The sequence below is a fragment of the Mastacembelus armatus genome, chromosome 7, assembly GCF_900324485.2.
Source record: "Mastacembelus armatus chromosome 7, fMasArm1.2, whole genome shotgun sequence".
Taxonomy (NCBI): domain Eukaryota; kingdom Metazoa; phylum Chordata; class Actinopteri; order Synbranchiformes; family Mastacembelidae; genus Mastacembelus; species Mastacembelus armatus.
In genome coordinates this window covers 3,746,182-3,890,360 of record NC_046639.1, presented here as the reverse complement: position 1 = coordinate 3,890,360, position 144,179 = coordinate 3,746,182, and the positions used below count along the sequence as shown (strand labels likewise).

The window sequence follows — 144,179 nt, the reverse complement described above, 5'->3', positions numbered from 1 at the left end:
TATGCGTCTGAGCTGTGAATGTGCTGCCTTTATAATTAGATATTAGGACAACCAATAAAAGCATTGGAAGTAATACATATGGCATCAAATATAATCACCAGAGAATCTCTCCCCTGTGTTTCCATGTTTGGTAACCTGTCTGGTATCCATAGCAACACTACAGAGTTTGGTGCAAGCAAATAAACATGACTAGGAGAGGCCTTTAATGAGATTCTGATACCTTAGACGCTGCAACGCTGACCCTATCAGAACTGATTTATTGACCATGCAGGAGAGTTGATTCCGGAGCAGGCACACGATAAACACTAGGTGCATGCGCACACTCGTCACACAAAAGCAAACACACATACACACCCACACAAACCTGTACTGTAGGCATGGTGGCTTTCATTCCTTCTAATACAACTCCTCACAGACACACACACACACACACACCAAATCCTCTTCTTACTGTCTCATGGAGACAGTGATTTCCATTGTGCCTCTCTATGAGCTTGACCCAAATTCATAGCCCCTCTCACCCACCACTTGAATGTTTAGCTTGTCACACAACATTCATTATTAATTCCTGTTGCTTTAACATAAATAAATACATGAAGTGATTTTCACAACTGCTTGGCAACTCTCTATTTATAACCATGGTAATGATTTATTAAGAGCCTCATCAGGAATCAAACAGTCACTTTAAAATTTTACATCTCATTGACAAGCCTTCCATTTAGACAAAAAGCTGTTGATTATAATTCTCATAATCATACCCACCAGGGATATACTTAGTACAAAGACAATTTAGTTGGGTATGGTTGAGCACTATAAATGTACACAGTGATAAGGACTTGATTCAGTAAGTCAAAATTAGGATGCTCTCTGCCCTGTTTGAGAAAGTCTTCAATAATGGATCCAGGGGATTTGAAGTTTCCTCTCATCTACCTGGAGGTCTCTTGTTGTTTTGGATGTCCTACTTACCAGCTCATGTCATGAACAACTCTTTCTGGCTTTGAGTGCAAAGAGAAACCGCTTTCTGTGTAGATGATCATGCTTATGTCAAAGCAGGAGGCAATTCATAATGCAAACAATCAGTTTATGTGGTATGCTCATTTCTCTAAAAAGGGCCCAAGTAATCAGGTGTCTCTGAGTAGGAAATAAAGAATTTGCCCAAACCTTGGCCAATATTCAGGAGCCCTCCAGCATTCCAAAGACACTGTTTTGATAAAAACATTGTTATTTTTGTGGCTGGTGGAAGGGAGATTACATGCTGTTTATGCAAAACCAGACAAAAACCAGTGTCCTCACAATGTTACACTTTTTTGCAAGATGGAAAATGGAACTTTGCAACAGTGATGATATTGCCAGAACAACAATACTGGCAGTAATAAATCAGACTCTGATAGCTCAAATCAACCTCTGTTCATATTATCTTTTGAGGCAAGGTCATAAACTTGTATTTGAAAATAATTATGTCCCCTCACTAGATGCCAACCACTCTTTTGTTATAAATAGAACAATGAGTATGATTACAGAAAAAACGATCCCCCCTAAAGAGCACCTAATGTAGAAGATTACTATATATTGTTCTCCTTGGAGTGATGCATTTCTGCACAATACATGCATGACACAGCACCATTATAGGCTTTGTAAAACCATTTGGATGGGCAGTGCTGATAGGATAATGATATCCAATTGCTATTAATCCTGGTGTTAAAATGTGCTCCTGTTATCTTGATTGTGCCTGCACTGTCATCGAATTTCAGTAAACTGACCTTTTAACTTGCCTTGCACACAGACGTGTCTGGGATCTGTGCTTTGGGCTTTTACACCATGTTTTCCCTTATTGGAACAAGAGTTTCAAATTATAAGATTTAGCACTAGTTATTAAGCCATCCCCCAATTTCCTCTTAAAGCTCTTACTTCCATAAATAGCAAACATGCACGTAATACGCACATGCAAGTAATAACATTTGAATCCTGCTGACTTGGCCCACTTTTTGTTTTGGGCAACCCGGGATGAGAATGATAGTGAAAATGAGGATATAGTAAAATGCATCAATGTAGTTTTTTTATATAAAATTGGTTTGATGTTAATTTTTTTTAAATTTACTTCAGTTGTTTGTACACTGAAGAAACAACTGAAATAACACTGCCTGTCCCTGCACACTGTAGATGATTATGCTATTATTTTAAGATTGAATGGGCAAATAAATAACATAACCAGGTAACCAAACTGTTTTGGCACTAAGAGTTTTGAATACTATATTTATTTCCCTATACACATAGAAGCTACACATAAAAATGGGTTGCTATTTTCTGCATTTCACTTTTTTGCAGTTGACTAATATCTAATAACTATGAAAACTGTATCATAATTTCTACTTTGCAGCTGTTTATGGTGTAAAACAGTGCTGCAACATTGCGTCTGGCTTGATAAACAAATACAGGTCCATGTTATATTTTCTTTATTTTCATTTTTGAACATCTATTTTTAAAAATATAAACTACCACCTTTCCTTCCTGCCATTACACTTGACCAGCTGGAGCGTTTTTCCTGCAGTCTGGTTCAAGTACAGTCTGCTCAAGGTTTCCAGCATTAAACAGCTGGTAGGCAGTAATTTTCACATATTACTGGATTTTCAAAAGACACCACACATCAGCAATTTGTCAGGTCAAATCCTGTCAAGTGCTGTTGTTTGCAGAAAGACTGGAGGATTAGAAGTTACAATTTTCATTTTACCTACTGAAAGATGGAGTGAGAAAGTTCTTGTCTAGTAAAGTTAGTTATTGCTAATGACACGTGGCAGCATGATCTGCCTTCAAGAAGTTCACGTGGGTACAGAACACATCTTATAACAGTCTAATGGGCTTTTAGACATGTACTGAGGTCTAGTATGTAAGTCTGCATGACATGAAGTATTCCTTTAAGCATCACTAAATCTCCTGGGATGTACTAGAAAGTTTTTGAGCTGCAAGAAAAATGTTACATTATATCGCCATCATATTCTTCTGAACTGTGAAAAACATTTTGCCTTGTCGTTAAAGACTGCTGAATAAAAGAGTTTTTGTGTTCGGTGACAGTATCGCTTAAATCTATTTGCTTGTTCTTTTACTCGGAAAATAACATATTAAAAATACAGAATGTAGGACATTGTTTTGCACATATGTGTTGTCTGATTGTTCAAAAATCTGTTAGAAATGACTCGCAGGTCTGGAGATCAACTGACAAACCTCAGGCCTGAGGACAACTGAATTTGGATGCTGGTGACTCTCACAGTCATTAACTTGAGAGTGCTGAATAGCTGACTGAGCACATGCAGGTGCACAGGAGGCGGGAGTATGTTCTGTGATCTTTTGTTACCGTTTTCACATGGCTTCCCTCAACACGGCTTTCAATGTAAGGGAGGGGGATGGAGTCACAGGTGTGGAAAATGAGGGCATCTGCATAGCGTTAGGTTAAAGAAATTCCACTCACTGCAGCCACAGCATCCATTATAATATATAAAACATCAAAACAACATAAGGTCAAACAGACAACCAGAGTTTTTTGGATTATCATCAGCAGCTCCAATGTTATCATCTCAGTCTCTTCATAAATCTTTTTGTTTTCGGCAACCTGGGATGAGAATGATGGGTGAAAATGAGGATATAGTCAAAGGCATCACATTTACCCTCCAATATTTTATTCAAAGGCAGCTCTACATACAAACATGCAGACACAAAGACACAGTGTCATCTATCATCTAATGACACAAATACACTGTTTTGGTGAAGTATTCATGAAGGAATCTTATCTGACAGTAAATACAGTCTTTTGCAGAAACAGATGTTGTGCATAAATAAGCTGCAAGGATATATAAGATGACTTCACTTCACCTTAACCACACTGCAGGATGTTATCCAGACATGGAAAGGCACTTCTCACCAGCAGTGGCTGGGGAGCAAGCAGAAGTGCACCCACAAAGGCCATTACACCAGGATGTTGTGGTGTGAACTGGAGTTAAGTGTTAGGCAGAGGCTGGTGTGAAGAAAGAGTTAACTGCATAAAGGGGAAAGATAAACACATTACTGCCTCTCTAGTCGCTACGAGTAACATAATGAACTCCTAATCGCCGCTGAGGGTGTAATTCATCTATGAAATCAGCAGCAAATTGAGATGAGGAAAATCAGTTTCTGATCCTGCTGTAGCTAAGCAGGAAGGATATCGAACAGTGTGCCTCTCAAAAGGGTTAGGAATAGCATTTTGCTGTCAGCATAGATATTCTGTCAGTGGAAAACTCCCCCTTTACTCTGTCTTGTACACATGGCCTGCCAAGCAGCACACGCAGCTCATGAGCCCAGCAGATGAATGCATCTGTATTCTGCCCAGTCCTACTCAGATAAGCAGTGACTAGCACAGAAGGTCAGAATGTCATATTCTCAATCAACTCCAGTAGCACCCAAAGTCAAATGCTTTGTTGAGGAGAGCACAGCTGTCAAGAGAAAGTGTCGAATCAAACTTCTGTTTCCCCTCCTCACTTCTCCCTACATTCCTCCTCCAGCTCCACATCCTTCTCTTTATCCACCTCCTCAACCTGCTTGTCTTCCTTCTAGAATATGGCATAATAGTCAACGTTGAGCCTTAAGCATAAGAACTAAGATAATGGCATCTGGAGCTGCCAGCACCCCCATCCATATCACACTTCAGGCATTTCAGGATTCTGCTGCTTAACATTAACTGTTTCTCCCCCCTCACATGCCTACTTCTGTCTGTGGTAGTCCTAGTGGGGGTTTCCATGCACATTGGAGCCGTGTGATTATGAAATCAAAAGAAAATGAACCCATAACTCATACAGTCACTAAATGTGTGTGTGCTCCCTTAATGTACTGTTTGTGTTTTCACTTTGTGTTTATACAAATATGTACGTGCGCATGTTTGGACAAGATAAAAACAGGGCCCAAGAAATGAAAGGGAAATTTGTGAGACGAGGAAGCGAGACAGACAAAGAAAAGGGTGGTGACAGAGAGAGTAAGCAAAAGAGAAAGACATGACTCACCTTCTCTGCTGACTGGGCTGTGCCAAAGAAAATCGGGATGAAGGCCAGCCAGACTATGCAAGTGGTGTACATAGTGAAGCCGATGGGCTTGGCTTCATTGAAGTCTTCTGGTACATCCCTCGTCTTTATGGCGTAGATGGTGCAAGTCACCATCAACAGGATGCTGTAGCCCAGTGAGCAGATTATTTGTAGATCTGTGATGTCACACTTCAGCACGCCACGTGCCAGCATGGGGTTTATGGTTTTCTGCTCATCGTAGTCGATGATGGTGTTTGGGGGATCCACCGCAAACCACACCAGCACACCCAGCAGCTGCACACAGATCAGACTGGAGGTAATGGCTATCTGGGAGGTGGGACTAATGAAACGTGGGGCCGTGACCGTCTGCTTGCCCTGCTCAAAGATCCGATAGATGCGGTTGGTCTTGGTGAGCAGTGCGGCGTAGCTGATGCACATACCCAGGCCCAGGAAGATCCTCCGGAAGGCACATACAGCTACGTCAGGCTTGGCGATCATGAGGAATGTGATGATGTAACACAGAAAGATCCCGGTTAGCAGCACGTAGCTCAGTTCTCGGCCTGACGCCCGCACGATGGGTGTATCATTGTAGCGCACAAAGGTCGCCATCACAAAGATGGTGGCTATAATACCAAGCATGGCCAGGAAGACAGGGATTACTGCCCAAGGGGAATGCCACTCCAGCTTCACTATAGGGATTGGTTGACAGGCGGTTCTGTTGGGGTTGGGCCTCATGTTGTAGGCGCACAGTCTACAGGAAGTCTCATCATACTGGTACTGATAGCCATCACAGAGCTCACAGTGCCAACAGCACGGCATGCCCTTTACCCTCTTCTTTCTCTCTCCGGTTTTGCAAGGCAGACTGCACACAGAGATAGGTACCTCCTGCTCCCCATCAGGCCACTGAAGCTCCTCCATCTGGGAGGAAGATGACAAACAGTACAGGAAGAGGGTTAGTAACACAAAGATGGTCACAGGCACTGCTGGAGGGGAGAAACCATGGAGGACAAAGTACCCTGAATATTGAGCAGGGAATAACATTTATATACTGCTCCAAAACAACATATTAACTGGTCACTGATTACTATATTAGCAATCTTATGGAGTTCTTCGTAAAAACACACTATAATGCTATCTCGCAAACAGTTAAAAAATGATTGAAAAAGATAAACCTAATGCAGTACATCCTTTTTGCCAATTTCTTTGAGGGACTGCCTTTTCTAATATATGAAAGTAATTGAAATCACCATGGTAACACAGCTTACCTTTGTTCAGTGAAATAAAAATGAAAAAATGTGAAATGCAAAAGACATTATGTTTTAATACAGGAGCCACTGAGGTATGAAATATGTGATGAAAAAGAAGAAGAATGGGATTTAGGGTTGTAAAATGCCTCTTTTAGGCTTCATAGATCTATTTCTATTTATGAGCTTGTCATCAAAATGAGAAGTGCAGTATACAGACACTGAAGAACTATCTGAAAGTTCAATGTGAAAAGGTCCTGAGGTGTTTCATGATTTAAGCTCACACTATAAGTTCAACATACAAGTCAAACTAAAAATGAAATCCATAAAGAAATTGATTTTTTGTAGTTTTTTTAACATATTTTGTTAGGATGTTCAAATGGATTCTATAAAACTCTGAGCTGATCTCTATTTTAATTCTATCTATTTAAGTCTTCTGATCCGTGACTTTAAAAGCACCAGAAGATTAAAGATACACTAAAATGGTTTAGGCAGTTTCACAGCAAGACATACTGTATAGTATCAGCCATCTAACCAACAAACAACACACACTGAAACACACTGAAACATGTATATCAGTGGGATCAGTTTGTATTGTCTCCAACTGCCTGTATTAAACTCAGACATTAAATATGAAGTTACCACCATGACATAGTTTGCTCAGCTTAGCAGAAAGACTGAAAAGAAGAGGAAAGAGCACGGTGCTGTCCAAAGGTAAGAGAATCCTCATAGCAGCACCTCCAGAACTCACTAATTAGCATATATATTATACCTCATTTGTTTAATCCTTACAAAAACACCACCGCTAGCGGTTGTCTGGCAATGTCATGCCGACGCCAGGAAGGTTCCAAAAAACAGTCTGGCACATAACCTCATGCAGAATCACAATTTGTCTTTGTATTTTTACATTTTGCTTTTTATTGGCATTAAACAAACAAGACAGAATGTGCTAATTAAGATTTAAAGCTACATTTGTTGCTTAGATAAATTTACAGTCTTCTGGCTGTAGATTTATATTTAACTGATAGGTATGACAGTGACATCAAGCTTATGTAAGTCTTAGCAAGAGAGAGAAAGTGTATTTCCCAAAATATTGGACCATTTTTCTTTATTATTTGTCGTTTAATTTCTGTGGTGTGAAATAAAATCTAACACATGCAAAAATCCTGAAAGACTAAGCATCTTTTACCACTTGTAGTTATGCTTTCTGTTGCCACACAAAATCAGCAGATAAAAACACAACCTTACCAGGTACAAATATAATCACATACAACACAAAACCAAGGACACCTCCTCCAAATGTGGCAACTGCCAATAATTGCAACAGCACCTTTGTGGCACACACACCTGCACATCTAGAACGCGTGTGCACGTGTGTGCACCTGCATGACAAATGTGTTGTTTCTCTGGTGTCTGGGTAGATTATCATCTGCCATTTATCTGGGGGCATGAAGGTGCTGTTTGTTATCTGGACAATGAATGGTGCTCTCTGGAAAACCTCCCGATTACACACACTGTGGAAACAGTAATGAGACCAATAGCCCTGTTGCCATGGAGACCAGAAGCAAGATTTTTTTGACACCTAGGACTCAAATGAATGTTACGGTTTTCATTTGGGTTTTGTTAAAGTTGTTAATTTGACAGTTAATTTCAGCTTTTGTGAGGTGGAACGGCATGTTGTAGCACGTTTTTATTAATGACTGCAAAGCATAACAGGATGCATATTCCATGGTAACCTCTAAATTAAATTTCTCTTTATGTGTTAGTGAACAAACTCTCCATTGCATTTGAATATAACTGCATTGTAACAGCATTTGGTTTGTAATCACACTAACACAGAATGAAACAACAAATCTCCACCTGTGGTATCAAATCAATTCGGCTGAGTTTAATTCTTGTTATTCAGAGAGCCATTATGCAAATGTTAACTCATCTGTATGTAAATGTCTTTTTTTGTGTAATCTGAGTTACATAGAAATACACAGATATTTCAGCTCAGTTTCATCCTATCATACAGCATGGGCAATTTGAAACTATGTTTGCCTTGAAATAAAATACAACTCATCTGTTTCTTTATTGTCTACATGAATCACCCAAACCCATTCTTGTGTTGTGACAGTAAGATCTATCACAGAGGCTACAAACCAACACCTTGCACTTAAAAAGCAGCACTGCAGCTGTCTCCAGGTCTGCTTCTAACACTAATATTAGAAAGTATTTTCTGCAGGTGAATTAAAGTTATTTAAAGCTCCCGTGAAATGAAAAATATATTATCTATGTTGTTATTCCATGGGTTCAGCTATGTTTTGGAAATGCCAAAAAAGGTCAAATAAGTTTCACATATTTTTATATCAAAATCCCTCCATGTTGTTGAAAGTACACAGAGTTTTCATATTATTTATTGCACTCCTGGGTCCACCTTAAAATCCAAATCTGGTAACAGATTTTGAGTTTCATCAAAAAAAGTAAATCCAACAGAAAGCTGCCAAGCACCAGGAGTAACATGGGAGGTGTACATTTAGGTGTCAGTTTCTAACAACATCAACATCCACAGCAGCTCTACTGCCAAGGACTGCGCATACGTGGACTGACACTTGGGTTAAAAACATGTTCTTCCTCTTCCTCCCACTCTCCTCCATCGTCACTCCCAAGACTCATGCAGTGGGAGTAGAATAATCTCCAAATATGACAAGAGTAGTTATATGCACATCACCGGGTGCAAAGCTATTAAAATAATATTAATGACAAAAGCATAAAAGGTAAAACGCCTGCACACTCACTCCAGGCCAGTGATTTATTTAAATGATACAACAGTTTGATTCAAATCAGATCTTTGTCAGGTCACAGTGTTTCACACACTGTTTGTTTCTTAATATTAAACTCTCAGTTTTAGTCCCTCCTGATGCTTTAGTCCTGCTCTAAGACCCCTTTACAGGTAGAAAATGTGACAGACTGAAATTGCTGCCTTTTATCTCCTTTGCACACAGCTTTTTAAATCTGTCGCTTTAATTGCATGGTTTTTTTTTTTCTTTTCTAAAAAGCAGCATCTGATAACCTCGTAGAAAACCATGTTTTAAGCACAAATAGAAACATTTGTCTTACCTTTATTATTATTCATTGTTGGAGCAATAATACACCTGAAGAATCTGAACATTTATCGGCTGGGTAAAGATAAGACTTTCTTTTTCTTGTTAAAGAGCACAAACAGATTCTTTTTATGCGCCTAAAATACATCAATTGAACTGAAAGTAAAATATGCTTACACCTGAGCTCTCTCCATATTTGAGATGCAAATAATGTGCAACCCCTCGTCACATAAGAGATTTGAATTTTGCAAAAACACTACAAGTGTTGATATCAGTAAATATTTTGCATCCCTGAGTCAAAACATTTGAAGTGGTTGTGTGTAGTCTGTGATCACAGTCTTACTAAACTGTCATACCCTGAGCTGGAGTGTCTCCACCCACTGTCCTACCACCTTGTACTCTGCAATGGAGGAATTGGTCATCTGGAACTGGAACAGGTCATAGCGTCCCGGAGCATCGCCATTTTTGTTAAACACAACAGAGGTGCCGGCGCTGCCTGTACAGAGCGAGAGAGAGAAAAAGGCAACAAAAGAAGAGCAGAGGAGAACAGTGTAATATGCTGGTGTTTCGCGAGCAAAATATAACCTTTTAACCTCTTGCCTCCTACTGTGCGATGTCCTACATGGGCCACACAAAGGACCACAGAATGTGTGAGTCTGTTCCTCCCAGTTAAAACCTCCAAAGACCATGACCTATATCTTGAACCTTCATGATAATGATAGACAGGGAAGGTAGCCTTCTACTATGGCACTCTCTCACCTGCTTCCGATGCATCCTCATGTCTGCACAACAGCCACTGGGACAACATATTTTCACATTTAAATCTGGTTAGATATGTGAACTCGCAGCTCTGTTCTAATATCAGAAATGGAGTGCACTTTAAAATCAGCGCACAACTCCTCTGGTTAAAAGTAATGCATTTCGATCACGCAGTGTACAACAACAGGGGATGCAGGGAGGATAAACAGGTCAGCCAAAGCATCATACGGTCTCCATCTGCTGCCAGTGTGGAGCTGCCTGTCTCAAGCAGAGCCCTGAAGATTTCACTAATTACTGTTGCTTGGAGAAGACTGCAGACACCTGAAACAGTACGCATGAGAAAAGGAGCTGTTTTTTTTAATGTGTATTTGTGTGTGCTCTTAAGTCTGTCTGTGGTGTCTACTCTAGGGTTATGCACAGATGTGTGCACATCACTCAGCAATTTGAGCCTCGTGACTGCAGAGTGTGTGCAAGGTAGTGTATTAAAGCAGATGTCACTCAACATGAGCTCTCCCTCGCAGCAGTGAAAGTTGAATGGCATTAATGGGAAAAAACGGTTGTCCTTTATTTTATACATGAGGTCTGCATTGTTGATGAGGTCATTTTTACCATCGCACAATGCTGAGGAGAGAGCATTTTACACGTCTATTCACCTTGGCACTGCAAACAGTACTTCATAAGCACAAATGGAGATACCATTTTTGAAATGGGACAGGGGGGAGTGTGATGACACTTGGCATGGGAATTAAATTCTTTAATAGCTCTGGCTATAAAAAGTGTAGCAAAAGGATCAGGAGCATATGTCCAAAACACTTTTGGGGACATGTTGTCTTTTGTATCTAGCACAGAGCTTCTAGTTTTGCATAGAAGGCCACTGCGCCTTTTCCTTTCCTTTAGCTGGAAGGGAATTTCATCTCCCTCCAATTGTTTTTCAAGGACATTTGTCATTGCACAGTCTACAAAAGTTTCACACCAAAAGACTCCTGTAAAACGAGAAAGACAGAGGTAGAAAGAGAAAAATCTCATTTGAGAGAGAAGAATAAGGGACCATTTTAATATAAAATACTATGAGCAACCCAAATTTTTTCTTTTTGACTTTGTGACACTGTTATGCATTATACTTGTCAATTTATGAAACGTTAAAAAGTAATTTCCATGTTGATACAGAGTCACAAATCACTCACTATGTGCTGTTATGCAACGTGGCACCACTGGAGTCATTTGACCCACCAGTCTTCCTGTTCAAAAGTGGAACACTAATTCATCAGTTTCCATGTGATGGCACAGAAAATAAAGCAGTGTTCATCATTAATTCAAGTGTAATTGTGAAGCCCAGGGTGAAAACTTCCTCAATATGAAAACCAAATTAAAACGCGGTGGGTGGCAGTCGCTGTCCTGTCACTTCTGCTTTCACCAAACAGACAGAAGACTTGTTGACACTGTATAGAGAGATGTTGACAAGGTATTGACTTTGTGAGCAAAAGCTGTGACAGGGATACCATTCTGATTGAGCGCCCCAGCAAAAAAGTACTGCTTAGACAAATACACAAACACACAAAATCATTCAATAAAGTAACATGAGTTATTGGGAACTTGGCACCCTTCAGCTTTAGAGAAATAATTAAGTGCTGTTTCTGTGTGTGCAGATAAAAATGCATTAGAAATTCCTTTCTGTTTTCTATTGGCTGATATTTTCAAGGAAACAAAATGGTCTGTGTAGACTTCTTAGCTGGAGCGCTGTCTAAGATGAAAGATTTATGCATTTGCATGCGGCTCTGAACTAAGTCATGACAAAAGTGCACTGCTGCTGTGCTGTGCCTAGCAGTGTGGGTGGACTGGGGATCCACTGCTGTGTTTCTCTCGCATCATTATTCTCTCTTTTTTTTCTGCCTCTCACTCTTCAGCTCTGTGACTCCAGCACAGTGGGGAGATCAACAAAGGAGGCTTACACTCCTTCGCTCTCAAATGCACATTAGCAGTGGCACATACACAGGATAATATTTGTGGTTCCAGTCCAAATGGAAAGAGGGGCAGTAAGATATGCCTGGTGGAGCCACAACAGAACGATCCTCACTCAACTGTAAAAAGGTTTAAGAGTATAAGAGCAAAACAGAAAGAGGTAGAGGAGATGTTGAAAGTACAAATCTCATTTTTGGCATGGGTAAACTGAGTGTTCTTTGTCAGAGCCACATGAAGGTAAATGTTTTCAGGAGCTGAAAAATTCAGAAAAGTCAGCAGAATCCCGGATGGTTATTGAGATTGGACAGCAGATTCACAATCCCATGCATGTATCTGTACTTAGTTAAGGACTCCTCAAAATACTACCACTGCTCAGGCAATTGCATATATTCTGTTTGTACAGGTCTACCTTAAAATTCGAGGGTTTCTCCCCTGCTGGAACTCTGCACTGCTGCCATAGCGACAGTGTTGGAGAAAAGCAGGCAGCTCTTTAGCCTTTAGCTCACTGCTTTCACACATTTTTTGTATAAATAATTGCAAAGCATAAATTCCCCTGTTAAACCTGATCATTATACTGCTTCACACTGAACAAGCATCAGCAAACGACCAAATGTACTTTATTAGAACAAAACTTGTTTTGCGCCAATCTCATATAGGCCACCAACTGTCTTTCTGTTGTAAATACTTACTCTAGCACCAAAGATGTATTAATCTACAGCTGAGGATAGTTGCCTGCAAATGCAAATTTGTTTTTGTTTAAATAACATTTGCTAAAAACTACTGAGCCCATCTGTTTTAGTAACATGTTGTACCGTCTGTTACCTATTTCTACTACCAGCATTCTACTTCTACTACTACTACTACCACTACTACTTCTAACAATAATAATAATAGTAATAATAATGAGTTAAGGCAAAACAAACCAAATGCCCCCACATAACCAAGAATTGATGAACCTGACCAGGAAATGAATGGAAATAAAACAGCATTTTAGTCTGATTATAACACAAGGAATTGAACTGATCAAATTCCTCCAATTCCAACCCTGTAAATTAATGATGGCACTACAGATGTTCGAGAAAAACAGCTTGACTTGAGCTCTGCTGCCTACAGTTTGCTCCTTGTGAATAATAGATTCATTTAATGATCCTTTTAAAAGGCATTCAGATTTTCTTGAAAAGACTTTTTGAAAATATTACCAGACTATCTACAGAATAGTGTCTATGTTACTTTTTCTTTTATTTGTTTGACCAGCCAAACAAAAAGATTTTTCTTTTCCATATTCCTTTTCAGTCATAGGATATAATATGCACTTAAATTAGCTAAATAATAATGAAATTATATAAAACACTAGCATGTTAAATTAATCATCAGAACAGTAAGTCTATCCTAGTATAGTGCATACATATAAGTATATATTTCCCACAAACCACAGCAAATCCCACGTATAATACATCACAGAGAAGTGTTATTTTAATACTTTGGAAAAATGAGCTCAGCCCATTAAAGTAGGTCAGTTTTGTTAGAAGATTAAGCTCTTTATTATGAACAGCCAAATCTTATCTAGAACAACACAATGTATTTTCAGAAGAGCCTTTAATGTTCACTCTCTGACATACATGTAACACATCTGTAAATCCATCCCCCTCTTTGCTCCCTTCACACCTGAATGAGAGCAGTTGTCATGTTTGCCATTAATGTTTTAATATCACCACTTTCTGTAGAGAACTGAATTATGTAGAGGTTCAAGTATTGGCAGATCTATAATGTATCACAGTGGCTCAAAATATTCCACAGATCCAGAAAAAGCTGTTGTTGTTTGCACTATAAATGAAGATGAATGTAAATTTAAATTGCAGCCAGCCCACAAGTAAATGCATATGAGCTATAAAACATTACCAAACACCAACATTAACGTGCTAAGAGTAGCTTGCTAATATTTGCATATTTGGGGCAATTTGATGCATGCATGCCTGCAAATTTTAAGATTTAAGATGAAAGATTTTGCACAGACTAAACAAATGAGATGGAATGTATTATTTAGTGAGCTTTACTGGTACTGGTAGGTGGATTTTGTTACCTTTAGAAAGAGCTAAGCTCTGTCCTTTTGGTTTCAGAAGCTCCATATTACTGTACAGATGTGAAAGGGGCATCTTCTCCTATGACTCATTCTAAAAATTGAAACTATTAATAAAATAATGGAGTAAGGCCAGTACACACATTTAAGCTAATATAGTATGAGAGAAAACATGATGTCAGTCCATATAATATGTTGATGAAAGGTTTATGTATTCTTTTATTCTAACATTTCTCAGATCTACAGTATGCTCTTATTATTCTGTATCTCAAAAGAAGATCTTGAAACATAGCGATAGTGATATATAATAGCCAGTAATCTAATTTTAATTAGGTTTTTATAGTCAGTGTAAGGTGTAAAATGTCCTCCAAAACTAGATAGCGTACACATCTTTTTTTACTTTTTTCTTATCCACACATCCTGTAAGCATCTGATGTGCAAACTTATACAATATGCCACTCACCATTAAAGCTGGTGTTACGTATGTACTTCAGCAGACTCTTTCCCTCTGCAGACTCCATTTGTGGACACACGCCAGGATGATCGGGACACAAGTCCCTCTGCATGTTGTGAAGCGCGTGGGCCATGGCATACACTGCGTCAATCACAAATTGCACCTTGCCTTCCTGCTCAAACTTGGAGTTGATCCCGATTCGCTCCTGGCCTGAGGGAAGAAAAAGAGGAGAACTGACAGACAAATATATCACATTGCAACCGCTTACTCCTCCCTATGATCCCCAGCTTCTTTTTTTATTGCATTCATCAATTTGCTGTAAGTAACAATAGTTTGGATTTTGAAGGAATTAAACCAAATGTGGACAATGTGGCATAGGACATAAGAATACATCTAATTCCCAAGTGGAAAATATCAAATTGAAGCTTTGAGACCAAGTGTTTGTGACAAATACACCACACACATTCTGAACTACTGTGGTGTATTACAAAGCAATAGGCTGCTAAGAATGGACCTCATTTGTCCCAATCTAAAAAGTGATGAAGATCACCATGAACTTTAGTAGCATACTCTTCTACAGTTTCTGCTCGTTTATATCCTCCTCCCAGTGTTGTGCCCTTTCACTATGGGCTCCTCCAAAGGTTTTGCCTCATGCTGCTGACACACTGCTAGAATACATAATGAACAACCTCTGCTGGGTGTTTTCGTTTTTTCCTACAAACTAAATTAGCTATTTTATACTCCTGCGAGATGAAAGTTGCATTTCAGAGAGTGAATGAAAATTGTAACAACACAAATACTACTATTACTTTTAATCATTATCATCACCATTATCATCACAATTATAATATTCAAGCTCCTGGTTTACCATCATCAAGTAAATAACTCAGACTACTAAAAGACAATTTTCTCCTTGGATATAGCTGCTCATCATTCACATGGAGAGCTCAGTGGGGGGGCTGATGTTGTTAGTAGCACACATATAAAAATGTAGGGGACCTAAGGAGCGCAAAAGCACTTTGTGCTGACATTTCAGCCCCTTTCTCAAAATATAACATGATACATTTCAGCCTTCACATAACCTTTTTGCTTGTCTGAGCTCTGCCTAGGATGCTCAACGGACAGTCTCTGAATGCAAAAAGTCCCCTGTTTGTATTTAACATTCATAAACATCAGCTCTGCTTTAGGCGTAAAAAACAGAATATACTGTAGTAACAATATAGTACAGCCATTTTCAGAGAAGCTGAAGAATAGATAAACCACCTTTACAGTCATTTTAAAGAGTGTCTGTGGGGCTCACTGAATGGATGAGCATTTTCTAGCTTTGACGTGTGATAAAAGACACCAAACTGGAGATTATAAGGAAACAAAATCCTTCAGCAAACAGTAATTTGTGTCACATTGTCATTATTATAACATATGCAAGCAAGATTAATACAGCATCCCACATTGCAGGCATCATCCACATAGATTATAAATGCAGTGCAATGCCTGTCACAACGTTGACAGGCAGAGTTTAGATAATACAAGCATGCATCACTGTTAGCAACAACACTATCATTAAAGCTACCACAAAGATAGTAATAAAACAGAATGAGTGCATGGACAGTATTTATTTGGTGTTCTGTCATTTTCACTGTAATTTCCAACCTAAATAAAGTGTACTCTGTCTCTCTGCAGTTGATGCATGATCTATGACTGTGCTGTGCCCTGAAAGTGACTGGGTTAAGGGGGAATAGAGGGAATATGGGATTTAACAGTTATTGGACATTAGCCACAGGAGCAGGCTGCCTGCAACTGTTGTACAACTAAGACTGTTGTGCATTATTATTCTAATTATATCTGCCTGGCCTGCACCCGCTGGGTAGAAACACCTTTCTGGCTGATCTGCAGACAAAAGGGGTTGAATTAAAACCCCAACCATTTATCTGCAGCTTCTAATGTTGTCTATAGGTCAACTCTCATCAACCTGACACAGAAGGGTGAAATTATGTATGGTCTTTCAGTTTTTTCGCTTAAATGACCCTACTTTGTTTATGTCAAAACTCGTGTACCTGTGCATTTACGGCTGGTGTCCTCTCTCTTCGAGGCACTGAGGAGCCTGCAGTCAAAGTTTTCCTCCCAGAATTCAGCAAACCACACATTCCTGCGATTGTTCTCTAGGGTAAGTGCAGTAAAGTATTCATCAAATCCTAAGAATAAAGGAAAGAGGAGAATGACTCAGTTCCGGACCAATTACCAACAAATTCAGACCTGGAGGAAATGAAGTGAAAGCACCATGGTTGTGGTGGTGCTGGCCGCTAGGAGCTGGAAGCACACCAGCAAGCACTGCTTCATCAAAATTTGACCAAAGTGGTTCCTCTTCCTCTCAAGCCCCATGGAAATTTAATCACTTCTTTCATCTAGGAAATTACATTAATTAAAAAACAGGATGCATAATAAATAACACAGAGTTTGTAAGTGGTGCCACAGCCTGTTGCCTCAGGCTGTGAGGTAGATGCTGAACAGGTTTTCCTCACTTCATAAAATCAATAACAACAGAAGTGGATTGGAGGTATTATGTATCATCTTAACACTCATTTCAGTAGAGTTCAGGTGCCTGTATGAAGCATCAGCTCAAGAAGCGATAACTTGCTGTAACAAGGCAAAAAGAAAGCCTGTGTGTTTAATGACCCAATGTGGGTCAGGAACCAGAGCTGGGGTAAAATTTAGTACCATTTTTTCGTCTCAGAACACAAGAGAAGAACCTGAATTTCACAGTCTCCCTGTCTGTGTCCTCCTTCTGTATTATCCAGTCATATCAGCTGAGTCGTGGGCAGAGGTAATAAAGGCTAATCAGAGCTGAATGACTCAGCTGATTTTCTTTTGAAAAGACCATCAGCAGTGCATCTTGGATTAATAATATTCTCACTGGCTCCACAGTGTACATTTGTCCTGGCTAGACCCTGCCTAATTAAGGAAAGCTCCATAAAATCCAGACTTTCTACTTTGCTAAATTGTAATGATGAGTGGCTATTAGCAGTGAGACAATGGTCAGAACTTAGAATAGATTAATAGATGGAAGATGCTGGGGAAATTCTATTTCTGTGGTACATTTGTACATGTCCTGGCAAATAGAGCAGTATAATTTCCTCATTTGGTCCCTTTTTCTTGCAGATGGACTTTTGTTCAGCTGCAGTTTTAGAGTGAAATCAAATCATATTCACCTCAAACGGTCGGTGGTGGTGTTTCTTTTGAACGTCAGTCACAGATATATTGAAAGCCCAATGGAGTTCTGTCTTTAATACCGTTTTTAACAAATGACAAAACTGCAAGTGTGAACCTTTGTACACCAGTGAAATTGGAAAAGCAAAGCAGCCTTTTTATTTATTATGATGTTTTCCCTTTCCACTACTTACACAAAGAATCATGGGATACCAGAGAGGTGGGAGTGCCCATTACAAAAGTTGATTTACAAAAACAAAACACTTCTTCACCAATTTCACTGGTGTAAACAAACACATACTTCTTGCTTTGTCGTCATACAATGTCTGGCAGCACAGGCCCCAGCGTAGAGAACATGGGGCGGCATTCACAAACACAAAGTGCCACTTATAGCTTTCGTTACAGAAAATGTTAAAATGATCAAAAAACATAACAATGTTTAAAACTCTTCATTCTGGTGATCACTAATGATAAAGAGAACAGTAATACTGTGACACAATTTCTCCAGCAGTCTGAGATTGAGAATTTGTTAAAGTAGGCAAAATCACACTGATGAGCATATTTGTGTGATGACTGCAATAGATTACATTCACTGGTTCAACATCTAATAAAAAAGTAGCCAATTTATCCAAACTGACTTTAGTGAGGGCATGCACAACCCACGGCCAAATGCAACAAGGTCATACATGTTCTCTGAGGATTGTGGAAAGTCATTCGGAGAAAACTAGGAAATTGCCAACTCAAGTAGAAATAGAGGAGACAGAAGGAAATTGTGCACACATGAAAATACACAGGGTGAAAATATCTTTTGAAATGCACTGAACATCACGGATTATTTACAGCTCTAAAAAAACACCTATACATTAAAAATAGTTAAAACCACTATACTTAATATAAGAGTAATTGACTGCAGTGTATATCCTGTGTGTGTTTGCTTTAGGTCACTGTTTTGGCTTCTTCCCCTGTAATTTTACTGTTTCGATTGACTCTGACTGTTCTTATCAGTGTTGTTTCCCAAAACATTAGGCTCTACATAAAACCCGCTGTGCTGCACCTACTCAACACTAAACAGCAGAGAGATAGTTTACCAGTGATTAGCTGATGAACATACTGTAGTACTTAACAGCTAAAGAGCCAAATATTTCCCTCTGATGTTGGTAGAGACCAGATCCAGGGCTAAATGAAGAGTGAATATTGAATATTTGCCAGGAGGACGGAGCCATGACTTTAAATAAATCCACAAGTTGCTCTGTGTCAGCAGGATGAACAGCAGCTGATAACATGTTCACTCTGTTGGTTTTCAAAGGCGCTAATATATCAATGCTATGTTTTAAGCTTGCAAGTGTCTTTTCTTAGGATTTTTTTTGTATGGAAACTGTAAAAATGTACAAAAAAAAAGAAAAAAAGAAAATGAGTCCAAACAGAAGAGTACAGTAGAAAAATACAACACAGTAAGACATGAGGCAGTGTGGGTCTATCTGCACATACTGTACCTTTAATGGAGGAGCGCTTGGGTAGTACAGTGACTGCTCCCTCTGCTACATCCTCGAGCTGGTAGACCGGGCTGCTCTTGGCCCCCCAGCTGTCAGATCCAATCCAAAGGAAATGGCCCACCTGGTTGGCCCTCTTAGTGGCACTGAGAACTCCCCTGCAAGGACATCCATGTGTGAATTAGGAGAGATCCCAAGAGGTGTGTGCTATCTAATATATACACATATTACACAAAGGCAAAACTGGCTTTAAGGAGTAGTGTGAACATCGCAGAACTGTCATCTACAGTTCTTCAGCTTATCTCATTAAAGGTGAGAAAGAAAGAAGGCCTTGTTTTGTGTTACCTTCCTATGTTTTGTGTTAAACAAAGATGTTACTTTTATCTTTCATTCAGAGATAATAAAGAGAGTTAACATCATTAATCTCCTCGTCTCTCATTCAGCTTCTCTTTTCTTTTACTAGCACATCTACTTCTGGAGTCTCTGAATTTAAAGATACTGAATGTTTGATTCTGTGTTTCTTTACCTAAACTTTTCCCATGAGGCATTGTAAATGAAACAATATCTCTGTTGCTTTGGTTGTGATCTGTATTCCCACTTCTCCTCTGAGGCACTGCTTCTGTTTGTGTCGTTAGAGGTGTGTTTGTGTAGCAGTCATCCTGTGCACATGGTAAACCTGTGCCTCTAACCTATCTTCCGGAGCTGCTACTTTGAGATTAAAGACCTCAACCTGGCAAGTCAACAAGAATCGTGAGTGACATGGATGAAGCCAGAATGCACTGTGCTCCTCACCGTATGTCTTCTTCACTGGCAAATACGATGACTGCACGCGAGTGCTGCGTTTCCAGCAGTTGTTGGATGGTTTTGTCATAATCCTCCAGCTTGGGGTTGTGGGGGATTCTCAAAGACTGCGCGATGCAGATTCCACCTTTTTAATGGGAAAGGAGTAAGAAATGATAAGGCATATGGAAAGATCTTACTCATGTGCACACTCAAACAAAGCCCAAGGTTATGATAGCTGCTTTTTTCTCCCATGGGAATCTCACCCATGTGGAAATGGAAAACACATCTGAATACACCACTGAGGTTTTGATGAGGCTGTCATGCTTGCTATAGTCTAAAGTCTAAATGATAGTCCTGCAGTGGATACATTTACATTTTGGCAATGATCTGAAAACCACAGCTATCAAACAGCAATATAACACTGGAACAGTGCTTTCTGTCCATGCACCGGCAACATCTCAAAGAGTGAGGGAATTATAAACATATTTGCTATAACAAATCCAATAATCTACACCACCAGGGATCTAGAGCTACAGATTTCATATTATGGATTTGTGAAAATCCAACAACCTACCATTGACTTTTCATTTAAAGTCATTACCACACATCTCTTGTTGGATGTAAAACAATCAGATAGCACAGCTGGTAATAACAAACCAAGTGGATATTAGTGTTGACAATAAATCATTCTCAGGCAGGTCAGCTCTAATGAGTTTGTTTGGATGAAGGATACTCACTGCTTCTGTGTATTGCTAAATACATTTTAGAAACTATATTTGGAACAATTGGGTTTTAGTGGTTTGCTAGATGTTGTTGCCTTCAGGCTCATTATTGAGAAGCAAAATCATATCTTTCAGGAAAACAATTACAAGAAGAGTTTTGTTCCACTCCAGTGTGATAATTATTGGTGCGAAGGACAAGCTAACCTTTGAAGCACTTTGAATAAACAGATAATATGATCACCTGTGTAAAAGAATATCCTAACTACTGTCGGCCTAGGCTGAAGCAACAAAGCTCTACCCAAACCAATTAAAATTTCTCCCACTCAAAAAATGTTACTAGCCTACCCAATAACCTTTCAGTTTGAGTTTCCCTGAGTAGACAGAGAAATGGAAGGAATCTCCTAATTGCCAGTCTCCTCAGGCTCATTTCTTTGATATAAACAGCTTTTAGCTGGCAGATCACACATCTCCAGTCACGGTTTACTGTGGCATTTCTAAAGGCAGGAGACAGCAAAATGACAACTGCTGAACCTCCTCCTAACCATCCATTTTTCTGCTATCAACAGGCAGAGTTACAGATATTTCCTGATGCGGAAAAGTATTCTGTATGTGCCAAAAGACCTCTGGGATGGCTGCTCTTATCCTCCCTAAGTGGACTAAACAGAAAAATGGAGATTTCGCCAATGGCCTAGCTGTGGCTTAAGGGTTTGTGGTATTCTGTTAAAATGAAACATTCTTGGTGTCATTTGTGCAGCACAGCTAACACTTCATGTCTCCAAAGAAGAAGACTAAAGCTCTGCCTGAAAAGCTACAGTATGAAACTGCACTCCCAAGTTTCTGTGTTGCTGGAGACTCCAGCACAGTATAATGTCTGATTCTGGCATTTTAGCAACACCTTCCAGTTCCAGGGCAGCAGTATGTCAGCAGGTATGTGTCACACACCCACAGTGATTTCAAAGACAGAAAAGTCTAAAAATATATATATATATGGTGTGTGACAAAATGTTTTAGCTGCACAACATTATATCAAAACCACATGAAGTGTGGTTCCTTGCTCTCTGCTCTATATTTGATTAATATATCAAAGACAGCTAAATGATCATGATAGCTAAATTCACCAGGTTCTTGGAAGTTCTCTCCTTATCTGTCTGAGTGCCATAGGTCATGCACTGCATTAACTGCTTCAATTATTCATCATCAATGCCTTTGGTTCGGAAAAAGCACTCCAGGGTGAGCAATCCAGCTTCACTATTTTGCTCAGTAAAATACAAATCCCTTTAAATTAGAGGCTGTTGATGAATTCGACCCCCCGCCCGTCTACTCAAAACCCTCTAAACCCAAACTTTCAGGGGATCCATAGTGCTGCAATTATATTTATCACCTCAACAGTCAGATGGAAGACTGCTCCCTCCAGTTTCCCTGCCTGAACACGTGGGAGAACCTCAAAATGGGCTGATGTGCAGCTGATATTCATGTACTACATCTCTTTGCCCCTTCATATCCTGTCTGCTTTTCCACTGCTGGTCTAGGACTTAGCATTGTTGATGCTTTGTGCACAAGTATCATGGTCCATTTACAGATGCATCAGGCTTCTTTCCTACTCCTCCTCTCCTACTGCTAAATACGAGTGCTGCTTGGCTTTATTGGCAAATTAAAGCTAGCTCTAAAAACACATTGTCTTGGAAACTTGCTGCAATCAATTCCACAGTGAATCTTAGTGGGAGGTTTTCCACAAATCTCAAGTCTTTTATATCAAGTAGGAAAACTAAACTCCAGCGCTCTGGCCTAAGTCCAGACAGACACAGAAAAATACCAACAAGATTAATCTCTGCCAGTTTCACCTGCAGCCAGCAGGAAGGGACACAATGGAATAGTGCCTAAACAGGAGATAGAAAGCACAGCAAAAAAAACAGAAGAAGAGAAAAAACAGAAAGGATCAATACAAGCTGACCATCACTCCAGTCTCAGCTCGGGGTAATGGGCAGCCATATTGCATTAGTCTACTAGATGGTTCTCCTTGAAGTGGTGAAGCGAGAGTCCTACTAATGCATCTGACATTTCACTGCAACCATAGAGGGCAGTCACAAAAACTGTCTCAAGTCCTCATGGATCAACCTGAAAGGATGCTGCAACAACATCCACCCAGCCATATTGTTGTTGTTGTTCTGCTTTTTAGCAATTTATTGCAAATGACATGTTTTTAATACATTTATTCATAATACACTTACAGTATTTTCCGGCCATTTCCTTTCCCATATTCACTAAGATGTTTGCTTTTTATTCAATTCAATCTATTCCAGTCCGTTCTGGTGCAGAGCCGGTGCCTTTGAATGAATCCTGTGAAGGTAAAGCCACGCTATTAAATAATTAATGTGTTTATTAAAGATAAGATACTTGGGTCCTGGAAGCTTTTCTTTAGAGAAAATATTTCCCATTTGTACATGAATAAAAATACTGCAAAGTGACTGAAGCTCGGTAGCAACGGGATGAGTCAACAACAACCATGGTTTATAATTTTATACTCCTTGTGCCTCTGCTCTGCTGTGGCAATAATATCAATGTGTTTACTGCTACTTGCAAAAGAAAAAACAGAAACATTAGTGGAAAAGTATCTGAAGTTGGAAGAAACCATGTTTATATCAGGATATAAGATGAATTTAAACCTCAGAAATAAGGCTTTAATCAGGACTTTTCCTTATTCCTTCCTACACATACTTATGTCTTTCTCTGTTGAACCAAATTGCGCAACCACAAACAGCTTCTTAACATTTTAATGAGTGATCACACTGGACATGAATGCAAACAGATCAAATATTCATGCATGCCGGACTTCTGGTTGGTGCCTGTGGGACATCATTAGCTTTCCTCATTTTAGAGGGTTCTGCACATTAGTCTATTAGAAGAGACAGCAATCACTCCCTGCAGATTTACAGGAAATGGACTATGATCCATAGAGGTGGAGGTGAAAAGTAGTAAAATACTTTGGTGCTGCTGTAGTGAGGTACATGGATGTGCTGCCACGGATCACAGAAGGTAATTTTTCCCAACCATGTAAGATTGCTCTTAAAGCGATTCTTTCATGAAGGTAGAACAGAACTACTGAAATTTTTGTGCATTAAACAGCTTTTTTCAATCATCCAGCAACCCAGCAACTGTTAAAATTCTCTACGGATGCTCAGCACAATAAACCATATGATCTGATCTATTGTACTGTATTCTGCTGACTCACATGTACCATAACATGACAACAGCAGCTCCAATGTGGAATAAGCAGATGCATAAAGAATGTGCCCAGTTTTCAGCCCAATTACAAGCTAAACCACAGCACCTTGTGCAAATACAAATTAGTGTTTGAGTACTCACTAAGATGTTTATTCTAACTCGTCCAAACTCAGACCTAAATAGCTGTAAAGCCTGAAAAAGGATCATTGCCACTTTATACAATCATCATTACTGTTAAATTACGGGACCTAACTAACAATACTGACTCAAATAGCTTGTTTAATCATATGATTTCTGAGAGAAATGTCTAGATACGGAGAGTCTGGCTACTATCTAAAACAAAAATATCTAGAAACCCTGCTGCTTTATACATGAACATGGGTCGGAGTAGTTTAAAATGACTGACCACAAGCCCAACTGCCCATCATTATCATCCTCAGAGCTCTGCACTCTCAATAGCATGGATAAAAAATCTGGTTGAGTGGAACAGAAAATGCAGAGAGTAAAATAAAACTCTCCCAAATGAACAATTGCCAGACCATCCTCCTCTCCCTGCTGGCCAAAGAGAACATATTAGGAAATGTTGCGGCAAATACTCTTCTGAGTTTGCATGAAGCAAAAAGCTGAATTGGTTAGAAAAGAGTGACATGGGTAAATAGTAATGTAATGGGTCATTATTGTGATGTGTAACATTTCCTGCATGCTGTCTTTTTGCCTACATTTCCCATAACACTCCACAGCTCACTGGGGAGCTGAATAAGAAGTTGCCAAACCAATTAAAAATTCATCCACTGAAAACAAGATTTTACCATGAAATGAAACATCCCGTGGGTGAAAATGTATATTTAAATAATATAAATACATTTTAAAAAATGATTAGACCATTATGTAATTCCCATCACTGATCACCTTCCTTACCTGCTTCTTTGGAGAGCTGTGTGAAGGCCTCCACTCCCTTCTCTCCATAACTGCCCTCTGAGGCAATGGTGGAGACATAAGTCCAGCCCAGGGCTCGAATAATGTCCACCATGGCCTGGGCCTGGAACGAGTCTGGTGGAACCACCCTCGAGAAAAAGTCATAGCGCCTGTCATCACTCAGCTCTGGGGCTGTTGAGGCATAGCTGATTTGCGGGATCTAGAAGAAAAGAGGTGGGGTCGAAGAGAAGAGGGGAATGTTTATTATTGTGTTGGTGCCGTCCTGGTGCAGTGTCATAGATGATAGCAATGGGCCTGTAGAACCTAATCACACTTCTGAATGGCCAAGTCTAAATCACTCTATATACTATATCTGATTTGTCTAATGTGTGTGGGTAAGCTTCAAGTTTAAGTCATAACCTGGGTTTAAAACTAAATGGGTTATTTATAGGAAGTGAAATAACTGTGAATGCTATTGGGGAAAGAATATCATCAGAAATTGCAAAACATGTTTTTAAGAGAAAACAGGAATATAAACGGGAATAACAGCAATACTGCCATCACAGTGGCTGTAAACAGATTACATGTTTGCCCTGTGTCTCTGTAGGTTTTCTCCATGTACTCCCCCACATTCCAAATACATTTGGGGTTAGAGTCATTAGTAACTCTAAATTGTCTGTAGGTGTGACTGTGAGTGTTTGTCTCTGTGTCAGCCCTGTGATAGACTGGTGGCCACTCCAAAGTGTAGCTCACCTCTTACCCATTGTCAGCTGGGATTGGCCCCAACCCCCCAGATTGATGAATAATAACAATATTTATATATGTAATATAGATTGTCATACATAACATTTTGTTCAGGTATATGATGCTTGGGGTTATCACAGGCACTTGCAAAACAAATGAATATTAAAATTTTAATCATGTAAGAAGCTATTCACATTATGTAATGGTAATTGGGTCTTTTGCCCAGGCCACATGCTGTAATGTCATCGAATTTAACGAATTGAGTTTTATTCGTGTGGTACGTTTTTCACTTCTGTTTCACACCGTATTTGACCGAGGCTAACAGCAAAGACAAGTTACCATGACTATCAGACAATAACATGGGAAGTGTAGGGCAGGTTTGCACCATGAAATATGACAAAATTTAAAAATATAACATTATAACAACAGTTTGGCCATCCTGTTTGCTCAAAGGTTGTCAAAATGTGACCTATATAACATGACTAACCAAGAAGTCTAAAGAACTTTGATCACAACATTGAATCAATACCTGTACCTACACTTCATATATTTATGACTCAAGGTTTTAGCCTCTCTGGGGCTTTCAGTTGCATTTCAAAATCTTCCTCAACTTTCAAGAGTCTGACCCTGACTGACCCAGTTGCACAACGTACATCATGTTGGATGTAACTGAGCTATCTTAGATAATAACCTAGATAATAACTGAGCTATCTTAATTATCACTATCAGCTGGTACATACTATCAACAGTGGACATGTAGATACCTAGAGTATCTAATGAGTATCTAAACATCAGTATATAGTGAATCAAGCTTTTTAGAAAGATATGAGATAGACACTTCTCCTATTGTTCATGAAACCGCTTCATAAGCTGCAGGTGTTCTTTTAGCCCAAAACATTTTTTAAATTGCTCTGATTTTTAGCCCTGCTAACAGCATGGGTGTAGTTATGGAACTGTAGATCTGTCTGTCTGACAGTGCACCATTCTGGCCCAGACTAAAATGTCTCAGCAACTACTAAATAGATTTCCTGTTTTTGTTTTTTCAAACTTTAATTCAAGATAATGAATCTTAATGACTTTAGTCATCCCCTGACATTTCCTCTAGTGCCACCATGAGGTTCTCTTTTATTGCTCTCAGTGAAATGTCTCCACAGCTATTGGCTGAGCTGCCATGAAATCTATACCGACGTTCACATTCCCCTTAGGATGAAGTGCAATCACACTGTAGTCCTTTTCTTCCGCATCAAGTCAAATTTGATCCAATACCTTTGTGACTAAACACTCTGACTTGACATCAGCATGTTGTCATATCACTGTGAGCATGTTAGCACGCTGATGTTAGCATTTAGCTCATAGGACCACTATGCCTAAGTGCAGTCTCACTGAGTGAGTAGCATGGCTGTAGATTCTTACTGTTTGTTCAGACAAAGCTTAAACTGAATTTCTGAGGCAGCGTCATTGATTTCAAATTCAGTGGAAAGATGTGATTAGATGCAGAATCACCCAATGGGGCATGAATTACCACAAAAACACATGTGCCAGAGTCAAAAATGTTTTGATGTGAAAAATCCATATGTATCCCAGGGTTTTATGAAAACTGTTTCACAAACACAGACACAAGGAAAACAAGGAAACTAGAGGGAAATAACAGAAAGAACACAAGTCTCTGGTGACATTTTAGACATTAGTGCTATTGATTAATAAATCATCAAAAAAGAAACAGGTAAATCAGTTGATAGTGGAACCAAGTATTAGGTTGTTATCTGTGCTGCCTAGAAAAAAGACTTAATATCCCATCAGCAATTCTGAGGTTTGAAACTGCAATCACACCTGGTGGCAAGTCTGGAACTAAAAAAGCTACCTCCCATTAGACTGGTGGTTGCACAAGCAGGGTCATGCATCATTTTTTCTGGAACCCAGTTCAGCACCTCATCACACAGTCTAATCTAAGCACTGTATCAATGCCATCCATTTTTGTTAGAGAGATCAAAAGCAACCGGACACTGGGGAAACACAGGAATGAGGACACAGTGTCTTGCTGATGGGATTGCTTCAACGCACAGAGTGTGAGTTATAGCTTTGACCCACAACTCAAAAGAGGTCAACTGCACAAATCTGACAAATTGAGGAGCAGAGGAAAAGGTCAAGCCCAAGACGAGTCAATATGTTTCAAGTCACCAAACAAAACAAAACAAAATAGCAAAAAAAAAAAAAAAAAAAAACACAAACTCAGTGATGCAATTAAAAAAAGTGGTGGGAAAGTTGCAGTGATGTCACACATTAAATCACTTCAGTGTTCCCTAAACTGAATGGATTGGTCATAGAGGGAGTACAGCAAAGTAATGGAAAAGCAACAGCAACTTGATTTGCATTTAAAAAGACTTCTCTGTCCAAACAGTGAAGCATCTATTTGCAACATTTGATAGGCGATCTATTTTAGCAAAGCTCACACAGTAATACAATGGAGTCAAAAGGTGTTATAGGTTTGTTGAATCATGTCCTCACTTTGCCCCAGCTGGAATGGAAAGCTGCTTGAACATTTGTCTCTCTGGAGCTTTTTGCTGCAGGGAACCATTTAAAATGGCAATGTCTTTTTTCCTTTGTCCCAAGCTTACACCCTGTTAATTTCACCACCCCTTACTCCCCTGGAATCTCCACCTCGTTGCAGTACAAATATCCATGTGTTCAGCCTGTGCTTTTCTAATTTCCCTTTGACCTCTAGGTACCAAAACTGCTTGATCAAAAGATTGATGGAAAAAAAGATACAAAGGTGTAAGGATTAAATGTGCAGGAATTATGATATGAAGGAAACACTGAAGGAGACTGATCCTGATTACAATCTAACGTCTTTGTGTTTTGTTCTCTGTGTTGCTAATAGGCTATAAATTAAGTGGAATGCAAGTTTGTAATTTACCCTTCTCTTATGAAATAAGTGAATTAATTTAAAATCTTCTGAATGTAATTATGTCTTTTATCAGTAGATTACAAACAACAAAGTTTAGCTTTTCCAATTTGGTCACAGTTGCATAATTGATTCCCAGAAGTGTGTTGACTTCATAAGCTTGTGTTCCAACAAACTGCAGCAAATTTAAATGTCTTCAGTGAAGTTGAAAATACAGAGATAATAAGGCGGGTAAAATTGATATTATCAACATTTTAAACCACACTCTCTAAATAACAAGCCTGGACTGAGTAAAACATTATTTGCTCTTAATTCATTCATATTGTTTGGCCTTTTCTCACTTGATTCTGCCTGCAATTCTAAATCCATTAACTTCCAAGCTATTTCATATTGGACACAACATGGTCTGTGCTCCAGTGGCACCATAGAGATGGCAACGCCTGCAAACAACCAGCAACAGCGACAATAATCACAAACTGATCATGAGCAACTGAATTCGGGCCAAGAAAGAATGATTAACGATGTCCCTTTTCACTATCACAATTACCCAAAGCTCATGTCTGGCACCTGTCATCTGCACTATAGATCAAAGTTGGGATTGCTGAGGGTAATTGCCGGGCTTTCTCTTAAATGTATCTGGTCTGACAGGATCGATGGATGGAAAACACAGAGGTCTGTTATAGGGGACACTGTTTTATTGATTTACCACCACAAAGCAGTGCAGCCTGCCCTGCATAAAAATCTACTGCTGAAGAAGGTTAAGGAAGAAGAAAACAAAGGCGGGAGGGTTGTAATCTGCTTACTGACATTAAATGAGGATTTCAACCTGGGTGTTTAAGAGGAGAGGTGACTAAGCGAGGTTCTGTAAAGGTTAGACACATTCACAGTAAGTGGGAATGCCAGGTGAAGTTAATTAGAGTGCCTTGGCCTTTTCCTTGCATTTTCATGTAGAGCAGCTCACAAGCACCATGGGCAGCTCTAAAAAAAGGTGAGAGACTGTAATGTTTGTGCTTTAACTGTCCAGCTCTGCTAATGTGAAGGCAATGATTCTGATGAGCTGAGAGCAGGTCTCGCAGATGCAGCTTTCTTCTACTATGCATGATGCAAAGAGAAATGCTCAAAGAAAAATAGGCAGCATATGGCACAACACGACTCTCAGTCGGGGTAATGGCATCCATCTATCCTTGCCATGGCAGAAGTGAGAAGCCTGCAGATATGAAAAGACAGGCGCTCTCCACAGAAAACAAAGGGCTAGGACAGTTCATGGGCTCTCAGGCAAAAGGTAAAGGCCGTGTTTCAAAGTCAGAGCTGCTCACTATTAAAAGCAGCACTGAGTAGACCCCATCGGTGTCAAAAATTAGGGGCAGTAAACTAGAGTGTTGTTCAAATTGGGTGTGGTATCCATTAATCCAAGAGCAGCTCTTAAAAACATTGCTGCAAATGAACTGAGTGGCAGAGCTGAAATGTTTCCTGTGAATGGCTGTAACTGGAGCGAGGGCGACCAGGCAGTTCCTTTTGCAGGAATCCCAGTGCTTCTATTTGCTGGATGATTAGCTTCTAAGTATATCTTGACATCAATCAGCTCCACTCAGCTGTTTGCATCTATCTCCACAGTGACTGCGGAAACGATAGTGTGTTCTGACAGACCCGTCTCTAACCCCATGCTGTGTGAGGCCGGACGCCAATGCACAGATTAAACTTGTGACACCAACACAAAGACATGCAGAGACATACTGTAACTATGGTCTTAGAACTGACCAAGAAACCATTTTAAAAGTAATCCAGAAAATACACACTGATGGAAAAAATGTTTGCTCACAAAAACACATCCCTCGTCAGAAGATTTATTGGTAGCGGCACTGCCCAGCCTTGTAAAACAGCAACGGTCGATATCTTATAAACAAAATAATACAGTACAATAAACAGGACTGTAAAGATATTGAGCTGTTATCAAGTTTTACATTTTTCCTGCTAAATCAAGACTCAGCACCTCTGTGGTATGGGGCGGGGGATCAGAAACTCACTGGTTTGTATTCAGACAGACGTGTCATTTGTTAACAGGGCAGAGGTAATGACTGTGTCCATACATGCAACCTCAGGCTGGGCTTTGGTAATCTCTCTTCACCAGAGCGCAGCACTGCCAGCACAGCCGAGGAGGCAGGGAGGCAGGGCGGGGGGAACTGACAGTTTTCCCTCCTTCTCCCTGTCACTCTCTCCCCCTCTCTTCCTGCCCATCTGTGTCTCTCAGCCTCACTCAAACTCTCCTTTTGTGTAGCCTGTTTCATCATTGAGCCCTCACACAACCTGTGACTTTCATCCTCACGCCCTTGTTTTACGCCTCTCTGAGAGAGACGAGTCTCATCTCCCATGTGTCTCTCACTCCCTCCCCCCCTGTCCGTCTACATGCAGACACGCCCCTACAGATGATCAGTAGACACTTCCTGCCCAGAGAACTCCTCTTGCTGCCAGTTTCCCCCCAAGCCGAGACAATCTGCCCTCAGTCATTTGCTCAAATGCTAGCCAAATTTACCACCCCCGCTGTCCTTAACTCTCTTTTCGCCCCCATTTTCTGCCTATTTTTCATTTTAAGCCTAGCTTCTAGATAAGAGTTAGACCATATTTGTATTAGTAAATACTTTTAGCAGGACATGTAAATCCATCTGGATTATGTTTTGATATGACAGTATTTGCAAAGTCTTTACTGCCAATGCAAAACATTGTCCCTACATTCCCTATAGTATGTACAGTTCCTGCAGCAGCTAAAGCATGACAGTAGCACTGGGAAATGTGTTGGCAACATTACTACATTAGTTTCTGTTTGGCCAACCCAAAGTCCAATAGTCTATCTCCTTTTAGCTCTGTTTTGGTCTCCACCAGTTCATGACAAGAACATGAGGCTATTTAGCTGATTTAACACCCCACCATATTCATCAGCTAGTGGATAACCTGCTCTGCAGGCAGGGCAGACAGCAAACAGGGTGTTTCTTTGCTGAAAGCATCTGCCTTCTGACTACACTGATCAGAACAAAGTAAAGCCAAATATGAACGTTAGCTAAAAGACACTGAAACACTTTGTAAAGCTGAGGGAAACTGCAGAGTTGAGTCAATATTCTGTTTGTTCATCAACACAAGCGAACACTTTCAACTGCATAGTCGTTTGATCTACTGTTAAAAAAGGTATTGACAAAAGCAGATTTAGAAAAATATCATGATTATAGTTGAATGCTGATGGAGCACCAGAGGAAACTAATTTAGTTTGTCAGAGCTAAAGTGTTTTAGGTGCCTCATAATGATAACTTTATATAACTTTTATGCTGCTGTATATGGCTGTGATAAAATGTACAGGACAAAGCACTGCTAGTAAATATAACCCTTTCAGAAATTCCTTCACATTTCTCTCCTCCATCCTCTCCAAGGCCAGCCTAACATCACATTCTGACTACATCTCTCCACTGTTATTCTACAAGGACCTTAGTGTTTAACTAGTCTGAATGTTTACTGTGTTTTCCAGCTTTTTGCTTCAAGAATCACAGATATCATGTTTTAAGAGTTGCCCACACCACTGAACTAGCTGTATTACATGGCAGAAAGTTAGGCTTTCATAATCTTTATTCCAACATGACCTCCCATCGTCTCTTTCTTTCCACCCACTACCCTTTTTTTTTTCCCCCGCCGGTTTTCTCACCCTCCGTCTCTCCTCACCCTCCGTTCCATGCCAGTCCCATGGGCAGCTCCAGTGCTCTGTGCCGAGCCTGAGCTCTTGCATGGCTGCCCTGCCAGAGTGTATTTTAAGACACCCAGCATGTTTCTCCATGGGTATAGAGGCTAGGTATGACTCACAAATCAGATATTTGACCAGGACAGCCACACAGTAGAGTAGAGCCGAGGCGTGGGAGGAAAGTGTGGATAGCTCACAAAGGGAACCTGACCGACCTCCATCTTTCCATCTGGTAAACAGACTGCTATTTCAACTCTACTGGTATTTCAAAGAAATAATCATTTCCCAACACAAAATAGCTCTCAAAGCCTCAATGGAGAAGAGTCTGTACCGAGAAGCTCAACATCTATGTAGTGGAGGATAAAGGTGTAGTGTTGCTGTCACAAACACATGTCACAAATGTAGCCTAATGACTTAAGGATCTTTTTTGTCAAGCTGATATGACAGTCATGCTTTTACACTGTCACTCATCAGAGTTATTTTATACAGACACAGTATGACTTCAATTCATTTCATGAAACTTCTTTTGACTTGGGCTTCACACAAAGCGAGGCCCTGCAGAGAACAGTGCAGTTCAGTGGAACAGCCTTGATCATCGTGGCTGTGCATTGTGCTCTCTCCAGGTGCGACAGAAATTCAACTCATGGTAAGAATAAAACATAGCCTGCAGGTTTATGACTAAGTGTTATCAAATGTATTCCTTTATATCCACAGGGTCTCACATTACATATGTCCATATTGATTTTTCCCGACTGCAAAGTGCACTGGATGCATGCTTTGTTTTCTCTACTCCACGCTAACTTTATGCTTTTTCTCTGAGAAATGCAAACTATCAATAAACCCATACTGAAATATGCATTGTGTTATGCCTTAGGTAAGAGAAAAACAAGAATAATCTTACCACATGAGAGACATCTCAATACAAATATCTGTGTTTTGTTTTGGGAATTGTAGTGTGATACATCTCTGCCTCATCACTCTGTCCAGTCCTGCTGAGGCTCAAACATATCATTCACAAAAGAGTAAGTACATGCACATGTTTTTTCCCCACCGACACCTGGAGCATGCAGGGTCTTACACATTCATTGTCAGTCGTGCACCTGCAACTCTCTGACCTGCATCTCAATGATTCCCTCTGTACTATCCCCCATCTCTATAGCCCTCTTTTTCCAGACCTGACAGAGCACCATCACCAGGCACCATTTCTTCCCTAATAGTGCAGACAAATGCAGGTGAGCCTCCTCGATCTTATCTTTCCTCTCTGTTTGCACTTCACAAAAAAAAAAAATCCTTAGCAGGGCCGTGCAATTAATCACTGACCACAGGTGTAGAAAATACACATATATCCTACTGTATTCCATCTATTCTTGTTTCTGATTTCCCACTCGATGCCATGCACAGATATACAGTGTCTACTGGTTTAGAAAAGAACAGAACATTTTAATAGGCAGTTATCTTCTTGCTTGGCACTGCCTGCAGTGCTACCTTGAACATTTCCCAGAGTTGAGATTATAGTATCTTAGGATCATCTGCATTCACAACACACACCACATCCACTGTCAGTCCATGGAAGCTCTGTGTCAGAGAATAGGAAGGTGCAGAGGAACTCATTTTCTTGCAAAAACCTGACACATGTATTTAAATAGCTAAAGCTGATGTGTTGCCTGCTGCTTCATTTTTACACATTACACTGTGCATTGTGGAAACTGCAGTGATTTTCACAAAAGGTTTGCGGAAATGAAATTGTAGTGATATTTGAAGCGATATTTGCTTAAACAGCAAGTTTAGAGCAACATATCATCAACCAGGACTTTACAAAACTGGCATAACAACAAACAAATATTAAAATCCATAAAACAGGCAATAAACATCCAGAAACATTAACAAGAAAAGTAGTTAAAGTGAAATGGAAAAACTAATGAAGAAATAAATATAAAGAAACAAGTATTAAAAAAACAAATAAAGCATTCAAAATATAGCAGCATAAACTAAAGGTACGCATAACCAAAAACATTCAAGTATAAAACTAATAATAAAAGTGATTTAAAAACAACAGAGTCTGGTTAAATAAAATCTTACAGAGGGGAATTTCACAGTCAGCTATAGATCTTTATTGTCACTGAGCTGGCAGAGAAATCTTCCTCCCAAGCTTTATACAGATCTCTCCTCCTTCACTGAGACTGGCAGACTCTAACGGCCTTTCACATTAAGGATCTATAACCGGAAGCATTTGATTGGTAGAACTTGTTGATGCATTTCAGGCCAACTAAGTCTCTTCTCTACAGTCTCTGGGTTTAAATGGCAAAGCACAGCAGCCTTCCTGTTCTGTCATCACAGGACTGTCAGAATGGCCCGAGGATCTCAGGCTGCGTCTGACTCATGAGGAAATGTAAGTTCTGCTGGGCTTCAGACTGCAGCAGCTATATGCTTTCAGTGTAAACACTGGAGATAATTTGTAATAACTTCAGTCATCCAATAATAACATTAGCTCTAGCATCAAAATGTTGCTATAATTTGTGCAATACTACTTGTTTTCTTGTCAGTCTGAACTGGAATATGTATTTAGTGCTAATTAGCAAATGTTAGCATATTAAAACAATAAACTAAGATGGTGAATATGGCGAACATTATACTCGTTACTCATGTTAGCTCCGTCACTGTGAGCATGTTAGCATGCTTTGTGCCAAAGTACAGCCTTAAAGCACGGCTAGCAGGGCTGTACACCATAGTCGTGTGAGTACTGACCAGAGGGACACACACAAATGTTGCTGTTCTTGTACTGAGGAGGCTAACTATGGAGTAGGAGTGCGGCTCACTGTGATGAGATGGATCCTCAGTCGAGGTGTGATCTGGCCACTCGTGGGCTCTATACTGTTGTGTTCTGTGCTGCATTGCTGAGGGAGTCTGACCAGGTAGTCCTGTCAGCAATGCACTGCCTCCACCGCTCAGCCCGAACAATGGACAACTGCCAACTCAGTCAGCACAAGAAGTTTTTTCCTCCGCTGTACTAAAAACTCTGCAAGAACCGTATGATCATTCCGATTCAGTTATTCTCTGTAAACAGACTTATATTTTCACAGAGATCATGATTCATCAGTGAAAGTGTCTCGTCTAATGGACCGAGAAGATTTATGTGGAAAGTGTTTTCGTGACACACACATATCAAATAACTTCCACTCGCAGTGAGCCAAAGTGTCAGAAGGCTGTCCACTGACATGTATCAGAGAGATGCCAGAATCTGACAGGCACAACAGATGTCAGCTCAGACAATTACCCTCAGACAAGTTAATCAGCCGAAACAGGAACGGACCCAGTCAAATACAATAGGAACAATCACACTCCAATCCTGAAGGGATATCTCCATTTTTAACAAAAGCACTAACATGCAGTTTTCTCCTAACAGCTTATACGGATCTCATATCTACTAATATCACAATTTGTTTAATGATCTGAAACAACACACCTTTAAAAAATATTGGATCATTTGTAACCCAAAATAAAAATGTATGAAATGCACTGAACTACTGTTTATTTGTTTCATATTTTTCAGTTTTCATAGAAATTTCAAAGCCATAGTTTGTGTTTTTGAGAAATCCCAAGTATTTCAGTGAGTAATCCACATACCATCGCTGTAAAAACAGATTTGAGAGAAGCAAATTCCTATATATTACAGCACTATTACTGAAACCTATGATTACAGTATTCAGGCAATATAGTAACATCTGAACTGCATGTGGTCTAAACATTATCACTGTGGTGTGAATCAGTACTTAAACAGTCTTATAGTAAACTAGGCCTTTCCAAAAAAACTTGTGCTATGAGAAGCACAGTGTTTGCTTTTCACTTCTTTTATGTTCATTAGAGAATGTTCAAAATCATCCCCTCTGTGTGGATGGCTTCTGCAAATAAAAATGACATGTCTCCAACTGTGCATAGGAAATGGAAAACTGTTTGAGTGCTGAGAGCATAGGATTATTGGCACCCTGAAACACACACATACATAAACACACAGTTGTGCTTCTATCACTCCAGGAGATGTTACACTGATTTACATTTCTGGTGCCTATCCTAACCATAACTGCACCACTACTTGCCCAAACCTAACCCTTAACCTAACCTTAACCCAAGCTGCCACTCTAAAATTTAATTATTCATGTTATGGCGACTTTTTTTTCTCCTTAAAGATTTAAAGATGTTTAGTCTCCCAAACAATCATTACCAGGCCATCCTCTCTCTCTCCCTCTCTTCTCACACACACACACACACACACACACACACACACACACACACACACACACACACACACACCGGTTTTTCACGCTTGAGAATATTCCATTGACAGACATTCATATAGAAGCCCCTTCACCACAACCACTGTGTTTAATGTAATTAATACAAACAAGGGCACACACAAAAACATGAAATCATAATAAATACCAGTGTACTCTAAATTAACTGCCAAATTTGTTTGTAACTGCTCTTAAGAACAGCACGTACAGTAAGTAATGGCCTGATGTGAAGCCAACTAGGTTAGTGCTAGGAAATAACAAGGTTCGAGATAAAGAACTGCTTGGTTAAGGTTACAAAAACCTGTGTTTTTGTAACCTTAACTGTGTTAAAATAACAAATGAATTAAAGTTTGTGTAGCTTTGGGCCTAAAGTCATAATTCTTACAGTTAGTGACTAGAGGATTTCATCACTTACATGCAAACAAGTGTCATTTTTGGGTAGTTGCTGAAATGCATGCTGTTTTCTTTTTGCTTGCAAAGACCTTTAGGCATAGCATGAAAGAGAGTAGGTGGTCAGGACTGCATAACAGTAAGCTTGTACATATACATTTGAGAACTGTTTCCACTGACAGAAGGGCAGGGAGAACAGTGCATGACTTACTGCTGCTGCAGCATATAGATGGTCTGGTTTCCCAAACGCCAGAGTAAATTTACTGGCAAATATAACATCTGATTGACCTTCGACCTCAAAGTAGAGAATGCATGACAGCTCTATGCATAATCCATTGATAAATGACATGATATTGATCCTCCTACCCTCGATGAAGGCAACATGTGATTGCTCCAACACTGGGAAAGCAGTTAAAAAACACTATACTCTGTCATTGATATCTCCTGTCCAGTAGTCAGATGTAGTGGGTGAGCAACCCTATTTGAAAGGAAAGAGCTTTCCTAATTTGCAAAATGTCACTATTGATTGAGGTCTCCCCCCAAATCAATGTAACTATCACATGTAGGCTTATCAGAGAGCACTTGAAATCCCACAGGATTGAATGTGAAAACAGTAATCTGAGTCAACTGGTTTTTATGTATGCTGTGGTTGCACAGCATAGAATACTTTTCAAGCTCAGGTACACACAAACGTGTTTAAACAGCACTCACACACCACTGCACAGCAAGCCAGGAAAAAAGAATACTCACCAAACACAATCTAGGGAAATGCAGAAAAAATGAAATTAAAACTAATGAAGCTCTAAAGTTCCAGTCGTTCATTTTTTTTTTCAGATGTAAAATCAACAGGTATTTTGTAGTACTGGAGGCTGATGCTGCACTCTAATAATTTAGTTTCCTTATAAAGGCCCACACCATGCTGGTCTGATATAATGGTTATATATTACTATCTGTTGTTAGTAGCCATTCAGATGGACCCTAAGGGCCTCCTCTAATAACACAACTGAAGGACAGGGAATGAATCCTGATGACAGTTTATTATGTATACTATGAGAGCAGTGGGTCCTGACATCTCTGAGATACAGACAGTGTGCGCACACACACACACACACACACACACACACACACACACACACACACACACACACACACACGCACGCACACACACACACACACACACACAAACACACACACAAACACACACATTTGTTTTCTCTTGAGGATTTCACATTGGCTTTCATTCATTTCCTGGAGTCTCATCCCAACCTTTGCCCTTAACTGGAAAATCAATAAATTCAGGTCTTTGCATGGTGGGGGCCAATAACTGGACCCCATGAGAAGGACAGGATCCACATTATCCGAGTGTGTAAACAGGTTTCAGTCCCCATACTGAGTAACACCAGACGCACAAAAACACACAGATACACACACACACAAATGTAAGGAAACACATGCTCGTGTTGAAATGAATGGCTCAGTTCCCTTACATCTACCATGAAGAATATTTTGGTCTAATTTGACTAGGGCTGTAAAAAAACAACATAACACTATATGTTATTTAACTATGAGTATTACTACTAGTACTGTATTAAAGTATGCAATTTTGAGCTACTCTTCCATTTTACTAATTAGTTAATAGGCTAGGTTAAAACATTTCAGGGGGAAAGATGACACGTTTTATTTTACTGCATCCATTTCAGCTATAGCTGCAGTTTCACACACAAAACATTTAAGCAGCTTATAAAATATGACTTATTGTTATAGGTTAAACTATCCAGTGAAATATAAAGCATTTACAGTTACATTTAGCCCCAGCTCAAACTGTCAAAATAATAAAAGACATAATTTAATACACAATAGTGTATCTGTAATAAGTGTCCAATTATATGATACATAATTTTATGACACCCATTAAAAAACATAAACATTTAATACTTTGGGTTTATTTTTCTGATAATACGTAAATACATTTATTTAAGCACAACTCCAAGTATTTGCAGTATGTTTTAGCATTGTGGTATTGCTACTTTTATTGAGGTAAAGGATCAGGATAATTCTTCAGCACTGTGTCCAACAAGATTTCTAACTTCAACCCAATAAAATGGAGGGGAAAGGAGAAATTACCTTCACTTGATTCAATAACAGCATTTTTTTTTCAGACACAATGCCAAACTGGGTCACAGAAAAATAAAACTGTACCTGTATGGCTTGATGCCGTTAGAGGCAACAGAGAAAACCGTTACCTCTAGCAGCAGACGCACCATTGTGTTTTCTCTTCCCTCTCTTGCAGATCAAGCAGGCATGCACTGTCTATCTGTCTTCTTGGAGCCCTCACACATTAGAGCCCTCACACAGTCATGCAGCCCAAACAGCCTCATGCCACCAGCCTCCAGGGGCAGCAAGGCAACCATGTGAGCAATGCACCTTCTGTCCCTTTTAAGCTGGCAGCACACTGAACTATTGTATTGCCAATGTATTACACTTAACTGCGTGAGCTGTGTAACTGAGAATCACAAAACATGCTGAGCTTGAATATGATGCAATGTTTGTCTGTTCGTAGCTGGTCAAGTCCATGCCACTGACATTTGTAGTTTTTAGTGTCTCAACAAGATCTGGCATGAAATTAAATTAATATTCACATCTTATTTAAGGGATCTATTAGCAAAAATTGAATGTAGTATTCATAAATATGTTGTCATTAGCGTGTATTCACTGGAAAATACCAATCTTTGCATTTTGCTATATCTTAGAATGAGCCTTTTAAATCTACATAGAGAGCAGGTCTCCTTTCACAGAAGCAGCCATGTTGCAAAAATCACATTTTGTTTTAAAGGTGATGGCCCCATCACACCTGGAAACAGGGGGTGGGGTATAAGTGGTGCTCAAAAGGTTGCATTCTGCAACCTCAGCAATAGATGCAGCTAAGTCTTTAACATTGCACCTTTAAATCTTTCACTTTTAATTTTTAAGCACTTCTTTATGATTGAATATATATTTCATAATATACTATAAATAATGTAGTTGTAAACACATTTGACATTTAGGAGTTTAATAAAACCTAAATATAAATTAGAATGTCTCCTACATAGAAATAAATATTAAAAATGCCTGTATACCTACATATTAGTGTGTTATAACCCATTTCTTAAACGTTTACATGCCGCTTATGAATCACAAGTGGAGGGACCACAAAACCTCCTTTTGAAGCAGCACACAATCACATCAGCAGCTTTTACAGCAGCCTTTTCACAAATTTATTCAACTCATTTGTCAGGAGGAACTGTGGAAAAACTGGAATTTACTAGGAAAAAATAGAAAACATATTTAATATTCAATTTTCTTATCAAGCTACAGAATAAAAAACCTTTTGTACTTGTATGGTGTTTTCACCAGAAAAACAGACTTAAATGTTATTTAGTCATATAATATAGAAGTCCACTATGGTTGAGTGATTTTGTAATCGAGACTCTGTCCATGTTGCATGGATCACAGATCACTGCGTTGGAACAAACTACAATGAGCCTTGTGATAATGCCTTTCAGCAAAGACTGGATCATTTTATGCTGAAGCAACAGGGACATTATTCCCTGTGAAAGATGAATGAGAGGCTGACCAGCAGCCAGCAAAGACCTCCTCATGCTTCTCCACTCATCCCCATAAGAGGATTGGACGTAATGGGGTTTCCCCTTTTCTGGTTACTTCTGCTTGCCAGATAAACTGCAGAAAACTTCCAAAGAAGTCAAAGAGTGCTATTCCTGTCACATTTTAGTCATACTGACAATAAGTTTTGAAGAAGCACCAGTGTGACCTAAGTGTGGGTGGAGCAAAGACATTAGGCAGGCTCCCTCTTTCCATCCAATGCAGTGGAAGATAATAACCCGACTGGGAGAGTCGAGTTGCTGCAGTCTGCAACCAAATCTTCCAGACCTGGTAATGAGGGATGGCGCCTCTTTAAATATACTGAGTCACTATTATATGTGGAATTATGACACAGAAACAAACATTTCTGAAAAAAATGAATAATAAATAATATCATCCCCCCAGGCCAATGGGAATAGCCAAGACCTTAATATCAGGCGTGCATGGTTTCTGATATACTCCCTGTGGCACGCTGCTGACCTAATGACCTCCTGCCAGCAGCAATGACAACTCATCTGACATAGGGATATATTATTCATTTTATTAATATTACATTGGATGCTCACACTGCATCATGTTTTTGAGTGAATATATACCTGCTCCACTGAACATGAGCACAACAGCACTCCTTCACAACACTATCTCTCCCAAACAACAAAAAAGGAGTAAGTATTTGAAATAATAATATCAGGCTGTAGGGCAAGATTTCTCTATGTTGTTCAATTATTGTCACTACAAACCTGAATACAGATTTTATCTATCTATCTGACACATTTTCCTGAAGTACAGTCCATGCTCTGGCATGAGTAGCCAGACTCTTATTTTGCAAATACACAGATTTAAATACAAAAATACAGTCCTTTTTTTCATCTAATTCTAACATCAAATCTATGACTGTTGTTGCTTAACAAGCTCAGTAGTTCTCAGTTCTGGCAGTGCTGCTGCTATTCCATCCAAACAGGTAGTTTCAGGTAATTGCATTCCCCTGCATCTGAGTTCTAACGCTATGTTCACACCAAAATGTCTTCACCATCATCTTGCAGCAAGTGAGAAAAATTTGCTGCTTTTCTTGAATTTATCTTGCCTTGTTCACTTCTCACAGAGTTCAATCTGACCAAGCTCTGACCTGCAAAATAGCACAACGCTCAGATGTCCATCAGTTTCCAAGAGCAGCTTGGATTGACCTTTCCTTAAAGATTGATTATTTGTACAACTGTATGTTTGAAGAACACAAGCAGCTCAAGAGAGCTCACTGTGAGGCAGCCAATTAATAGAACAACAGAGATATAGGAACAATAAAAATAAAAAATAAATTAGATGTATAATGTTTGTGAAGTGCTATTGTTTGTCTACTATCCATGCCCCGCCCACATTATTTCCTGTCACCACCTGCTCACACACTTTGGCTTTTTTGCCAAAGTGTGCTAGTAAATTTCGCATTGCTGGTCCTGGTCTAAACCATAAGTCCGGTTAAATGACCTGGATGAAAACCAGAAGGTCTCTCAGTCCCAAGGACCCTGGTAATCACTGGACTATAGATAATGCATTCCTTATAGAATTCAAATAATAAAAAAGATTATATATTCTGGAAGCAGTATAACCTATCCTAATGCATAAGCCTTTACAACATTTTGATGAACATGATAACTTGCAATTTGCAACAAAGGCTTCATAAAAGTGTTGGTGTAATTGATGATTCAACCCGTTATTCTGAAAATCAAATTTAAGGAGTGTTATTAGTCCATGAGATAAAAAAATGTAAATACAGCAGTTTAATGTGTCTTGTCTTATTTTGCCCCCACATTTATTTTTATTCTGCCTAAACATGGCAATAGTTCAGCCATAAACTCTCTTCTTCAGCTCTTCAGATACTGTACTATTAATATAATGTTGATGTGATATCATGATGCCATGTGATCATTTCTAGCAATTCAGTGACTGGTACTGAACAAGAGTGGACAATGTGCACAATGACCAAATTGACAGATAATGAGTGATATATCATCACAGCTCAGCTATAAATGCTGGACATGAAAATGTTCTCATGTCCATGTAGAAACACAGAATAAGTGGAAGTGTGTAGTATGTTGGTATTTTTTGGTCTGGCGAGTATTTGTACAAGTGACTGCAAAAAGAAATCTGTGCAATTTACAGTACAATTGTCTTTCATTTGAGAAATCAAAACCAGTTGGAAAGCCAGACAGAACTTTTTGACTCATACTCTAATCTTCAGTAATTCTCTGCTTCTGTAAATAGCCCAGGACTAAAAGAATGCTGGAAATCTGATTATCTGAGTTCGACTGTTATTAATATCATAACATAAAAGTTTTCATTCACACAGTAAGTCCCACTAAGTCTCTCACAAAACTGAATATTTGATGATTTCTAACCTGCCTTTCTCCATTTTGGGGTGTTACAGGTTATATGGTCAAAAACCTTTATTACACTACCTTTAACATACCTGACTTTCTTCTAAACTACATACATGCTTTATTGTGCTTCTAGAAATATACATAGATAGTATCAAAAAATCTTCAAAAGTATGTGTTTCAAAATATTAACATAATATCCAAAATCTAAATAATGGCAATCAAAATGATCATAATAATTAAACTCTGTCTATAATAAAAACTGAACTTTTAAACTGTAATTTGGAGAGAAGTTAGTTGAGAAAGTGCAATTACCTTTTTGTTATCCATGTCTCAGATTCTTGTCATAAACTTTTAATGTACTGAGTGGGGCCTTTGTGTCACACTGAATAAAAGCCAATTAGCAAGTGACGGACATAAAATATAAGAGCCAAAACCACTGGTGTGGATCATGAAATATCCGCAAGATAGTTGTGTTTTCATTGCTTTAGCGATGGCAGCAGAGTTCTTTGTGTGCATGCTCTGTGTGTGTGTGCGTGTGTGTGTGTAGCTATATGGTGCATCCTTGACATACCAAGCCTCTGTCCTACAATAGGGTTGAATACAGCATGAAAGATGTAACTAATTGACCTGTGCTGCTGCATGTGTCCATGTAGACATGGTAACCATGTAAAAAAAAAAACAGATATATTTAACCTTTGACATTTGGTGTGACTTTTACATCTTGTTATATAACACACACACAGTCTTCATATTCCTTTAGTATCCTTCTTTAGCACTGCCACCTGAATAGATCACTGCAAGGTTTCAATCTCCTTCAAATCAATCACAGTGATGATTCTGTGAAAAAGAGAGATAAAAAGCCGACCGGAGCCTGTCAGGGCTATGGGAGCAGAGGACGTCAATGCCTCATTTAGACAGATAGTCTGAAGGGGCCGCTTCCCCAGACAGAAAGACAAGACAGAGTTCACCTGCATTCAATACAAAGTTTTGCCTCAGTCTTTGGGAGGAGATATGCGACAGAAAATAGCGAGCTGCACTCCCTGATGTAAATGTCATATGGATAAAAATCAATTTCATGATTCATTCAAGAGGCCAGGACTTACAAATGGACAAAGTTGCCTGGTGATTTTAACTTCGGTGCATTTCTCGCCATGAATGACCGGATGTTTGAGACCAAAGGGTTATGATTGGATGATTTTTTTTCAAAGGTCTACGTCATCATAGCTCCTGGTAACAATCCAAAAGTTTGGTTGATTGATTTTTTTTTTTTTCCTCCTGTGGCATTGTTGCTTCTCATTTCCAACCCAGCATGAAAGGCAGTGAAATAAAAACATCTTAGCAGCAAATCGGCCTCACCATGGCAACAGTATTGATCAACCCTCCTGGGTCCTCAGAAAAATCTATCCCTCATGTCAATTTCCAGGCATTAACAGTTCAGCAGCTACTCATGTCTTGAATAGACAGCCATGATATTTAGCATTTGGCAATAAAATCTAGAATTGCTGTTTACGTTCAATGATGATTCATTTATCACAGGGGTGCAACACAAAATGACCTGATGTTATTCACCTCAAAGAGGTACATAGGCTATGAGGACAGCTCAGGGAGAGGTCATTGTCCTCAGGTTTGAAGTGTGAGCATTCAAACTAACTCTGAGCTTATAGGTATGGAGTATATCAAATAATAACATTTCATCTAAAGTGACTAAGAGAGAAATTGAAGAATTTGTATAAAGCCCATCTGATATTTCTTTCACTTTGATTTGAGGGGTGACCAAATCAGCTTGGCATCTTTAATTATATCTGAGCAGGTGTTCGCTCAAGCTTCAGACACTTTTGACTGGAATCATTTGATACTTGATGGATTGCAGTTGAAAACAATCTCAGGAACTTCTAAGTGCGACCACACACTAATCAAATGCTCTAAGACTAATGAGGGTAAATGAGCTGGGAACTCTCTCTTCTGGTATGTATTGATTATACAGTACATCATGTGACCTCACATTTAATTTATCATCATTACTATCAATGCCAGCATCACCACTGGTACCACAGGAAAAAAAATAACTGTGCTGAAGTGCACACAGACTGGGAGTAGACTGCATTTATCTTCTCTCAGGTGTGCAGCCTAGGCTGTGCTGTTTAAATCCAACTTTCTGGAAGCACTTCTAGGAAATGAGAAGAAATACAAACTAGTGTACGGAACTGTATGACAACTGCTGTCAATCCACAGATTTCTCAAGCTTGATTAGAAGGCCTGCACTCCTGTGCCATATCACACCTGGACTATACATATACTCCCACAGCTTGACACTTCCAGACATGCTGGCACACCCGGTGTGAGGAGGGAACAGCAGAGGGAATTAAAAAGACTCATCTCTCTTCCTTTAAACCCCTTCAATTTTACAAATTTATTCATGTTAATATTACACAATTTGCTTGAAAAAAATATGTCATACAACCCTCGCATTCTGCAACAAAATAACATTTGAAATGAGGACAGTTCAAAGCATAACTGCAGGGTTTTACCAATTTGCAATAAAAGTTTAATTTGTTAACTCAGCCTGCAAGCATTGAATGGGAACCAAAGCTAGGCTGAAGGTTGGGGTGGAGACCATCACTCTAACTGTCCAGTCAATGGAGCCACAAAACCACACAATGGTTGTTGTAAAGAACATCAGTAGTATTGAGTGTGTAAATGTGTGTGAGAAAAAAAAGGAAGAGGAGGTGCGGAGACTAAGAGCTTGTAAGTACTTTGATGGTCTTTCTGTTAAGCAGCTACTTACAGCCAGGCCTATGCTTTCTCTAACTGAACTGAAACTAAACAGAAAAATCACCACTTTAAATTACAATCTGCAACCACAAGCTCCAGTCATCCTCCTATAGGCTTTAACACTGCTGCCCTCACACAAGAAAGACTGTACACAAATCAACACATTTGCAGAAACATCAACATGGTAATCCATCTAATTAGATATTTTGCTATGAAGATGTGTTTTAATATTTAATCTGCTGTATGAGAGTTCCCTGCTGCGTTTCCCTTTCCACTGCAGCACCAGCTCAGTTCAGTTTACTCGCAGATAACAGGAATAGAGATGTGTTCCCATACACCCAAGCATTTTGAAATGAGCGGTGCAAATTCATTTCATTTACTTGCAGCTATTGAGCTCAGTTAGAGCACAGGGAGCTGATTTCAAACAGGGGACTCCTATAGATAAAAGCAAGCAAATTCAACAATAAATCAAGCATTTCAGGTTGAAAACAATTCATGAAAAACGCCTGCAGTCTTTCCATACAAGAAGTTCATATAATCATGGGCAATCATATAAAGGAGGCCTGTTATTCTCAGGAGGGGGCTGTTGAGTTTGGGTGTGATTGTATCAGGCTGTCAGTGCCCACTCATCCAGACTCCGGAGTGAGACTAGAACAGACGGGAGCAGTTCTTCCAGCACCACCGGGGACAAGCAACAGCACACTCAGCTGTCTCATCCACACAGTGAAGTGGAGGAGAAGACCATCCAAACTCACTTCACCTTCTTTTTATTCCATATTTAAAGACAGTGAGTGCTCTAGGTGTAAATTAGTCATAAGGCTACGATGCATTAAATATGGATTAAAGGCGCAAATGTGTGTTATCACCTGAAAATGGTAGAATTGTGTTTATTTGTCCCTGTGAGATAAGGCCTTCAGTTGTTTACCACACATGACATCCCCCTGTCATCTGCTGGGTGGGTAGCAAAGAGGAGGCGCACTTTGACTCTTTGCTGATTACTGAAAGCACGTTCACGTTGCACCTACCTACTGGTGACAACACTTAGACTATTTTCACTGTTCCCACAAAACTACTGCACACGCTCAAAGACTTGCCTGAAAGAGGCGTAGGATGTTGGCAACCATAATCGATACTGAACTCGTCGATGCTCCGATGACTCCCACCACTTTTTCAGGCTTCACAAACACCGGAGGCTCCCCATTGGTGCACCTCACGTCGGAGGTGTCCTTCGTGATCAGGGCTTGAACGAAAGTTAATGATTGCTCCAGCGCGTAGGTATCCCTCGAACAGGTGTCCAGAATCCGGGCGCCTAAGGTGATGTTAGGTAAGAGTTGCTCGTCCTGGTTGATCTGGTCCAAAGCGTACATCATGGCCTCAAGCCGCTGGATGCCGTTTTCCTTTTTGAGGTCCCCGCACGGCGTGCCGTCGGCCCCTCTGGCGTGCACCGGGAAGAGTCCACCCAGGGTCAGGTGCCCATCAGTCCGTATTGAATGGGGTGCGTACGTCTCCTGAGCCAGCGCGAAATCTATCACAGTTCTCATGAGCCAGAACACTCTCCACATAGAGCTCAGCTGCACGCACACCCCGGGTCGAGCCATGATCAACTTTTAGGAAGGATGGAGTTTGCAATCCGCCGATGAAATATATAACCAGAAGAGAAGTTTGTTAAAATGCGCCCATTCTTGTCACCAGGGAGGAGATTCAACAAGCTGGACTGAAGAACCAAGACGCAGTAAATAGCTCAGGCAAACTGCGCCCATCGCTTCGCTGCCAGGAGTGAGCGGTGCAGCTTGTTGAATAGTGAAGCCCCGAACGGTAATTCAGCTCCCTCGGAAAGACAAGCTACATCCATTAGTCAGAAAATATCAGTGAAAGAAAAGCAACAACCGCCGCAGATGAACTGGCCTAATTTTGTCAGTTTGTGCTAAATCCAAAGCGCCAAAGGAAACACCATAAACCACTGATGAGAACTGAGATATCTTCACAACCTGAAGCACAAATTCCTCCAAATAAAATGAAGGGAATGTGATAAATTACCTCTTAAAATCAATACTTAAATGTTAGGACCGGCAGAAGTAGGTGACATGCTTCTCTGCTCAGACCAACTCCTCAGGAGCGCAGGAATGGCTCGGTCGTTCTGTGGTTATCTGTCTCCCTTGGGTGCATCTCATCCCCACAGTCTCCCAGAAAAGAAAAAAGAAAAGAGAGAAATACGGTTAGTATGTGCGCTCAGATGAGCGTTCACTGAGCAGAGGATCAAGACAAATCCTGCTGGGCTGATTAAAGCCCTGGTTCTTCCTCTGTCTCCGCAACCGGTCGCATTTATACAAAATGAATGAGTCACAGTGAGGGATTCACTCTGCGCCGCGTTTTCAGCCCCCTTTCCTTGCGAGACGTCATTCATGTGGCTGGGGGGGGGGGGGTCGGTCGGATTTTCAGGAAGTTGGCGATCAGTGTCTTCAGACATCAGTTGAAGGTAAACATGAAGAACAGGTGCACTTATAAACTTGAAGAGTGAGATGATTGTTCCTCTGAGTCGCTCTCATCTTAACATTCAATAATCCCTCTCTCTCTGCTTCCCCTGCTTCAAACACACACGCGCGCACGCACACACACACTAAAGTCTTCTTTTTCTTTCCTTTGGATCTTGACTGTAGAACACATGAAACGATCTGTGACGTTATAAAAACACAGCACATTAAAAAGTGTATTTCCTGAAATAGTTTTGGATTCATTACTGATGCACCTTTAAAACGGCAGCGGGAGAGAGGGGAAGAGACACGTTTGGAGGGGTCCAGGCTGGTCTCCCAGGCAACCCTCCTTCAGATACACTCCTGATTCATCCCCCTGCAACACACACACACACACACACACACACTCCCACAGACATTGGCACAAAGACCTGAGAGAATTAACACACACCTTTAGGAGTTAGGAGCCCTCACATCCTCCTAACAAAACACTATCATCACCAAACTATTTAATTGCACAGATGGTGCTTTTATAAACAAGCAGATTATGATAATTTGCTTTCATGGGTATGCATTAGCCAGGGACTCACTTGGAAATTTGTGGTATTAGTTTAAAAAGGGAGTTTCTGTGTCTAATTCAAAGTAAATGTAATAGGAAAATGCAATCTTTGTTAGACTCAGCTAATAACTGCTGTATTAATTCAGCAGCTTCCAGTGTGTGAAAAGAGAACTATGTAGATGCATAATTCATGTATAAGCCTTCTTTTTCAAGTAACCTTAGAAACTGACCACTTGTAAATTTTCCACATCCAACAACAGCATCCACAGAGAACGGGGCTGTGGTTGTTGAAAAATGACAGCAGCCCTATAGGAAGCAGCAAACAGTAAGTGAATTACAGGATAAGTGTGAAGCTGCTTGATCATTGAGTAATAAACAGCCTGAGTTACTTTAATCGAGAAAGTGATTATGAGGCATAGAATCCCAATTTTCTGAACATATTCATCCCATTTGTTTCTGTTCAATTAAAAGATTAGAAAAGGTGATGGAGCTCTAATTGAAACGTGTCCTATTGACATTACAGGCTCGGCTGGACAAATTTCTAATTAATTAAGTTGAATAGAGATTAATTTAAGCCTAATCCTGCCATGTAGTGTATTTATCTCTATTAGCCACACTGATCGCATGAATATCTTTCAACAGGCAAATTGTGCATGTCCTACTCCAAGCACAATAATGTGGTTTTGGGTGCACATACTGAACAGAGGGGCCAGAATTCAAGAGATGCACCAAAAATAAATGTAAGGAAACTGTGTGGGAACTACTGGGATGTGGCAGATGGCCTCCTCCACTGTGAGCACACTGATCCAGGCAGGCCTGGAAAACAGCAGCAACAGTCCCTGTAAATGACACCCTGAGAGACTGGTGTGGCATCGCACAACACTAATTCCACTGCTCGGACTTTGCAGTGAGAGCCTGACTCCCACTTATACTGTCAACGGAAAGGTTACTTTTGAAAAATGGGGCCCTCATCGTGATTTAATTCACTGACTAACCCCAGGAAGAGGGCCCCTTCCCCCCGGGGAGGCTGTGTGATTTAGACTGAGATTACACTTTTGGATCTTCTCTCTTTCTCCATCCTCACTTTCACACAGATGCTGAGTGGCATACACACACACTGACACACACTGATAAATTTTACTTCAATTTAATGGTGAGATGCAGAAGGAAGCAGCAAGCAAGGTAGAGTGAGAATGCATGCTGAAAGAGGTGCATGTTAAATAAGCAGCTGACCATGTCAGGTGTACACTACATTTCAGTGCATACCACTAGATAAATTATGGGCTCATATGAGAGACCAGAGATTTTATTTGAAGCACTCGACAACATGGCTGCTTGATGCGGTCTTCTTCCAGTCAATTACAGAGCTGCCACTGTGTGCTCCTTCAAAGAACAACCAATCAAAGAACAATAAAAAGTCAACCTTCAAGACAAGAGACAATAAGGTTTCCGTTTGGGCTGACACTAGGCACAATGGGGTCTGTCTGTCAAATTAATTAACCTGAAATCCTGTTTAATTCTCAGACTCAAATAAAAAGTCCATTGTATCCACAGGAAAGAATTAACTCCAGAGCAGGTATAGTGGCACATCGAGGTGATTTGTTGGAAAAGGACGCAGGCCGACATCCTGTATGGAGTCACGCATATTCTGTGAGGGGTGAGGTGTTAATGTTAGATCAATGTAGGAGCGGTGTTAGATTAGCAGCATGAAGGTCACTGAGCTGCTGGGCTCATGTGTCTCATTTGGTACCATCTGCTTCGGAATAATAAAATCAGACTATCTACAGTCGGCCATCTACGCTTTTCTTTATTACTGTAAGCAGAATCAGTTCCTGTGAGGAGAAAAAAACATTGTAATTCTACAGGCACACTGTATGACAAGACAAATTCTTAGCTCTTCTGCTGTTTATGCCAAAGACAAAGCAGGTGCACTGCAGCTAGGACGATAGACTCTCCATGCTCTCTATTATGACTGTAATCCATCTGTCATACCTGCTCCCTTCTAATTATGTCTCTGTAAAGTTGCTGCTGTGAGCTCAGCACCCATTCACATTGTGAAATTTGAAAGGTAGACAGATAATGCACAAGTGACCACTGGAATACATAACTGCAGTGGGTAGCTTGATAACAGAAGGATTTTCTTTCCAGGCTATCTTTCACTTTCACGTGGTTATATAGAGATGTGGCTATTGAGACAAGCAAACAATTATAGTGTGAGAATTTTAACCCATAACTGCTCCGTATTCTCTTTCTTACAGAGATGATAGTACTTGCTCCTGACTGGGAGTCTGCCTGGTAGATGCAATGATTTGAGATATTATCTGTGGCAGTAAGAAACCTAAGGTGCTGACCTCCCACAGTCCTGGAATCTTCAAGAGGCCCTATTAGTGGGTGACTAGGCCTTTATTTTGATGGCTAACCTCATGGTCCACTGGACTTATGTGATAAGTGGGTGCAACTGTGTTTGTTAGCCAGGAGTACTTCAGCCACAAATTTGATTGTGATAGCAAATTCCCCCTGCCTTGTGTCTGTTAATTAGCCAACAGTCTGAGTAGCTTTGGACCTCTGAATTATTTTATCCCAAATGTCTTCATGGTACATTGTGATGGATGAGATTTTATCTGCAGCCTTTGTGAATGACTCATAACGGTCCCTCTGGGTGTGTGTGTTTGTGGGGAGGTGACCTGAAATGACTGTGAGGATAGAGAGACAGGTACAGATGACCAGACTAGCTTTCACAACTATTACTCTGCCAAAGAAAACGAACATAAAAATGTAGTTAATGTGTATTTGGTTTAACAAATAAATTATATTTGCTAACTGTTTTGATGGCAACATTTTACAATAGGACTGTGACTATTAAGAGTTACCGTGAAATGAGTGAGTAGCGAATCAGAAACTGAAGGATGATAGAAAACTCCATTATCTATTTGAAGATAATGATAAATTACTTCTGGGTAAAAGTAAAAGATACTATTAAAAGGAACAGTTTGACATTTTGGGAAATCTTCTTGCAGAGAAAAAAATGTGATACCACTCCTTGTCTGTATAATCTATATGAAGCTACAGTTAGGAGGCGTTTAACTTAAAGTAAACATAAGTGACAAAATACAGCTACCTGCACCAGAATTTCTAAAACTCACCACATCAGTAGAAGAGTAGTTTTATATTTCTTAATGTCACAATGACCTTACTATTACTCACCATGTCTGTGTCCTCTACAGCAAAGTATCATCATTTTACCAGGAATTCATAGTTAGGTCCTTTCCAGCAAACCTGAGACTGAATTCTGGACAAAGAAGAAACATTCAGTGCAAATGCAGTCATAAACATCAGGACATTTGCTTTGTACAGTAGGCACAGATTAACTGTTTTCATCCACATTTACCATTTTTCTTCCAGTGATGGCTTGTTCTTGTTTTGAACTGATTTCAGTCTGTGTAGTAAACACTGTCCAGCATGTGGTATTTTGCAAGGCACAGACTTTGTTGTTCCAAATATGCTGTAACTCTGCACAACATCATGACACAATAATGGACAGATGCACACAGAAAAAGGTAGAGGCCATCCTGGAATACACTGATCATCCACTTAACAGCATCCTGATGGACCAGAAAAGCAGCTGCAGTGGACGCCTCACCTCACTGAGCTGCAGGGCAGAACGATACAGGAGATCCTTCATCCCCCACTGCCATCAGGCTCTACACCTTAGCCAATATTATACATAACATTATCTTAATAATATGAAACAAGCAAGAGCTGCACTTCTCTCTCCTCCTCTGTCTGCTGAGACCTGTCAGAATGTGAAAAGAAGCACACGTGCCAAATATCAGCGTATTGAAATGGCTTGATTTGCAGAACAATCTAACACTGAGATGCTGCACACACTGTACTGCAGATGGACATTAGAGCATCATCATCCCTTTCACTTTGGCATGCAATCCTTCTAGTTTGTTATTTTAATTTATAATTTGGCAGCTGGTCACATACCACTACAGCGAGTTAGTATCTGATGCATTTGCATTGCACAAGGCTCGCTTCAAACAATTTCTTTTCTGAAATGCCTATTGTATTATTGCAACACAAATGAGCTCGTTCATCCATTTTTCAGATCAACTTTACACTTGGAAAAATGTTGTTGCTGCTGAAACTGTGTGAGGGGATTGTGCCTATGCTTCTTGAATTAACTGCAGTGCTGTTTATGTTACAAATAACATATTTTCTTCATCTTACACAGCTCATTACCATATGGAGCTGCTAGCACAGTCTGCGGTGCAGGGCCGGCCTACTTATTTCAGATAAGTGCCCCAGCAGTCTTTACCAGAGATTCAGAAGCATACAAAAAGGTACACACACATATTTAGAATGTGAATTTGATTATCATGCACATGAATTAATCTATCTCCCTCATTAGGTAAAATTTTACTTTGTTACAAATTACTGCACATAGCTGTGGAACAATAAATCACTACCTTTATGTATGAAAGCCATTCACACTTCTTGTCGCTGCCTCCTACAATGTATGTCATCTCTAATAATGGGATGCCATCTGCAATTAAAAGGGGTTCAAGTTAAAACACCATTTTGACCATGTGCGAGCCTGAGGAGCGTGCAGTCTGACAGTAATCCCATGGGTTTATCTGTTCACTGAGCTCAGTGCCCTCCTGTATCCTTCCTGGCTCTCAGTTTCTTTCTGTCTCCCTTAGACTCCCAGTGGACCAGTGGTCCCATAGCAGCACTGTGGTTGGAACTGTGGGTCACAAAAACTGCATTTTCCCCCAGGGCTACTCTACTGTCAGTACACTGGGTTCCTTTTGGAGTCATCCCAGCTGAACCCACAGACAGAGTGAAGGCAAAGAAATGAATATTGATACAAAGCTACCTACTGGGTTACAATAGTCATGGCTTATACACCGATGCACTATGGAGACGAAAGGACTCAGTGAAGTAAGGGTGCCTATCACCAATAATGTCTCCTGCTGAGAAATCATGGCTCAAAGTCAAAGAGAGTAACAGGGAGCACACTGTGTTTACAGAGTCTGGATGGAAGAATGATTGTGTATTGTAGCATTTAATGGGTGCCCGACAGTGTCGAGTGAAAATGAGTCCTGTCGACACAGGGCACAGCACAATACAGACAGGGCAGAATGAGACTTCTTATGGTTGCTTGGGGATTGAATAAAGCCCAGTTCATTTGCTACATATCACATTCTGTTACATGTCTTCTGACAATTCCTTATATTTCATCTGTGGAGCTGGCAATGGGTGTTTTATATCCTTCCTATTTCCTCCACCTTTCAGCTTGCTTTAAGCTTCTCTATTTCATGATTGTGTTTTTTTCCCTTTTGGAATTTCTCTCTTTTTGCTTTCAAGCTGAAAATCAAATCTGTAAATCAAAGGCAATGGGACAAAGACATGGGTCTGAAGGGCATTTAAATCCTTTCAGAGTTCCCAAAGCTTCAGAGAGTGAAATAAACAGGAAATTAAAATGGAGTTGAAATGGTAGCAATCTCTCTTTTCAGGGGATTGAAGCCAGGTGCATTTCTTAATGCTTCTTCTGCTTTATATTCTGTTCTTTCGGGAATGGCTCCTCCTCTCCTTTATTAATTTCCTTGAGAAAGAAACAGGATTATAGTCTTTAAGAGAGAAAAATACCAAATTTTATAATTAATTCTATTTCCTTTTTTTTCTTGCAGATTTTTTTGTCTTTCAAGTCAGCATAAGAAATTGTTTTTTCTTAATGTGCCAAAATATCTTCCAGTTCCAGTGTGCTATTAAAGTGCATCCCATGTGGGCCCATTCTTTTAGCCATCCTGTTGAACATGGCCTGCAACTGTGGCTACTCACCTGGCTGTGTGTCGTACAGAAATATTGCTGCTGAATAAAGCTGTTGGCTGACCTTCAGACTTAACATCATTTGCATAAAAGCATATGATTAGACAAGGAGAGCAGCCGCAACTGAGAAAACAAATTTCTTCATATCCCGCACTGACCACATTCATAAATGAGAGAGTGACCACAATTTACTACTGATTTCCCAAACCTGTGGTGCCAAGAGTCTCTAGCCAAAGTAGCAGCTCCACAGCTACAAAGCTATTGCCATCCTGGGTTAGCAATATTAGCATGCTGAGATTTGCTAATTAGCAATAAAGACAAAGTACATCTGAATCTGATGAGAATGTCATTTGGTTTGTTATGAAGGTTTTTATTTTGAAAAACTGAATTTTTGACTGGATGATGGTGGTAGAAAATATTGAAGGATAGCAGTGTATGGTTAGCACTATGACTGTGTTAGCACAGGAAGAAGGATCCAGGTTTGAATCCTGTTTGAACCTGGAGTTTTTCTGTGTGGAGTTTGCATGTTCTCCCCATGTCTGTGAGGCTTTTCTTTGGGTTTTCAGGTTTCCTCCCTCAGTCCAAAGACATGCAGATTAGGGTTAGGTTAACTGGTAACTCCAAATTGCCTGGAAGTGTAAATGTGAGTGTGAATGTTTGTCTGTCTCTGTGTGTCAGATCAACTGTGTTTAGAATTGGTACTCTTATTCAAAAATCTGAATCCTATAAGTTTTAATAGCCAAATAAAATGAATTGCACTTTCTCCTCAGAAAGGCATTTGACAGAATATACTGAAACATTAAGTCGAAAGCTGACAATGACACATTCAGATGAAATACATGACTCTTACTCCTACATCTGCGTTGAGAATGAGAGGGTATCACAGGCAAACATTATGAGTCATGTAATGCTTCACAGCCTCCTTGCTGAATTTTAATTAAAACTAAGCCTAATGGCTACATATACATGACACCCTTTATGATCACCTAAGTAATACTGCTGATTAACGCCCTGCAGATCATTTCATATGATATCAAAACTGTTTTCAGTATTAAATGCGATTTTCATGCAGCATTTCTCCATCAAAAATGGGTCAAGAGCTCATGTTGAGTAGATCAATATTTTCTGTCTATTGTCTCGAGCCAATGCATGAACAAGAAATTCAGAACTCAAACATAATCACATCAAAATGCCTGTTGTATGGAAAATGATATGTCTGGTTCCTTCCTGCAATACACTGCTATACAATAAATCGCAGAGCATCAAACTGAAGCTATAAATCACTGCAGTCTGAGGCGCAGGCAGGAATGAGAGGCATGCTTTCCTTTTAAGTGGAGGCTTACAATTGAACCTCAGGCGCTAGAGTCCATAAATCGCAGCATCAATTATTAACCCAAATCTGTTTTAATGTGCCAAAATAAACCCCAGTGGGCAAGCTAATGCAACTAGCAGGAAATGAGGAGAACAGATAAAATGACCAGTGTGGTCGGAATTGGGCCCTTTTTACAGAGTTGGTCTAGAGACAAGAAAGCCATCAAACAGAAGCCCATCCTGTCAGACTTTAGAGACCATCATGAGCCATGTTAGCAGCTAAATAAAAGAGAATTTTATTCATTTGAAAGTGGAAACATGTTGGCAAGATTGAGCCTTGAGGACAGAGTCGATGAATGCCTCAGGGACACGGCACTGCAAACGGAGAGACTGCATCCAGCAAAGCAACAACATCCCTTGTTCACTCTCAGGATGCTTTTAAAAAACGTGTGCACAAGTTCACAGGGTGATACAAGTGATTTGAAAGTGCACTCAAAGCAAACACCCATTAGAAGACGACCTCAGCAGTAACAACGTTGCTGCAGGAATGTGGGTATATCATGATCATAGGCTGAGACCAAAAGCAAATAGAAATTCTTTCCCTCCAGGGTCCGTAATTTTCTGTGCAGCTCATTTTGCAGTAAATGTTTTTCAGCATTTTATTAACCTGTTCCAAGATGCTCTCACAGTATAGAGTAGTACACTGAATGCAAAAGAAATTTTTGTTTTTTCACTTCAGGAAAAATGTATACAATCAAGTAAAGGCTTCCTCGTTTGCACTATTTATTATTTAATTATTCATCATGTTTTCTGTGAGGGAAAAAAGGCATGCTGCTATCAGAGCAAGTCCTAATTTTGAAAAGTGGATGCTTGCGAGCATACGTCAGCAACACATTTGCATCTGCTCTATGTACATGATGCAAAACCTTAAACTGTTTTTCCTGTTTCACACATTAAAATCACTGCTTGGGGCAAAATATAAGGCTGCAGCACATCTAGACAAGTTGTGGTTCTTACTTATTTACACACTTGGTTTTATTTCTACCCAATGATCACTGGGGATGCTCTCCAGGACATGCTCAGATCTCTTCCTTGATCTGACAGAAGAGGGGAGTGTGCAAGAGGAGACACTGGTGCTGTCTTATTAGTGCTTAACTCTCCTGTTTAAGCCTCCAGATTGACAGGACAGAAAGAAAAAAAATGTTCATGCAGGCTGCACCATAAACAGTGGCAGTGATAAATATCTGCTGTCACTTCCAACATGACTCACTTGTCTGAGTCTCAGCTTTACTGCACACAAAGAAGGCTGGAGCACAGCAACCATATACCGCTGCAAAATCTTTATCAGATTACAGATAATAGATGCACTCTATAAAATAGCTTATGTTACCAGGGAGTGAGTTGAAGTGGAACATAGTTCAACACCAAATAGTGAATAATGAGCATAATTTCATAAAAGCACATTCAAGCACTGATAGGTAAAAGGCCATACAAGCCCTCATTACTCTTTGAATGGATGGCCTATTCATGTAATTTTATGTAGGTTTGAGTTGCATCTTTCTGTCCTTGTCTTCAAAGTGGCCACTTCAGCTCACTGGCAGATTGTAGGGTGCCAGTACCAGAAAAATGGAACAGAGACTACAGTTACATTTTGACAGTGGAGGAAGAACTATTCAGATCCTTAAATACCAAATAAGTAAAAGTAAAAGGAATATTCCACTGCAATTACAGCTTGTTTTAAAATGACTGATGTTCCTGTGAGTGGTATGTTATCAAGTAATTTTAAATTGTCATTAGTGACACATTAATGTGCATTTTCCTGTTACAGTTGTTCAGCTAAATTGAACTATTTTATAAGGACAGTTTAACCTGTAGTTGTGACTTGATCCATCCATCTATTCATCCATTATTTTTATCTATACCTGTATATTCCTATTTAGGTTCCCAGGGATCTGCTGGAGCCTATCCCAGCTCTCTGTGGGTGAAAGGCAGGGGTCCACCCTGGACAGGTCACCAGTCCATCACAGGGCCACATAGAGACAAACAACCTCACACACTCACACTCACTCCTATTGGCAATTTAGAGTCACCAATCAACCTGACATACATGTTTTTGGACTGTGGGAGGAAACCAGAGTACCTGGAGAAAACCCACACAAGCACAGGGAGAACATGCAAACTCCACAGAGAAAGGCTCTTGCTGGGTTTCGAACCAGGAACCTTCTTGATGTGAGGCGAAAGTGCTAACCATCAAGTCACTGTGTTGCCCTATAGTTGTGCATAACTTTATACAGTCAGTTTAGTACATTTTGTGTGGAACATCTATAAGTTAACTAGCAACTGTCAGATGCAGTGACATGAAAATTGATATGAACTGTAGTGAATAAATGCTCAAGTACCTAAATTTGTACTTACGCCCGGTGCTTGAGTAAATGTTCCACCACAGACTCACAGAAACAAGATAATGTCAGGGGCAGTTTTGCAGGCTACTAACAGATTTAAAGGACTTTTGGAAAGATCAGCCTTTATATCCACATAATTAATTTCAAATAAACGCTTTTACACGTCTTTCCATGACCTTCAATGAGACTGTCACTTATTGCTGTTGATAACTGATACTTCAGGTTTAATTATACATTTGTTCTGTGCAGATTCATGAAGCTTTCCTCCCACAGTTTAAACACATGCAAATCAGAGCGATTAATGACTCTAAATTACCCATAGGCGTAAGTGTGAATCACTGATCGCTCTGCGCTAAACTAGCCGTCTGCCCAGGTTGTTTTGCTGCCTTTATCCCAGTGAAACACTCCTCAGGCTCCTGAATAAGAATGAGACATCGAAGACAATAAGTGATTTTTTGCATATATTTTCCCATTATTGCAGCAGCAGAAAAACAACAGTAACAGCTAACATCCCTATTGTTACCACCATAAAAGGACCAGTACAATAAGTATGAGGCCTTTGAGCATTTATATAACATTGTATTAGTTAACATTTGTTTGGCAAATAGGTGCATTAAACAGCTAAAATAGTCCAATACTTTTTTGGACAAATTTAATTACATAGTAATAAATAATGGATTTTCTAATAAGGCATATTTTATTTAAGAGGCTTATTAGTATACTATTAGTTATTTAAAGATCAATAATAAGCTAAGAACAAGATTAGTCACAATAAGTAAAAAAAACTTTCCAGCTTACCAGGCTGTAAAGATCCTCCATGGCTGCTTTATCATTTACTCTCGCTTTTAAATTCATTAAGAGTGACCCTCTGATGGACCATTTGAAAAAGAGCTGTATAGTTCAAAATCAGTTTATGACCAAGCATTTACAAATCCACACTGCTAGAATATGGACATTTAGCCACATACATTGGATGATTTGTAAAGTAGGAACCCAACTATGTGCAGTAGGTATTCCCTTTCCAAGCAAACATTTGCAGAAGTCGGACTATATATGACAAAATGTCATATATGACAAAATGGTCCAATCATGTGTCTTTTTCCTATAAACCCAGCAATAAGGCACATTAGCTAGGGCTTTTTGTCTAAATTAGAAGCAGAATTATGATCAATGTGACTTAATTAAATCTTGTTTACTTAGACTCTTCCATTCATAAGCATGATTAATCTATATTTTGTTTCAAAGACGCTGCAGTGTTTTTTTTTTACACGGGATATGTCAGACAGAGTTTACTTCTGAGTAATTTAGACTGACTACCTCTCATAAATGCCAGACACTCAGGGACTGATGCAGGATTGGCAGCCCTTTAGAAATCCTCCATTTTTATTTCCCAGATCAGTGACAACATGCAGAGAACATATGCTGTTTAACAGCCCTTGCAACAGCAACAAAAAATCTTATAAATCCTCCAACCTGCATTCAAGCATTTCCTCTATTGGAACACATCAAACAGCAATGAAATCAGCATAATAGTCCTATAATCTAACAGCTTTTTAAAAAGCTAATGTGAGCGTGCTCCCCCGTATGCAATAAGCCACTTTGTTTGTTGAAAACTCGCCAAGTGGCAAAAAAGCAGCTGCTATCTCTGCAGTCTCAAGGGGATAGTTAATTTTAGAAAGATAATCTCCTGCAATATGCTGAGGGATTAAGACGTATAAAAGTTCCAGCATGGGAAGATGATATGGCTGCATAGTCATGGACTGCAAGAAGCATCCAAAACAATTCAGGAATACAGATGTACGTCACTGGTTTTGACCTGCGTGCAGATTAGGAAAAACAAACACCAGTTGTTCAATGACATGTCTGTGTAAATTGCTTTTCCTCTGTCTGTGAGTCACAAATGATGATTGTGATGATGGCAGTTCATCTCTGACTATTAGTGTTGTCTCCCAAGGGTGGATTGCAGTAGTTTCTGAAGAGATTACCTGCAGGAATGCCACACAGAAGTAAGTGAAGTCTGTCTACGTTTTAATCAATGTCATTTGCATATTCAGGACAAAACTAACCCTCATCAGAAGGAGGGTCTCCACCTGGGGCCCTCTTGTCCTTCCCAAGCAATCCTTCTCTTATTAAAAGTTCCCTGGACCATATTCACCTTGCCAGGGAGAACAAAGCATGCTAACAGTGTGTGTGCAGTAGGAAGGAATCCTACAGGGAGGTTTGGACTCAGTATGGCAGTGTGATGTGATGCAGAGATTAAAGACCCCAGAATGGACGTTGGGGGGAGCACAGAGCAGACCTGCTGCAATAATGTTTGAGTCTGGAAGTCAACCAAACAGTAAGTTCCAGGTGAATAACAATGTGTGGATTTGCAGGAATCAGGTTCAAAGTCTGTGAGAGCACAGCAAGCGTGGCCAGACCACCAGTTTGCTTCTTGGACTCCGGCCAAAGTTTTTGAACACCCAGCCAGAGGTAACAGCCAGGGGTAACAGCCAGGGGTAACAGCCAGGGTTCCTCTGATGTTTCTCTGCTGTGCAACACATAGCATACAGGAAAGGAAAATACAACTAAAATGCCTTTAAAGAACCTGAAGATGGAGAAGCCTTTCCTCTGACGGGGGGATTTGTGTCACATTAGTGGGATGCTGAGCAGAAAAATACTAGGTTTCAAAAGATCCCTTAAGGCCCTGCATTGTGGAGACAACCCCTTCCCTCTCATGAGCTCATTTCTGTATGAGATGAGCAAATTTACACTGGCAGACAAACGTAACATTTTCCTGATGCAGGAACTGCTTAAGTGGAGGCTTCATAGGTGGGCAAGGCTGATAAGACGACAGCCAGGATTGGAGGGTCTGAAAAAGCAGCATGAAAAGAAGATGACAGAAATCAGCAAGTGTGGGATTTCTCCCACCCTTTCATTTTCAAACATCTCTTATGCTAAGATCCACCACCAGTTCAAGCAGTGTTGACCTAGACTGGTGTGCCTCTTCATTTCTTTATGGTAACGTTTACCTCAGGGTGCTGTTTGGCTGTCTTTCCTGGCTGAGGCTCATAAGAATATCACCCTGTTTATAGGCTATCAAATGGATTACAGAGTCATTATCAACAGTGTCGTGTGGCCGTAGAGACCTGTCGTTTGCACCACATTTCTACTGTGTCAGCCAGAACACCAAATTCCATGGCAGGCGAGAGTCAAGGTGTGTGTTTTATTGTGCATGTGAATACATTTGTGTGCAAAGCACAGCACAGAGAGAAAAGTGGCTGCACTAAAGGCATGGCTGATCCAGTTTTACACGGTGTCTCATTTCTGAAGTTGGAGCAAAGTGATTGGCCACTGAGTTTACCAACAGACTTTAACTTCACGACCATGGCAGGGAATTACCCTCCGATACACAGCAGCAGTATATAAAAATGATTGGCTATTACTACTTTCTTTTTCTGCTCTATTTTTCTTTTTACTGTCGTGACTGCAGTGCTGCACTAAACCTAGATATTCAAGTCGGGTGCAGAGAGCTGTGGTGAGGCATGTTGGTGTGATGTAATGCAATGTGAAGCGCTCTAAAAGTCTGGGCTCAGCGACGCCATACATGAGACAGCTTACCATCACTGGACACTATGAATTTACCTGCGAAAGGTGACAGGACAAGAAACTAGTGTTATTCAGCTTGGAAATGACACCACTGGCCACCGTCTCTCTAAATCAGATTGATGATCCATTCTCCCTGCCCCAGGGCCACAGTAATGTAAGGGCCTGGGATCCACCGAGACTGCACAAAGACAGATGGGACCTTGTCTGCTATGACCTTGCTGAGCTAATATTTCTCCCAGGCCTTGTCTGTTGCCTCATCATTAAAGGTGCCATGGATATTAACATTGAGGGACTACTTCAAAGACATTGTTTACTTGGATAGGGCATAATCCGGGCAAAGAAAACCAAATCTACCAAATCAGTGTAATAAGGCAAGGAGAGATTACTAAGCAAATTCATATGGCCTGCACATGCACTGTTTTTCAGAGATGTATGTATAATCATACAAGTCATGGAGGTGTACATATGCATCATTCTGCACAAGTATCTACACATGCTATTTGTTAAAAAGACAAAGAAAGTTATGACATTTCACTTTATTTTCCACCTCATCATGTAGAACCTGTTAGTTCTCAATTGATTGATCAGCAATTATGTTGATAATCCATGATTTTCTCAGTCATTTTTTCAAGTTTTAATGCAAGAGATCTTTTCGCGTTTCTTTAGCACATACTTTAGTGGACTGAGTATCTTTCAGGTTTTGTACAGTTGAACAAGCAATATGAAGAAATCACCCTGGACTGTGGGACTTTATAATCAGCATTCTTCACTAGTTTTTCAAATGTTGAAATTATTATTTAAAATTAAATGATCAAAATGATTCATCAACTAATCAAGAAAATAATTCAGATTAATCCTTAATGAAAGTAACTCTTAGTTCCAGTTATAATTGAAAATCTCAGAATAATGGGATTATGGGATAATGGCGTTATCACAGTCGCAGTCCTGATTATGTCTCTGCTCCTTGTTTTTTCTGGACCTGTTACAGCATCGTCTGGACATTCTTCATGTAGTCTTCAGTGCCAGTGTGTTTTCTTTCCCACTCTGCCCTTCTCACCTTCCTTTGTTCAGTGCCAAATTGTTTGCTGTTCTTGTCTTAAGCCTGCATGCTTACCAGTTTCAGTTTTCTTGTCACATGCCAGTACTTGTTTCACTGCTTAACCTGTTTGTTCAGATTTATCTGTTTTTTTTAATGGACTTTACTTTTCCCTTACTATCTCCATCTGGACATTGATGCATCCTCCTCTGCTAACGTTAAGCCTTGTTTTTGTGTTTTCCTACTGCCAATAAACTGTAAAACCTTTCCCTGCCAGCCTGTCTGTCTCTGGCCATCTGTAAGGTGTCCAAGCATGACTGACCTCCAAAGTCCAGTTCGTTTGACTAGTGTTGTTCTCTAGTGTGCTCAAGCATACACCTCAGCATACTCAGTTGGACCTGGGCACAGTATGCATCTAGTGTGATCACTAACCATTCCAGAATACAAATCTTCCTCAAATCAAATCTTCTCATTATGTGATTTACTGAAATTCACTGTGCTGCATAATTAATAGACCTATAAGGCATGAGAGAGGCATATGTGTCACAAAACAACTTCACATAAGCCACAAATGAAATAAAACCATTAACTCCATTGTGTTATGCAGGACTACGTCGCTTCAACACAAAAGTCTGCTTGGGCTCAGAGCATTTTAGGCACAATGTGAGCAGGCCAGGGCAGTGGGGAGAGGAATAATCATGCTCAGGCATGGTAACAGGCAACTGTGCCTAGTGTGAGAATGGCCTTAGCATCTGTATTCGCATGACATGGAAGTCAGTCTGTCCATTATGCCAAATTTACATTTACATTTGTCATTCAGTTAGAGATTTTCTGTTTACATAGCTTTATAGTTCATTAGCTGGTTTCAGGCCTGTAGTCTTAGGCTATTCTAAGTTTTAACTCTAAAATGAGTTAAATGTAAGCTTAAAAAAAAAAAAACACACATAACCTGCAAGGTTAACCATGTTTCCATGGTAACAGTTAGTGATACCTACTGGCAGAAATGATAGAAAAAGAGGAAAACATGGTTCCCAATTTATGGTTTTCTGATAAAGTAGATGGCAAAGTAATGAGAAGGGAAAGTGTTTTCAGAAAGTGCAAAAACTCCTTGGTAACATCGAGCAGGGAATACATCGCTGAGTGTTTTCACGTGTTTAACGAAACTATCCTGAACCTGAGTGAAGCTGGAAGAGTTAATGAGCCACATTAGCTGTATAACTGATGAATTCTTCTAGAAGGTTATTTATCAACCACTCACTCAACATCTCTCCAAACTACAACCACTAGCTCAGTTTGAATTAAAACCTGGTTAAAGCTTATCTTTGGGAAGGTGTCAAGTCTGTGTTTTTATTTTCTATTTTAGTTTTGGACTGAAAGTAATGAAATACAGAATATTTGAAATGAACCATTTAACCCACTGACAGTCTTCACACCACATGTTTGTTTCATGTTCAAAATGGCTGTTTATTTTTTACCATGTTTTCTTTAAGTCATTGCTTTTGCTGCTTTGTGGGCTTTTAAGCCTCAGAATAAATCTACCGACATTAGCAATGGATTGCGATGTTGAAGTTAGACTAGGAAATATGGTCTAGGAAGCAATACAGCACGTCACTGTTACTCACTGCCAGCCCTAAGCAAGAGATAAGGAAATAATCAAAACAGTGAGGCGAGGGCAAACTTCAGGCAGACTGCACTGATAGATGGGCTCCCACTTTCATTCTTTGGTTTCCTGCATCCATTTTCATTCTCTTATTTTATCCAAACCAACCAACATTATTTCTGCTTACGTGCTCACTAATGAATGCTAAATCTTTTTTACCTTTCTGCTTTTTGTAGCTCTCAGTTTACAATAAGCAAGAGAACAACCTTCATGCCCAAACTCCCTTATCTTCAGTTTCTTATCAGTCATTAGCTTTAGCCTGTGATGAGTGTTGGGGGTTTGCAGGGGATAGGTAATCTATGAAATATGGTTTCATTTTGGATAGGCTTTATCAGCCATCAGCAAAGCTATTTAAATTCTGATAATGAAGAATACTGTAAATCCCCCAAGTGCCCTTGTACCAAGGTATACACAGCGCAACAGTATGCAGCGGGTGGTAATCATTGTGTAATCACTCAAACAACAGTGCACATCTAAGCCCCCGGAGCCTCCAAATATTCCCACAGCAGCCCAGCCCCTGATATTTGCTGGGCTTACGATTTGTTCTGGGATCTAAGCAATAAGTAAAGCTTCTTTGTAACGCTGTAGCTAGATTGAATTGGAGAAACATGTTGCACCTGGTGCAGCAAGAATAGGAACGAGAAGCAACAACACTGTCTGCATTCACTATCTGATGGCTGCAACCTTATTGAAAATCTGATAATGATATTTGGTGAACTTAATGGTTGCCCTCTGCAGGCTACAATCAGTCTTACTCAACCCTGTTTTTGTACCCAGTGCACCCCAACCCTACCTGCTTCTCTTTTTTTATCTCCTGCCTCTATCTCTCAGCATGGAGTTGGCAGAGAGGCATGATATATGACCGAGTCCCTCAGTTTTAAAAACCCCTGGCACAACATAATTCTTCCTTTTCCATTTTGTATTCTAGTAGAATTAGTGTCTGCATTAGTGAATAATCAATGAAAATCACTGCAGGTGATCAGCACAAGCCTGTCCATGTTGTGTTTATTGCTTTCTCCATTGTACTCAGATTCAGCTGGAGAACAGCAGGTCTTGCAGGTAAGGATTCTGTGTTCTGCTCAAGGACACTTCAGCAAGAAAGATGCTAATGTGAATTGAGACTTGGACCTAGACTTTGTTGTTAAATGAAGGTCTTTTCCCTCATTACACCCCCTGCTCTTTTATGCTAAATGTAGGATGCCAATACATGCTGTATGCACAGAGCTCCCTTCTAACATGAAGGTGCAATGGCCCAATTTGCCCACAGGGAACATTAAAGTTTCATCTAATGTGCTCTAATGGAGTCAAACTGAGTCATGCTGAAAGACAGTGTAGTACATTTAAAACTAAATCTCTCAGCTGTTGTGGCTGACTTTACTAGGATGTCTTCCAAAACTGCGAACAATACATCACTTCCTCTAAAATATCAAGAGGCTTTCAAGCCACATTGGCATTTTCATTGTTACACATTTGCAATAATTAACAGAGCTAACTTTTTTATTGTGATTAATAATAGAGTAGAAGATAGCATTATTGAGCCACACATTAAATTGTGCTCATTAAATTGACTTTTCTGAATGCACCAACTCAGACTACTCAGCAGGACTATGGAAAGGTCAATGTGATCATTATATAATTTAGCTGAAGAACAATTATGAAATGGTCTAATAAGATTTTTAATGAGCAGTGTGAGAGTGACACATCCTTCTCTGTGGAGCTAATCCATCTAATTGTCAAAATGTGAAGATCCATTTCACAGCTTTAACGCAATGCAAAACATGTAACTTAACCCTTTGGTTTCCAAATTCAATGCTGCTGAGGGCACTTAAGTAGAATGTTAACATGAAGTGCTGAATTTTTACTTCAGCACTTTAATTTGTAGTTGCTTTTTCACTTTTATTCCAAAACATTTCAGAAAGAAAGAGGCCTAATGTGTTTTTTACTTCATTGCAGCTGACAGTTATAACTATTAACTCCTTTACAGATTGATATTTTACATTTCAAACACAAATAATATGCAATGTTTAAGGTGAAATCAGTCATTCTAAAAATATTTTGCCAGTCATTGATTAACATTCAGAAAAAAACATGAAATGTTGGATTTCTGCTTATCCTGAGAAGTTTCATTGATATTTTGCTATTTTGGTTTAAATAATGTGAGTACCTCTTCCACTACCGGGGCTAAACATAAAACTGAAACTTGCATAAGGTGTCATTTTTTTCAGACATGTTATTCATTTCCATGCGTGAAGCACAAAGTGGAACTAAAAAATAAATTTTCAAAGTTTTGGCATCTCATCAGCTTTGCTACAAATTCACTCCAAATACATTATTTTCGCTCCTCTGCAGACAAATGCCTGTGATGTGAGGGGCAAAGTTTGGAATGGTTCCAGAAGACCAACTCTCCATTTTGCTGGCTTCAGCACTCAATAGGTCCATGATTAAAGCCAGTCTATTTTATTGATTGAAAAGGAAGGAGAGAAAACCCAGAACCTTTCTACTCTTCAGTTTCCACTCCTCCATCTGTAAAAGTGGTGGAAAAGCCTCCCTTGACCATGTCCAGGCAATTTGGGTGGAGCGGGTCTTTCCTGTTGCACTCAGTGACTCTGGCCATGCTCTGTTACCTCATCTCATCAGCTGAGAAAGTATTTGTGCTTGTAGCTCCAGAGAAGGCGGCCACGAGTTAAATTGAGTTACCTGTTCAGAGATGGTTTCATTTTCCATGGATGGTCCAGGGAATGCTTGATGGAACTGCTAACTGCTCATCACCCCTCATGTCCCCCAGTGTGTGTCTGAGCAGTGAGCAGTGACACGGCGACAGCGTCGTGGCTCAGGTGGCACAGGCAGCTGGCTGCAGGATCCATCACACTCAATCTCAACTGTGAAGTGCAGTCAGATCAACCTCCTCTGTGCAAGACATTGGTGTTTCTCTGTCAAAGAAGCTTTGTCTCTCTGTGCCATCTTTACTTTACAGAACTGCAGCACAAAGGTAAAAACAGTTGTCTGCATTCATGACCATGCACAAGGACATGCACATATGCAATCAGGCATTTCAGATGACATATGGGCAATAGATTCCCAGAGTAATAAGATAATGATTAATCTTATGGCTGGGATTTTGATGAAATCACTATATTATGTACATTAATCCTCATTGATTAGGGCATAATGGATTTTCTAAGATATGTCAATCTACCATAAGTGATGTGGAAGGGTAAGAGGCTTGAGGGTTGTCTTGTCTGTGTGTGTTGATAACCACAGGGCGGGAGATGAAAGGCAGAGAGGAGAAGTGTAAAGAAATGATGTGGGGGGATAAGAGTTAAGAGGATAAACGAAACAAGAGGGGTAGAGGATGAGAGAAGGGGCAAGAAGCAGAGGAAGGTTTAGTGGATGAGCGGTGAGGAGGGAGAAGCTATGAGGGCCAAAAAGAGAAACAGAAGATGACAAAAGGGAAAGAAGAGGAACGAGATGAGAGAATAAGAGATAAAAGAGCAGGGGAAGAGCAGACAGCCTGCCACCCCACAGTCACATCACACAATTTAGTATGTTCTGGCCCATAATGTTTTATAGCACAATCACTGATAGCACAGTAGTCAGTAGTGATCTCATTTCACAACCCATATCCTTCAGTAATGTGAACACAAAGGGAGAAGCAGAGCCATTAGCAGCGTCCAGTACTCATCTACTGCTACTCATGCATAATTGGCTTCCATGGAAGGAAGCAAGAAAGGGTAAACAGCAAGCAATCATATTAACTCCTGTGAGTCCTAATTGAAATCCGTTAACAATCAGCGTAGATGATAGAGGCTGAGGAGACGTGGGGCTCTTCATACCCTGAGCCCTGCACACTGCTGTCTGACTATTGACATGTGTGAATACGTGGGTTTGCATTATAATCAAGAGTTATGTTGTATTCTTCTGCTCATGAATCAAATCAACACAGCAGCCAAACATCTGCTATAGTGGAGTCACTATGCCTGGCCAAAAAATACACAAGTACAACTTCACAGTAAAACTACAAATAGTAATTTCAACACTTCGTATTATGTAGAAAAGAAAGAAAATATTAAATTGGTGGTGTCCCGGCAGGTAGACATATTACCTTTGGGCTAAACCTAGAACAATAAAACAATACTGGCTGCTATTAGCTTATTGCAGTTATCCTGTATCTGTATATATAAGGAAAGACAGGAAACAATAAATACAGAACAGAAATGCCAAGGTAGGATTGAGGGAATTTAGAAACAGTGCCTCCATTATATAGTTTGTCCACCTTAGAGCACTGGCATAATTTTTTAAATAGAAATTGTCCTACTCAGTATACATTAGTCATACACCGCATGTTATAAGTTTATGTTTAAATAAATATATGATCTGTATTAGCCCTGAAAATTCAGCATCAGGTTGTTATTCTTTGAACAGAGCCAGGCCAGCTGTTCCCCCATGCTTACTGTCTTTTTTCATGCTGAGCATTGCTAACCAGCTGCTGGCTGTAGCTTCATATGAGATGTGGTGTCCAATTATTGGCAAGATAGTAAGTGAATGTTGAACTATTCTTTTAGGACTGTTTACTGACAACAGCCTTCAGATCTGAATGCATAATTTTAAGTGGTATGTGCCTACAGTTTTATTTTCCAGTATTTTAGATGCCATTTATCAGTGGCAGCAGTAGTGATATAGGGAAAGAGTGCACTGGGTGCTTCACCACTACAGCTGGGTCTTAAACCACTAGATGGTGTGCTTGTCTTTCCACACTTAAAAGACATCCACCAGATGGGCTGAGTGGATTCAAGCTCTAACTGGAGAAGAAAGAGTCAAAACTGTCTTCAACAATACGGCGTGTGTGACTCAGTGTTATGGAACATATAAAGCCACTATCTCACCATGTTGTGCGCAAGACTTTCTCAAATAATGCACTACAATCCACTAAGAATACAGACCATATGGAGCAGCCGAGCAGCTCCCTGTGACAAGCAAACAATCTTGCGTTGCCTGAAATTCCTTTTTAACAAAGATCTCATCCAGACTGTAAATTCACCCAGGGAGAGAAGAAGAATAAAACTCAATCCTCTGAATCTTTACCTAGGCACTGACTCATTCATTTTTGAAAGTCTGGCTGCCAGCCATGCTAACAAAAATCTGTTGAAAAGCAGAATAAATACTGAACAAGTGTGCATATGTTCAGGTTCAAAGGTTCATAAATGGCAGACAGAGGCTATGGAAATCCTTCAGTTGCAGGGTTTACAGAGTTGCTGTTGGATATTTCAGCGCAATACTCTGGCAGTCAGGCCTGCTCTAGTGTGTTGTTCTACTCTGACACTTTGTGAAATATTTATTCAGTAATAAACATACAGCTTGACATTGTTTATTTTCATGTCTCCAGCTTCAGCTTCAATTTATCTTTCAAATCACATTACACTATGTTATTGAACTAAGATATAAAGCAGCTATTCAGTATTAAGCTATTAAGGATATTCTAACATAATTTTATCACTTGTTTTTGAGCCTAGCATCATTTTTGAGTATAGAGAAAGAATGAGTCTCAGTTCTGCATTCATGCATTTCTCTGCATTAATGTTCAATCCCACAAAAAATATTCTGCATCTGAGAATATAAAGCTTTATATTATTGAGTCTTAGTGAGCTTCACTGCTTCACATGGGCAAGATAAGAGCAGACATTTCCCTGTGCTGCAGTGTGTTTCCTTTTTTGCCCCCCTTTTCCTCTGCAGCAGATGGTAAAGAGAAAATCACTTTCTGCTGGGGGCAGGATGCATCAGGGTTGGGTTTAAGCTTTGAGGTCCACTCTGAACATGACTGATTTGACAGGAATGTTTTGCATTGCTGAGTCTAATCAAATATATGTGAAAGAAGAAGGTGGGATTTACAAAACAGCTGGTTACAAAGACAAAGATTAGGTTAGGGATCTTACACAACTGCAGACTAAATCCACACAAACAAGACAAAAGACACATATGGTATGGAGACATACAGAGACTCAGAAAGACTGGTTAACCACACTGAGTGGACAAAGGGTGGCAGATAAGGTGTTAACACTGACTGAGCACCTCATTTGGCTGAAACTACACAGACTGTTCTTGTATGATTAGAAGCAATCAGCACAAAAAGACAAAAAAAAAAACTGTCAAATTAAGTGAATATGTCCACACAGAAACTCGATTCTTTCTTTTATATTTACCTGTTCATGCTGTGATCCAATTGATCTCTGAGGACAATGACGATCGAACTCAAAAATGATGGATCCTTTTCAGGCTAGAAGTCAATACTGCAAATAATGAGGCAGTGAAAGGTTGTCAACAGCAGAAAAACAAGGGCTGCTTGAGAAAAATAATATTTTCCCCACACAATTACACTGTGGCTTAAAACAAATGCAGCCACTGACATGATGCTGGCACAATGATGCACCTTATTTTAATGCCTCATACTCTCATATTCTTCTGAGTGCAGCAAACCATGAATCATTACCAGCTTATGCAGATGAACCCACGGGTTTATAGCTGTTATGTGATCTGTTTACAATTAGGGACTACATACATGATCGGAGCAGCCCATTCAACAAACTATAGATTTACATAAATCTGTAAACAATCAATGAAACATGAATATTTAAAAAAGCTCTTTGGATAAACACTTTATTTTACAGTAGGACAAAGTACAATATGAAGGAAGATACAGTAGACAAATTACTCTGAGGCCATATAAGACATGATATAAACCCACATACACATAGCACCTACAAGGAGGGCCTGTTCATAATCCTCTTCGAACATATCTCCAATGTACATGTGTGGGTGTATATATTTTTTACATGTTCCAGCCAAGCTGATGACTAGCCTTGGGACAAGACTGTGTGTAAAGCCAGTGATAGCTTGTTCATTTCAACACAACCAAATGGTGTTTTCTTTATCCTATTCTTAAACACTGAGGATAAATATCATAGACTGATTTTAGACTAAAATCTTAAACATTCCCCTGCGGTTTTCTGCATCCACCTTCCTGTGGACTACACATCTGTGCCCATCATCCCACCTTTTGAGAAGTGAATCCCATTCACTGAATCCATGGGGATTCAGTTATGTGCCTCTGCAGTGTGAGTGAGTGGGAGCCAGTCAAAGCCCCAAGCACTTATAGGGAGGGGGGGTGGTGGAAGGTTGAGAGTAGCAGTGAGGAGGTGGCTGCTGGAAGGCAAAGCTAATTCACTGTGACAGAAATCAGAGCTGTCAGGACCACCATGACCAAGCTGCATGGACGGCATATATCCAGTCAAACCCACAGCTGAGAGGAACGAAGGATGTCGCAGGCTCAGAAAGAAAGGAGGGATGTACTGTATGAGACAGAGAGAAAGAATGTAAGAATGTGTATGTGTGTGTGTATGGATCATGCAAAACCACTGAAATAGAAACACCAAGGTAAGGAGGCACACATTTAAGAAGAGACCATCAGTGTGAGAAAGACTTTCAGCACAGAAGCATTAAAAATACACTGAGATTATAAAAGGGATGGACAGGATTAGCCAAATTCAAGAACTCAGAATATAATCCAGGTGTATTTACTAGGATAAGTAAAAAGCCATCCAGACACACACACACACACACACACACACACGCACACGCACACGCACACGCACACGCACACAAAAGAAAAAAAGTATAGTAGGTATAGTTAAATTTCAGCCCTCTGGAATTATTGGTGAAAGGTTACCGGATAACACATGTAATATTCATGAGGAAAGCTCATAGGATCCACTAATCTGTTAGTAAGCAAAATACTAAAAGTTTAATGAAACGGAATATTAATAGGATATCGTGGGAAATCTGATATTGTTGAAAGAGGGAGAAGGAGATATAGAGAGGGTAACCACCAGCATCATTACTTAATGATGAGAGAGGGAGACACAAAGCTGGTCTTTAAATGACACAGAGAAGGAGGAGGGGATTGTGGGAGATTAAGTGAGCTCCGTGCTGTTTGACATACACTGCAAAAGCACTGCAGGATGTTTGTTGAGCGGCACTCTCATTTGGGACGGAGAGGTAGCCAGTAAGAAGACCTCAAACCTGGCTGTGGGGAAAGGTGAGAGCAGTTCATTATTTCTTGAGCACCTTGGCAGGAGGAATCAGACAAGCAGATAAGGATTAATCACCAATGTTGTGGTATTAGTAGTTGAATATCCCCTGATAGGACAGAAGGGCAAAAAACAAGAAAGTTGGAATCTCATGTTATCTTGGGTTTGTGGCTCCAAAGTGTTATTTCTCTTTTTTATTTTTATTAATTCTATTATTTTGGGAGGGAGAACTAACCAGGTGAGACAAATTGCTCAGTGATCAGACATCAACAGCTGGAAATCTGTTTGAAATGGCCTTTAATAATGTTGAAATTCCAGTGCCCTGATACCAACTAAGAAATCTCTCATTTTTCTGAGATCTTGACTTTTAAACACTAAGCTCTGTTTAAAAGTTTCCTCTTTTCAGCTGCATCAATCAATCAATCAATCAAAAAACTGAACTGAAAAACCTTCTGGATCTAAGCTGCTTGTTAGATAAAACAAGACATTTCAAGAGTTTAAAAATACGATTAATTGATTGAGAAAAAAACTGAATAATAGAGGTAATGAAAATAAATGCTGCAACCCCTCAGCAATAACTGCATGATAAAATCTGCATTATTATTCTATTATTTCTGTGTATACAAATAGTCTGAGGTGAGTACTGAAAGCTGATATGGGATAGAAGATATTTCTGAGGCACAAGAGATTTGTGAGCACTACACTGAGCCATTTTTCATCTTCTGCTATAGACACTGAGGGCTCCTGTATGGCATTAACCTTCTATTGAAGAAGTCAAGGCAGTGGGTGGGTGGACAAAGAACAGGTTTTTAATATATCACAGTGTTTTTCTTTTGATTGTTATCTAACCAGGGAGAGCTGCAAGGATCAAAAACCTTAAAGGATCCAACGTCCAGAAACATGACCTTTGGACTGCATGTAAACCATGTCCTGGTGCTGTGGTTCTGTGTCCTTCGTGGCTCTGAGGAGACCTGCACATCTGTGTGTCTCTGTATAGCTGACACAGTGAGCTGTAGTGCCAGTGGTCTGAGCAAGCTACCGCTGTCCCTGCCATCCTTCTCTGTCACCCTTGACCTCAGTCACAACCACCTGTCCTGGCTGAGTCCAGGCAGCTTCAACACAATGTCTAGACTTGAAAACCTCAGGGTAGCCCACAATCAGATCAGCAGCCTGGGTCACGGTGTGTTTTACAACGTCTCTAGCCTTAGGCACCTTGACCTGTCTTCCAACAAGCTGCATATCGTGGAGCAACACTACTTTCAGGGGCTGTGGAGGCTCGAGGAGCTCCTTCTCTTCAATAATAAGATCACACAGGTGGAAGCTGGCACATTCAATGGTCTGAGCAGCTTAAAAAAGGCCTACTTCAGCCTCAACCAAATCACACATTTCCCGTTCTTCTCCATCCAAGACCACAGTCACCCTTTCCTGACCATGCTGGACCTCTCATCCAATCGTATAACTACTCTGCCCTGGGAGAATGTGAAAGATTTGCCTGGTTTGGTGCAGCGAGGGCTTTATCTCCACAACAACTCTCTTATCTGTGACTGTGACATGTACAGTGTGTTCTGGCATTGGGAACTGAGGGGTTACAACACACTGAAGGACTTTATGGATGAGCACACCTGCACCATCTATGGGGACCCACGGACATCCATCCAGTTCCTGAGACGAACACGCTTCTTCAACAACTGCACTGTGGAAAAAGCCGTCTCACAGCCTGTGACCGTGCTCCTCTCCACTGTGTTAGTTTCAGAAGGAGAAAGAGTGCGCCTAGATTGCCAAACATCTCTGAGTGGCACAGACGTCTCATTTACATGGCTCTCCCCCACCAAGGGGTATATTACTGAGGCTAGCATAAATGACACACTAATTAGCCTGTTTCCTAATGGTACCTTGGAGATCCAAGCAGCCAAGGTCAATGACTCAGGTCTGTACGTGTGCACAGCTCTGGATGTTAAACAGGCACTGAATGCAACCCGGGAGATAAATGTGACAGTGGTGCTGCCTGAAGCACAGCCATTCAACACCGGCTACACAACGCTGCTGGGCTGTATAGTGACCATGGTCCTCATCCTCATGTACCTCTACCTGACTCCGTGTCGCTGTAGCTGGTGTAAACAGCCCAAACCTCCAGTTATCCCCATTGCGACCTACGACCCCACCACCCTAACTTCTGTCTTCTCCGACGCCACTAGAGAGCAGCCTAAGATCCAAACAAATAAGCAGGTGGCATTCATGGAGCTCATGACAAGTGACGAAGGAACATAATGCACTCCTGAAAGCTAAGGCAAAAACAGACTATTTTTTCTTGTCCTCTGCTTGTGACATGGAAGTAGAAAATCCTAGAACACAAACTCCCTACTCAGGAATTAGTGTTGACAGTGTTAACACTGTAAAAACAAAGATAATGAGATCTCTTTTTGGATTTCCCACTGCAGTTAAAAAGCCTCCTGAACAAACAAAGTAATAATTCCTGTTCCAGTTCTGATTTTCTCTGTCATCTGGCCTGATGGGGCAGCACAGTGGATTAGCGGTTAGCACTTTCGCCTCACAGTAAGACTGTCCTGGGTTTGTAACCTGGCAAGAGCCTTTCTCTGTGGAGTTTGCATGTTCTCCCTGTGCTTGTGTGGGTTTTCTCCAGGTACTCTGGTTTCCTCCCACAATCCAAAAACATTTATGTCAGGTTGATTGATGACTCTAGTGAGTGTGAGTGTGTGAGGTTGTTTGTCTCTATGTGGCCCTGTGATGGACTGGTGACCTGTCCAGGGTGGACCCCTGCCTTTCACCCAAAGAGAGCTGGGATAGGCTCCAGCAGATCCCTGGGACCCTAGTTAGGAATTAGCAGGTATAGATGATGGATGGATGGATGGATCTGGCCAGGTAGTCAAAATAAAAGTTTCAACTTTGGTTTATTACCTTCACTGCACTGTCCCTACTATAGCACAGTAAAGCCATTATCAACCATCCCCTCCCCGCCAGGTTCATATTTTGACAATGTGAATTCAGCTCATGTATCTTGGTTCAAACCTGTTACATTAACCTGGCAGCAGAAAACTGGCTCTCTATCTGCACTCTGCTTATCTGGCAAACAGTGAAGTACAGAAATCAGGAGTGTCAACAAACCGAAATCAGCTATTGGACTGCTCTTCAAAGACAGCATCTCTTTGATCACACACAACAGAGCACTCTGAACACTGCAGAACAAACAACCACAGAATCTGACCTGAAGTGACAGATATTCAAGCAGCTCTGACACAAACCCTGAAGGGGGCATGACTTTCTTTATTTTCTTTTTGTTATTTCTTTTTTTTATTTTGGTGTAACATTCTTCAAATGACAGACTTACACACTGCAACAACTGAAATGAAAGATGTTACACTGCCAAGAAAGAAGACGAGACCAAACCAGACTAAAAAGAACATATGGGAGGTTAGGTATGAAAGGATATTTGAAACCTGATGAATCAAACGCTATCCTCTAAAGAAACAAATCAATTATAAGCCCAAGCATCCCTTAGAGTTTGTGATTTAATCGTAATGCACACACTGGGTGGGACTAAGGCTGTATTGAAATCAAAAATGGATTACAGGTAATCCTTCACATAATTTAAAGAGAAGTTATCAGTAACCGCATACCTGACATGGCACTAGAGAAAAAGCCATTGATTATTTCTAAAACCTTAATTAAAACCTGACACCTTTCAAGAACGAGGAGACTAATATTGTGCAAACTGAATGTAGAGGCACAGACAAAAAAGGTGGAAATCTAAAATCAAATGTGCAGCCATGATGAAAATGGGCCAGACAAGCTGTTTGACAGCCCTGGGTTTTAGCACTGTTAAACTCTGAGGGATTAAGCAAAAATCCGTTACACTAAGAGAACATTGTACTGCAATGCACCACTTTGTTTAATCACACTACCATTGACTTTTTATATTTAGCACACCCAAATGTTTTCATGATGGTAAACAACATTTGAATTCCTGAACAAAGATTATGTAACATGCCTCTATGTGCCCATGTGATGCAACATCTTGTAGCAGAGTCTGTCATGACCCGTTGTTTTTCAGAGACGGTCTATTGGAGACATTACATGGTGTGACGACTTGGGTTTAGGTTTTAGGAGATTACCAGAAGAATAAAAAACAGGTGCTTAGTCAATTTCAGTGTTTTTAAATCCCTCTAATCTGGTTTCATTCCAGGACACATAGCTGGGTTGGGATTTATTGTTCCTGATATGATTAGCAGATGGGTTAAAACACATAACAGATAATGTGACCATTTAATGAAGGGATTTCTATTTTGGAGGGTAAAATAGGTGACCCTGGTTATGTAAGCACATAGGGATTTAGGCAGCATGTCAGTGTTATAGTAGGATGACTGAAGTCAGCATCCTGATACCATTTGGAATCCAACATTTTATTTTAACCTTGTGACAGCAACTACTTCACTGCTAAAGGGGGAGCCTCCGAAGTGCATTTTGAAAAATTAGAGGTATAAATATCACACCATAAATGACTGTGCTCCATTAAATGATCACACATAGTCCTGCTCATTTGAAACATGCAGAGCTAGAGGTATATGTTGCTCGCTGAAAAAGGAACATTACACCAATCCCAAACTCTCATTTCAACATGAGACAGAATTTGCTTTTTTCTTTTTTTTTTTTTTATATATATAAACTGAGAAGGGTCAGATGAAAAGATGACACGCTTCGGACATATTTTATTCACAACACGAAAGGGGACAGATGTCATTTGTATATTTAATGCTTTCCATTGTTCTGTGCTCTAAAAATTCAAGAGAAATAGGAATACAACAGTAAAAGGGTGATTACGTTCTGTTTGCTATAGTTGAGATGTGATGACATATCTGTTGGATCAGTCATGGGCAACAGTGTGCAACAGTGAGTACCTTTAACTGGACTGAGTAACAGAGGGTGCCTTAATGTAGATCCCAGAAATGCAAAATGGACAGGAGACAGCAGAAACAACAACAAACTGGGACAAGGGCTACAGGTTCAGTTATGGTTGGTTTGGTTCCTAGCCTGTTTGAAAGCCCTGTTGACCTACAAGTAAGAGACAATAAATCCCAGACAATAAAGAAAAATAGAGGGGAGCACAAGTGAGGCAAGCTGTGATTTTGGATATCATCATATACAGCAATATGTTATATGGGTTGTGTTTAAATGAATTGCCTTCAAATAGACATCCCAAGTACATGTAACATTTACACAATGATAGGTACTGTCACTAAGTGAACTTTGAAAAATCATGAAACTTTCCAGTCGACACAGAAAGGTGAAAACTAGGTCTGATTGGTTCATTCTTACTGTTTGCTGCAAATAATCGTGAACTGCTCCAACAAATTATGCAGATGTAAAGGAAGGACCCCTTGATGCTTGAAAAGATGCCCTTTTCCAAAGCAAAACACTCCACCAGGCTTCAATTAAAGCATGCACTTCTCTTTCCAGATTAATTGTTTTCCTAGTTCAGCTGGGCTCCCAGGGAATCTAAATCATCTTATTTAAGAATCTAATTACTGTGAAAGCGGATTTTACCCTGAATAGCACAAGTTGAATTGCTTCCACTTGTGGAGGGCTGTTTTGACAGTCATCGGGGGCTATTACTGAGCTGTCAAAACAGTCATCAGGCACAAGTGGAAGCATCCAGCTGTGGCAGATACATGCACATCATTCAGACACTGCACCATCCACATATAAAAGCTCAGTGATGGTCCAGCATCACCAAACTGCCTAAAGCAGGGGTGTCAAACTCCAGGCCTTGAGGGCCATGGTCCTGCTTGTTTTCCAACTATCACGCCTGGAGTGAAGCCTTTCTTTCAAACTGACTGGACACTTTACTTGGAATATGTGTTTGTTTCAGAATAGTCCACCAGCTGGTTTCACTGTGTTGCGTATGTTTTTCAATAGTTAGACTGGTTCTTTCCCAAAAATGCTTGAAATAAATAGGACCGCTGGAGACTGCAGGGTGTTTATCATACCTCTGCAGTGATTATGAAGGCAGGCCACGCTCAGTGTTGTCTAAGTAGTATGAAGTAGCTGGATGTCCTACAGGATTCGGGTCTCAGTCATCACAGTGGGAAATGTTCTACATACCTCATTAAACAAAGGTATGGATCTATTACATTACACTGCAAACAATCACATTGAGTATAGGCAGTGATACAATCTGATCTAAGCAATTCAGTTTGTGGGGAGCAGTCTCTTGGCTCTCTGCCTCACTGGGGTCTTTATGTGCTTCAGTAAATAGACTTTAGCAGGATAATGACGATACTGTAAGATTTGACAAGCACAATGATTCGAAGTATTTCAAGTTTTATACTATTGCTCATGAGCCCTTTTCTATACATCCTCTTGTATTTTATTCATCCCCAGTGTGAGGCTTTTGTCATTTCTCCCAACAGCTTTATCGGATCACGTTGTAATGGTGCTTCCTTTGTTATTATCTGTCACACTTGTCCAGTAAAATGAAACAATGAACTCTCATGAAATATGGCTTTATTGTTTCCATTAAAAAAAAGACGTTTGCTGTCACAGACTGTCTGGCTACCCTATCTACAATGTCTTATAGTGATAGTTAATAATTTACGGTGCTGTATTACTATTTAGCCATGTTGGCCGCGTGGCTCTCTAGGGATAGCAAAGTCGTTTGTGCCACTTTGGTTCAGACCGAAATATCTCAACAACTATTAGATGGATTGCCGTGGAATTTTGTATAGACATTAATGGTGTCGAGAGGATCTAATGTACTAACTTTGGCAATCCCCTGACATTTTCTCTACCCCAACAACGATGCAGTCATCTTAAGACTCACTTGTCTTTAAATGTACTGGGTGGATTACCATGAAACCTGAATGTTAATGCTATAATCACTGCAGCTGGAATACAATGACTAGGTTTTTCATATGGCATCTTCATCAGGTTGACGACTAAATAACCTCATGCACTGAATTCACATGATATGTGAGATATGTGTAACTTCAGCATTTTTTGTCAGCATTCAGTTTTAGCATTTAGCTCAAAGCATCACTGTGCAGACCAAAGTAGTAGACCACAAGTAGGCCGATGAACTTTGAAAGTTTCCAATATATTGACACAAGTAACTGAGTTTGCCTCACTAAACAATACTGGATTTGGCAGGTTTCCTGTGCTAATACAGCCACTTCAAGTGTTTTGTGTGTCTAACCACATCACAAAGTTTTGACTCAGTAATGACTTTAGATAACCTACACTTGTTCCCTGATCAAGCCCCACTCAGACACAAGGTTGCCTCATAGGCTGCAAGTAAAAGAACAATACCAGTGGAAACGGGGGGATTTCCTTATGCTGAGGTATTGAGGCACATAAGTACTACTCAGTTACACTCATTAGATTAGAGCTACGTTTCATTCTGGCCTAAAGCAATACATCCTGTAATGGCACCGCTTCAGGTACACCTAAATCCTCCTTTAGAAATGTGCACAAAGTGAAAAAGTTTGTTTGACCTGGTTGTTACTTCCCCTGTATGCCCCAATCCAGAGAAATGTCTTTTTATTTTAAAAGATGTAGCCAAAATTAGCTAAGCACTGACACAATATAACTTTATATAATAATATCAAAAAATAAAATGTAGCATTATTTATAATGTGGTTTCTCCACAATAACTGCTTTTGATTTTGCTTTGATGTTTTGTATACTTTTACTTCAGTAATATTTTGAATGTAAAACTAAAATTTGTATGGAGTATTTTAGACTATGCTATTTGTACTTTTAAGTAAAAGTACACAAGTATTATTAGCAAAACACAAGCATTATATATATATATATATATACACATATACACACATACATATATATACGTACCTCAGTTTTTGGGTCACAGTTTCACTTTCAAACGTTAAAGTGCCTGTTAGCATTGAAGAGGCACTTTAACATTTTAGTAGAATTTTCTTAATTTGCCAGTCCAACATATCACAGTGTGGTACCTGATCCAGGTATCCAGGTCCAGCTGGTCAGTTTTAGCCAAACCGTGTTCACTGCCTTTGTGCTCTGTTTGATAGAGGGGTTATATATGTGCGAGAGGATTAGGGGACTAAACCAAACACCTCTAACTACCAAAGACAGCTGAAATCTTTAGCGATAAACATCCGCACTGGTACTTTCTGAGGCATCTGTGGCAGATTCATGCTTCACTGGCGTTACCTGCTCGACTGTCCTGGTCCAGAAAGAGACACAGCTGGTGGTGACCTGTTGGACGTGTTTCCAGCTGTGTATGGACTGTAGGTCGAACAATGTTTACAGACAGTATCTTTTTCTGTTCACTATTTTCTCTCCCTCATCTTTGTGCTCAACAGCAAACCGGAAATGTCCACACACCGTAGATTTGTGTGACAGCTGAGCTTCTTCAAACTTCTGTCTCCAGACTCCACCTGTCATGGCGCTTTCCTTTTTCTTTTTAGCGCTTCCGTGACTTACAGTCCAATTACAGAGGGGCAGGGGCGGGGCATGGCAGTGATTGGATATGTGTTCTCTGGGGAGGGGTTCTCTGGACCGGCTAACACACACGTTAGCAAATACACACTAACGCAAAATTGCACAACTGAGAATCCTAAACGAGTATTGAACCGTGGATGATGAACCGGACGGTTCAATTTTAAACCGAGAACCGCTGCATCCCTGCTGTTAAGTAATTTAGTTAGGCAGAACAGTCCTGTAGTCATGCAGGGATTTAGCTGTAGCACTGGACTGTGCCACTATACTGAGAGATGTTTCTAGTTTTTTGTCCTAGCCTTGTTGATGTTAATGAGATTTGCACTCATATATATATATGGAGAATATACACGTAGAAAACATTTCCTTCTATCTAAAAACTGTAATTTTGCGATTGAAGCATGTTCAATAATCAGTATTTTTGATATTTTCTTCATATTGACACAGTCATGGTGTTTGGTGGGGAGAAATGTAACAGCAGTGTGGGGTGATGCTGATAACCAAACCTTGCTCAGTAAGCCTCTCCTAAATGAATCTGGGCTTGTGTGATAGGTCTTAGCAGTGCAATTGATTTAATATTTTTTAAAAAACACATTTTCACAGTTTACAGAGTTCCCATGGCATAACTATTGCAACACTGGCATGGGGCACTTGAGATAAAGTGTTAACCTATTTTCCACATCAAGAGGAGAAGGATGGCGCCCTCTGGTGTTGTTCTCCACCAGGTATCCCACTGAGTTAATGAAACAATATAATAAACCCACACAGAGAGGACGTCAACTCTCCTAATGATTGTGCCACTGGTGGTGGAGCTGAAGGGCCAATTGCACACAGCATGGAGTCTGAAAAGGCTTTAAGTTCTGCACTTTCTGCAGACTGCTGTCTATACGCACCTTACACTGCTGGGGAATATAGATTTAAGCATTTTGCTGCTCCGTGCACAGAAAATGCTCCCTCTGCACGGGCATATTTTTAACATACTTGTTGAAATGTAGGTTTTATAATGAGCACATCCATCATGTTTTCCACATTAAACACTTCCATTTTCCTTCGTAGACATTTGAGGTTGAATCATTCATCTTGTTACTGCACATACATATTGTAAGGGGCTGAATAAAACGTGGAGTTTGATTGAAACAGTTAAGACAGCTGTGATTTATATTTTTAATGGTTTGCTTGACACTGTCAAACTCATAACACAAACCAGATTTGAAATGTTTTATTTTAATAGAATTTAGGACAACCAAATATGTCAAATAAAAAAAGAAAACCAACAGCAAAAGTGAAATTTAATTCACTAGTTTTTTTTTTTCATTAAAAAAATATCAGCCTTTCCCCTTGTTCGCAATCCATTCAAACCAGGACAAACAGAAATAACATGATAAATCCATTAAGTTGGAAGGCTATTAACATTTGTTGGCAAATATAAATATAGTGGTTTGAACAGGGTCTCAAATAACTCACATGGAAAGAGTGTACATACAGTTTACATGACAGTAGGACACTCGGCACTGCCTGTATCATTTTTATTAATGTAGAAAACCAGGATCCTTATTCACGGATTTAAATCAATGTGTTTATGACAAGGAAATATATACATTCAGCCATCTCTAAGTCCCTGGAGTATGGCGTTTGTGTTTCCCCTTCCATCATGTTGATTGTCTATTCAGGGGCATAACTGTGAGAGTACGTGTAGTCCGAGTAGTAATCCGGTGCTCCACCCCTGCCTGCTGGGTAACCCCAAAGGCAGGGTCCACCTCCGGTCCCATTCCCTCGATCATGTCCCCGTCCTGGCCGAGGCCAAATTCCTACTGGTGGTGCTCCTCTGCCTCGAAAGTTCCCTAAAGAACCCGGACCCATAGCCCCCCGCATAGGTCCATGGTCCATTTGTCCCGGGATGCCACCCCTACTACCATAGCCCAGACCTCCCCTTGGATGTGGAGGCAGCTTAGGTCTGACTACTGAGCCCCCCCTGGTGGCCATTGTGGGAATACCCACAGATGGTCCAAGGTTGCCAATGCAGTTTACCTGAGTCCTGACCCCTTGACTACCATGCGTGCTGCCTATGAGGGTTTCCCCAGTCTTAGAGAGGCCACCGGGATCCACTAGTCCAGAAGTGACTACACCCTGGTTGTTGCCAGTCTCACAAGTGCTGGTCCCAGCAGTGCCCCATAAACCCTCCCCAGGTCCGCTGAGCGTCCTGTCCGGTTGTATGGGAGCTCCACTAGCATTTTTAGGAATGCCAGCCATGTAGCCTGGCTGGGCTGAGTCACTATGGTTTGTGTAGGGGAGGGGGGTGGTGAGCGGAGAGCTCCCAGTGGCCACAGCTCCTCCAGTGTCCGAGCCGTATGTGTGACCCAGCATCATGAGGTGAGGTGGAGGGGGAGGTTTGACCTCTAATGGGAGGGAAGCCAGGTTGGCTAGAGGTCCTGCTGCGGGCATGACAGGGGGCGTTGGACCTGGGGCAGTAGCTGTAGCTGGGGGTTCCTGGGTGCTGCTGCAAGGCGAGGCAGGGTAGGCTGGGGAAGCCGCATAGCTAGAAGAACCAGTGTAGGATGACCACGATGCTGAAGGACACAGGAAGCTCTGGTGGGGATTCACAGGAAATCCTCCTGGTGACAAGCCACCAACGTCTGAAGAGCCCATGCCTATCTGGTTCGTGGCTTTGAACTGAGAGATGGCTGTTTTGAGAGCACTGTAGTCAGACAACGTTGGAGTTTTCTCAGGGGTGGTCTGCTGGTCTGGGAGTGGAGGACGAAACTCCTCCCTCTCTGGTGGGGGCGGCTGCGGAGGCTTCTCCTTCTCAACTTCTTGGTTTTGCTCTGAGGGATCTGATATAGTGGGAGTCCCACCATCATCAGAATCTAATGACATGTCCTCCTCTTCCACACACTCATCATTCACTACTGGGAGAGCAGGAAAGGGCAGAGAAAGACAAATGGAAGAGAGGAAAGGAAGATATTATCAACAGCTGTGTTACCGTTGTATAAAAAAAACCACTGGTAGATAGAACAGAATAGAACAAAAGGCAGTTTAGTAAACACTGGCAAAAAGACACGAAATCCTGAGTGATTTGGTGTTCAGGCTTGCTGTTCGTGCTACCCACCAGTAGAGGGTGGTGTCGGAAGCTCATTCTGATTAATGGAGCCAATCAGACTGTGGAAACCACTCATAACGTCATCGATGCTTGCTATCACAATTCCATTTCTGGAGTATTGTAGGAACATCTCAAATGGCCTCTCTGTGAGAAAACATCACAACATGCAACACTGTGATCAAACCAGAATAAATACATTTAGGTACTACAGTCACGTATAACCTTAATTCAAGAAAACACCTGTCATGCACACACCTCAATGCTAACACATGAAGCTGTAGTTTTTGTCTGTGTTAGGTGAATGGTAAACTGATTAGGATCTTAATGACGATGATAAAGATACCTGTGAGGAAGATAAGGTGCCGCTGCTGTGTGTGCTGGGCTTGGAGCTTGATCAGACATTCCAGATCTGGAGCCTGACGGGACTGGGTGTCACACTCATGGTAAGGTAGGAACTCCACTAGATGCTTCTTCTGGTAGGCTGTCAGAAGGTTCAGCAGCCCCATGGCGTTGGAGTTTAACCTTTAAGAGAACAGCAGAAGTAGACTCACACAGTGTCAAGAGATTTCTTTGCAGTCCAGTGTGACTGGAGATACTAAATATCAGTTCAGCTTGATTGGGTAAGCTCCTGGGGCCAGTTGTTACGAAGTAATCTGATCAGATTTTGGCTTTTGGTTTGGATCAAATCTTGAAAATAGATAGTTTAAAAGAAAAAAAAAAAAAACATACTAGAATTAGATAAGATTTTTAGATTATGTACTCCAGTCTTGATTTTGATCTGGATGAAACTTTCAGTTTTAACAAGTATCTGTGATCCAAAAAAATCAGGATTATTCCATTCCCAGCAGAGAGTTGAATTCAATAGTGGATTTAAGGAAGTAAATGTAATAATATAACTTTAAAACTGGTCAAATAATATAAGTGTAGAATTTGTACTGTATAATACTTATACATTTGATTATATTCTGCACTTCATTTGTTTAATTTTTACAGTGATAAAACAGACATTAAGCTACTCATGAAGTCCTTTATCACTGAATGAAACTAAATAGTTCTGAGTTTTCAACAGCTGTAAAGTTTAATGTTGTGCAGGACAATACAGGCAAGTTTTATGTTGCATGCTCCCTGTGTTTCCCCTCACAAGTAGCTCAGGCTGATGATGATGGCCCAATAATCACTCTTTATTGCCTTAAGAGACGCCTCCTAAAAGCTGAATCAAAGAGGAGGTCTCTCCACAAATGAAGACCTCTCGAGTGTTGTTTTTATTTTCTTAACTATTGGACATTAACCCTTTTTAGTGAGTTAAAATTGGTCAGATATGGGGTCTGAACATGTTTTATTATGCTGTTTTCGGTTCAAACCAAAAAAATTTGCAACCCCACACTGTTTTAACTATTTTTCTTTACATAGGTAGTTGCCTTGATTGAAATATGTACCATATTTTCTGGACTATAGGTCACACCAGCAAAAACAGTCTTCTTGAACAGAAAAAAACATATATAGAAGTAGCACTTATAGTAATTATAGTCTACATTAGCCTATGAAGAACATAATCTAGACATAACAACAAGCGGAAGTGCATTACCAAACTCACTGAAGTCTTCATGCTCTGTGTTAAAGACAACTCCACCAACCTCAGGGGAAGGTGAAGCGGCGTGTCCTCCTCCTCTTTTGGGTTGCCTGAATGCCTCACACTCACTCCTAAATTTGTTTCAGCTGCATAATTTATCTCTGCAGTTTAAGTCTGCAGTAAACTCTTGCTGTTGGGCGGCATTTTCACTTGTGTTACACTGGGAGTTAGAGTTTAGCATTAACATAAATTAACAATTCGCTTCACTATATAAGTGTGATAACGGTAAATAACAACTGTAAACACTGTCAGCATACAACAATCACCCAATTCTGTTTCTATTCCTAGTCTATTTCTCCCACTTGTATTTAATTAATCTTCTCACATACATACATATTGTGTGAACTGTTGTAACAAGCACACTGAGAGCCACTGTACCGGAGTCAAATTGCTCGTGTGTCCAACATACTTGGTAATAAGTCCGACTAAGTCTCACGACAATCCAGAAAAAAAAAAAAAAAAAAGGGACTTATAGTCAAGTAAATATAGATGACCACTCCAATTTAGAGCATTGGTTATTTGATTTGGTAATCTTGAAAGGTTTGCACCTGTACAAGGTTGAATGTTACTTTGAAAAACCTGCACAAAAGTGATGTGGATTACCTGATCCTGGATGGCAAAATACAGGATTAACAAAACGACATCATTCTGATCCAGATTATACTTTCTGAACAACTGTTGACAAACACAAACACACGAATGCATCTGTAACACAGCTGACCTCCCCAGCTCTTTAAGCTTCTTCTGGGACTTGCAGTGCACCTTCCACTGCCAGGGGTGTTCAGGGGTGCTTTGCTCCTCCAAGAACTTCAGCAGACCCTGCAAACGTTCTGGGAAAAACAGCAACACAAGCTTTCAAATACTATGCAACTAGTACTTTTATGACTTGCACAGCACTCACAAAGAAAAGTCAGCTTACCCTGTGTGATGAGGTCAGGGCTCAGGACAAACTCATCAGACACCATGAAGCCTCCAGATACAAACAGTTCATTATAAGTGTGGTTCTTGACGTCATCCAGAGAATCAACTCCAGCAAAGCTCACCGATGGTAACTTCTTCAAAGACACTAAAGCTGGGATCTGAAAAGGAAAACATTTTATTTTTTACAAATCATAATCCTCATATTTTCATTTTCGCATTAAATGTCTGGTCATGGCTTTAAATAGATCAAATGTATGCAAATAATCCTGTCAATTCAAATAATTATCTGAATTATTACAATCATCTGAGCTACAGATTTGAGGTGACATTCGGTGATGGTACCTTGTGCACGTGTGCAGCAATGTCCTCATTCTGAATGATGATGAGGAGCTTATCTAAACTGCTGCTGTTTTCCAGGAACGTCTGCGGGCTGCATTCACTGTTGCCAAGGCTTTTTAAGTACTCCTTTGTGACAGACAGGAGAGACAAAATTGTTGGACACAGACAGATGAATCTGTCCTCCTCTCTTACACATGCAAGTACTGACTGACAGATGAAGAAAGATCTTAACACTGAGACGTGGAACAGTAACAAAGAGGAACGAATGTAACTGTCAATCAATGGCCAATAACAAGTAACGTGTAATCTCAAACAATTCCAAACAAAAAAATTAACTATACCAAGAATCTGCAGATTAGTTAATGTTGAACTTTCACACCAGCAGCATGTATGGTACCTTAATCTCCTTGCAGACGTCGCTCTCCTCCCCCTCATCCCCAGAGTAGATGTAGAATTTGACTGTATTCTTGGTGACATCTTTAAAGATCTCCACCAGGCTGCTGAAAACCTCAGGCTTCAACTGACCAATTAGGCTGCCAGCCAGCAGGCCAGACCCACTGCCAGAAGCAGTGGTTGGGTTTCGGGAGTTGGCCCCTGGAGAGCCCGTTGTGACTTGAGAGGGGGAATAAACCTCTCCTCCCAACTCTCCTTGTGTGCCTTCTGATTTAGCCTTAGTGGATGGCGTCTCTTTGAGGGCGACTACTTTACCACTCTGAGAGGTAGTGGTGCTTTTTAACAGGGAGGGCTCTGCTTTAGGTTGGGAAGTCTGTATGGGGGCAGGGGGTGGTGTTGTAATTTGAGATGTTGTCACAGGTGGAGGTGGAGAAGTGACCTTGGAGGGAGCAGATGGGGCTGCGATCAACTTGTCCATCTTCTCACACAGTGCTTTGACATGCCCCTGAATGGGGACAGGGGAGACGTAGGGTACAACAAAGTCTGAGAAGCAGCTGCTGGGCAACCAGCAGTGGCGTGGAGGCAACCGTGGGGGTAGCTGCGAGGTATAGCAGATGTGGTGAGTCTGCATAATCTTTTTAATGTCTGAAGTGAGGCTGTGAATTTCCTGGTTGAGGATGGTGTCCAGGCTGATGGAGGGCCTGAAGGGAACCTCCTCTACAACTGGTAACGTGTGTGGTGCGTCCGCCATTTTCACATCCATGACTGCAGGCGTCTTTGCCTCTGGGAGGCTTTCTGCCACTGTCACAGTCTCCGACTCGGCCTTCGGCTCAGGAAAAGGCTGTGCTTTGTCTGGAGAAAAGCAGATGGGAAACCTGTCACAGTCATGCCTTGTGAACCAAATCTAAATATGCCTGCAGGAGGAGAGGTCTGTGTCAACTAACTGCTTTAAGGTACCTTCAGTGACGGGGATAACCCAGGCAGGGTTATCTGAGGTGTGAGCTTGTTCTGGCGGGGACCCTGCGCTGAATGGACTGCCAGGGCTACAGTCCATGTCCTCCTGAACACAGAAAATATCAATAGTTATTTTTAAAAATCAATGAACAAATTTACATCCACAATAACCATGCTAGAATCAAGTGTTTGAAACTCACCTCTGTGTAGTTTGTTTGTGATGCGTGCTCGTGTTGCTTCCTAACATCTGCTTCAGGAACAGTAGCTTCACTCTTTCCTGAACCCTTCGATGGTTCACCGTGGTTTGACTGCACAGACATCGAGCCCTGAGCCACTGCTTTGTTGAGAGTGGCTAGGAGGATCTTGAGAAGGCGCTGTGTCTCACCGACCGCTGAGGAGTTGGTGTTGCCTCGGGCCCTCAGGTCGTTGTCATAGATGCCCATGCTTTCCATCACTGCTGTTAGGTTGTCGCTTTGCCCACCTTCCTCTCCCATTTCATCCGCTCGTGCGCCTAGTAGGACACACACAATTACTTTAATGCAGCCAGCTCATTATAAGCTGAAGCTACGTTTATGTGTATCATGCAGGGAATGTGAAGTAACGCTTAAATTTTTCTTGCTCTAACGAACTTGAATATCATCAACTGTGCTGGCAAATATTGCACTGACACATAGGAACATTATTCATCTATCAGATCAGCAAGAAAAATGCATATACCTTAACATGGAAGTGCTTAAAAAGTAAAGGTAACAGTTTACACAGTAATTTCATTTTGTTGTGAACGAATACGCTAGCTGCTTGTTATTACAGTGCCATGGGGAAATGGTTTATTATTTGCAACTGAAGTACTGAGAATTAATCAGGTTGTACTGTGAAACTACTGGAAAATTCAAGTGTAAAATTCTACAGACAGCTACATGGCTCCTCACCTCGACTCCCGTTGCTCAGCAGATCTGTGCGTTGGTGTTTGTTCACGGCTCCCCTTTCCTCCCCGTCAAACTTCCTCTTCAGATTGTTGGCGTCCCAGGCCCTGTCCTCTCCTCTGTCCTTTCCCGTATCCTTTATTAGTGCTTTCTTATGAAGTTGAATCAGCTTTAGCAGTTGTTTCATTTTGTCTTTATCATACTCGTTCTGGGACAGCCGCAACCTCTGGGATTGAGGCTGGGACTCAGTTTGAGGTTTGTGCTGTGCTTGGGCCCCATTTGAATGGGCCAGCCCAGGCCTCTGTCTACTGTTGTCTGTGGGTGGTTTCTCCTGGGCTGGCCTCTCCGGAGGCGGTCTCTCCTGGGGTAGCCTTTCTGGAGGTCTCTCTACCCTGTCTGAGCCCCTGTCTGAGCCACCCCAGTCAGAAACAGGGCTGTATTCCACTGGGCCTGGGGCAGATGTGGGTACGGGCACGGGATTCTGTATTCTTTCAATGATGTCCTTCGCTTTGTTCAGAGGTAAAATATAGTTGGCAGGGTTATGGATGTACGAACGCAGCACAGCATCCATGTTAAATTTGGGCCTGGGCGATGGGAGAGGGTGTGTCCGATCATCAACATTATACTTGTAATCAGGCAAGATAAAGGGCCGCACTGTGCCCGAATCCATACGTGTTAGGTAATCAGTAGCTTGTCGCTCCACCCCAGAGCTAAGGTCCTTGCCCGGGTTGGGCCGCAGCTTGAACAGCGCATAGTGCAGAGCAGGGATGAAGGACTCCATGGAGGACAGGATGGCGGGCTGGGGCTCCACCATCAGCGGCTCTGGCTCGAACAGTCGGGATGCTAAAAAAGGACATGAACATGTCAGTGCCATAAGAGAAGATCTGCACAATAACTCAAAGCTGTTTAGAGACAGGTGCTTAACACAGGCCTACATACTTTAAGGCCTTTTATTAGTGAGCACACAAAGTATCTTGTATATGCTCATTCACTGAATGCTAATAAAACATTGGACTAGAAAGTGTTTAAGTTTTCCTCCTAAGCCCCATTGGCTTACAAAGGATGGATAGATTCGGATTAATACTTACAATATTTAACAACCGTCCTCGACTCCTGAAAGATGAATAATGCTTGTAGGTTCTTCTCAATCCGCCCACGCCGTTCTACAAAGCAAACATTAACTTTTTTTTTTAACTGAACCTTTACCAGAGGTAACAAGTAGGTGTTCAATGGAGAACAGAAAATTATTGGAAGGAAAGTTAAAGAAAAAGCCTTTTGGTACCTTTGGACTCAACCATCTGACCTGAAGACAACAGGAAGAGAAAGCCCCTGTCAAACAAGGACTTCACCAGCACCTGGATAAGGAGAATCAGAAAACACCATTAAAGGACTATATGAGCAATTAAAATATGTATGTATACTGCAGATACATTGTATTTGCTTATAGAAGCTGGAAAATAACTGCTTATAAAAGTAAATCTACCATCACGACACTGTGAAAAGCTTTTTGTGTCAGCAGAGTTTTATTTTGTGGTGATTCAGTGCACTGACTGTGTACTTTGAGGAATTTCATGCATGAAACCCTGGTAAATAACGGCTAGAGGGTGACTCACCATCCTGTCCCTCTCCAGTTTGTTAATCAGCGCTGCCAGACTGCCGCAGGTTGGTTTGCCCTTTCCATCCACCACCTCAAATAGGCTGCAGGACATCCCACAGTTCATCACTGTAGACAAATCACATGTTGAAATACAAAGGGGATCCATAACCCATCTATGTTTTTTATAATGCAGTATAAGAATTGAGAACAGCATTACACACTAAACACATTTTAAACACAATCTTTTCCTCATTTACATTGTCTTACGAGCTATGCACATGTGGGATCCAGACTGACCTTCGCGTGATACGCTGTAGGTGTCCCAAGAAAAGAGCACAGAGGGAATCTTTCGCTTCACCTGCTCCAGCTGCAAGCCCTGATTCACCTCCAGCTTCTCAGGCCTACAGGGAAGCACATGAGGATTTATCAGACAGCAAATGATAAATTTCATCCATCCATTATCTATACACGCTTATTCCTAAGTAGGGTCACAGGGATCTGCTGGAGCCTATCCGAGCTCTCTTTGGGTGAAAGGCAGGAGTACAACCTGGATAGGTCATCAGTCCAAAATCAAAACAAAAAAAACCTTGTCTATATGTTGTCCAAGTGAATTCTAGCTTCCTCTTCTTCCCTAAAAGATACTTGCATTGTTAAAATTCAGCACATAAGGGTGTTTTGGAGGAATAATTGACATATCTGCTGTGGCTTTAATAATTAACATAGGAGGTTGTTGTAACACTGCAGATGTTTTCTAGAGATACTTAGAATTATGTGGTTTACTTACAGTTTGAAAGGAAGATAGGGGCGTGAGGAAGATCGTAAACTGACTGGGAATAACTCCTGTCCCTTGTTTACTAGTGGACCACTCCACACAGTGTAGCAGCTTTTCCCTGCAACAGCACCAACAGCACAGATCAAAGGTTGCATGTGATATTGGCTCATATCTTTTCAGAATTGCAGCACTTAAAATGCACTGTTCCTTTAACTGATCAGCAGTGAGAAAATTAGATGTTAGGAAATTAAAAATATATAATCAAGCAGCTTTTGACAACACATTTGCTTATTTGTTTCATTGCAAATTTAGCAAATACATAAGATCAGAACATGTTTTACCTCTACTTCCTTCAGGGGAAATAGTGTTAAACCTGGAGAGAAACAAAAAGCCTGTTTAAAAACACAGAACACAGTGAAGGTGTTTTGTATAGCTTGCAAAAACCCCCTCATCCGCCTGAAAATACTTGCTGGCTTTCACCATTTCCTGCAGGAATATGTACCTGTGTGCAGTCATAGGAGTTGCTGCAGCATCTTTGCCTTTGTACTGAAAGGAAACCACAGCGTAGGGGCACACGTGCCTGGGCCTTGCCTTGATCTCATCGAATGCAAACTCAAAAAAATATTGCTAAAATACAGTGAAGGCGAGACATTAGATAAATACTTTTTTTGATAATGCAACACATACAATATATGAAAGCATAAGAACCCAGGTATACCTGTGTGAGCTCAAAAGCCCTATAAGACAGCAAAGACGTGACTCTATTGGCACTTTTGGACAAGTGACAGTCGAACTTCGGCGTAGGCTCCATTGCATTCTTAGGCATGTTCTCGTGGATGTGTTTTACCCGGCCCTGAGGTAAAAAAAAAACATCCCAGTTGGCTTCAAGTTCCACGAGAATTAGAAATCTGTCAGAATCAGCAAATCAAAACTGGTAGCCTTACCCTCATAACTTTAAAAATGATCATGTCTCCAAACGAGCCCACTTCAAAAGGGTTGATTTGTAACAAATCTGAATGTTTGGAAAGATAAACACCTAAAACGACAAATTAAACCAAATCAGAGGATAAGCACCATAAGCATACTTCAGCAAAATGCATTTATTCAAAAATAATGCCCATCAAAAAGGAAAAGAAAACACGCAAGAGACCAACTTACCCACTGACGGATTCCCTAGTGTGGTAATCCTGGAGTGTCCAACAGACAGACCCTTCTCACAGATCCACTGGAGCTAGAAACGCAGGAGAGAAAACCAATTAGGTTTTACAACTTGTCACTCATCTTTTACACGTATGATAAGACTTTGCTGCCAGGCTAACCTTGGACTTGTCTGGAAAAAGAAAGCAGTACGACTCAGACAGTTCTTGTTCAGTTCGCCCCTCCTGCTTCATCTCTCGCCGCTTCTCGATGAACTGGCGCACAAGGGGAGGGGCACAGTGAGCGAGACACAGCAGCCTGGACCTAACAAGTTCTTAGCATTTTCATGCATGGCTCTAGTAAAAGGCAGAACTTTAAAAATCACAGGCAGAAAAGATTTAATTACAGCCTCCCCCTGGCATGTGCTCTTTCCTGTCACATGAGCTACAAGAGCACATGCGGAATAATAACACTGCTGAGTTGTTCTCACATCTTAGCTGTGAAGAGAGCTAATTATGATTTTTGATCTAACTGTTTCAACCTACAATAATAAGAAAAAGAGAGCAACAGAAATGCTGGTACGTTACAGGAAAACAATGACCAACCTCCTTCTCTAGCAGTTCATTGTGAATGAGCCTGGCCTTGCAGTAGGAGAAGGTTCCCCGTGACGACGGGTCTAGGTAAAACGACGAGATGATCTTCACAAGGTCCTCAAACTCCCGGCTGTCATTGGGCAGAAACTGGTACAAGCCTGCACACAGAGATGTGAAAAGTGGATTAACATATCTGCAGCATTGGTACGTGTGCATGTGTAAAGTGATCAGCAACTTCTTCCCTCATTTTAAAAGTAACCAGCCAGAAAAACAAAACACATCTTGTGTTTATATTTCAACTTGATATTTAAGTCACATCAGGTTCAGCGGGAAGTGAAATGAACTGTGTCCTTGCAGGAAAAAGTCGGTCTTCAGCTCAGATCAGTGGGCTTGCAATAAAAGAGGTGACGAAGATAAGGTCTGGATTAGCAAAACACTGATCAATAGCAGCTACTAGGGAAAAAACTACTACACAGGTGACCATGCCTGGCCTGACCTGTCTTCATTTACATTATCACATAAACCAAACACATGCAAAGAAGTGAAACCATCACTAGAAGCTATCTGGACGGAGCATCATCAGCTTCACAACGTGGGGCAACACACCATCTCTCATGTGGAGCAAAAGACTGGAGACAGGCCAGGGAAGTGCACACACACAACCAGGTGTGTCCCACAGTTAAGGGGCCTTTTTTTTTTTTATTCATTACATGTGCAACCTGCTATGGAGAGGAGCTGACTGCATAAGGCAAACACAGCAGCTTATAAGAGGCTCAAAAAAAAAGCCTGGTCACTTTACAACTTTGCATATACACAAACAGCTGATGCTTAACAACAAGGCTTGTAAAAACTGCAGGTACTTCCAGATGGGGCCAGTGTAGGAGACAGTGGACAGTAATGCTTTGGGGAGTACTGAGGTGATGCTCTGAAATACCAGGGACATCCAGCTGGGACAAGGGGAGGGCAGCAGTAGTAAGACTTCATTAAAAGTGTCATGTTACTCTGAAGACCTTTTAAGACGGACGGGTGAGGTGGATAAATCCATGCCCTTCACTGAGGTCAGTGAGACACCCACATGTTGTCAGGTGATGACTGGGAGTCGCAACACACACGACTCCTGCAGCGTTTTTCAGCCTGACCACACGGCTCCGAGAAAAGGTGCAAAGCCAAACAAGGTGGCCTTTCAGATGACCAGTCCTCCAAGTGTCGCTTTCACGGCACCGTAGCTGCCTGTTAAGTTGGACACCTGAGCCCGGCTACCAAAAGCTACGGCTGCTACGAGCTAACAGCAGCAGCCAGGTGCTCCTTAACAGAAAGACGCCGACCTACCTGAACCTCAAACGCCGCTGAACATCTAGTTCAACTCGCCAAACTAACGACACCGGTCAGCTAGCTACCGTTAGCAGGCTAGCAACATGTAGCAACAGAATTATGAAAGACAGCAGCAGCTATATGGCACCACCTTTCCGTTCTCTTATCTTCCTCGGGATTTGGAAATTTCTCCGTGGCAGCTCTTCGCTCGGTCTCTGGCCTGGCAAAGGAGAACTGCTAAAGCTCCGGGCGTCCGCCTGCACGCTCCTCCGCCGCTCAGGGGCTTCTTGTTCGGGCATTACACCGTCTCCACATCCAGGCTGATCGCCATTTTGGTTGGCTGTGGCCGAGCTGGCGGTTGAATTCTTCTGGGGTTCGCCACCGTCCGGATGAAGATCGCCCGTGTCGGTACATTGTGAGTCCTTTTTCCCCACCGCGTTGGGGTTCAGGGCCATTTTCGGGCACCGTGCACGTATAACGGCCAGTGTAGCTCTAACGATTACGGCGCCGCTTCACACACACATACACACACTCTCCTCCTCACCCAGCCTCCGCCATTGTGAAAATGACGTACACGTTCTTCTCCACCACTGCAAAACGCTGCCGTCACTGTTTACATACGAGAACATCCGCGCCCCCTAGTGGCGGAGAGCGGCACTGCGACGTCTGATGTAGCGGTGGGATGTGCGCGAACACGGGGGTGAAGGTGCAACATTGAACATTATATGATAAAAAGATGTAGCCAAATATGTAACATCCCGCCATAGATCCACAGACTACTACTAACTCATAATTACTCTCCATTGAACATCATAGTTTTGTATCATCATGCACCACTTTTATTTACATGCCATATATTTAAGTCCCATTTTCCCACACGTTTACCCCAAACACATAGATTCCAACTTATATACACACATACATGCGACCTACAAACCACAACCACTCTGGTAATACTTCATTTTACCACCAGGTGAAGACAAAGACAGTTCTTTGATTCTTATATCCCTCAATGACTGTGGACACTGCTGTTTTCATGAATTTGCAATTTCTAGTCAAATTTAGGGAGAAGAAAACAGAATATGACAGCTCTACCAATAATAATATCTTGTCTATTCCAAAATGTTTCTTTGGGGCCATCACAGTGGATTGGTGGTTAGCTCTGTTGCCTCACAGCAAGAAGGTTACCGGTTTGACCCCCCCCCCCTCACCCAAAGACAGCTGGGATAGGCTCCAGCAGATCGATTGTGGCCCTAGTTAGTAATAAGCGGGTATAGATACTGGATGTTTCTTTGGGACCCATTTAACCAGAGGAGTCACTGTTAAAAGAGAATAAGTGAAGCATTAAATGTCACTCTAGATATTTTAAGAAAGATTTCTAAAGTAAAATTTCAAGGAATAAAGAACACATCCATCCACTATATTTGCTTATTCCTATTTAGGGTCCCAGGGATCTGCTGGAGCCTATCCCAGCTCTCTTTGGGTGAAAGGCAGGGGTACACCCTGGACAGGTCACCAGTCCATCACAGGGCCACATAGAGACAAACAACCTCACACACTCACACTCACTCCTATGGGCAATTTAGAGTCACCAATCAACCTGACATACATGTTTTTGGACTGTGGGAGGAAACCAGAGTACCTGGAGAAAACCCACACAAGTACAGGGAGAACATGCAAACTCCACACAGAAAGGTCCCTGCCAGGTGTTGAACCCGGAACCTTCTGGCTGTGAGGTAACACTGCTAACCACTAATTCACCGTGCTGTGAAGTTCTGTTCGTGAATTTGCAATCTCTCCTTATGACATTATTTCAAATTTCTAGTGAAATTTAAGAAGAATATAACAGCACTAATAAATCTACTACTAATAGTAATCAGATTTTTTCCCTTTTTTGGGATCCATTTAACAAAAAGAGTCACTGTAATAAAGAGCAAGAGTTAAAATGTCACTTTAGCTATTTTAAGAAAAAATTCCAAAGTCAAATTTCAAGGCTGTTTTTGGGACAGGTCTCAGTGGGTTTATGTCAGGGGTTAACCGTGCTGCCCCTGCTGTAAACATCATACTCATTATAGTGTAGGTAATCTTTCAGCCTGGGAGGAAGAGGAAGAAAGTTGATGAAAACTGGGGCTCTCAAGCGTCGGCGACTGAGATGCTCCCTTATCTGCAGCCGACAGAGGTGCTTCAGGCTCCGTGCGTTGCCTGCACACAGAAGTCAGTTAAGTCAATGAATACATATAAAGATTTGCTGACAGGTTAAAAAAGTAGCTCAAGAGGGTTGATGGCAGTCCTTACTTTGAATGCGACAGATCTCTGACCACTGTTGCTGCTCCTTTAAGGTGTCCTTAAGTTTGGTGCAGAAGGAGACATGGTCGGTGTAGTCAAGCATGATGCGTACCACTTGAGCTGAGAGGTGCTTGAGCCAAGACACAGTTATCACCTCACAGAACTACAAAGACACACACAAATATGCACATGGCAGTCAAAGAGAAACCTTGAAAGAAAGCCTTCACCTTGTATCTCATTCTTTTCTTTATTCTCTCAGACAAGCTTTTTCTCACCACCATGTCTTTGATGATTGAGGTCATCCAAGCAGCGTAGTCATGGGAACTGTCACCGTACGGACAGTCAAAGCAACGTTTAACATCATATCCATGGTTCAGAATCATTCTCAGCATGACCTCGTCCTTTAAGGCGTACTGCAGTGCTGAGGGGAAGTGAGTGGTGTTGACACGGGAGTAGTAGTTTACATTTGCCCCAAACTTTAGCAGTATTTTGATCAGTTCATAGTTGCCCTGTCTAAGAGCCACCTGCAAGCAGTTGATAGGATCCTGATTCACCATTGCCCCAGCCTCTAACAGCAAGCGGGTGCACTGAAGGTCATTGTTGGACACAGCAAAAAAGAGGGCAGACCTGCGGTCATCCTCGTAGTTGCGGCGAATCCTTGGATGTAGCATGAAGTTTGGATCATAACCGGCTCTGAGCAGTATCTCCACACAATGGGCATACCCCCCAGCGGCTGCAGAATGGAGGGGACTCATCCCACTTTCCTTCACAGCATCCAGTTTAGTCACTGGGATGAGCAGCTCGAGTGCCCTGTCAAAGAAGAGTCTTCATTTAACAACATGACAGTAGCTCACACTATTTTTGTAAAGTGGAAAAACTAGATGTTGTGACTTTGACAGGCTAATCCTCACAGTCTGTGTCCATGGTATGCCACTCTGTGAATTGGCAGGTGCCCACTGTAAAGAGGTAGGTTGGGATCAGCTCCATGCTCCAGCAGCAAGGTGATTATGTCAGGGTGTCCTGATGCTGCCGCATCAAACAAAATAGTTCCTGACTCTGATTCACACCAGACATGAGCTCCTAAAAAAATGAATGAATACAGATTTTATAAGACTTTGCATAGAGAACGATATGAAAAGTGCAGTCCAACATCATAGTCATATACCTTTCTGTAACAGGGCTTCCACCACATTAAAATGTCCATTCTGTGCAGCCAGAGACAGGGGAGTTTTCTTCTTGATGTCACATGCATTTGGGTTGGCACCAGACTCTAGGAGCAGGTAGACAAAATTCTCCAAGCCTAAAAAGGCGCATTCATGTAGTGCTGTCCTGTTCAGTGGTCCTGTTTGATCTACTCTGGCATTGTAGCGAAGCAGCAATGTGGCCAAGTCATACTGGTCATTCAGAATAGCTAAGAAAGGAGGAGGAAGAGAGAGAAAAAAAATTCAAATGAATTTAAGAAAAATGAGGTGCATTTTACATGCAGGCGAATTTAATGTCAGCTACCTGCTACTAATGGAGAGTCCTGCTCATCATTTTGGAGATCCGGGCTACAACCATTCTGTAAAAGGAATGTAGCGTTCTCTCTGCGTCCATGGACCACGGCTAGAAAGAGTGGGGTCTCACCCTTAAGAGTGCGACACTGAGCTGCACCCGGGTGTGATGCTGGAACCCAGTGTCAAACAACTGATCAACAATGCACTGTTGCAATGCATTGTGTGACAAATAAAGGTTTTCTTATCTTAACATTACAGTTATATTTTAATAACCATTTCTACCTGAGAATACAGTTTCCAGTATTCTTTTACTGTCCTGCACTGCAGCCTCATGCAGTGGGATCCATCCTCGCTCATCAACTCTGGACAGAGTCTCTGGCTGGACTACCAGTCTGTTCAGTGCATCCTCATCACCTGTATAGAAAAATCAGAACATCATATCAGAACTTCCAGCAGGGTCAATGATTGTCTCAGCCAGCAGCTTACCCTCCTTGATTGCTTTGAAAATCTCATCAGGATCTTCACTGGGTTTCAAATCACTAATGGAAGAGATTGCACAGAACAAGGATTCAAGCAAGGAGAAAGAGATTCACAGACTTCACACAGACATTAATACTGGGTGGTTGGAAATTTACCTTGGATTCAATGCTTTGAGCTTTCTATACTGAATCAGACTTTGTTCAATTATATATTGTGTTGCCTCATCTTCATCCAGTTCATCCTCCGACTGATAAAAGTCATCTTTTGTCTCTGTGGTCATCTGGAACAGTCAACACACAAACAAGACCATTAAATCTGGTACCTGAGACCCAGGGTACCACTTGCAGATATGAATACCAACTGGGAAAAGTGAACTAGGGCACAGTGCAGTTTAACAGAGAACAGTCACCCATATTCCTGTTTACTGAATCAGATGTCAAAATGAGATATATGGCAGAAAATAAACATTTAGGATATTTAATCTAATGATTCCAAACAAGAGTATGTTATTATTTCAACCTAGTTTGCCCCTAATTCTTCTTAATTTTAAAGCACATCAGGCCAATACAGAACGTGAAGTATTCCTCTCTCAGCATGGCCAAATCAGAAATAGGATTCCTACTGCACAGCTTCCATATGATTACTGGTGTCATTTAACAACACACTGCTTTAACAGGAGTCATAATCTAGCAGAGGAAATGCCATAAACAAGCACAAGTATCAGAAGTGCTATTGAATGACTTGAAAATTCAGCAACATGAGCCAGGAATTTAACAGCTACAAATAAAGTTCAACAGGCTAATCTCTACTACAACAGCAACAGCCTTCAAGCTCCACACAAACCAATCTACTTGTTCTCTAAATGCATAATTTATTCAGCGTGGTGTTTACCTTCAGTCAAATGGCTGTGCGCCCTTGGTAGTTTAGCCTACTCAGTACCCACACATACTAGAGCTATTTATATCTCTTCCACTATAAATATCACATCACAGAGTCTTTCAGTGCCTGAGCCACTGAGCAACAACTGCGACCATTCAGCTCATATGCACAATCAATATCATTATTAAAACAGGATCAGTTGGCATTAACTCCTATCATAAAAAGTTATTCAATATCTGTTTTTGATCAACACTGATCACAGATTTTACAGATTAATTATTGACATCATATAAAAAAATATATTTTTAGAAACATTTGTTGACGTCCAGAGATATTTAATCAAAAACAAAAGATTGCTGCAGAATTAATTGGAATTGATTCCTATACAATCTCTTCCGGGAACTGTGTATTAAACTTTATGGTCTCATACACTGTTTCCAAATACTCTTTCCGACAATTGCCCACAAGCCATTTAACTGTTTATCATAGGCACTGTTAATGCTTCATGATTGTAAATTAGTTCCAAATGTAATGCTACAGCTACCTGACATGATGCAAAGGATTCTGTGAAATTGCTGGGCTGGTTTATTTTTCAGCAACTCGTGACTTAATGGGGACTTATATTAAGATTATTAACATTGTTTTATATTGAAACTTCACAGTGCATCTGATGCATATTTATTTACTTCCACATAAATTTAAATTTCTTTGAGTTTCACAGTTTTTGGATAAAATGTCATCAGACATGCAGCTGTTGTGGCCAAACCTGTTAGATGAGCAATAAAGAGAGTGCAGACAGATTGTCTTTTCAGAATATATGTCTTGCAAGAAAGGAACAGAACAGAACACAGTTGATCAGAGTCTTCCCCAGTTGTTCAGCTCCTATTAGACTGAGGCCGCTACTTATACAGACAGACAAAGTAAATGCAAATAATAATTCACATAATCAAATAATTAAGTCTGTACTTCCCTATTGTTCTACAAAGTGATTCCCTAATAAGGTTGTATTCTAAAACTCTATATTCTCATTCAACAGTTAACCCTCCATCCTGCAGCGTGCTCTATTATATTTGTCTCTTCCTCACACCCAGTGTCCCGAGGAACCTTTCTCCCAGATACTCCTCACCAACATCCTTGAGAACACTGTGTCCCTTAGTGTCAGACTATACTAGGTCAGGAAGAACATAAACATCAGATATGATTATAAAAAACACATGAGCCTTAGTGAACTCTGTGAATCAACCTGTCAAACCTGAAAAACCAAGAATATAGTGAGAAACAATAAAAATCATAATCAGTAACAATAATCAATCCTTGAAACTCATTTTTCCATTACACAGCTAATGTTGTATTTTGGATTACATTTACTCCTCCATAGCTAACCACATACACACTTGAAATATGTTTTATGTTTTATTTCGCAATGTGAAGGAACAGATTCAAAAAGGCATCAAAGTGTTTAATGTGCCAATGGTAAAGTGCTTCAGTCTTCAGCGTTGTCTGATCTCAGTCATCAAGCTGGCAGAGCATGGCCACACCACGTTTGATCCAGTGTTGAGGACTCCTGCTGGTGGGCAACATCATGGCGATGACAAAATTGGTGGAGTGTCCAGTGGTGGAGAGGGTGCCCTTCCTCTCACTGGTCTTGTAGAGAGGGCAAACATACAGTTTCTGAGACTGCTCAGTGCTCCTTTTCTGAGCTGCATGAGAGAGAAGGAAGCAAAGAAACAAACCAAATAGGAAGCAGAAAGACAGGAAAGTAGAGAGGAAATATTAAGTCAAATCAGCAACAAGTTTACTATGTTGGGTTTGAAATAGACACCGGAAAAAACAAATGTCATGCATGTAATTTGTCCAATGGCTAACACTGTAAAATGTAAGAGAATCCTTACTGGGTTTTATCCAGATGATGGGCATCACGTCAAACAGGACTTTGAGGTACTGCTCAGCCAGAACTCCACTTGATAACAGAGACAAACAACAGGTAAAGTTTATCAAGTCCTCTTGTATTGGTCAACAATATAACTACTATTATAAAAATAACCCTTGTATGAACATGTACCTTCCTTTGTCCCAACGAGCTCCATCCAGAAACAATCCAATAACATAAACACCATCCTCAGGCGATGTTTTAGACTCATCAAAAGGAAGAACCTGAAAGATAAAAGTCATGAAAATAATCCTAGTTTCACATGATATTTGTGCTATGAGAAGACTTTTGTGGTGGGGACAATTGGATTAGAAAGTATGTGTCTTTTCACCTCAAAATCAAAACCTAGCAGGTCAATGGGGACATGGTGTTTCCTGGCGTAGTTCTGCATAGCCCCAGTTAGGAAGGCCTGTGTGAAGAAGAAGCCAGACAGCCAGAACACAGTGGGCTTGCAAGTGTCGTACCAATCCTGCAGGCACAAAGTGGGAAAATGGAAAGCTGGAGTAAAAACCTGGATGAAGCTCCAGAATAATCACAAGGCGTACATTGCATTCTGCTAAAACCAATCAAAAATAATAGCATCAATCTGATCAAAGTGATATTTGTTTAGCAAACTCACCTGCAAAAACTTCAGCCTGGAGAGGAAGTCAGTAATATAACTGCCCAAGGGCTTGAGGCTAGGGTAAGACCGTTTTGCCCATTTCTCTGGGACCTTTCCCACTATCAAACTGCCTGCAACTGCCTCCAACTCTGCATCCATCACCACCAAACCCTTAATGGCCTTTAGCAGGTTCTGTAGACTCACACGGATTGTGCTACACAGCCTGAGAGAGAGAGAGAGAAACAGAGCAGTTAAGTTATATAAGATGTGCTGATGTCCTGTCCTGTACTTGCAGATCAGCGCTGAGCTGTTTGTCCATACGTGTTGTAGCGCTCCATCTCTTGGACAAGCACAGTGTTCATACTCTCCTCGTAGAGCACTGGGAACTTCAAGAGTGCTGCTTCTGTGTCAAAATTAGCTGGAAGCTGGGGGAAATAAGCAAGTATGCCAGTTACAAATATTCAGTGCAATGCATAACATCACATAACATAACATAACATAACATAACATAACATAACATAACATAACATAACATAACATAACATAACATAACATAACATAACATAACATAACATCACATCACATCACATCACATCACATGCAAAACATTTCTGTATCTGAAATGAAGGTCTGTCAGAGGTGATGTTTTGAGCTAAATGCTAATATCATCATGCTGATTTTAAGTAGGAATAACATTCATCATGTTCACTGTTATAGTTTAGAGTGTTAGCATGCTAAACATGAAGTACAGCTGATTATGATGGGAACATCATTAGTTTTGTAGGTACTGGACATATTAAAAATTTAACCTGATGATGACACTGAACTACAAGTCTGGAGATCACCTGTTACCACAATTCTTCCTGAAAGGGCTTTAAATGTTTATACTAAATTTCATGGCAAACCCATCAACAGCTGCTGAAGCATTTCACTCAAAACCACATGTGACTGTTGTGGTGACGCTAGAGCAAAAATCAGACGATCATCAGAGTCATTAGAAATCAGCTTATGGGACATCCAGTGTCCCTCCATCCAATAGCTGGTAAACTGCTAAATGAAGAGTAGATTTCACTGGTATATACCTTGGTAAGGATGTCATTTGCTATGTCATACAGCGTGTTGTCACTCCCAGAGCTACCCCCTCCCTTAGCGCCACCACCCTGGGTGAGAAGCAGTGAATCAAACAGTAACTTCGTCTGCTGAAGATCTTTTGAAATGTCGACATTCTCATGCATCCCAAACACCTCTGGATGCTGGCTGAATGGAAGTTCCTACAACACAACAAAGACACTTTCACTCAGTTGGAAGTCATCACAAAGAATAGGAGAAACAAACAGTTGCATATTTATCCTCCTGATGTGTGTTATTGCAGTTGTTTTCACCTTGATAAATTCAACGTAGTCCTCATAGACAGATTTTGGAGGAGCACAGTAGTCGCCACTGGGTGAGAAAGGGTAGCAGGGTCTCTCAATGACGTCCCTGTTGTAGAAGTCCGCCAAGATGGTCATCAGGAGTCGCCTATCCCAGTCATCTGTCACACGACCGCCGTAGTTGCACTCCCCAGTCAGATACGTTAATGCCTCGAAGGGCACCTCATCATAGTCGTTCACGAACAACTACAGAGGAGAAGAAATTAAGCACTTTAGGTTGTTGTGATGATAGAAACTCAGCCACTGAATCGCTGAATGAATACCTGTAGCTGTCTGATGCTTATACGGAGGTCAGATTCATTGAAGCCATAGGGAATATTCCAGCCCAGTGGGCCAAACTTTCTCCTCTCCTGAACAAGACCATGGAAGAAGCACAAGCCATAAAGGAGCTTTTCCCAAATCTAGAGAAGATGGAGAAATGCAAAAGTCAAAGAATGTCCTTTGTGTGATAGACCTATTAAATAAATAAATGCTAATAGCAGTGCCATACAAAATGAGAATAAGCTTCCTCCCAACTCACCAGCTCCTTACTGGGGCAGTTATTAAAGAAGTTTGGGTCAGAAATAGGATCTGACAGGTAAGACTGCAGTAGGTTGAGTCGAAGTCCTGTAGGAGGCTCGTTTGTCATCTTCACCCCATTCTGCAGGATGGACACTGGAAACTGATAGCACAAAGAAAGTTATTTCTCAAGGACTACTACTCAAATAAAAAGTTTTCTTGCTGCTTGAAGTTGTTCATTCAGAGTGAAATACACTGTGTTGTACCTTGGATGAAGGGTAACTTGTGAGCCAAAGGCGGAAATCTGGGTGGCATGTTGCTGGACTGAAGTCCTCACAGGTCTTCTCTAAGGTGGACATCCAGGAAACAGCCAGGTGACAATTCTGCAAACACACCCAGGTCCCATCCTTCATGGCTGTGGATATCATTTTAGCCGCGATGGGGCCCTGCCCTTGACCCAGAGAGATGGACTGGAACTTGGCACCACCCATGTTCTTGTCACTGGCAAATTTCAGTAAGCCTGTGGAAGGACATGGTTATTTGTAACTGAACTGAACTTTTATTTTTGCATGAGACCTTGACTGTCAATCATTGGTACTGTAAGGCTTACTAGCCATGGGATCAGCTCCTGGAGACAGTACAAACAAAAGTGGGATGGTGGAGTTGGAGTCCAGGTAGCTCTTACTTAGGTCAAAAGGAGGGGGTTGCACAAATGTCTTTCCCAGTTTGTTAGTCACATATTCAGTCACAGCGGGCACTATCTTATCAGGCCTGAGACAGCGAAAAATGATCATTTTCTGCAGGTCATTGAGTTGGTCACACCAGGGAGTGGGCAGAGGAGTATCGCACGGCTCTTTGCTGTCATAAATAGCCTTGAAGTTTTCCGGGGACTTGATAAAAGCTTCTCTGTGGAATAAATAACAGTCAGAGCCACTCTATTAGTCAAACGTAATTTGTAATCGCAAAAAAGAGAGACATACAGTAACTAATGAAAAAGCATATCTTTGGTTGAGTGAGTAATGATTTTTACTTTATGCCTTGCAAGCCAGGTAGCTCATTGGCTCTACAGATCTCATCCCAGCTTTTGTCCTGCAGCCAGCTAGGGTCAGGGTTAGCAGTGGTGTTCTGCAGACCCACACCTCCAGTTAGAAAGAACATGAAGTCTGAATATTCAATCTCCTTATTTGCTCTGAAACAAAATATCATGAGAAGAAGGCAAAATATAAAATTCAAATGGTATTTTTGAATGAAAGCTGAAATAAACCAACCTAATTCATTCTCATAATAGCTTCAACACTTACAGGAGTAGATTGCAGCAGAGGAGAAAGGAGAAGAGCAGTTTGTCCTTCTCAAAAAGAGAGCGACAGACATTGCAGTACAAGTTGTAGGTGAAATGATCAGTCAGGTATCGAAGCCTCCTCTCCAAGATCTTGGACTTGTTACTGAAGAATCAAAGCAAAGACATAGAAAACATCAGATAAACACACACCAACTTCTAAAAGTCTGAACTGCTGTTACCACTGCAGAATACACTTCATGTGCATCACTTACCTGTCATGTATAGAGTTAATGTAGAGGTTGACAAACCAGCTGAGAGAGTACTGGTACATAGGGTCTATGTTGGTCAGATCAGCAATACTGAAGAAGAGGATGGAGGAGTGCTTGGCAATGGCTCTGTAACCCTCTCTGGACTCTGCTATTTTGATTTCTGTCTTCTCTGCAATCTGAGAAATATCTAAAGTTAGGAAATTAGATAACCAAATATCACACACATTACATTCACAATCCATATCTCTTTTCTGTACATGCTCCACACCTGCTGTTTTTTGGTAATCTCATTGGACATGATCTTTGCAGAGTCTAGAATCTCAATAGCACTCTCGTCCTCAAGAATATTTCCCTTAGAGGACTGCAGTGTCTCCAGGATCTTGTCCTCTATTTCTTTTAGCTGCCTCTTATTTGCAGCTGACTGCAGGATTAATGCATTTCTCTCCTCTTCCAGTTCAGGCCTGTAGAGCAGATGAAACAGAAACAAGGCTCTAAGTGACAAGGAGTATTTCCGTGCAATACCAAAGTGAGCATTTCCAAGTGACTATCTTATGAGTCCTACCTCTCCTTAGCAACTACAATCCCCAGCAGCTGGTCCTCCAGGCCCTCTGGAGTGATCATGAAATTGAGCAGGGACACCTTGGTGGCCAGTTCGGGAAGGTAGTGGGGGTTCCTCAGCTTAGTGGTGATGTAGAAACGAAAATCGGAAGAGTATTCAATCACGCTCTCCCCGAGCCGGATGCAATCTACTCCGCCTGAGTTAAACAACAATGCCTGAATTTAGAATGTGCAGTTTTTAAAAATGAAATCTCAGTGCTTTGACAGCAATAGCACACTCTAAGCACCTTGTTTGAAGGTTTGCTTGAGCAGCAGTGGTTCCAGTGAGGGGTCTAGCTCCTCTCCTACATTTTCCAGCAGCAAGGGTGTTCCAAATTGGATACAGTTTTCTAAAGTTCTCATATAGTCGGCATCAGTCAGCTTGATTACACTAAGGTTGTTGTCTTTCTCTGAATTCTTCACCCATTTGTTGGCCTGACCCTGAGGGTCAATCATTAAGGGCCTATGAGAAAACAAACATTAAAGGTGAGATTAATAACTATACACCTCAACTGCTAGTTTTACTCACTCATCTTTTACTAATTACCAAAAACTGCATTTTCATTGATGTTCTGCATGTTTCAGTAGCAAGTAACCTTTGCCCAGTTACCAAAACATTTCAGAAAAACTGACTCACCATCTACGAGAATTACTGACAATGACACCATTGTCAATAGAAAAAGAGTCACTGGGAAGGCCTGCAATGTTCCAAGCCCTGATCTTAATGGGATCCCCAAGGGTCTTACTGAGAGAGAAGTCACTGGATGATGGAATGTTCTTAGACTGGAGATTTTGAGATATGTGAAAAACAAATAATTAGGAATGAATTAATTTAAATACCATAGCTAAATAAATAAATAGGATACTATAGGTTACTTGGCAGAGTTTGGTCCATAACTTGGTACAGTCTTGTCTGAATCCAGCAGTGAAAGCTCCAAGATAGGCGATAACCCCAGCAGAGATCAGAACATCACCAGTCAGGTTGTCATATGTGTTCTGCAGGTCATCTGCTGCTTTTGACCATCTAAAGACAGATTGTTTTCAGTCACTAGACTATCATTGTTTTAACTGCAGAAAATGATGAACCATGTTATATGTTTATGCGTCATGATCACCTGGTCTTCTCTCCACCCAAACCACCAATGAGCTTCTCAGCCCTCTCCAACTTCCTGGCACACAAATCCACCTGAAACTCCAGCTGAGCCTTCTCTTCTGTCTTCTCCTCGAAGGTTTTTTGAAGAGCAGCCAAACGGTCCTCCACCTCCTTTAACTCAGCTCTCTTCTGGTCCAGCAGGGCCATGGTATCAGCTAAAGACTTTTGTGCCTCTTCAAGATTGGCCTTCTTTGGAGCCACAACCTAAAATCACACAGAGTGGTTGACAGCAAAGACAAAGTTTGGGCAAGCACGTATACGTCACTAGGACAGGTCATTTTTAAAAAGTCCAAGTAAATCCAGAAACACAGCACCTTTGCCACCCGGTCATAAACCTCCATAGCTTTGATCCACTTGCACAAGCCCTCTGCTGCAGAGGAGGCCTTTGCCACTATACTGGGGTCAAAGTCAGGATTAGTCATGTACTCACTACGGATTTTTTGCATTACAGGAACCTGTAATGAAGGAAGGGCAGAATTAATAAGAGTAAAACATGGGTGTTTTCTTTAATCGGAATGTCATTTTCCTGACACTTACAGGAATATTATCCTTGTCATATTCTCTGAGATCTCGTAAAAAGTTCATATCACCCAGTAGCTTCTTGCTTGGACCCCAGTAGTCAAAAACCTACACAGAAAACACGTTACTGCTTCGGAAATTATTACGAGTTGCAGTTTTTGAATATTTTTGTCATAAGCATTTACTAAAAATAAAAAGCAGACAAAAAAAGATGTCTTTCCCATTAGTCCAACCTTTTTACCAGTCCCAGCTGGGTCAGTTATCTTATCCGGCTTTATGTCCTTCATCACACACACAGCTGCCATCACCAGTTTGACCCCTGAAGGAGGATTTTTCATTGACTTCACAATTGTGACATCAGAAGGCTGAAACAAAAGACAGCTCAGTATACTCTACTGACTAAAATGCGGTGTTCTGAGTGGCTTAACAAGGTGCTGAAAAGCAGTACAATTCAAGTGTGCTCACCTTCAAAGTGTCCAAGGCGGAGAGAGCGGCCTCCAGGGCAGGGATGGCCTCAGCCAAATCACTCTCACACTCATTCTTCAGAGCCTGAGCCTCATTAGCTTTAACTGTTGCTGCCTCCTCATCAACACGCACAACTTTACTTTTAGCTTCCACTTCCACAGACTCCACTTCAATCACCTGAAGATCATCACATCTTACAATATGCATATACTGTACATATATATATATATATAATCATTTACCTTTACTATGTTATCCTATTTATAATTGTGATTGTGTGTGATTTAGTATATACTACAATGTCTGTTACCTTTGCACTTTATTTTAGAGAAAGAGACTCTCATTCTGCTTTACAGAACTATATGGTAAAATGACAATTGAAATTGAATTGAACTGAAGTTAATTTAGCACATACACTAAGTCAGTGTTGTCGCAGAAATTCATTTTCGGTAATTCTCAACAACAAACACAAGTGTGGTGAATCATCCCAGGTTCAATTACGTGCGTATGGACAGAAGACTTACAGAATTCTCTGTCCTTCTCCTCAACATTCAGGTTTATATACCTTGACAAAAAGGGGTGAGCTCATATTGGAAAAGACCCCACATGTTTGGTCAGGTGTCCTCTATCTTTAGGCCTTTACCAGCACTAAAACAAATTGTTGGCAGGTATTTACAGGCCTCTAAAACCCTAAAACCGTAAAACCATGCATTCTTTAGCCCAATACATTTAACCCTTTGACCCCCTGTTCCATGCTGTGTACAACAATCACAGTGTTATGGCAGAATAAAGATGTTATTTATTCACCTTCATCATTTTGTCATTGTCTATCTTGGCTTGTTCCAGTTTGGGCTGTAGGTCCACCAGTTCCTTCTTCATCTCACCCACCTACGAAAAGACGTTAAAATAACTCATGGCTAGCGTATGTGTAACAAGACAAAACAACTTACATGAAAGTGGCCCTGCATTACCTGAGATTCAGCAAATGCTAATTTATCCAGGCCATTGGTGTACCTCTGTTTTGCATTCATCACAGTGTCTCTTTTCTGAGTAAGCAGCAGTTGGAAAGCTGCAATTAGCTCCAGGTAGGATGTGGGTGTCACGTAATTATGGCGACCAAGCTCAGAGAGAAATCTTCAAAGAAAACAACAGTGTAAATAAGAACATACAAATGTTCTTCACCTTTGGATGTACACATCAGAAATACTGCATGTCACACCTCTCAGACAGCTGTTGAGCAGAGGTATGAAATGTTTTGCAGATGGGTATAACCTCCTGCCGCTCATTTTTACTCATCTCCAGTGACTTCAGGAAGGACACTGCTACTCGTTCAAGAGCCTCCTCTGGCCATGGCTGTCAAGGCAGAAAAATGAAAAAGAGGTTGAGGATAGGAACAAAGACAAGAACATGCACAGACTGCAGACTTTGTTAAGGCTGCTAATCGCCTGTGTTTGTTTTGTTTTTTTATATATAGTCGCAATTTCCACACCGTGTGACTATTAAAGGGTCAACTTATCTTATCGTACCTGATCTCTGTTAGCTTCTAATACCATTAGTGCTATACAAAATAGCAGGAAAAGGTATCTGCATAATCTTGCATAACTGAACATATATATCATAACACTGGAACACAACAAAAAACACAGAAAATTACTGGGCTTATCCATTAAAAGTTAATGTTATGACCCCAAGGAGTGCAAATAACTATTTGACTGATGGATACATTCATATTTTTTTGTGTTTTTAGTATCTGGCATATGCAGTATATTTAGCTTTATATCACATTTAAATCAATACCCCCTAATGACAGTATACAGTACCTGGAACCAGTCAATAGTACAGCAGTTGATAAGAGATGGAAATTGGCGCAAGCGATTTCGAAATGCCTCTCCAATAGGACTGAAGGCAACAACAATGTGCAGGTTCTCCCTGCAGCGTGCCACAAAGAATGCAAACAGAGTCAAAGGGTTCAGCTCCAAATTCTTATTACCAGCCTGGGCAATGGGACGTACTGCCTAGAGAAGGAGAGATGATGTAAAAGTTATGTTAAACAGACAAATGAATAAAGCTTTTAAAGGATGTATAATTGGGGCAATAAGGGCTTATAACAGCCTACCTCCATTATCTCTTGCTTCTCATCTATTGCAAACAGATTAGGCACCTCCCCTGCATTCAGGACACTGTCCACATCTTCTAGAAAAGCCTCATCTTTGATCTGAGCGTCAGTTAGCAAGAAGACCGTCTTCTGACCTTTCACCCCAGCATTTTTCAGCAGCATCTGTAGTATAAGGAGAAACACAGAGACAAGAGTATTGTGAATAAGTATGATACAATACACTATCTGAACACAGAAATTAGATCACAAGCAGAGAAAAAAAGAGAATGAAAAAATACATGTAATGCACAAAAAATATCAAGACACTGAATCCTATTCTAAACAGTAAAGCCAACCTTGAGGTCATCTCTCCACTCAGTCATGCCATAGCTCTTAGAAATCTCAGGCTGGAATATGTTCATGTGGGCCATGGATGTGGCCAAGCGCGTGATAGACTGGCGTCCGCTGCCTCCCACTCCCACTAGCAGGGCATTGCCTCCTGGCTGCTTCAACAAACGGCTGATACGGGACAGGTGCTCCAGGACATAACTACATCATGCAGAGGGTTATTAAGGACTAAGTTATAAAAACCTAATTTTATCAATTTGCTGCGTAAAAGATACAGTAAAAGATACAGTAATTTCTTTGTATGTTCAGTCTAAATAATCCTTATTCTTATAACATGAAAAATCCTTTGAATATTTTACTCAGTATTTTATCTTTTATCAATGTTATTTGAATTCACTCTATAGTATCAAAGGTGTTTACCGGAAGATGACAAGATTCATGTGATTCTTATGCATCTGGTTGTATTCACTGAGACAGGTCTCCACCACCTGAGCAAAGCTTTCCATTGACGGCACCTCTGCATACAGGCGCTCGTCATCCTCCAGGTCAGGGTTCATGTAGTCGCCAAACAGAAGATTCCTCATGTCTTCCTCAACCAGCTGAGAGAGGGAGACATATGTTAGCACAAATGGAAATTTATAAATTTTGTCACTTATTAAAGTTGAGTGTACACCATCACACAACAGATTTAAAATCTAAAAACAAAAAATCTCACAAGCTTAGACATAGTTTTTGCAGTGTACAGAAAAAATATAAGTGAATCTCAGCTTACTTTACTGCCTTGTTTTACGTGATCAAACACTTGGTCGAAAGATTCTTTGAAGTGATCTCTGACAATGCTGTTCATCAGCTGGTAGAGCCATGCTTGATCTTTTTCATCCACCAGACGGTCATAGTAGACCCTGTAGACCTCGTGGACAAACAGGCGTATCATGGTGCGCTTGTTCTCCAGAGACTGCTTCTTCAGCAGCAGACAGCCTTGGATAACTCGTGAGAAGTCCCGGAGGTTGAAGGTGTAGTGCGACTTGGCTGGAGTTGGAAGGAGGTTCTTCATAGCTTTCTTATACACCTTTGAGGAGCCAAGATATAATTAATAAAATCATATTACACATGAAAACCTTAGTTGGCTTTAGGGGACTCACTTCCATTGTAGCTGTCACTATTTGGTTGCCCAGAGTAAAATATTCAGGTGGAAACTCATGGTTTTTGAAATAGAAGGCCACTATGCTGGAGAAAATGCGAACCATGGTGTCATCACTGAAGGCGTTAATGCTAAAAATGTTGAAGTGCCGCAGGAAGCGAGATGTCACAGCATTTCTCCCACCACCAGGGGGCCCCATAGCTGAGATGAGCTGGAGGTCAACAAGAGTGATCCTGGAGGTATCCTTCAAGTCATACCTGCCCAAAAATAACAAATAAGGTCTTTCTGTTTAATGAAGAATAATTTCCCACAGTAATTTATTGTTTCTCTTGTTCTGATATAAAATTGGCATCTAATAGAGACTTGCTCATACCAGTTGCCATGATCTATGTACTGTCGAAGAAGCTCCACAGGAGGCTGTGTGCCAAACTGTTCCAGTGCAGGCATGTTCATGTCATCTACAAAGATGACACACTTCTTTCCCATGGGGGGGCCAAACACTCCTTTCCTTCTCTTATCTAACCTAGACATGATGATATTCTGCAACACACAATAAATATATAATAACAGAGAGAATATTTCAAAATTATGATTTCTTGTTTGTTTATATTGTACAGCTCATAACATTTGTGATTTATAAAGTACTCCATCTATCATTTCATAGTTATCCAAACATTTTCCAGAAGACATTTTAATCTATAATTCCTAACTGCTGACCTGGGTTTGGTTGGCACTAGTGCGAGCTGAAAAACTAATGAAGAATGGCAAATAGAGATCTTTGTCGAGATTGTTCATCAGTTTCTCCTTCACATACACTGACTTCCCAGTTCCAGTAGGACCGACAAACAGGAGAGGCCTGAGCAGAGTAGCGAAAAATGCAATCAATTCTGTTCGACTAAATTTAAATACATTCAGATTAGAATAAAATGCATAATGAAATGTGCCACAGCTAGAAAGCAAAATAATAGTACAAATAAATCACATATGACATTTTGTTGATTAATGCCACTGTGACCCCTGGCAATATTTACACGCCATAGCTGATGCAGAGGTCCATGAGGTACGTGTAGCGAACTGTGTCTATGGTAGGAACAATGATCTCTTGCACTTTGGTGTTTTTGTCCCCCAGACTGACATTCTTGATGGTATCGTTCCAGTGAACCCACCGGCCTTTACCTTTAAACTGTATAAGAGATTACAGTTTAATGTACTGATTTAGACAAATGTGCTACACTTTTGAGTGATGTAATTACACACACCTCATACAAGTAGTCATACACCAAGCCTTTCTCATCCATTGGACACTCCCACTTTCCCACAGTGGCAGGGATCGGATCTTCGTCTATCTTTCCTGACACGCTCATTCTGAAGAAGTCACTAAACCTCTCCCTGCTGTCTGTATCACAGCTACCACCCACAGACCACACCAACGAGAATGCAAAAGCTGCCTGCAATAATATATATATATATATATATATATATATATATATATATATATATATATATATATATATATATGTAAGGGGAGGAGTCATACAAAGATATCTAATGTGAATGTAAATGGAAAATGGAAATACACTGAAATGTTGCATGTATTTGCAGGTGATTTCATAAGTTTCACAATTTCACAAAGTTTCCATTGTTATTGAAAATGATATAGCGATTGAGTCCTTTTACCATGACCCAGGTGCGAATAGTTTTGTCCCCTGGATAATCCTTTACAGGTTCAATGAGCAGCATCTCAAACAGTCGACACAAGGACACCACAGTGTTACTATTGCTAGTGGAAACAACTTCCTGTGTAAACAAAACCATAATCCAGAATGACAAAAACGTTGTGTCATGAATAAATAAATGTAAACTTCTAAATGTTCTGCAGATATTTGGATTGCACTTTTATTTGGATTGTTCTGGGGCCTGTGGTCACTTACTCTGCAGTGTTTACGTAGCATCCTGAGGGCTGGTGGCAGGAGCCAGTGAAAGAGCTCCAGCAGTAGGGAGCGGTTGTCTGGACTCTGTAGAACATCAGGAAGCGTGTTCATCCATGAGATCACTAAAGGCTCCCAGCCCAACTGAGCCGGTTCCATGTAGATCATACCACATCGGCTGACTGTGGCAGGCTGCAGTGGGAGAAAGTAACAAGACCTTTCTATGACATCACATTACATCTTTTACTCAAGCTAGGTACTATAACATGATTAATAATTTGAAGTTGGTACTGATTATTGATAACTGGGATTTAAAAGAAGCCAATAACAACATAGTGGCCAATATTAAATACCCTAACTTTAAGACACTTAAAGACATAATTCTTAATGGCCTTAGATTTTTTGTGATAAAAATACCTGCTGAGATGAACATATTAAAAAATCAACGTCTCTGCTCTTTGGTTAACACACAATAGTTTGTATATTGGCTAGTTTGTATATGGCTAATCAAATGCTCTTCACAAATCCATCAAGAACCTTGGTGACCCTTCAGCAAATGCACTAGCAATACGATCAAGTGTTAAACTTTGAGATGTTACATACATCAGAAAATTAACACATTTTATTTCAGAGTGTAAACTTACAGAGGCCTGAGACAGATCCATTGCTTCAAAAATCAGACTCATCTGACTGGACATCTGGATGATCTCACCACTCATCAGGCACAACTGTGAAGAAAGAGGAATGCAAAGATGATCTTACTCATAATGTGAAAATCAAACAAAATGTTACATAAACCCATTACTACGATAGCAAAATTTAAAATGTATAATATTTACCTTTTTATTGTCATCCAGCACAGTGTTCATGCTCTCAATCCACAGTGTATCTATGGGACCATCAAACACCACCCATTTACGGTCTGGTGTGTCAGCTGATGCAAACTCACGAAATGTGTTGGCCACAATCCCATCTGTCCACTAATAATGTGGAAAAGCAAAAAGGTGAGAACAAAGGGAATTTGCAGTACCAGCTCTATATCATGTGTTACAGTGCGAGTGCAAGAGGTTTCAAGATCCAGGCCAACCTCATGAGAAACTAGATCAAACTGCCCAAAGAGCTGTCCCATGGTGATTGACTTTGGGTTCAGTGTCCTGAAGATGACCTTCTCCTCATCACCATACCCTCTCTCATTCATTAGAGTCAGAGTGTCAGCTAGCACATGGAGCACTTTGGTTTTTCCAGCAAAGGGTTCTCCCACAAGCATGAATCTGATATATAAAAGAGTATATTTATGTAATGCCATGTCTCAAAAATTCCCTCTAAGCCAAGTCCCAGTCAGGAAATACTGAGTAACTGGAAACAAGGTAAGCAAGCTCTCAAAATATGGTAACATGGGAAATTGAAAAATAGCATACCCATGCCTGACTATCATCATCTCATAAGTCTGAATTATCTTCTGTAAGAAGACTTCTGTTGGCTGTACATTGTGATTTTTACAGCACTCCACAGCAGCCTCCAGAAATAGCTGCCAAGGATATGAAGAAAACTGATTATATTATATAACATCCATATATCCATTAGTTACACTACTTAGGAGGTGAAAACCTTAGGAGGAGAACATCCCAGCTTGGCGAAAGGTACACCCTGGACATGTAACATTACAAATACCTTGCCATTTTTAGATTTAGTACAAAAAATAAATAATGACATCTGACCCGATAGTCAGCCTCAGGGAGGGAGACACCTGGGAACAAATCGCTGGTGATTCCGTTGAATAGAGGAATATCATGGGAGAGAAACTTGGGCTCATTAACATCCTTTATGGACCTCAGGAGCTGCAACATGTGAAATAACTGACGGTCAAAGACTTCAAATGAAATTAAAACAAATCACAACTAGTGCATTCTGTATGGACACATTGGAAAATGTATTCCTTCAACTCAAATACCAGTATATCCTCATTCTCATCAGGAAACTTGAGTTTGAGGTTTCCTGCAGCAACAAGTACAGCTTTGACAGCCCTCATGCCATAATCATAATGGAACTGGGAGGACAGCTGCTCAGAACAGAGCCTGTAGGTCATCACAATCTTTACTGACAGTGGTTTGGCGTTTAGGAAGCCATATGAATACAGAGAGATCTCTGCTATCAGTGCGTAGTTGGGGACCATCATAGCCACTGTTCGGAACAACACCTGCAAAGAACAAATACAGAAAATGATATCTGGTAATGGCAATATGAGCATTAAGACACCAGCCCATTTTCTAATAATTTGTTGCATTATACTGAAGGGGTTTAAAAGTGCATCAGTGTATGATTTGATGTTGAAAAGCCAGCTAGAATTATTTTAAAAATTGATTAATATTATAATGCAAAACATAATATCATAAATGATGCACAGTATGCAAGAGCCAATTCATTATATTCATAACTGACAATGCCACCTACAATGTCTCAGTAAATATGTCACTGAATAAAGACCTTAAGGTTGTCTGGGAGTTCTGAGCGTCCTGCATAACCAGGGTTCATTGTGATGGACACAAAGCAGTTGGGATTGAGTTTGAGCATGGTCCCTTCGAAGTCAAAGTACTCCAACTTCTGCTCAATGGCTCTTTGGATGCAGAGTACCTGCTGGGCCACTACTGATAGCACCTCCAGTTCGATACGGTTGAACTCATCAAAGCATGCCCATGCACCAGAGGAAGCCAGACCTTTAAAAAACTATGAAAAATTGCACCAAAGTGCATATTTTTTAATTTATACTCATTGCATCAGAATTACAAATCTAAACAGTCTTACTTTGCCCATAGCGAGATAATCCAGCCCATCAGAACAGTTGAATACCACGCACTGCACTGCTAGAGCTTTGGCTAAATCTTTGGTCGTTTCAGTCTTTCCTGTTCCAGCAGGACCCTCAGGGGCACCACCTAAATTCAGATAGAAAGCTCCTATCTAAAACAGAAGAAGGGATTTGGAATTTATTATCAAAATACCGTACCAGACTGCAGTGCAAATAAAATAAAACATGACAAACATTCAGGTTGACTACTTCTCTTTTATTTTACCAGGGTCCGGTAGCATCTGTCAGTAAGTGGAGTGATGACCAATCGTGGTGAGTTCCCCAAGTACTCATAGGCATACTTCACATCACAATTTATTATACGAACACGAACATTGTCATTGCTCCAGTAATAACGCAGCTGCGCTAGCCACTGGAAATCTGTTTCATGTGATACACCTGTTAAACACAGACACTCATCATTATATTTGACAAGTATTTTTTTGGATGCTGTTTCTAAATGGCAAAGTGCTGTTACAGTAATTAACTCTTTACTCTGTGCTACGAGATACCTTTCTCAATGAGCTCCATGACCACATCCCTAGCATGGACATCAATTGTGACCAGCGCCCCTAAAGTGATCCGTGTTTGTTTGGGCAGTGCCCCTCTTACCAGCTCCACAATGTCATTCAGCTGACTCTGGAGTTGCTGATAGTAGTTCTTCAAACCCTGCAAGGACAAAAGCCCAGCTCCTATTTTGCTTTTTCTCCCAAATTAATACTGTTAAAGTGTCACGCTGATCCAGAGAAAAATTCAGGTCACTCAGCCAGAAACAAAACAAATCATTGCTACCAGCTACCAGCTATTAGCTAGTTATTGTTATAAAAATTCATAAACATCTACAGCATTATTATTAGACTGAATCTATTACTTATATAATAATCTATTACGAATAATTCTTATCAGTTTAGTGAAGTTGAGTTTATAACTAGACATTTGCACAAATAAAACTTCTCATATTCAGAAAAAACACTATTCACTATTATAATTTTCATTATTTCAATCAATAAAAAATATATATTTTTCAGAAAAAAAACTATGTGAAAACCTACTACAGAGCCTGCTCTGATGGCTTCATGAACCTCCAAAGTCCAAAAAATCTGTGAGGTGCAAAGCACCACCTGTCCAGGCCACTCTTTAACCCACTGGCTCCGCACAGTTTCAGCATAGGCCTGTCAATGTCAATATGATACTCAGTAAGAAAAACATGAGATTCTCCAGCTGCAGCATATGATCCATACATAATCTGAAGGTATTTAGAGGTAACAAGTCATCAAACTGCATATTATTTAAAGTCTAGAGAAAAGTGATCTCACCAGCCGTGATCGGGCTATTACATCTCTGACACTGCGAAGCATGACTTCCTCCACCTGCACCAGCCACTTCTCCACAGCTCCTTTGGCTTCAGATGTGGAGATATGCTGGATTAGCTGGACACGCTCTCCTTCACTGCTATACATGGCCTGGTCAGAACAGTATGCAGTTGTAATAAAAGCAAAAGTAGTTCAACAACAACAGCAACTTCTTTTGCTAAAGTATTAATCATGGTGTCACGGAACAATTGGTGTGACTTCCTTGCCTGAATATCCAAATTGGGTAGGAAGTCCAGTTTGGAAATACCCTCAAAGCATTTTTTCAGATGGGGCTGCACTCGCAGTGGGTCCTTGGTCTCAGACAGAATCTCCAGCATTTCATCATTGGACAAGAAGAAGAACCTGTAACCAGCATTGATAATAGGGATAAAAATCTGTGATATCAACAAAGAGCTGGTCCAACAAGACAGCGCAAAATCTCTGTTTACCGTGGAAAAAACAGACGCTTCTTCTCCAGATAGGCATTCAGTCCTTTCATAATGTTATCAAGAAGGTTGTTGGAATTTTGCAGTTTCTCTAGCAAACCAGGCATTGAGGTTGCAGGCAGAATCTGCAATTACAAATCATCAGTTAACTCAAACAATGTGTCTTACAGATTTGATTTAATTTTAGAAAATGGGGTCACTAAATGTACCTTCGGGTTCTTAACACAGTGCCTCATGATCTCTTTCCAGTTTTTGTCAACAATTTGGAAAAGTCGTCCCTCTTCAGGAATCTGCTGCATGATGTCCTGAGAAGAGAAGATGGGCTCCAGGTAAAGCCACTGGGCCTGCACCTTCAGCCACTCATCTATGGTTTCCTGGATACGAAGCAGACGTTCCTCCCACAGCTGAGGTCAAAAAACAAAAAGTTAAACTGTACAACACTGGGTAGTCTTAAACTACTCCCAGCTGCTAGAACTCTCTTGCATCTTGCACATATATTTGTTGTCATGAAGATAAACCACAAAATTTGAAGCTCACCTTAATCTCATTTTCAAAAGGTTTAATGAATGGTGAACCCCTCATAGTCTGAGTCTTCACAATCTGGTCATCTAGCATTGTCTGAATCTCATCCAAGGCAGTCAGGATATACACTCCTGTCTCCCTGTATGGTTGGTGGTGGAAAGAAATATGATCCCAAATCTGCACCATGGTTTTCATGGCCTTCTCCAGAGAGAACTCCTGCAGGGACAAGGTGTGGATATATAGTTGGATATATAGTATTTAACACAGATTTAGAATTCAGTTTAATGCCCTTTAAATGCAAATTCAGGAGATCTCACTTTACTAGCAGCAGCACTGATGGACTCAAATTCTTCCAGGTAAGGAGTAAGGCTTTGTTGGAGAACTTTGCGTAGTGTAGTACCAGAGTCAGGAGTAAGGTTATACCCCACTATCTTTGACATTTGGTCCCAGTGGCGATCTCTGATGCCTGGATTACACAAGATGGACACTACAGGGATATGGTTCTGTTGACACAGGCACATTCCACATAATGGATTTAGCATCAGGACCCAGGACTCCACTTACTGCAAGACTTCCTCATAAGCCTTTATCAAATAAGAGTTTCATACAATACCTTGAAAGCTTTAATCTGCTCCATTACAGTAGAACACAAAAGTATTGTGGAGTTCTCTTGCTTTCTTGGATCATCCTCATTAGGTCGTGACCTAGTCTTCCGAGGAATTTTCTCCATTTCTTGCTCAGTCTTGCTTTGTTTCTGTTGGAAAAACTTCAGCATCTTGAAGATCTCCCTATAGAACTCATCCACTTTTACGTCCATGCTCTCACCATCTAGCTCTTGGAAGGAACCATCCATCCATCTATAAATTTAGAGGATAAATAGTTATGTTTTTTTTTTTCAAATTAAAACCTAAGCATGCACAAAACTAACAACAGACCTGTTCTCTGTGCGCTGCCACTTCAGTACAAGTCCAAACAGCTTCTGATATGGCTCAGTACTCTCTTTAATAACCTCAACTTCTGGGTAACATGTGAGGTCCCATTTGTAGAAGGCCTCTCCTTTGTTAATGAAGCTGATTTCCTCTTCAGCCTCCTGGAGCAGTTTCTGAACTGTTCTGACATCTGTAACATACTGTCCAAAAAGTAATAACATACAATTACATCTCCAGCACAGTCCCACATACTCAGATGTACCACAGATGCTCTGAAAAGATGTTCTGAATGCAAACAAAATGAAACAAAACCAAGCTTTATATGTGTCTTGAATTGGAAAAATGAAAGCTTCTAAATGTAAAATAGAATCTATATATGTGGACTCATCACTCACTGCAATCCTTTTCAAAAGCAGATAGGACGAAGACAGTAAATATGTGTATTCCCTGAAATGTTGAATTATTCCTGTAGTACTGTATCTAAAAGTACTAATGACACTGTACCCGCTGCATCATATCCAGTTCACAGCAATGTGGGAATTCCTCAATCCTGCGCCCCAACTTCTCCAGCTGTACCATTAATCTTTCTCTGGTCACAAGCAGCTCCTGCTCCCCTTTCTGCTTGGCTGTTTGCATCACCTAGAAAGTAACACACCTATCCAGAATCAGGGCATCCATAAAAATCATCCATGGTATAATGCTGTAGGCAGACACAGTATATTACCCCATCACCGAGTTCAAAGACTTGAAGGATGTTTTTCGGCCAGAGAAAGACAGTTGAATTAAGCTCAAGCTCCTCTGGCTCAATAATATGGACATCCAAGAGGTAGATCAGTCTGCAGCAGGCCTCCTGTTAGAATACAATGTGGTAGCTAATAAAGTTATAACTGATTCAGTATAACAGTATAACATAACTTGTGTGTAAACAACAACAGGTAGAGCCAGTCACCAGATTACTAACCTTTATTTTTTCATTAAGTTCTGCAATTCCTTTTGCCTTAATGAAATTTATGTAATCAGTCATCTCAGTCATGTCCTCTATAGTCTCTGGGACCTTCAGAGCTTTACCTCTTATGGTTTCAAATTCAGAGCAGATCCTTTAAACAGATATAGGAAGTATTAAATAACCATTACCTGTGAGAATTTATGCTACAGCACAGTTTTTTTGAAGACTGTTACTCACTGCAGATTTTGCTCACGATGGCTAGTTATCAATTTCTTAAGAAGTATTTCAGCATAGGTCTTGGCTTTGTTGGCCAGCCCTTGTTTTAGCTCTTCACAGTCCAGATGGACCATTGTGAAGTGGGCTTTTGCTGGGAGGCTCATAATCTCCTTTGACAGTGCACGAAACTCCTCCACTTGCTTTAAAAAGCAGTGAGATTATGCAGTGACAGTCAGGAAACACTGGCAAGGCAAGAACAGGCATTTAACGTGTAGCCTCAATTAAGTTTTAAGAACCTCCCTGTTACCTTAGTATACTCATCAAAAGAGTGCTCCTCTTCCATGAACACCTCCACTTGAGCTTGTGCAGTTCCATTGACAAGCCAGTCATAGCTGTTAACTGCAAAATAAAGTAAAATAAAGCAGAAAAGTCAGCAATGAACTGACTTAAAGTCAATGATATATTTACAAAAAAGGATTAGACTATCAATCACCATAACTCTGGAGATGGTTGTCAGGTTCCTCCAGATTCTTGTACACAGCAGTCTTTATAGTGACCTGAGCCCAGGCAAGGATGTGATCAGCCAACTTCGCATCCACAAACGAAGATGTGGCTTGTGTCAACCATGACTGGACTGTCTGTACTTTCTGTGAATCAATGCCGTACATGTCAATGCTAGCCCATAATTTACAAAATGAAAATGTTCCGTAAAGAGTCTAAACCAATTGTCCTTTTTGTGACTATTGTACATAACCTTACCTGCAACGTATTTTTGATGTAATTAAGGATCTCAAAAACAGCAGCTTCCAGATCTTGTAAGGTGGGGTAAATTTCCATCTTTTCATCATCAAATGTCAAAGCCATACGAAAAAGTGGCAGGCGGTGGTGATTGCTTGGCTCAAATACATTGACAAACTCCTCTACACTTTTCTGAAGCAAGAATTTCAACTAGGAATTCACAAAAGAAAAATATATAAACAAGGAAGATGCATACAAAGAACACTACATACACATATACATTTTATGTATTTAAAAAACACATAATTACTTCTCAATGAAATATATTTGTAGTATTTTGTATTAAATGATGAGATTACAGTTTACAATCACTGTTGACCAATTCAATTTACAATACAAGCAGCAGTAAAGAGACTAACCTCAGTTTGTTCTTTCAACGTGTCTTTAGGTGTGTTTCAATTTACAACTAGATATCAAACAACTACTTTTGTTATGTAATGTTTTTGTTAGGTGTACGGAATTTGATAATTTAGTGATTTAAAAAAAAAGAATTATTATTTTTTAATTCCTAAGTCAAATAGTCTAAAACCAGCATTATGTTACCTGATTGGAGATAAGAGTGGATGCACATTCATAGAAAGAGTCCAGTTTCTCCTCTTTAACTCTGTTCAGTGTTTCTTTACTAGTCAGTAAGTTGATGACTCTGGGAAACCAGGTATTCATGATACGATCTTCAGTCCTCTTACACTCCACAGCCATTTTGTTCTGTAGGCTCTTACAGTCCAAAGGCCCTGAATCCCTGAACCAATCAGAAACAAAGTGTAACAAGACCTAACATGATTTACTGCAGTTAGGTCTTGTTACATGTATTATTTTTTCTACCTGATTCCTGTAAGATCAACCAGGACCAGTGGAGAAAAAGTCCTGTGACTAATATCCAAGACAGTTTTCATCACCGGATGAAGAATGTGCAAATTTGCCTTTATAATCTTGCGTCTTCTGATAAAGCTGCTATGCCAAGTTTGGGAGAAATCAAGAATTCTGCCAAACGATGAAAATGCGTTTTAGAGTAGAGCATTAAGAATAGGAACTAGCATTTGGTTATTGCAGTGATAAAAATCATTTGTATACATTAGAAACTCACTTTGGTTGGAGAACAGTCTGTTTTTCTGAGACTGATTCTTCTATCTGTGGATTCTTTAGTACTGTGTCCACTAAAGTGAATGAATATAGCATAATGAGACATGATATACCAAGCATAGGCTATGCTGTTTAAACATGAATAAATAAATGACAATACCTGTGTGCTTGACAATCACATTGCGGAAGTCATTGGTGACTTCCATGCAAAGCTCTTGTAGCAGCTTATTTTTCTCAGGGCTGTCTGTAAGTTTAGGTGAGACTCTGCAAACAATAGAGTCCAACCATTGCTGCTGGATTGGTGCAAATGGGCGGCTCTCCACAAGCTTTTTTAAGAACATGTAGTTCATCTGCAAACAAGGCCAAAAATAAGGGCACGGCTTACATATAAAAATTGGTTACATTTAGAGCTAAAAATCAAACTTACCTTACGCTTTCGCTCTTCGCTAAGCATCTGTAAAATAAGTTTTATAAAAGACATTTAGATCGTATGACAAAACATGCCATATTAAATACTGTAATATTTGTATGCACATTTATATTTTCATCGTATGCATAAAGAAAACTGTCATACAGAAGGTGGGAACTGTGGCTCTGGTGAGTGTCTGTCGGCTGTTCTCCTCTCGTTGCTCTGCCTGTAAGCCTCCATCGCTCTGGACACCCTGGAATAACTTGGATATGAGACAAGTTTGCTGTTGTTTTATGGTCTTAACGTTGGATTAACGTTACAGTGACAGGTATTAACGTCAACGTTACTTGAAAATGTTACATATTGCACTAAAATGCATACTTTGTCTATTGTTTCTTGTTTGTATAAGGTCGTGGGCTATAGCTTTAACTTTATTGTTCTTTGAGTGGAATCCCAATCTGAGCTTGAGCTTAACTAAGTCAGTCAGCAGGCAGTTACATTACAGGAATCCCAGTGTCCAGCTTATCAATGAGCTGCCTAAATTAGATAGTGGGATCATTCTCCTACAGGCTATTTGTGGTTATCACTGACTGTAAAGGAGCTGAAAACATACAGTATCATATGAAGTTGCTCTTGTTGTACTTTACTCCTGTGCCCCAGCAGCCTCTGGTGAACAGTTATCTTCTCTGCTATCTGCTCAGGCTGCTGTGTGCCTGGTATCGGCGGCAGCACTGCGATCTTTGACATGGCCTTCAGCGCTGGGGCTTTGACAACTCCGGGAGAGGTGGCCATCTGCGGCAACAGGCCACTGAAAAGGACCAGAAGCAAAAATAAACTGAGAGCAGGTTGCACGTTTCGTAAGTTAAGTCGCAGAAGTAGCTAATGTAACTAAAATGTCCATTGCACTGAATAACAACAGGCTAGCTGTCATTTTACCTGTTCGCTCATTCAATATAGTCTGACTTCGATTAGATTGCTGATAGCAAAACTAAGTTACTGTCGTTTAACACAGTTTAGCAGCCGAAGGGACTTTTGTGACTGGAGTTAGCAGCCTCGTTACCATAGTAACAGGAAACAGTGCAGGAGAGAGGCGGAACTCGTCATGTTTACACCTGCTGCTAACATGTTTTATTTTTTTTAATTTAGGAAATAAAGATGACCACAGTATGCATTACAATAATGATATAATAAAATTAGCAGTGATTGTATTATAGTTTGCTTCACTGATGGAAGAAGTATTCAGGTACTGAACATAAGAATAATCTATTTACAGGAGAAGTTACTTAACGGTACATAAAAGCATTTAAGTATGATCTGATATACATAAATGCTCATATGTAAGTAAGATTATTAGTCAGAAAAATGTACTTTGAATTGGTGAATGAAGAAAATGTGGGTGATTTCAATATTAATGTATTAATATGTCATTTAAATGTTTACATTAAGTACATTAATGGTAGTCAACACTAGTTCTTCCTAGTGTTGACTACCTTATACATTGATTATTTTGATTTTACTGATTATGTTAATCATGAATTAATCTCCTGGAGAAAATTCAGAAAATGCTTTCACAATTTTCATATTACAGTATTTTTGTTCAATTTGTTTTAGCATGTTAACATGAAAATTAAATCTTTATCACAAAAGATTCAGTTCATTGGTTTGGCTCTATTTCTATGTGCTGTTGTGCAGTTTTATCATATTTCAAAATTATTTTTGTATGCAAAAATATGGTCCAGACTAATAACCACAGTCAAACAAATACATGTGGCACAGTAAACAAACGGGGAGTACAACACTTACCTCTAAAATGTAGTGGAGGCAGTTCACAAAGCCCTCTATAAACATACAGGCTCTATGGTCATGAGGTCAGATGGATTAGGCCTGCAGAAGCTGCAGAAGCAATAATTGGTGCCAGCATGTACCTGAACACTTCATGTGTCAAGAGGATGGCAGAGAGGATTCTGCAGACCCCTCACACCCTGGACACAAATTGTTTGGACTTTCCCTCTTAAGAACACTGTATGCCAAAACAACCAGACACAAAAACATTTTCTTTCCCTGTACCATGTCACTGATGAACAATTAATCATCAATTTGTCGGGACAACACAGTACAGTAAGCAGTGCAATAACTGCAAATTGACTCATCTGGAAGCTTTTCCTCCACACACAAATTTATTCTAATGTTTCAATTTATATTTATTAGATTTTTTAATTATATGTATTTATTGTTTGACTATTGACTATAATGCACAACATACTTGGTCAATAAAGCTAAGGCGCTGTCTGACTATTTGAAATAGTCGCGCAATGCTTTTGATTTTCTGCAGGGGGCAGCACTACGTATGTAGGGTGTAGTTTACAGTACCGGAAATGGAAAGAGAAAGGAGAAGAAGAAAAGGCTCCGCCCCTCCCTCCGCTAGCTAGCTAGCTACAGCTGGGAAGAGGTGACAAATCTTTCAGGTATCGTGCAAAAGCAATCATTATGTTTGTATAGCACCGTAGATACATATCGATAAAGACACTAAAACATAATAGCGCTTATTCTGGCGTATATTCGAAATATATACACACAAAGGCAGACGTTGTCTTTGTTTTGATTCGTGTTGACGAAGTCAGGCTTCAGTGTTGTGTTTTTCGTGGAAGGCCTACACTGTTGTAACTTTGGATTTCCGGTGCCATGTTGCTGTCAGGCTGAAGAGCTAATTACCAAAACTGTTCTAACGTTATACAGTTGTTCTTGTCATGACTTGAGTATGCAAACTCACAGAATACCCATTCTTTGCTCCTCCAGGATATTATCATAATGAGTTATGCAGAGAAGCCAGAGGACATTACAAGGGAAGAGTGGATGGATAAACTCAACAATGTCCACATTCAGAGAGCAGATATGAACAGGCTCATCATGAACTACCTGGTGACAGGTGAACTACAGATTTCTTTGTTACCCAGAGTTTGTTTTCAGTTCAGTGTGCTGTGTTTTAATGGGGAATGTGTGAGATTACAACATGTTTTCTGTCCAACAGAGGGCTTCAAGGAGGCAGCAGAGAAGTTCAGGATGGAGTCTGGCATAGAGCCTAGTGTGGATTTGGATTCCCTAGATGAAAGAATTAAGATCAGAGAGATGATCCTGAAGGGACAGATCCAGGATGCCATTGCACTGATCAACAGTCTGCACCCGGAGCTGCTGGATACCAACCGTTATCTTTACTTTCATCTGCAGGTAAAATAAAACACAGCGCCCCTTGCATAGCAAGAATCCAGGCTTTTCATTTTTACCTATAATATTTGCACTGCCTGTTTTAATACTGCACTCTCTGGGTTTCCGTATTTGCAGCAGCAGCATCTGATCGAACTGATTCGTCTGAGGGAGACTGAAGCTGCCCTCGAATTTGCTCAGTCTCAGTTAGCAGAGCAGGGAGAAGAGAGCCGAGAATGTCTGACAGAGATGGAAAGGACACTGGCCCTCCTAGCATTTGACAACCCTGAGGAGTCACCTTTTGGAGATCTGCTCAATATGATGCAGAGACAAAAGGTAGGGTCAATATTACATTTTTGTCATTTGTGGGAAAAAATTGTTTGTGCAGTATGTACTTTTATGTTGCTACTTGTGTATCTGGTATCTGTTCTGTTTCTTCTACTGTACTCATTTCTTCCTTTTTAAAAGAGCTCTTGATCTAGAAGAGAATGTTGGACTAAATAAAAATACAATAAAAAAACTAAAAACAAACTTTATGCCTTTAAACTTTATGGAGGTCATGATTTTCATCAATTTTCTGCAGACTGGTGATTGTTAGAGCTGCAGTCTTAACCTGTTTTTAAATTTTAATTGTTAAATCTTAAATTGCAAAACCTCTTTAACCTAAAGTTACAAGATTGGGATTTGGCATTTAAAGGCATTTACACAACATGAAAGCTTTAACTAAAAACATTATTGTGTTTAATTACTATGAATTATAGGATCCACCTAATAACAGTGTAACGCCTTCACTACAATCCAACGTTGAATGTCCAATCCAATTTGAAAGTCTACAAAGGAATAACATGTATGTGCCTTTGTTTTTCAGGTGTGGAGTGAAGTGAATCAGTGTGTGTTAGATTATGAAAACAGAGAGTCAACACCCAAGCTGGCCAAGCTCCTGAAGCTACTGCTGTGGGCTCAAAATGAACTTGACCAAAAGAAAGTGAAGTATCCTAAAATGACAGACCTCAGCAAGGGAACCATTGAAGACCCCAAATAAGGACCTAGTGTGAAAACATACCACAGCATTACAAAATGGACACATTTCCCTTATCTATTTATACCCCCAGCAGATTGACTCATAGAGAACACAACCTTTTCTTTTTGGTAAGGGTTGCTTTTGATACTTTAATATCATAGAATGTGCAAACCTGATGATGGCATTTTAAAATGACTTCTCATACTAAGAGACCATACAGACTATTATTTTACCTGATTATAATTTACATGTTTATTTTATGTAAATTAGTATATTCCAGTTACACTAGTTTTTCTGTCTGTTGGCAGAGAAAGTTGTTGACATGTGTGAATGAAGCCTAAATTAGGCTGTCACTTTCTCTGTGTGACCATTTTAGGAGGGATTTGATGTTCAGGGAACATGGTTGGCTCTGTGTGCACTGCCTCAAATAAACTCATTCTTTTCCTTACAATAAAAGCCAGTAGTCTTTTAGCTAGTGCTGTAGCCAAAGCAAGATATTTGGGATGTTTCAAACTACTGTGACTTAGAAAGTAACACTCATTACTAGAGTTGTATTACAATATTGCTTAAAATATTACATAAAGATGCAGAGATCAACAAGGACAAAGAAAAGATCCACCTTCAAGCAGTTTATCACACAGTCAGTTAAAGGATAAGCCAAGATGGAACGATATAAACTTTGCAGCATACTGTGACTGTGCAAGCTTATAGGAAGCCTCCTTTGCATACAGTTATGAAATATCTAAGGTGACATTAAAAGATGTGAATGAATAAAATCCATGTCCACAGACATGGAGACCCTTATGCAGATGGATTATGTACAAGTTTGGGATAAGTAGCTCTTTTGCAGAATGTTTTTTTGCTGATTTATTATTTTGCAATAAAAGTTCATTTTTAAACTGGGCAAGCGATAAAGGACTATTGTTTTCAAATTTCAAAGTGCACGGGTGGAGAGTAACTCAGTACATTTAATCATGTGTTTATTTTATGCATAATACTGAAGCATTGGAGTGTTGCTTCAAATATGGCAAATATTGGTTACTAGTCACTTTGCTATATAAGTGACTAGTAACTACATCTGACTTTACAAAACACTCTGACCAGCTACATTAAAGTACTCTTTACATGTTAATGTTTACATTAACATGCAATAATCCAATATTATCGTGGGGGAAGTATTCAGATTTTTTACCTAAGTCAAAATGTTAATGTAATATGAAAATACTCCCCAACAACTAAAAGAAAAATCCTTGCATTTAAAATGTCACTTGAATCAAAGTACATAAATGTTATCAGCAAAATGGATTTAAATATGATCCATGAAAGATAAATGTCCACTGTCAGTTCTACACTATGTTATATTATTGGATTATTATCACAGATCCACTCATTTATAAGTAGTTGGTTGAGATGGGACTAAATTTAGCATTTTTATTTATTGCTGGGTAGTTTTAATCTGTAACATACTGTATTATTATTATTTTGTATTTATTATATTTTAAGATTATCTACCTGCTTATCTTGATCTGCAAAGTCTTAACTAAAACTGTCAAATGCAGTTAAAGTCCTATATTAAAATGTTTATTAATATTTCTATGCAGAATATAATTAGAATTCATAGTAGATTTAAATACTAGAGCATGATTCCTGTAAGTTGTATACTATCATACTGTATATTATATTATTGGACTTATTAAGGATGCAGTAAACACTGTGTAGTTTATACTGCTGGAAAGGTTTAGTGTAACAATGCGTTATATTTGTTAAGGTATGTTTTTCATGTAAAATCGTTTGTAAATTAACTAAAACTGTCAAATAAATGTATCATTACTCCCTATACAACTGCTATATATTATATATATATTACTACTTGTGCATAAATGTTTAAGTAGCACAGTCAGTTGTAAAACATGTGTGTAATATTTCTTTCTGAATTGTAGTATAAAGTATAAATTGACAATACTTTATACTGCAAATATTTCAGTATAAGTATCTCAAATGTGTACGTAGAAATACTTAGTGGTGTTAATACATTTGCATTCCACTACTGTTAGCTAATGACATTAAACTAAATTTGACCAACATTTTGAAAATACTTCTTGGTCCTATAGAGCACATGCAGCTCCAGGGACCCGAGAAGTTTGGGGGCCCCTTAAAGGAGCCTCTGTATGACTGTTCCTTGTTTGAAGGTTTGAAGGCTCAGATAAATAACGTACAAGGGCCCCAAAGCTGAGCTGGCCACGAAGACAAACAGGGTGACAACACAAAGTGTGTCCTTTCAGCGTGAGGCTCCTATAACAAGACTTTTATCAGTCTGTGCTTATTTTCTCATAACCCGTCCATGCGTCTATTACTTTAGTACTACGTAATACTTACATAATGAAGTATTTTAAAGTGTTACTATAACCTGGGTTTACCATGTGTACTTCTTCACACGGACTGTAAAAGTTGTGTTGCATGCAGAGTATTACATAACGATTTCCTGCTAAGTCCTAATAGTTGGAGGGGGCACACGGACCATCAGGACCACCCTGCCTGTGGCCGCTGCGCACATCCCTGGTCCTCAGCCTCACAAGGCACCGTGGCGTCCTCCCCGGGCGAGGACAGGTCAGCGGGGGAGCCGCGTTACATCCCGCTGCCGAGGCGCCGCCGACACCTTCAGGTTAGCTACGTTTTCTTTAATGCACCGTCATGTTTTGGGAAGAGGCCGGAGCCAGAGGCGTCTCTCTGGCGACTTAATGCCCTCCGTAATGGATGAAACGGCAGACTACCAGGCGGATAAAACAGACCATCTCACTAATTCACTTCCTGATCAACCCTACCGATCACAGTAAGAACTGCGTGGCTGGCCGGAGGAGGCTGGAGAGAAAAACTGACACGTGGATCACTGCTCCGGAGACATCAGGAAAAACAGTCCCTCCTCTGCCTCGCCGCTTTTCCTGTTACTCCGGTCTTTCAGGATACGTCTCGAAAGACATGACTATATAAATACTTCACGAAAAGGAATCGCATTATCTCTGTATCGTTTACTTTTCTGAGTGAACGCCCGGGGAAAAGATTGAAAGTAAAAAGTAACTAGCCAAGCGACTGAAAAGGAGGAGGCTGCAGGTAATCTCGCGTTGAATGGCAGTAATTCAAAAACATGTTAAGAACTATAGTCCAGATGTGGTCTGTCACAAGGAAAACCATCCGTCTGAGAAGATCGGGCTCGCTGGGTGTCAGAAGAAGTGGCCCGAGCACAACGTCAGCTGGTCAAGGTAACGTCTTAATAGTTTTATTCAGCAGCGCTTCAACAGGCTTATTACACATTTCCCCAGTGACTGAATCAAAATCAGTGGTCATACTTTCCTCTGTCATACATAGACACATTCTCTGTAGCAGTAACTGGAAAGACACGTATCATTATGGCGTGTCATAGTTCAGTAATCCCACATAAGTAGGAAGTAAGTTGTCCCGACTTAATGTCTTACTATTATTTTATTAAGTTATTGTGTTTTTCTCACTATATACTCTGAAATTATTTTCCTTACTAATGGGCATGTTGCACCTATTCCCTCTTGGTATTACCAAACCATGATGGGAACATGTATGTAGACACTGTTTTAATCAATGCTGAATGAAACTAGGCATTAGGAGCAGTGTCTCCCTTCCTCAGTCACACAAACCATCCTCTGGATCAAAGTCCAAAGTGTGTCTCAAATAATTCAGTATGTTCTCCTCTTGTGCAGGCCAGTGGCGAGGATATGGACCGTGGTGCTGCTGCTCGGGACGTGCCTCCTATACTGTGCCCGAGTGGCGATGCCCATCTGTGCCGTCAGCATGGCAGAGCAGTTCGGCTGGAGCAAGAGGGAGTCTGGCATGGTGCTGGGCAGCTTCTTCTGGGGCTACTGCTTCACCCAAGTGCTCGGAGGCTACGTCAGCGACCGGTAGGGATTATTTGAGCTCAGTCTGTGAGCTGATACTGGCATGAGGATAATTGTGTCTACGCAGGTGTGTGCTGTGACATGAATTTTTGCAGTGAAACTCGTTCTCATTTGAAACCTTTTTCAGCTTCCTGCTTGTTGGGTGTAATTTGCATGACATTACTGGCAGAGATGCAAATGGACAGGCATTGACAGATAATGCAGTGAATGCATGTTTACTTTCTGTTCTCATGTTGTGGGCTCACACTAATTACACAGAGAAAACCTGCGTATGTCTGAAGCATTTTGTTTGCTAAAGAAATGTAACAATAAAGTTAATAGTCTGAAGTTATTGTCACTATATACTGTACATTACAAAACATCCATAGTTCCTGATTTTACTTCTACTAACAAAGACTCTCTAAGATAAATGACAGACTGTATTCTTCATGCACAGGGTGGGGGGTGAGAAAGTCCTCCTGCTGTCTGCAGCAGCGTGGGGGTCGATGACGGCCTTCACCCCTGTCCTGGCCCACTTCTGCTCCCAGCCAATCTTCTCCATGACACTGGCCCGTTTCCTCATGGGCCTGTTGCAAGGTGAGTGGGATTGGCTTGATATTATTGTAAATCTGTGCAACACAATTCATTTAAGGAATGTTGCTCCTTCCAGACTTTGACAACAGCTGGAAGGGCTAATTAGTCAGCTTCTTCACAAGTCTACTGTTTGTGTTAGGGAATTAGATAAGGGCAGACATCATGGATGCCTAACTACACATATTAAAGTCCTTGAAAATGATTTGCCTTTTCTGTTGTGATTAAAAATCTGTCATTTGCCATTTTGTGGTGCATTCTTCCAAAAAAAGTGTTTTATTTAAAGCTCTATAAGAGCAACAACTAATGTGATTTGCAGGTATCTAGACAGCAGAAAGTAAAACAGAACACTCATACTGATGAACTATTTCATACTTTCACAGCAGGGAATTGCAGATCATGTCACTTTTATCTGCAGCCTACAGCTCTGTCTATCTTAGTGAAAGTGCAGCTCTTATGTGGTGTCACGGGGCTTTTTGCAACACTGGACTGTAAAATGAAAAACATTTGATGTTAGTTCTAAAGAGGGAATTTCAAACAATTCATTATCTTCTTAAGCATTTCTTAAGCATACTCACATTTCTTAAAAAATCCACCATTTCTCCTCAGATTATATCAGTTTGTTTTGTGCAGTGAGGTGTTAAAAAAAACCTTCCTTCTACTGCTCATTAAATTCTTCTATGCTTTCTAAGCATGGGCTGATTGTTTTCTGTCCTGATCTAAGGAGTTCATTATCCGTCTCTGGCGAGTCTGTGCTCTCAAAAGGTGGTGGAAAGTGAGAGAGGTTTCCTGATGAGCACTGTGGGTAGCGGCTCCTACCTGGGGTGAGTCAAGTGTTATGTAATAAATAGGGAACTGTGGGAAAGGGAGTGTTGCAAAGTGCAAAGAGGAGGGGTTCACTTGGGAACTCTGTGTATTCTGATTGTGCAGTCACTTCTAAATACACATCTATGAAAATAGTACTTTTACTATCTGTATCCACATGTATAGACTGTTTCATTATAACAACCATATTTAGTATATGCCTAATCTAACCTTCATATATTAAAACACAGCACAACACAGCAAGTGCATGTGATTAGTTTTATCTTGCTTCGACCTTGTTTTTCAGCACTCTGGTGATTGGAGGGGCGGGCTCCCTCATGTTGGATCTGTATGGCTGGGAGAGTGTTTTCTATGTGTCTGGTCTCCTCTCAGTCCTGTGGGCCTACTGCATGTGGAAATATCTACTCAAAGGAGAAGGCAAGAGAGGTTTTAACTGTGTCATCGGTGTCTGCGGTGTCATTACATGCTGTTATGTTGTAGCTGCTTACCTGTATTATTGTGGTCATCTGTTCTTGCAGGGCCTATCATCACCCTTGAGGCCTTGGGAAGTGGCGGGCCCCAGTCCAAGCTGACCAAGAGACACTGGTTACGGCTCTTCAAACAACCTGCAGTCTGGTGAGATGAACACAGAGGAAGGGAAAGAAAAGTGTACCTGGCTGAGCACGAGGGCATGTGTAAACCTTTGTGTGAATGTGTGCATTTTGTACTTCATCCATATGCATAGCTGTTAATATGTTATTCAAATGAATGGGTGTCTGTCCAGCAGAATTTGAGTCAGAGAATTCTGCTATATTATGCAGCTAAATGCAATATTCAGATGATAAAATGCTGCTTTAATGCATGTGTTTCAGAACCACAAAAATATGATTTAGTGGCTGTGAAAGAAAATTTAAGAAGAATGGCGAAATGTATCACATTGTATCTCGGTCTTGACAGGTCATAATTTAGCACGGAAGGAAGGTTCTGTGGTAAAGCAGTTCCTGTGGACTGAGAACCAGATTATTATATATACCAGATTTGAGAACAGTAAATCTCCGTTTGCCTCAGCTCTCTGTTAATGCCTCCAGTATTGACTTCTTAGATTTGTAATGCAACTGATATGCTCAATTTTCAGTGACACGAAGAACCTCTGTGGTTTTATCTGATGTGTCTGTTCCGCCTTGAGAGTAACAGATTAGATGATAGTTTGATGGATATGATCCTAAAATATTCACAAACACTTTCAACAGCACGGTGCTCACATTAATACAAAAGACAAACAAGAGATGTCAAACAAGCAGTAAAGGCTGAAGCTTCTGTCAAACCAGCGACGGTGTTGAAACAAATGGGACACTGTCTCTGTAACCAACCGTGAACAACCTTTGGTATATGTCACTGTAGTTGAAATACATTATTTTGACTGTTTGTCTCTCTTCATTTCCCCCAACAGTGCTGTGATCATTACACACCTTTGTACAGCGAGCACCTTCTTCACTCTTTTGTCATGGCTACCAACATTCTTTAAAGACACTTTCCCTGATGCCAAGGTAACACACTCCTCTTTTGACCCAAAGACTGTAGAGAAAATAATTAAAGCAAAACAAACATGAGGGTTAAAAAAAAAAAAAGACGACTAGATGATTATTTAACAACTGGTTAAAAAAATACAGCTGGGTTATAATAAAATATTCCGATTTGGACCAAAGTGGTACACTGACCACCTGACTGACATTTCTATCCATACAGCTATGCCAACAGTCTGGCAACACAACATCCACGTCTAAAAAAAAAAAAAAAACAACGAGACAAGAACTAAGACCTAATGAAATGACTTAACACATTTGTGCTGTTTCTGGTCAAGTTCATTCATGCTCAGAAAACCTGTCATCCCTCAAGGGCTGGGTGTTCAATGTGATTCCCTGGTTGGTTGCCATACCGTCATCCCTCTTTAGCGGCTGCCTGTCTGACCACCTCATCAGCCAAGGTAGAGAAACCAGCGAGCAGATATCAGAATTATATTTACATGAAATTATATTTTAAATGATAGTTTATTACTTATAAGATAGCTGTATAACTGCCTGTCCTAATTCCTCTCTTGATCACCCCTCAGGCTCCGATACAGCCTCAGTGAGGAAGTTGATGCAGGTAAAATATTTGACATTATTTTGTGTATTTGTCATCTGTCTCACTGCAGATTTACTTCACACCCAGCGGATATATGTCCTCTCTCCTATTTACACTTGTACATAATGTATTTTGTTGAATTATGTTGTTTTGTGTTCATCTGTCCCTTTGTTAGTTTTTCTCCATGGGTGTGTCCAGTGTATTTACCCTTCTTCTGTGTGGGAACACCACCTTTCCCTGGGCTGTAGCATTTGTGTCTGCCACCATGGGCTTCACCACCTTCAGTCACAGGTACCAGCACCCACAGTGTCTTCACACCATCTCTGGCCCTGTAATCAACACATATTTAGCTTTAAATGTGGTGGGTGTTTCCCAAGCATCGGTTTGTCAGTTGTGTTGTCTATGCTCTGCTTTGTCTTGGTGATACCACTTAACCCACTATTTACCTCTGAGTCATTGAATTTCTTTGTGTTCTGTGATCTTTGCCTTAATCACTTAGGAAAAATTGCCAAACAAACAAACAGTGTTTGAAGATCCGTAACCAGTGTCTGTTGGTCTTGAACTTATCCTTCATATGTCCTGCCTGCTAAAATTGGGTCATTCATGTCTACTTTCATCCATAATAAGGATAAATTATAATAGGCCCTTGCCTTCACTGTCAGTGGGCTCGGGCCTAATGAGATCCAAAAAGCAAACATTGCTTCAGAGAAGGAAAAAAAGGCATTTTCTGCAAAATGTTGTCAAGTACAGATTTATACACTTTAGTGTGCTAGTGAGAATTTACAGCAGAAAGAACAGGTTCTAAAAAGACTTGACAACTGTTATGTTTATGATAAATAAGGAGCAGGTGAAACAATGAAACAGTATGGTTTTCCAACAACAGCGTCACTCGGTGGCCGAGAAGAATAAACTATATCAGGCTTATGTTGTGTAACTAAAACTTGTTAAGGGGATCAGTTCATTGTTGGTTTTGGGCCTTAATGGGATTTATTGCTAATTAGAAGAATATATCACAGGCTTTTCCTTTATCTTCTTCACTTTGTGCCAAAATAAGTGTAATTGCATGCTAACAAAAGGGTGGGTGCACAATTGTGGCTGAGGCGCCATGAGACATGCCACAAAAGATGATGACATATGACCACAAGCATGAGCACATTATCAGCTGTGTGGTGTGATAAGAGCTAAGTGGCCTGTAAATATATATTTGAACTTTCAGTTAATTTGTTGTTCACATCTTGTATTTGTAGTAATTTTATAATCTAATGCTAATGTTTTATTTTTTTTAAGTTTTAAATCACTGAATTATACCAATATTTCTCCAGTACATCAAACATGTCTCCAAATGTTAAGATAAGATAAATGATTCTATTTACATTTTAGGTCTGGTCCTTCCAGAGCAACAGTATTTTTTAAAAGAGCTTAATGTCTAAAAAGTCTTTTCCCAGACTTGCTAAGTACAATATATACAATAGAGGACAGCAGTCTGGGAACACTACGTAATTTATTTATAATTATTTTTCTCTTCTACTGTAATTCTAATCTTTTTATCAGTATCATTTTGTGAGGGTGATTATTGGTTTTATTGAGACAATTTATGAGATAATACACGTTAAAATATATATCTTCATCTTACAGTGGGGTATCTGTAAATGTTCAAGATCTTGCTCCATCCTGTGCTGGAGCTTTATTTGGTAAGTTTAAAAATAATGATTTCAAACTCTGTTAAAATTTTCTATAAAGTTATTATAACTGAGATTATTATAACTGAGAAACCTTTTAACACTGACATAACGGATCAATTTTTGAAACCTCTGCTTAACATTTTAATTACATGTTAAAATTTCTCTGCATTTTATTTCTTCTACAGGTGTTATGAATACATGTGGTGCTTTCTCAGGTGAGTTTCAGTCAGCCACATTAAAAGAAATGCCCATGATTAATCTTTCAAGCTGCTAAATTATTATTTTTGCCTCTAACAATCCAGTAAGTGAAATTATTGATTCACTCTAAACTAAAGTTTGAGCTGATGTGTCTCCCGTCAGTCACCCCGGCTCCAATGTGCTATGTATATTTTATTAAAGGAGCATGATGGAGTTTGTGTCAGATGAAAAATACAGGGAACAGAGGATGTCAGTTAGTGGTCCTGTGAGAGACTGTGAACTGTGACATTTCCTCTGTGGAAATCTGAAATGAACTATCACCCGGACAATGATGTCAGCCTTGTTTTTGTTATAATTATGCAATTAATGGTGACTGTGTGTTCTTGCACAGGGGTCCTAATGGTCTATTTCTCGGGGTATCTCATCGAGGCCACAAGTTCGTGGGCGTCTGTGTTTGGTCTCATCACTACAGTCAACCTGCTGGGTCTCTGCACATTCCTGGCTTTCGGTGAGGCCCGCCGGGTTGACATTGACTTTAGTAAAGTCCGCCACCACAACATCCACATCTAAATCATCACTCAGATGGACCAGAATGCTGTTTCCAAGGGAGATGTGACCTTGGGCAACCAGCAGCTAAGACATTATCCCCACTGGTGAACTAGCCAATGGACAGTAAGCTGCACATGGATAAATCCTGGATGTAATATCTGGGAAAATCTGATGGGCTCTGTTTCTGTTTGAAAAAGTACTGGAACAGTTACTGAAAAGCACACAGCAGGGACTGCACAGTGTTACTGGCAAATCTTGTGGAGCTAAAGCAGTGACTCCTAAAAAATACAGCTGTGTCCTAGGACACTGTGTTTACAGAGGATGTGGAATGAGAACACTTACAGGAGAAAAGGTCTACACTACCTCCAGGTCCCAACTTGTCTGGCACATGGTGGTTAAAATCTGCTGGGCTACTCTTTGGTAATTTGTTAGAGAACGTGTTACCTAGGACTAGTAAAGTCAGACTGAATGCTCACTGTTCTGGTGTGTGCTGACAGAGCCGTGAATGTGACGGATGTGTTAGTCTCAGGAGCTCTCTGGCAGCTGTGACAAATCAAGGTGGCGTGCTCTTACCCTGCAGGGATGGGGCAGGCAGAGTAGGTGACACAGGGAGGGCCCAACCTTTCATACCTGAAGTCTTTTATTAGTACGCCCCACTCACCCATCGCTGGGAGAACTGTCTGAGTGACACCTCATTACAGAGACACTAATTACTTGGCAGGCGCTTTAATGTCCTGTACGATTTACCTTCTGTGGTTCCCGTCTCCATGGTTACAAGCTCCTCTTATTGTTACAGTCCAGAGGGGGTCACAGAAAGCTTTATGGTAGCGGGGCTTTGACTGACTGCAGTCTCCCTGACTGTTGTCTCGAAAAATTTGTTTTGAATACGAAGACCAAAGGTTATTATATATTATTTTTATTTTCTTTCTATGTGATTGCATGCAATATAAATACCTCAATTATTTTGAGGTATTTATACCTCTTATATATATTTATACAGCTTAGGGATTTGATCAGAAGTGCGATGCAGTATGGGAAACCCAGAAGACCTCTTTAAGTTTACTGTCCTCACTTTTTTTTTTTTTTTACCTTTTCTCCTTTTCTTATCTTCACGTTCCTGCTTATGGAGCTAGGAACCTGTCCGTATTATCTAGGGTGCAGGTGTCAAACTCCAGTTCTCGAGGTCCACGGTCTTGCTTGCCCTACCCACTGGTGATCACCTGGATCAGGTGTGTTCAGCCAATCAGAAGCTCTTCCAGCTTCTGATTGGCTGAACACACCTGCAGGGATAGTTGATAAACAAGCAGGACAGTGGCACTTGAGGACTGGAGTTTGACACCCCTGAATTATGGGAAAACTGCACAGATGGACTAGGAGAACATTATTTGTGTTAAAAGATCCACACTTATCACATTTAAAATCATTTTACCTAAGCTTTGGAAAGCTCAGCACAGGAGGAAGTCTATAAATGTGTGTCAGATGTCACGTCTTTTAACTCTGTTGCATTAAGGCAAATCTAAATACCATAGTCTCCACATTACATTCTGACAGAATGAATGTCACTCGTCACACTGAGGATTAAAAATGACATGTTGCTTTCAATTCATTTAAAGAACTGGAAATCATTTGGTGTAATGTGATTACCGCAGAATGTAGCAACATAAAGTTAGCTGCATTTTTCTGGCTGAATGGTGAAGTGATTGTTGCGTTTAGCTTTAGCATACACAGCACAGTTTTACAATTTCTTTTTTACATTCAGAAGATTTCTTATCTAGATGCTTGATGTGTACTTTAAATCTATGCATTTATTTTGTGCCTGATTTAAGCAACGGGAGAACTGCAAGATACACCCACTGTGGTCACACAGTGTAACTAATTTATCATTGTTCAGCACAGATATTTGCCTTCTTACTAGGAGTTTTGTTGCTTTTGTGTCACTTGACATTGTTAGTTACATACAAAGACACACAGACTTATGTTCCCTTGGATGTTTTCTATAAGCATCTGGAAGTGTGTCTGTTGTTTCTCACGTTGTCGTTATCTTTGTTCTTTTAAAGTCAAGATATTTTTTTCTGCGCAAAATGAATATTTATGTTATTTGTGTGTGATACAAAATCACAACTTATAGAGTGACTATAGAATAACCTGACAGCTGTTCTGAAATCAGATTTAGATGTCGTATGAGTCTGTACATACACTATATTTATAGTGATTGTACACAACGTATAGATAATTAGGTCTATTTACATAGGTCTGCTGTACAAAACAGTCAGTCTTTGACATCCATCTAATGTTATTCTTCCCAAACTAATGCCACATATTCCTGAGATGTGCATTATTTAGAACAGCTTTCATTGGCTCTGCCCTGGTTTTTGTTATTGTCGACATCATGCAAAACGTAAACATGTACATGATAAATAGCTGGAGTTCTGTTTACCAAGATATTTAAGTTTCTGAAAGTTCTCTGACAATTGGTTTTTGATAAAGTGTGAAATATGTATGATAAAAAATACATGAATGCAAAAAAATGCAGTATTCTAATGCTATTAAGATATGCTGTATTTAAATGCATATATATATGTGAACTTTGAATAAAAATATATTTTGTCAGCAACTGGGTTGTTTAAATATGCTACACTGTCTATGTATTTTCCTCTGTAGTGCCACAGAGAGGCAGTGCAGGATCAATATTGAGGAGACTACCATCTATCCTCCATGTACTGAGAATCGAGGACTGTGTTTTTACTGAGCTGACTTTCACCTTAGAGCAAATATTGTCCATTGTTACATGAGACAATATTCATACACCTTTCTGCACTGCATACAAGTCAAACTTTAGGTGTTGAAGTGTTTTTCTACTATAAAGCTGAGAACAGTTTATCTCAACATCAGTAACATCAATTCTACATGTGAGCAGGTTCTGGTGCAGGTCGTTCCTATTTCCACTAGCAGTTCAGCACAGGCCCAGATCCCGAGTCCGGGCCAGCAGGACGTATGTGGTGGCACCATATGGCAGGATGCCGTGTGCCATGTTGGCTAGCTGGCACTGCCCACGTGTGAACGGCCAGACGCTAGTCAACCCAACCCACTCCTTCTCATGGGACTGAACGGCTCAGGTTGCCATGGAGACGGGTGGCTTGTGGCTGCCGCGTGGCAAAGAAAAGAAAGGGAGGGGTCACAACTGTGTGAAAGTAACAAGTCAGACAGAAGTCAGTGGAGTGGAGGGTACTGGTCATTTTGGCTTTTAATGTACAGTTCATACAAAAAAAAAGAACAGGCCTGGTGTTAAAGAGGTGGTCGCTCGCTTATTGGAGTGCTCTCAGTGACAGAAAATGGCGTTGTAAAAGCAGACATAATCATGATGAGTGGCCCACTATTTAATTAGCAGAAATGAAACACAGTGAGGGGAGTGTGGAGGAGAGGGGAGACAGACCCTCCTCCAACTTGTCGGCTGGTAAGGGTAACCCAGTAAAGGCAGGGACCATCAGAGCCAGAGATACATGTAAATGAAATAGCCCCATTAATTAGTAATTAACATCAAGTTAATGACATTTCACTGTGTTGCCATCTCATCCTATGTCCTTCCTCTGTGGTGGAGGGGCTGTCTCTGCAGTCCCTGATCTGAATGCTAATTAGTGCAAAGCCAAACTGCCATATAGGAATACCTAATAATATAGAGGCCCAGTTTAAGACTGGTCATTGTGCAGGGAGGATTAATCACTTTGTAGTAATAGATCAGGAGGCTTTATAAGTCTGCCGCTCCTTAGAGGGTTGTGATATTGAAGGCCATTGACAGGTTTTATGTGCTAATTGCGTTGCGACTATTAGCCTAACTTTGGGTTATCCCTTACGGCTTAGAACTACTTTTAACCATTGTAGTTTTCAAAACGCATCCAAGAAATGTTTCTGTTAAGTGAGCATGAAATGATTTGGTACGTCAAGTCTCATTATTTCGGTGTTTGAGTTTGAGAGCTCAGCAGTGGATACACTCATTTGTTTTGGGTCACCTACTGAGCCTAAATCAGCTCTGTGACAGAGGTAATTTTACATGATTTGACTGCAGTTAGGGACAGTATCTCTGTCAAACTAGATAAAACATGAAGTTAACACTCTGAACACAGCAATGCCCCTGGATCGACAAGCATGGTAGCCCCAAAAACGAAGAAAACATATTCACATATTAATGTGCAAGGCATGTCCTACCAATGCTAAGCTGTGTTTTAAGTCTGCAACAGTTTATTCTATCTCCATTCTGATTTTCTCTTTCTTTCACTGTGATTAACATCTCTCTCTTTCAGTGAATCTCTCTGTTTCCCTTCTTTTTCTTTCCCTTCAGTCCAACTCTGTTCTGATACATAATTGACCCTTTTAAGGGTTCCCCTGGTGCCACAGCACATCTACCATTACCTCACCACACAGACACACACACACACAGACACACACACACACACACACACACACACACACACACACACACACACACACACACACACACACACACACACACACACACACGCACACACAGACACACACAACAACCAAATATGTTGATTTCTGTCAATTAAACCCCATCAGCTGTTTGCCTCCTGCTAGACATATGGCCTGTGTTAAATCTAAAGAGCAAATGGAGCCGCCATTGAGAGGGGCATCATTTTAATGGAACCCTGAGGGACAAGACCCACACCTGCGCAATAATAACATTAAACCATGCTCAACCCACTGGCCAGATGAGGACAGTGTTGGTTTTGCATGTGTGTGTGTGTGTGTATATATATAAACATTTTTCTATCTTAATTCAGACCCACTAGCAATAGTAATATTAGTTTTATACAACAAAGTAAGATTGCAGTAATGTCTGCAGCTATAGGCTCCACAGTTAGGTTTGCTTTCAATCCTTTACAGTGTTCTGTTTTCAGAGGGCAGTTCAGGCTACTTTCAGCCTCTAATATTTGTTATTATATAAGCCAGAGAAACAAAGGCACAAATGCACTCTATCATTGCAGACTACCTCTCCCCTGCAGTCACAGTCAAAGGTTTTTTTTTTTTTTTTTTTTTTTTAAATTTTGCCAAACAAATGACTACGGAGTTCACAGGTCCTTAGTCAGAAATAGAGACAAAACACTGAACAAATGTTTAAAAATGTAATTTTAGAAAACAATATGGTGTTATGCCTTTGGCAGAGTATGTCAGATGTTTAGTTTTAAGACAAGAGGAGAACAGATTGCTCACAGTTAAATAACTAAAATAGCAAATATACCCAATTCACTCATAAGAATTTAAGAAGTATTTTTGTTAAATGTGAACTCTGTAGTATTAGTAGTCTTAGTAAACATACCAGTCTAGGAATTGACATTACTCCAGTGATTTTCTTTAAGGCTGGAACTAACAACTATTTACTTTACTTCTCAATCTGCTTATTATTTTCTTGAGCAATAGTTTAGTGTATAAAATGTTAGAAAATAATAAATATACAAAGTTCTTTGTTGTCCAAACCCTAACTTCATTATTCATTTTCTGTTGATCAACTAATGGATCAACTGACTAATTGTTTCAGGTCATTTTTTAGTAGATAACATGACATGCAGACATGTGTAAACGTGAATTTAAGCCATACAGCAAATCCTTTGATATGATTGAAATTTGTTATGATTGATTTTGAATGAATGAATTAGTGAGGATTAACCGGGTACAAATCACTTAAAGAATCTGTAGTTAAGAATGCATAAAATGTGCAAACACTATAAGTTTTAACACTATAAATATTACTATAAGTGGCAGGTGTGCAGATCTAGAGCTGCAACATTATTTTCATTAATAATCAAGCTGTTTTCAATAAAGCTCAGTGCAGATCATTCCTATTTTTTGCACATGAAAAAATACCAAATGCTCCACATTTGCAAACAAAATAAGTTCATGTTAACACCAAGATTAGAGGGGAGTTAGAGGCAATTCACACAGGAGAAAACCTGAAATGAAGGGAGTTTTTGCTTATTATATTCACACATAGTTCATGATAATCTGCAGCATTCTGTTTGTGCATGCACGTGAGGAGGTTAAACCCCCCCAATACCCCTTCACTCATCTGTTCCAGCTCTCCCCAGCTTCACACTGCTCACATCTCCAACACCACCAGATCTCCCCTTTTTTCCTGCTTGCTCTTTTCTAAAGTTTGGCTGTCAATCAGCAGTGGCCTCAGGCAACAGGCACTGATGAAAAGACCCCTGAGACAAGGAGACCCAAATTAGATTTCAATAAGGATGTTGAATATTCATATCAGGGAAACATCTAAA

At 40.4% G+C, this 144,179-nt stretch overlaps 7 protein-coding genes and 1 long non-coding RNA gene across 13 annotated transcripts in view; 3 read left to right on the top strand and 5 right to left on the bottom strand.

The window, feature by feature from the left end:
- The window catches only part of LOC113145610 (metabotropic glutamate receptor 7-like), a 52,768-nt gene extending 5,387 nt beyond the window's left edge, over positions 1-47,381 (bottom strand). Inside the window, exons 1-8 of the mRNA XM_026332529.1 lie at positions 46,878-47,381; positions 24,961-25,177; positions 20,108-20,243; positions 19,319-19,473; positions 16,676-16,813; positions 14,631-14,831; positions 9,729-9,868; positions 5,025-5,960 (exon numbers count right to left, since the gene is read on the bottom strand). Of these exons, the coding sequence (XP_026188314.1) occupies positions 5,025-5,960; positions 9,729-9,868; positions 14,631-14,831; positions 16,676-16,813; positions 19,319-19,473; positions 20,108-20,243; positions 24,961-25,177; positions 46,878-47,381 (2,427 nt within the window). The remainder of the gene's footprint in view (positions 1-5,024; positions 5,961-9,728; positions 9,869-14,630; positions 14,832-16,675; positions 16,814-19,318; positions 19,474-20,107; positions 20,244-24,960; positions 25,178-46,877) is intronic.
- A 24,287-nt stretch (positions 47,382-71,668) lies between these two features.
- On the bottom strand, positions 71,669-81,160 carry LOC113145898 (uncharacterized). Its single transcript, XR_003297283.1, has 3 exons — positions 80,929-81,160; positions 80,590-80,775; positions 71,669-71,988 (listed from the first exon to the last, which is right to left on the bottom strand). It is a non-coding gene; the product is annotated as an uncharacterized LOC113145898 (long non-coding RNA).
- LOC113145897 (amphoterin-induced protein 3) lies at positions 73,627-74,994 on the top strand. Its single transcript, XM_026333043.2, has one exon. It carries the CDS (start codon positions 73,627-73,629, stop codon positions 74,992-74,994), a length of 1,368 nt encoding a protein of 455 aa, XP_026188828.1.
- Positions 81,161-82,366: 1,206 nt separating the features above from the next.
- Positions 82,367-95,458, bottom strand: tasorb (transcription activation suppressor b). Of its 2 annotated transcripts, none has more exons than XM_026332587.1 (23): positions 95,035-95,458; positions 93,585-93,730; positions 93,162-93,254; positions 93,001-93,073; positions 92,787-92,878; positions 92,561-92,695; positions 92,345-92,469; positions 92,184-92,215; positions 91,855-91,960; positions 91,368-91,471; positions 91,087-91,196; positions 90,756-90,828; positions 90,562-90,636; positions 89,480-90,316; positions 88,751-89,061; positions 88,554-88,656; positions 87,601-88,448; positions 87,207-87,329; positions 86,863-87,022; positions 86,665-86,773; positions 84,657-84,835; positions 84,323-84,457; positions 82,367-84,122 (listed from the first exon to the last, which is right to left on the bottom strand). In XM_026332587.1, exons 1-23 carry the CDS (start codon positions 95,336-95,338, stop codon positions 82,879-82,881), a joined length of 5,517 nt encoding a protein of 1,838 aa, XP_026188372.1. In that variant the 5' UTR covers positions 95,339-95,458; the 3' UTR covers positions 82,367-82,878. The 2 variants fall into 2 exon arrangements, with proteins under 2 accessions (XP_026188372.1, XP_026188373.1); XM_026332588.1 differs by having other exon boundaries at positions 82,367-84,119.
- Positions 95,459-96,478: 1,020 nt separating this feature from the next.
- On the bottom strand, positions 96,479-100,074 carry asb14b (ankyrin repeat and SOCS box containing 14b). Its single transcript, XM_026332918.1, has 10 exons — positions 100,037-100,074; positions 99,301-99,425; positions 99,152-99,204; positions 98,948-99,079; positions 98,676-98,834; positions 98,335-98,580; positions 98,081-98,249; positions 97,445-97,979; positions 97,179-97,332; positions 96,479-97,085 (listed from the first exon to the last, which is right to left on the bottom strand). The coding sequence occupies exons 2-10, from the start codon at positions 99,423-99,425 to the stop codon at positions 96,910-96,912; spliced, it is 1,749 nt and encodes a 582-aa protein (XP_026188703.1). The 5' UTR covers positions 100,037-100,074; the 3' UTR covers positions 96,479-96,909.
- Positions 100,075-101,244: 1,170 nt separating this feature from the next.
- Positions 101,245-124,887, bottom strand: dnah12 (dynein, axonemal, heavy chain 12). 4 transcript variants are annotated; one of them, XM_026333356.1, is made up of 74 exons: positions 124,754-124,887; positions 124,431-124,625; positions 123,983-124,079; positions 123,836-123,862; positions 123,569-123,758; positions 123,413-123,482; positions 123,151-123,309; positions 122,872-123,067; positions 122,290-122,478; positions 122,024-122,177; positions 121,838-121,929; positions 121,552-121,730; positions 121,330-121,465; positions 121,093-121,218; positions 120,873-121,007; positions 120,375-120,568; positions 120,053-120,296; positions 119,757-119,942; positions 119,455-119,655; positions 119,127-119,321; positions 118,921-119,042; positions 118,699-118,834; positions 118,436-118,582; positions 118,172-118,291; positions 117,632-117,788; positions 117,346-117,518; positions 117,080-117,232; positions 116,762-117,001; positions 116,229-116,474; positions 115,996-116,115; positions 115,696-115,805; positions 115,365-115,548; positions 115,117-115,257; positions 114,922-115,005; positions 114,281-114,469; positions 114,027-114,146; positions 113,609-113,797; positions 113,381-113,532; positions 113,067-113,205; positions 112,723-112,889; positions 112,351-112,606; positions 111,981-112,277; positions 111,629-111,807; positions 111,217-111,409; positions 110,882-111,043; positions 110,586-110,780; positions 109,985-110,118; positions 109,737-109,899; positions 109,573-109,653; positions 108,766-108,942; positions 108,534-108,665; positions 108,319-108,408; positions 108,096-108,236; positions 107,744-107,985; positions 107,505-107,652; positions 107,266-107,411; positions 106,877-107,091; positions 106,594-106,786; positions 106,300-106,492; positions 106,035-106,207; positions 105,785-105,925; positions 105,514-105,672; positions 105,094-105,389; positions 104,750-105,003; positions 104,506-104,646; positions 104,249-104,386; positions 103,938-104,171; positions 103,638-103,826; positions 102,877-102,980; positions 102,574-102,778; positions 102,286-102,423; positions 102,087-102,178; positions 101,917-101,984; positions 101,245-101,724 (listed from the first exon to the last, which is right to left on the bottom strand). In XM_026333356.1, the coding sequence occupies exons 2-74, from the start codon at positions 124,607-124,609 to the stop codon at positions 101,531-101,533; spliced, it is 11,901 nt and encodes a 3,966-aa protein (XP_026189141.1). In that variant the 5' UTR covers positions 124,610-124,625; positions 124,754-124,887; the 3' UTR covers positions 101,245-101,530. The 4 variants fall into 4 exon arrangements, with proteins under 4 accessions (XP_026189141.1, XP_026189143.1, XP_026189142.1 ...); XM_026333358.1 differs by having other exon boundaries at positions 105,169-105,389; XM_026333357.1 differs by having other exon boundaries at positions 123,983-124,070.
- Positions 124,888-126,187: 1,300 nt separating this feature from the next.
- Positions 126,188-128,943, top strand: LOC113145048 (glucose-induced degradation protein 8-B homolog). The gene is made up of 5 exons (XM_026331376.1): positions 126,188-126,282; positions 126,614-126,743; positions 126,846-127,042; positions 127,157-127,354; positions 127,887-128,943. Exons 2-5 carry the CDS (start codon positions 126,626-126,628, stop codon positions 128,058-128,060), a joined length of 687 nt encoding a protein of 228 aa, XP_026187161.1. The 5' UTR covers positions 126,188-126,282; positions 126,614-126,625; the 3' UTR covers positions 128,061-128,943.
- Positions 128,944-130,457: 1,514 nt separating this feature from the next.
- slc17a9b (solute carrier family 17 member 9b) lies at positions 130,458-140,415 on the top strand. 2 transcript variants are annotated; one of them, XM_026333516.2, is made up of 14 exons: positions 130,458-131,147; positions 131,220-131,296; positions 131,768-131,965; positions 132,399-132,538; positions 133,257-133,356; positions 133,644-133,774; positions 133,876-133,972; positions 134,787-134,883; positions 135,233-135,320; positions 135,447-135,481; positions 135,636-135,751; positions 137,096-137,151; positions 137,328-137,357; positions 137,732-140,415. In XM_026333516.2, exons 3-14 carry the CDS (start codon positions 131,838-131,840, stop codon positions 137,908-137,910), a joined length of 1,197 nt encoding a protein of 398 aa, XP_026189301.1. In that variant the 5' UTR covers positions 130,458-131,147; positions 131,220-131,296; positions 131,768-131,837; the 3' UTR covers positions 137,911-140,415. The 2 variants fall into 2 exon arrangements, with proteins under 2 accessions (XP_026189301.1, XP_026189300.1); XM_026333515.2 differs by having other exon boundaries at positions 130,458-131,296.
- The last annotated feature ends 3,764 nt before the right edge of the window (positions 140,416-144,179 follow it).

What these genes read in the sequence shown, in the direction of transcription:
- dnah12 (XM_026333356.1), bottom strand. Translation starts at nt 124,609, where the DNA reads ATGGCCACCTCTCCCGGAGTTGTCAAAGCCCCAGCGCTGAAGGCCATG. An exon ending in GCGAAGAGCGAAAGCGTAAG is followed by an intron (nt 123,759 to 123,835) that starts GTAAGTTTGATT and finishes CCTTGTTTGCAG; the next exon opens with ATGAACTACATGTTCTTAAA. An exon ending in CTCTGCTGCAATCTACTCCT is followed by an intron (nt 105,673 to 105,784) that starts GTAAGTGTTGAA and finishes ATTTTGTTTCAG; the next exon opens with AGCAAATAAGGAGATTGAAT.
- LOC113145048 (XM_026331376.1), top strand. Translation starts at nt 126,626, where the DNA reads ATGAGTTATGCAGAGAAGCCAGAGGACATTACAAGGGAAGAGTGGATG. An exon ending in CATGAACTACCTGGTGACAG is followed by an intron (nt 126,744 to 126,845) that starts GTGAACTACAGA and finishes TCTGTCCAACAG; the next exon opens with AGGGCTTCAAGGAGGCAGCA. An exon ending in ATCTTTACTTTCATCTGCAG is followed by an intron (nt 127,043 to 127,156) that starts GTAAAATAAAAC and finishes CCGTATTTGCAG; the next exon opens with CAGCAGCATCTGATCGAACT.
- LOC113145897 (XM_026333043.2), top strand. Translation starts at nt 73,627, where the DNA reads ATGACCTTTGGACTGCATGTAAACCATGTCCTGGTGCTGTGGTTCTGT.
- tasorb (XM_026332587.1), bottom strand. Translation starts at nt 95,338, where the DNA reads ATGGCCCTGAACCCCAACGCGGTGGGGAAAAAGGACTCACAATGTACC. An exon ending in CTACAGCGTATCACGCGAAG is followed by an intron (nt 91,197 to 91,367) that starts GTCAGTCTGGAT and finishes ATTTGTCTACAG; the next exon opens with TGATGAACTGTGGGATGTCC. An exon ending in GCTGAGCAACGGGAGTCGAG is followed by an intron (nt 89,062 to 89,479) that starts GTGAGGAGCCAT and finishes GTGTCCTACTAG; the next exon opens with GCGCACGAGCGGATGAAATG.
- slc17a9b (XM_026333515.2), top strand. Translation starts at nt 131,163, where the DNA reads ATGGCAGTAATTCAAAAACATGTTAAGAACTATAGTCCAGATGTGGTC. An exon ending in GGAGGCTACGTCAGCGACCG is followed by an intron (nt 131,966 to 132,398) that starts GTAGGGATTATT and finishes CTTCATGCACAG; the next exon opens with GGTGGGGGGTGAGAAAGTCC. An exon ending in CAGTGAGGAAGTTGATGCAG is followed by an intron (nt 135,482 to 135,635) that starts GTAAAATATTTG and finishes TCCCTTTGTTAG; the next exon opens with TTTTTCTCCATGGGTGTGTC.
- asb14b (XM_026332918.1), bottom strand. Translation starts at nt 99,425, where the DNA reads ATGACCACAGAGACAAAAGATGACTTTTATCAGTCGGAGGATGAACTG. An exon ending in GGAAGCCCTGTTACAGAAAG is followed by an intron (nt 98,250 to 98,334) that starts GTATATGACTAT and finishes TCATTTTTTTAG; the next exon opens with GAGCTCATGTCTGGTGTGAA. An exon ending in AGAGATCTGTCGCATTCAAA is followed by an intron (nt 97,086 to 97,178) that starts GTAAGGACTGCC and finishes TTCTGTGTGCAG; the next exon opens with GCAACGCACGGAGCCTGAAG.